General features: G+C 56.6%; 6 protein-coding genes across 23 annotated transcripts in view; 5 read left to right on the forward strand and 1 right to left on the reverse strand.

Annotated features, from left to right (window-relative positions):
• Positions 1-4,657: 4,657 nt before the first annotated feature.
• On the forward strand, positions 4,658-64,333 carry FRMPD3 (FERM and PDZ domain containing 3). 12 transcript variants are annotated; one of them, XM_040083896.2, is made up of 15 exons: positions 4,658-4,724; positions 33,140-33,300; positions 33,545-33,647; positions 33,988-34,033; positions 35,062-35,166; positions 36,149-36,256; positions 36,750-36,881; positions 37,364-37,483; positions 37,602-37,738; positions 38,494-38,617; positions 39,219-39,308; positions 40,615-40,797; positions 52,388-52,532; positions 56,702-57,523; positions 58,320-64,333. In XM_040083896.2, the coding sequence occupies exons 2-15, from the start codon at positions 33,150-33,152 to the stop codon at positions 61,172-61,174; spliced, it is 5,121 nt and encodes a 1,706-aa protein (XP_039939830.1). In that variant the 5' UTR covers positions 4,658-4,724; positions 33,140-33,149; the 3' UTR covers positions 61,175-64,333. The 12 variants fall into 12 exon arrangements, with proteins under 12 accessions (XP_039939830.1, XP_039939835.1, XP_039939828.1 ...); XM_040083894.2 differs by having other exon boundaries at positions 4,659-4,724; positions 33,135-33,300; XM_058423214.1 differs by lacking the exon at positions 4,658-4,724 and adding an exon at positions 29,252-29,576 and having other exon boundaries at positions 36,771-36,881.
• A 6,671-nt stretch (positions 64,334-71,004) lies between these two features.
• Positions 71,005-83,238, forward strand: PRPS1 (phosphoribosyl pyrophosphate synthetase 1). The gene is made up of 7 exons (XM_040083919.1): positions 71,005-71,426; positions 73,628-73,811; positions 74,148-74,246; positions 75,901-76,025; positions 77,690-77,863; positions 78,602-78,761; positions 81,065-83,238. The coding sequence occupies exons 1-7, from the start codon at positions 71,305-71,307 to the stop codon at positions 81,155-81,157; spliced, it is 957 nt and encodes a 318-aa protein (XP_039939853.1). The 5' UTR covers positions 71,005-71,304; the 3' UTR covers positions 81,158-83,238.
• A 4,251-nt stretch (positions 83,239-87,489) lies between these two features.
• Positions 87,490-88,948, forward strand: LOC120762008 (thymosin beta-15A homolog). The gene is made up of 3 exons (XM_040083934.1): positions 87,490-87,611; positions 87,924-88,028; positions 88,445-88,948. The coding sequence occupies exons 2-3, from the start codon at positions 87,929-87,931 to the stop codon at positions 88,480-88,482; spliced, it is 138 nt and encodes a 45-aa protein (XP_039939868.1). The 5' UTR covers positions 87,490-87,611; positions 87,924-87,928; the 3' UTR covers positions 88,483-88,948.
• A 961-nt stretch (positions 88,949-89,909) lies between these two features.
• Positions 89,910-104,548, forward strand: RAB9B (RAB9B, member RAS oncogene family). Of its 5 annotated transcripts, XM_040083930.2 has the most exons (4): positions 99,092-100,166; positions 100,279-100,299; positions 100,406-100,458; positions 101,267-104,548. In XM_040083930.2, the coding sequence occupies exon 4, from the start codon at positions 101,325-101,327 to the stop codon at positions 101,928-101,930; it is 606 nt and encodes a 201-aa protein (XP_039939864.1). In that variant the 5' UTR covers positions 99,092-100,166; positions 100,279-100,299; positions 100,406-100,458; positions 101,267-101,324; the 3' UTR covers positions 101,931-104,548. The 5 variants fall into 5 exon arrangements, with proteins under 5 accessions (XP_039939865.1, XP_039939860.1, XP_039939863.1 ...); XM_040083931.2 differs by lacking the exons at positions 99,092-100,166; positions 100,279-100,299 and adding an exon at positions 89,910-89,924; XM_040083926.2 differs by lacking the exons at positions 99,092-100,166; positions 100,279-100,299 and adding an exon at positions 98,899-98,963.
• A 4,233-nt stretch (positions 104,549-108,781) lies between these two features.
• On the reverse strand, positions 108,782-115,620 carry PLP1 (proteolipid protein 1). Of its 2 annotated transcripts, none has more exons than XM_040083920.2 (7): positions 115,486-115,620; positions 113,233-113,419; positions 112,599-112,860; positions 111,627-111,795; positions 111,343-111,416; positions 111,166-111,231; positions 108,782-110,791 (listed from the first exon to the last, which is right to left on the reverse strand). In XM_040083920.2, exons 1-7 carry the CDS (start codon positions 115,487-115,489, stop codon positions 110,720-110,722), a joined length of 834 nt encoding a protein of 277 aa, XP_039939854.1. In that variant the 5' UTR covers positions 115,490-115,620; the 3' UTR covers positions 108,782-110,719. The 2 variants fall into 2 exon arrangements, with proteins under 2 accessions (XP_039939854.1, XP_039939855.1); XM_040083921.2 differs by having other exon boundaries at positions 112,704-112,860; positions 115,486-115,612.
• Positions 115,621-128,538: 12,918 nt separating this feature from the next.
• The window catches only part of LOC120761996 (glycine receptor subunit alpha-4), a 10,345-nt gene continuing 2,942 nt past the window's right edge, over positions 128,539-135,941 (forward strand). The window contains exons 1-9 of one of the 2 annotated variants that reach the window (XM_040083904.2): positions 128,539-128,645; positions 130,988-131,121; positions 131,560-131,627; positions 132,346-132,569; positions 132,700-132,782; positions 132,957-133,097; positions 133,181-133,395; positions 133,578-133,727; positions 134,545-134,649. In XM_040083904.2, the coding sequence (XP_039939838.1) occupies positions 128,560-128,645; positions 130,988-131,121; positions 131,560-131,627; positions 132,346-132,569; positions 132,700-132,782; positions 132,957-133,097; positions 133,181-133,395; positions 133,578-133,727; positions 134,545-134,649 (1,206 nt within the window). In that variant the 5' untranslated portion in view covers positions 128,539-128,559. The remainder of the gene's footprint in view (positions 128,646-130,987; positions 131,122-131,559; positions 131,628-132,345; positions 132,570-132,699; positions 132,783-132,956; positions 133,098-133,180; positions 133,396-133,577; positions 133,728-134,544; positions 134,650-135,941) is intronic. The other variant, XM_040083905.2, reaches the window with a different exon arrangement.

Consider the following 135,941-nt stretch of genomic DNA (forward strand, 5'->3'; position numbering starts at 1 on the left):
TCTCTCTGTCTGGAGAGCTTTTGTCTCCCCAGCCAGCCCTGGCACTCCTCTGCTGCTGCAGCCAGAGCAGACAAGCAGTGTCCATCACCTCTCCTGCAGCCAGCCTCACCCTGCTGGCACCCCCGGGTGTGTCAGCACCCACAGCAGTCCCAGGGTGGCTGTTCCCTGGGTGCTGCATCCCTGCAGGGGCTGGGTTTGGAGCCCCAGGTGTGCAGGTATTCTGCCCCAGGGCTTTGGGGTTCCTGGCTTTTGGGGGCTCATGCTCTCAACGTGACTTCCCTCGGTGCCTGTGCACGCTTGCCCCCTCTGGCCTGCCCTCAGCTTTGGGGTGAAACCCAATATCTGTTTAAAACTGAGATTCCCAAAGACGAGATCCAACAGGCTTCTCGAAAATCAGCAGCTGAGTGGAAGATGCAAACACTTCTTCTTGCCCTCCATAGTGGGGAAAATGATCTGTCTGAAGCATGAGCCAGATCACAGGGGAATGGGCTTCCTTGGCACCTGTCAGGGTGGACTTCCATGCTCCTCATGGGTCCCTTCCAGCTCAGGGTATTCCATGATGTCCACTGAAATACCTGCAGGTGCCAGCCTGTCCTGCCTGCTGGTGATGAACCCTTTGGAAAAGGCAGTGTTTTCCCACTGCTCCCCGCTCTGCCCCCTCGTGCTGCCGCTCTCCTCCCAGCTGCTGTTGATTATATAAACCGCTCACTCTCGAGCGTTGATAGAGCTGCTTGCCTCCCACCCCACTGGGCTTTGCGCGCCTTATTTTTTTTTTTCTTTGACTTAATGTGATGTTTACTCCACAACAGCCCTCCCTCAACGCCCAGCAGGAGGAACTCTGAACCACCGCCCCAACAACAGGCTGACTTTCACACTGAGCTGCGAGGAGATGTGAGTTTCCTCCCCGCTGCAGCTCCCGACACCGTTGGGGTTGAATGTTGGTCCCCAAATCCAGCAATTCTGCCTTGCGGAAGAAGCTCTTCATATGCTTTGGAGTCTGAGGACTCTTCAGCCTTGGGGCAGGTGGGGCTGGGCCTGAGGTGTGTGCAGGAGTCCTGCCCTGCGACAGCGCAGCTCTAACCAGGCGACAGGGATCTGGCTTGGCAGCTGCCAGCCTTGTTTCATGATAACTGCCAAGCAGGCATCAGGTAGTCGTGATTTCTCCTACTCCTCTGACTTGGAGTGAGGGACAGAGTGGGAGGGGTCTGCTCAGCTTTTCTTGTGGAAGGAGGCAAAGGCAGATACGCACAGATCCGCTTCTCATCTGTCCACCTTACACCAGCGTGACTCCCACGTGCTCCCCGCCTTCTCCACTGGTCTGCTCCGTGGGTGCTGCTCCCGGGGCAGTGAGGGTGTTCTTGCAGCATCACTGGTTTGATCAGTGCCTGTGTGTATTGACTGGCTCCATGACACCTCTGCCACGTGCTGGTGCCATCTTCCTTTACCTCCAGCACCAAGGGAGCAATGACTGCTCATTTCTTCAGAGAACAGGAGCCCTGTGGAAGTTTGTTTCTTGCGGAAAGGTGAAAACCCACAAACGCTGATGACCTCTTGTGCCAGAGGTGCTTGAAGGAGCCAGGGCCCCTCCTGCCAGAGCCAGCCTCAGTGGAGCGGCTTTCCTGGGTGGGGTTACACCCACACCCCCCTTGGGAGCACAGCTAAAATCCTCCTGCGACAGGCAAAGGCCACTCTGACCCCAGCACAACCTTTCTTTCAGCCTCTTGGGCGTCCTTTGATCCACACTGGCAGAGAGCACCCAAGACTTGAGGTTCCCTGCACAGCCCAGACTCATAATCCTGCTGCCACCAGCTCTTCCAGCCCCAAGGTGGAAGAATCCTCCACCATGGAGGGATTTATCATGCAGGCAGGGAGCTGGGGCAATAAACAGGTGCCAAGGTTGAGAATGCCAATATCTGAACGCCTTGATTTCCATGAGCAATGCCTTGCTTTCCATGAGCTCTGTGGTGTAATTCTGCTGTCTTGGTCTCACCTCCATTCTGCTGCTCTTTCTGACTACCAAACCCCGCAGCAGACTCCCGTGTGAGGCTCTCCCAGCGCTGCAGTGAAACTCTCACCCTCTCCTCCCTGTAGCAGGCAGGGAGCCTTAAAACATTTGAAGAGAGCAACACATAACCACGAAGGAACGATTCAGGTGCCCAGGGAAAGGGGAGTAAATTTGTGTTTCCCCGGCGGGAAGCGCACAGGATAAGGGAGCAAGTTGTTCATGTTACAGTTTCCCACTGCTTCCCAACTCTCACCCAACACCAACTGCAGAACAGTCGTCTGGCAAATAAGCTATGAAAAAACAAGGAAGCATTGCCAAAAACGCAGCTGAAAGAGTAAAACTCTCGCAGATGATGCTGCTGCTCAGAGACGCTCGCCTCCTGCCTTTAAGCAGGCTCTATACCAGCATCCAGAGATAAAGAAAGAAAATCTGACAGGTGTGTGTAAGCAGCTGGGCACAAACAAAAAAATCCTCAAACTCAGCAAGGAACGGGATCTGTTTTGTGGGGGCTGTCTTCGTGTACGGGCGTGCAGAGAGAGGGGCATTTTATTTTGTGGAATAAATTCTGATTTATGAAATCTAGAAAAGCATTTGGGCTTTGCTGCATCTTCTCAATCTTCATTCTGGAAACATTCTTTTGAAGCTCATAGCTGTATCTGTAAAGGGCCAAAAGATGGACACAGGTTTAAAACAGATAGGTAAATGAGGCATGTAAACAGACGACCTTAAAAGGTGCACGCTGTATCAAACGGGGAAAACAGGAGAGGATATAGATTTGGGGTGAGACAAGTTTTAAAGTGTGACACGCTGAAAGCATAAGAACATATAATGAAGACTATGCCAGGTCGTTACAAGAAAGGCAGCCAGTGCTGTGCTGGATTCTTGTGCTTCTGTGGCCGGAAAAAGCTCTGACATTAGGGCACCACATAAAACCAAAATGAATCAATTTACATCAGGATCTGCCACGGACAATGCTGAAAAATTCACGTAATCTGCCCTTTCCTATAGCAGATAAATCTAAAGAACTCTACTAAACTGAAGTGTCAGAAAATGCTTTTGGAAAATACCGATGAGACGGAGAGCGAGAGCTTGTCAGGGCCTGGCAGGATTTCCCTGCAGGCTTTGGAGAAAGGAGCAGCGTGGAGTTACTGAGCTACCAATGGGGCTGGGTGCCCTGCTCCTGGGATGAGCACTGAGATCAGGGAGACAGAAGGCAGCAATTGTGACTGCAACTTCTGTCAAAGCTTAGAGCCAGGAAACTGCATCCGAGTCCAACTTCTGCACAGAGCAGATGAGTTGCTTGAAGCTCTGATAAAGAGTAGAATGGGAAGACGTGGAAAGTCATATGATGGAAGTCAGGCGTATTTTCAAAGGAGGAATTCGTGGCTTGCAAATCTATTATTCGTTCTCGAGTGTGTTAGCCAGCTAATAGTGCACTTGAATTCCCCAATTCCATGGTAACCTACCTCCCAGCCCGTGCCTCTCAATCTATTTGTAAGAAACGCACACAAGCCTCCTTTCATGCATCGATAATGTCGTTTCCTTAAGAGATTTTGTTGATTTTTTTTTTTTTTCCCCGCCAAGATTGGGAGGGTGGTTACCATGGAGTTACCTATGGACGGGCAGGCAGACATTCCCGTGCCTTTGGAAAAAGGGGATCAAGAGTAAGGTGACAATGTTTGCGCATCATATAATGTCTAAAGGTAACTAACGAAGCGCTGCAGAAGGGTTTCATGGCGTTCAGCGATGCGATGACAACACGGCAAAGCGGCATCCGAAGAGAAGTGCCACAGGCGGAGGGGCTCGCAGGGAGGGCCCGAAACTGGCGGCTGCCCGGGGAAGGAGCCCCTTCCGCGGCAGGGCAGGGCGGGGAGGGCACCCGGCCGCCGGGAAGGGGCACGGGATGTGCGGGGCTTTGCCGTGCCCGCCCGCCGGGCCGGCTCCAGCGGCGCGGGGCTGCAGCGGGGACACACGGAGGGAGACACTGGAGAAACGCCGGGGCGTGAGGAGATGGGCGAGGGGCTCCTGCGACCGCTGCCCTCCGCTACCCTCCGCTACCCACCGGTACCACCGCCGAGAGCGCCTGTCCGCAGCCCGGGGGCAGGGACGCGGAAGGGGGCGGCCGGGCTCCGCAAGCCCCCGGTGGCAGGGCCGCGGAGGAGGCGGCCGGGCTCCGCAGGGCCCCCGGGGCAGGGACGCGGAGGGGCCGGCCGGGCTCCGCAGCCCCCCGGGGCAGGGAAGCGGGAGGAGGCGGCCGGGCTCCGCCAGCCCCCGGGGCAGGGACGCGGAGGGGGGCGGCCGGGGCTCCGCAGACCCCCGGGGCAGGGGACAGCGGGAGGGGGGACGGCCGGGCTCCGACAGCCCCCGGGGTCAGGGGGGCTCCGGCCCGCCTCCGCCCGCCCGCGTTCCCGCCCCGCTCCGCCCCGCCGATGCCGCCGCCCGAACCTCGCCCCGCAGAGCCGCGCACCAGCGGGCACGGATCTTGCGGAGGGCCGGGTCTCGGGCCGGGCTCGGGCCGGGCAGGGCCGGCATGGCGGGGGCGAGCGCTGCGGGGCGGCGGCAGCAGCGGCGGAGGCGGCGGGCCCCGTCCGAGCGCTGAGCGCGGCCGGCCATGGGGGCGGCGGCGGCGGGGGGCTGCGGGAGCCCTGCCCTGCCCTGCCCGCCCGCCGCCAGCCTCGCCCGCGGGGCTTCCTGAGGGAGCGGCGGCGGCGGAGCGCAGGTGAGCCCTCGCCGGGTGCCCGCCGCGATGCCCGTCGGTGCCGCGCCGGGAGTTCGCCGGCTGCCCCGGGATGCTCCGGCGGCACCGAGGGGACCGGGAGAGCCGGGCAGCTGCCGCCTCCTTCCCCGGCGCCACCCGGAGTCCCAGCGCTCCGCTTCTCCCGCGGCGTGTCACAAGGGATGCCCGGCTCCCCGGGCGCTGGCGTGGAGGAGCGGGAGCGGAGCTCTGTCTGGTCCTCCGCTGCGAGCTCAGCCAGCTGGAGGTGTGCCTGTGGCCTGCTGCTGCTGCTGCTGCCGGGGTGGTGATGGGGTGCCCCGCTCCTGCCCCGTCTCCCCGTGGCTGCCCCTCGCACGGTGCATCCGCGGAGGGTACGCGCCGAGGCGCACGGGAGGAGGGATCTGGCTGGAGGGGCTGGCGTGGTGTGGGTCGGATCGGTGCAGCTGAGCAGAGCGCCTAAAGAGATGGCTTTCCCCATCGCGGGGCCCTGGGCAGGGAAGGCTGAGCAGAGGAAGGGGTTCGGGGCAGGGAGCTCCAGCGCTACCCCCTCGGGTCACCTTGGCGTGCTCCTGGGTGACAATGTTCTCGCTGTTAGGCTGGTGTCATGGCAGTTGCCATCATGAAGCGTGGCTGACTGAGCTGAAAGAACAGAGACAAATGCACTTGGCTTCTGGCTTGAGGCTTGTTTGGGTTTGGGTTTTTTGTTTTTTTTCCCCTCGCTTTCCTATTTTAGAGCCGTTTGGATGGGATGAGTTTTTCTCCTTGTCGGCAGCAAAACTGGTAGAGAGACGTTGCTTGCTTTTGAGGAAGTGCAGCTTGAAAACGTTCTCACCCTTCTCTTCTCTGCTGACAGCCAGTGGGCTGTGTGCCACCTTCAGCCTTCCAGTGCCTCAGTTTCCCCGTGTCCACAAGGGAGAGGTCGAGCAGAGAAAAGCTGGTTTGCACCAGGGACGTGTGTTCCTGTGTGTGAGAACCTCTGCTGGCGTGAGGCTGCCTCGAGGGCAGAGTGGTTCAGGGTGAGGCCCGAGGGAAGCTGAGCCTGTGGCCCATCTTTGGGGGAGGCAGGTGCTGAGTGCAGGGCAGGGCTGGCCCTGCCTCTCCTCGGGGCACAGACCCTGGCAGGGTGCTCCCCGGCTTTAGCAGCGCTCCATACCCGCCGGTGAGATGCTGGCATCCATGTTGTCCTGCAGTGAGGAGTTCACGCTGCACCTGAGCAGCAAACAGAACAGCATCCCATGTTTTCATTCATCACACGTTGGAGATTTTTTGGCTCCTGCATCTCCCGTGGTCGTCCCTGCCCAGGCAGTGCCCTGTCCCTGTGCCTTAGAGCACCAGCCTGTGGCTCTGGCTGCTAGCCGAGGACCCCCGTGGTGCTGAACTTTCTCTTGCATTTCTCCGCCCATGTCGCTGTCTCCTTGCGCTGTGGCTGTCACCTCGCAGCCACCGGGACAGTGGGGACCAGCCTTTGCCCCTGTGTGTCAACAGCTCGTGGCTGGAGCTGTGCTGTGACAGCGCAGGGCTGCGGGCTGGGCTCTGGGCGCTGTGTGCCCGCACTGAGTGCTTGGTGCTGAGAGCAGCTGAGCTCCCCGGGCTCTGCGATGCCGCTGCAGGAGCCCGTGGGGGGAATGGGCCCCCTGGGACACCCTGGCATGGCTTGGCAGCGTGGCTGCTCTCCTGCTTTGACGGTTCCGCCTGCCAGCTGCCCACTTGATTGGCATGGCAACAGCTGCTGTGCTGCGCCTCTGCTTTGGAAGGCACAGCTTCGGCGTCGCTGCAGCCCGTGAGGGGTCACGGGGTGCTGCTGGTTGGGTGCTCCACCATGGATGGCACTGAGCCAGCAGGATCCCACAGGCTGGAGCGTGTCTGCCCCTTCCCAGGGCTTCAGCACTGCTGGCACCAAGCGCTGGCCCTGCAGGAGCTGCTGTGGCTTGTCCTGGTGTGAATCCCTGGTGCCGTCCCCGGGGGCCAGCGCTGCTGCCAGCAGCTCCCTCGGCTGCCCAGGAAGCTCCATCAGCTCTAGGGAATTGGGATCAGTTGTCAAGGATGGAGCAGATGCAAACATAATTCCCCTTTTGCACATTGGGGATGGAACCAAGGTGGGCTCAGGCCTGGCACCTCTCTGTAAACCAAGGGGTGCTGCAGATAGGGCTGGGGAAGGGAAGAGGTGCTACAAACACGTATCAGGGTGGACAGGGACCTGCTGGCCTCAATCTTCCTAGGGCAGGAGGGCAGCTACATGCTTACAGTTAGCAGTGAGGTTGTAGTGAGCCTTGGAACACATTTCTGCATCAGACCAAGCCAGTCTGAGCTTTGAACAGGAACTGAAAAGCGTAAAGCCCTGTCTAGTGCTTTTCCTGTCAGGAAAAGTCCCTGAGTGGGAAGAGGTCAGGAGAGAAGATGCTGTTTGCATCAGCCACCTTCCTGTTCACCACCCGAGCTCCTGGGAGCTGACATGCGATGCTGGGGCTGAGCAGAGCTCTGGGACTTGCCCATGGATCTGCAGAGCTGGGATTTTACCTCCAATCCCAGCCCCAGGATAGCAGGAAGGTGCTTTTATTGTTTGCTTGGTGGCTGCACCCTGACACCGAAGGATGAAGCCTCAAGTCCTCAGCTTTGCCCTAGCACAGGTCCTTCCTCCCTCCCACTGAAGTCAGCAGCAAGCCTCTCTCCTGATTCATGCCCATGAGTTCTGTGTCCTTTGCCGGGACAGCTCCAGCACTCAGGCTCCATGGTTTTGTCATGAAAAATGTTTAGATAAAGGCCAAGGTGGGTGCTGCCTTGAGGAGTCTCTAGCCTGGCTGGAACATGGCTCAGATCATCGGAGGGTCTTCCATGCGTCACCCCATCATCACTGGGGCAGCAAAGCTGCTCCCATCTCTCCTCCATGGGGCAGAAACCAGCCCAAATCTCCCAGGGCTGAGGTGCTTTCTGATGCCACCTTCCTCTCCCAGGACATCCCTTGGTGTTGTCTCAGAGGCTGCAGTGGGAGGAGGGAGATGAGCTGATGTAATGGGGCCTTTTGCTCCCTTCCAGAGCAGGGCTTTTTTGGGTGTGCTCCTTTTTTGGGCTGCTCCAGCTTTGAAAGCCGGGGACAGAGACATGGATGCACATCAGCCAGGGAGAAGCACTTGGAAGAAGCACATGGAAGGAAAAATGGCACCATCAAGTCACACAGCTGATCTGAGCAGTGGCCTTGGGCACTGTGAGCTGGGAGATGCCTCTGGCTTGTTGAAGGACGCACCTTTTTCCACTCGATCCACCTAAAGCAGAGTCTTTCTTCTCCTCTGGCTCCTTCTGGGGGTGTGCTCAGCTCCCCGCTTCTTGGAGGGCTGGAAATCTCTGATCTGGCTGGATATTAATGCTTCTGGCTGGCTGTCCTCCACAGGGCAGAGAGGGATAGCTGCTTCACAGCTCCTGTGAGGCTGGGTGAGCTCTGCTCACCCTCTGCCCTCACCTGTTCTGGTGGGAATCGTGTTCCCTGAAAATGGAGAGCCAGGAGGGGGCTGGGGGTGGCCCTAACGTACCAGAGCAGAGACTTCTACAGCCAGGACAGGCATCATGGCCAGGAGCTGCCTTTCAGGGCCTGGCACTCAAGGAGCTCTCTCATGCCACTTGAAGTGATGATCAGAACACCACGGCTGGGTGTGGGGTGCTAGACGAGCCTCAAATCTGCTGCAGCCACAGCCGCACCGGGGGATCACCATGGCTTTAATTCCTGCTGGGCACTGCCAGCGCTCACAGGCATCCACAGATGGGCACTCACTCCCTAAGAGTGCACGGATCCTCCGCTGTGGAAAAATCACTGTGCTTCTGCCTTGCCATTCCTGCAGCCCTGAGCCCTCCAGCCCTGCCTGCCCAGCCTCGGCGGGCACACGGACGCTGGGAACACGTCGGAGCTCCCTCGTCGTTCTCCCTCTCGTTCAAATTAAGCAGGAGCTGGGCTCAACAGCCAGTCAATAGCAAGGCTTATCTCTTAAATAGCATTATTGATTGCCCAGGAAGCCTGGTTTTGTATCAATAGATACGTAGGCACGCGGGCGAGCCCTGTGCCAGCTCCCGGTGGGGAATGGCACAGAGGGGGGACGCGCAGGGATGGTTTGCTGCAGGTGGGAACACACGTGTGAGTCCACGTGAGGCAGATGCAGCTCTCACTGGAGAGCAAGGTGAGGCACCCCGGGGTCTTTGGTTCTGGGCCTTTCACATTTGAGCAGCAGTACTGCGCTGCCTTGACCACTCTTGGGCGTGTGTCCCTTTCCTCCTGACACGTGGCACTGTGATGCAGCACCTCTGCCAGCTTGCTTTGCCTCTGCCCTCGCAGGGATTCTGGTCTCTGCCTTTGGAGAGGATGAGCAGATGCCTGCCCACCAACTGTGTGCTCTCCTCAAAGGTCACCGACCCCGCAGGGATTCTTCAGGCTTGGGGCAGGTGTGCAGAATTCAGTCTGCTGTAGCAGCGCCCAGAGGGGCTGGGTGGAGAGGAGGGTGGCTGAGACAGGCTGGACCCCTCCTGCCAGGGAGGGCAGCGCCTTGTGTCCAGCTCAGGCTCAGGCCTCGTCCCTCTCTGTAAACCAAGGCTGTGGAAGGGAAGAGATGCTACAAACACGTATCAGGGTGGACAGGGACACGCTGGCCTCAATCTTCCTAGGGCAGGAGGGCAGCCATGCGCTGGCAGTTGACAGCAGTGAGGTCGTGTCCAGCTCTGGGCTGGCGGTGCAGGCTGTGAGGGGGCTGTGGTGGCACCTGGCTGAGCTCTGAGCAGGTGGAGCCGTGGCAGTGTGGCAGGGAGGACAGCTCGCTGCCATGCCTGCTCAGGAAAGGCAAAGCGCGCTGCTGCTCTCGAGCTGTCTCCCTCCAGGTGGAGGAGGATTCCCGTGGGCTGTGGGGCATCACTGGCTCCGTCCCCTCGTGGCTCAGGGTGTCTCTTGTCCCTGGGAGGTGGCAGCCAGGTCCTGGCTCGCTGCTCAAGGCCCTGCTTGCCAAGGCGCCTGCGCTGCACATGGCTCCATTGCGTGGGACACAGGAGAGGGCTGGGAGCTGGAGCTGAGCGTGACCAGAGCTGTGTCCGTCCTTTTGTGCAGCACCAGTGCGCTGGGAGCCCTGGCTGCTCTGTCCTCCAGGGTCATGGAGCACAGCCAAGGTGCAGCGATGCTCGTGAGAAGAATTGCAAAACTTCCCGCCGGCTTTGCCGTAGCAAAATTCGGGCTGTGGCGGTTTTGCTTCGGTGCTGCAGAGCCCTGTTGCCCAGCTCTGCTCGGGGCTGGGAGCCCTGTGGCTGCCGCAGCAGCCAGCCTTGCTCCCCTCCACATGTGCCAGCTCACCCTGTGACAGAGCACGGCCCCGTGTCCCATGCCTGACACCCAGCCTTGCTTTGGACCCGGCTGCCTGATGCTCTGCTCTCTCCTGGGATCAGCTAAGGCTGAGGAAAGTGTCAGCAGCGTTGTCACAGGCAGCTGAAACAGCGCAGATGATCTGTAGGGTCGGCTCGCCCGAGCCTGGTTTGTGGGACGTCTGTGCGTGTCACTGGCTGAGCAGTGGGCACGGGGAGTTCTGGGCTGTCGTGCCTGTGTCTCCATGCACAGAAATGTGTGTGGATATGTAGCACTGTAAGATCTTGCTCCTGTTTGGGCCCTCTCAGCGTTTTTCTAGACAATGCCTGCCCGCAGCCAGCGCCGGCTGCTCGATCTTCGCCAGCCAATCTACGCGGGGATCTCGGGAAAGAACAGTTGGGGTTTTATGAAGCTGGCATAATTTACAGCTAAAATAGCACACCAGATATATGTCCAATCCAATCTCCTTTGTAATCTTGTTTTCATTTAAGCCTCCAGGGTGGTGATGGGGGGGAGTGAGGAAAGCAAACTGCGAAGGGGTTTATGACCCGTGCCAGGGAGATTTGCACGATGCTCTGCACCAAATGACCTGGATTTGCAGAGGTTAAAGCTGGCCCTGGTGGCCCCTGGCTTGGAGGGGCGTCTCCTGCCTGTGCTGGGGGCCCTGAATGCAAATTCCTCTTGCAGGGTGTGTTCAGGACCGTGCACACCCGGTGCCTGCTCCCGTGACCAGGCAGGAAGAGCGATGCGATGCATCCATGTCACCCCGGGCAGCTCCACGGGAAAAGGGAATGGAATGATCTCGCAGGCGCTGCCTTTGCGGGCCGCGTTTCTCTTTAGTTTTCAAGCCACATATTGTCCCAGATCTCCTGCCAATAGCAGGGAGCAAACTGATAATGCAGCTGCTATTAATAAAGCGGCGTTGTTACATATTCATATCAATCAGACTCCTAATTCCACGACATTTTTTTCCCCAAGAAGAAAAGGCAGCGCTTCTCTGGGGCGATGGAGGAAGCTGTCAGGTGGGATGGTGTTGGAGATGCCTTTCACCAGCACTGGCAGAACCTGCTCCCATCTCGTTTTTGCTCCTTGGGGATTCCTGTGCTGAGCTGGCCCTGGAGTCCTCATCCTCATCCTCATCCTCCCCTTCAGCTTTCCTTCTCCCTGGGAGTGCTGAGCTCAAGGGTGGGATCCCCGAGGCAGCCCCAGGATCCCCGGAGCGCTGTCACTGTGGGGAAACACGAGCAGTGCGAGACGGAGCAGCGCTGAATTCCAGCGGCGGGTTCGGCAGGAGCGGGTCCGTGCTCTTCTCCTTTTTTATATATATATAGAAATCTTCGCATATTATGCAAATTTCGAAGCAAAAGTATGGAAATCTGGGTGTAAATCTGGGATGGATGGATGGATGCTTGTACAGCCATTAGAGAGGAAAGCATACCACAGAATCCTGGCCGATGGATAAATGGATGAATGGATGAATATACTTACGCTGCCATTCCTGCAGCAAAATATGGTTTTTGTCATTGCTATAGTATAAAAAAAGTACTGTCTCCAAAACTGTAGCAGCACTTTATGTTACACTGTAAATTGGAAGAGATACCTGATTATTCAGAGTATTGTGGAGATCTCAGTGACTTCACCAATAAGCCCACACCAATACTTTGCCCATAAAGCAAAACCCTCTTTCTCACTTCTTTAGGATTGAATTCAGTGCCCAGACTTGGCCGAATAAATCTTGCGAGGCTGAGCACGTTCTTCCACGAATGTTTTTCTGGAAACTCTCCTTCACCCTCGGGCTGGGAACATTTTGAAGCCTTAGCTTGGAGCCTTTGGATCTCCAAGTCCTAAACCAAGCCTGGCAGCCCTCGAGCCTTTCCGGGCTCTCTCATCCCTGGCACGTGTCAGAGCTGCTCCCTCCTGCTCCTGGCACATGCCAGGGAACGGAGCGTGGTTGTTCCACCAGGTTCCTTGGTGGCAGCCCTGGGAAGTGGCAGGGCTGGCGCCGAGCCCTCCTGGCAGCAAACAGTTTCCAAGCAACTCGGAGGCTGCCGGTCTGAAAAGACTCCTGATAGAGATCTGTGATATTAATTGGAGTTATGGAAAGGAGCAGAGCTGGAGGAGATGTGGGAAGGGCAGCTGGAGTGGCGTCGCCGACATCCTCCTGCCATCGGTCGTGCCACAAGCGCTGGCCTGGCACGGCCACAGCTCACAGCTCTGCTTCCCCTGCTGCTGCCACGGGCTCTGCTGTGCTGCCAGCTCTTCAGCTGGGCGCTGGGGTGTGGGAAGAGAGGTAGAGATGGTGCTGAAGGCAATCTTGCCCCCCATACACTGCAGCTGTGTTAATTATCAAAGAGTGGGAACAGCCCAGCCCTCGCAGCTGTGGGTGATAAAAGAGTGAATTAGCGGGGAGAGGAGTCAGTTGGAGTTTGCCGGAGCTGTTGTGAGGAGGAAGGGACGGGAGGTCGTGCAAGGGACAGAAAGGGTCAGACATGGTACAAGCGACAGACAGGGTAAGGTGGCTGTGCCAGGGACAGGAAGGAGCAAGCTGGAAATGCAGAAGGAAGGAGGAAGAAGCAAAGGAAGAGCCAGAGCTGTGTGGAGCAACTCATGGGGCTGCAACATAGAAAAGGTATGAAAGGCTTTTAGATAACATGGGACTGGTGCTTGAGGCCCCCTGAAGTTTTTAAAGGAGCACTCTTGAGTGCTGTGGCCATCTCGACAATGACAGCACTGGGGCAGATGGAGAGGAGGCAAAGGTGTTGTCCCTGCCCCAGAGAGCTTGTGTCTCAGGCAGGCGTTTCACCCTGGAAATGGAGAAAGGGTGACTTGGCAGCTCGTCTGTGTTGTGGTTTGGGCTGAGCTCTTCTTACCAGAGCCCCCAGGGTGGCCACCTAGGGCAGGGCAGCAGCCCTGGGAACCACGTAACTCCTGGGCAAGGGATGGATGCCATGTATGAGGTACTCCTGGTGTGTGCCAGAGCTGCACAGGGCTGCCTGCAAGCGGGCTGAGCCGGGAAGGTGCCCAAAGAGAGGGGCTGTGACAAGAGGAGGGATGATGAGGTCGCTCTGCAGGACTGGGGGCTGCCTTGCGGCACGGGATCCCATGTGCTGGGACAGCCAGGCCGTCAGGGGCAGGTGGGCTGGCTGTGTGCTGCAGTACAGCATCCCCTCTGGGGCTCCAGCAGCACCAACATGGCAAAACCTGGGTCCCCAGCTGCCCTGGAATAGTGGGTGAGGTGCTGGGTGTCACCTCCCGCTGGTGGGTGACAGTGGCAGGAGCTGCCCACGGAGACACTGGTGCTGGGGACTGGCTCCTGCCACAGGAGGGGCTGCTGGGACCAGCACAGCAGCGCCTGTGCCGTCATAAATCTGCCTGGCAGCGGTGCAAAAAGCATTCCCGCTGATTTATGGCTCCCGAGCTCCATGAGGACAGGAAACAGCATCTCATGGCTGGCTCTGCTGGCATTTCCTGCGTCATGAGCTGTCCTTCCTCCCCGTGCCACGTCAGTGAGACACGGAGCGTGGCTCCTGCCGGGCAGGTGAGGTGCTTAGGGCAGGGGGAAATGTGCTGGCAGCTCAAACCCATGGGAGGGTCTGGTGGCTCCAGCAGCGTGGTGAGAAGCAGCTGTTCCCACATGGTTGTGGCAGAGCAGTTCCGTGTCAGCTGTCACTTTTAGTCCCACCTTGCACTGAGGGAAAGGTGCTGGCCAGCCATGGAATGGTGCCACCCCTGCTGATGGCCCTTGTGTTGTGTGTGCTCCCCTCCATCCCTGCAAGTCAGGGCTCAATCCTTCCAAAGCTGAACTGGCTGTCGGGGCGCTCGGGTGCCACCAAGGATGGCACCGCCGCAGCAGCTGTGCAGTCCCCTCGAGGCTGCAGGACTGACCCGTGGAGGCTGGGAGCAGCAGAGCCAGGGCTGTGCAGGGGGGGTGGCCCGCTGGGCCCTGTGCAGGGAGGTGGCCCGCTGGGCCCTGTGCAGGGGGGTGGCCCGCTGGGCGCTGTGCAGGGGGGTGGCACACCGTGGTAGCATCACACAAACAGATAACACGGAGACAAGAAGTCTGCAGTGCAGAGTTGCTCCTCAAGCTCAGTAGGGACGAGCAGCCTGTTTGTTTCTTACATTTTTTAGACATTTGTGGGTCTGGTTGTGGGTTGGCTTCTTGGGTTACTACCTTTCACCCCACTGGCCAGAACAGCTGTCAATTAAGTTATTTTCAGGCTAGAAATATGTAGGCAAAGGACAGGGAACGAAAGCAAAAGGTTTGTTTATGTTCCCATGTGTGAGAAAAGCGAAATGCTGCTCTTGTGCAGAAACGAAAGAAACTGACTCTATCTTATGAACAAGTAGAAGGCTTTAAAAAAACCCTCAATAAAACCAGGGTAACAGCACACTGAGCCCTGTGTGGGCTGGCACACTGCGCCCTGCTCCTCTCCAGCTGGCAGTGCCAGGCCTGGGGAACGCCCCTGTCCCCATCCCAGGAGGATGTGCTGTCCCAGGACAGTCCCTGCCTGTCGAATTGAGACTCACAGGTTCCCCTTGTGCCCTACTCTAAGCAGCCTTGTGGCTGCTGCTGTCCCCACCCGTTCTGAGTGTTCTGCAGAGGTGTTTCTCCCCCAGCGCCATTCTCTTGTTGCCTCTCTCCACACAAAGCCACCAGATTGCAGCAAGCGTGGGGCCCTGGGGAGCACTGGGGCACCCTGCTCTGTTCCTGGCAGCACCTCAGCCTCTTCTCTGCACTCTGGGTCTCCTTGGCCGGGTGCCTTCTGCTTCTGTGACTCGGTTTCCTTGTTCTTGCGAGGGGGGTGAGAACCTCTGATGTTTCTGAAGTGTTCTGGGAGGAAAGGGAGATGCCACGCACCATCTCTGTCCCTGTTGTGATGGTCACCAGGCTGTGGTGGCCTTCCTAAAGCCCCGTTGCCCAGGGAGGTCCCTCCCCACCTCTCGGCACTTTAAATAGATGCGATGCAGCTCTTGGCTAAACAAATTTTCTCCGCGGCTCTTTTCTTTCCTACTCAGAATTCAGGGAACATCGTTTTTGGTAACCAAGGTATTTGCATAATCAGTATTTTGTGGTAATTGCTCCCTTTCAGAAGAGGTGCTTATCATCCCATCGGGTTTTGAGGAGCTTTGTGCTGTCCTCGAGGCCAGGCAGGGAGATGTTTTCCAAAGGGGAATGGCTGAGCTGCTGCCCTGTGCTTTTGGGGGGATGCCTCCCCCGGGGTGAGCAGGATCACAAGAGCCTTTTGCCCCTGGGCTTCTGCGCCACCAGCGATCCTCTGCAAGTCCCTTCCTCCCGCCGTGCCTCGCTTTCCCCTTAGCCCTGAGTCCTCCGAGAGGGAGGAGATGCCTCAGTGCGGTGGGACACAGGGGCTCCATCTCCGCAGGAGCTGCTCCTTCCCTCCCTGACGCCGCGGCGTGGGAAAAGCATCCTTTGGCCGTGGCTTTGCGGGGCTTTAGCGGCTCCCAGCCCGGTGGGAGATGCCGCTCCGGGGGAGACCCTGTGCCCCGTGTCACTGTCGCTGCAGCTCTGGGGGGCGAGTGGCAGCCAGTGCCCGGCGAGCCACCCTCGCCCGCCCTGGCAGCGTTTCCAAGGAGCCCTGGGGATGTCTCGGGTGGCAGCGGCCGGAACGGGGACCCCGGCACCCCGACCTCGGCGCTGGGCAGGCTGTGAGCTCCATCCCAGCCGGCCCAGGCTGCCCTGGAACGAAACACGGCGAAGGCCGGTGTTTCCCAGGCTGCTGCCGGCTGGGATGTGGCAGCGAGCGAGGGAAATGCCCAGCCCTGGAGGATGGCAGGCAGCCAGCTCTCTGCAGCCTCGCAAGCTGCCGTTCCTCCTCTTGTGGTTCCCCTACGCTCCTGCAAAGCCCAGGTGTGCTGCCCGCGGGTTTGGGACAGGCACGGAACCAGCCCGGCCCGCGGTGCAAAGGTTAAACCATCCCTGCGCTCCCCCCTGCAAGAGGGAAAACAGCGTGTGCTGTTCTGCGCCCGGGCGGCGTTGGTGCTGCCTGACCTGACTGCTAAGCAGGGGCTGAGGCTCCTTGATGTCGGCGCTCAGCGAGCCATCCCTGCCTCCTTCCCTGCGTCTGTCCCTGGCCCCCTGCACCGGGATTCTTCCCGGGGTGCTCCTGCCCTTCCAACCCAGCTCCTCTCTTGCCTTGTTTCTGTGCTGCCGTCATCCAGACTGCACAGGCTGCTCCTGCCCCGGCTCCGACCGTTTCCACAGCTGTGTTAAGTCTCTGTTTATCTCTATAAAATTCCATGTCATTCATCGTCCTGAAAGCCCGGCAGGTGATTCTGTAATTGCCATCCCTCCTCTGGTGCTGGCCTCTCCTCTCTCGCTGCTAGCTGGATATCCCCTTCAAGTTTAATCCCCCGGGAATTTGCACTGTCTTTGCAATCCCCAAAGGGAACAGTGCTGCTAAATCCAGTCCCAGCGCTGGCCTCTGGGAAGCCCTTAATTCCCTTTTCCATTAGCAGAATTAACAACCCAATTAACAACCCCTTGTGAGGGCTCTGCTGGTCCTCCTCCCCATAGAAGCGGTGTGGGGCCGTGTGTTTGGGTATGATGGAGTCCATGCCCTCTTCCCAAGCTCTCCAGCCTGGGATGCTGGGACGTGCCAGCACTGTTTGCCCCACACCCTGCAGCCCCCCTTCGATTCCTTCCAGGGGTAGGGAAGGTTTCCAACTGCTTTGCACCCACCACTTTGCCTCAGAGGCTCCCCAGAGCCCCCCAAACCCGTGGAGGTTTCTCATTGCAGCCCCCCCAGCCCATCCCATGAGCAGGGTGGGTGCTGGGAAGGGGAGAGGCTGCACTGGAGCATCTCCTGGGCTTGGGGTCTCGGTGTCAGGGAGGATTTGCAAGGGTCCTTGCCCCTGGTGAGGCACAGGATACTGTCAGGCGCTTCAGCGTTTTTGTGCTTTGCTTTTTTTTTCCCCCTTTAATGGGAATTGTATTCAGTGCAGGGAGCAGCTGGTGATTCTTCTGGCTGCTGCCGCATCACCTTTGAGCAACTCTCCCGAGGTTTCTCTTTGCACTGGCTGTGCAGAGACCTTGAGCAGAGGAGCCCTGGCTCTGTTCCTGCCGGAACCCTCCTGATGAGAGGGACACTTCTGAGAAGGCAGGAGATACCTGGGATGGGGACACAGGGGAGAGACCCTGGGGGTTGGTTCACACGGGGGTCTGCATAATCACAGCCAGCAAAGGACAGCGTGGGTCCCACTGATGTGTAACGGCAGTAAAAGGCTGATTTTTCATTTTTATTTTTGCTTTAAAAAGGTTCTTTCCTCAGTCAGAATCCTCAAGTTCCAGAGGGGAACCAGGCCTGAGGTGAGGAAGAGAGCAGAGGGAGTGGGGGCATCTCCAGAGCTGTGGGTTCCTCCTGGAAGGAAGAAAGGCTGTGGGAGAGAAGCTGGATGCTCCAGTCTCAGCTCCCATCCCTTGGCTCTGTAAGAGGGAGATGCTGGGGTTTGCTTTGTTCCAGCTCTTCACAGGAGATCTTTTTAAGGGAACATTTTCCTCGGCTGCACGTTGGGGCAGGATAAGATCCGAGTTAGATCCTCTCTGCTGATGCTAACGACTAGCCTGTGTTTACCTGCCCCTGGCAGTATTCCTGCAAATGAGGTGTCAGCAGGGATGCTGGCTGTGCGTGTGTGGGTTTTACAGCACCAATAAAGCAGGGCTGAGGCGTGTGGTCAGGAGGAATGGTGCTGGCACCCAGCCAGCGGCACGTGGGGAAGTTTGAGCTGACAGCCTCTCATCACTTGCTCATTCACCTGGAGCCTGTCCAGTGCAGGGACCTCGTGGAAGTGCCTTGAGCACCAGCAGCGCTAAGCACAGCTCCTGCAGGCCCCTCTGCTGTTGAGGTGGTGCTTTTTTGTTGCCTGAGCTCCAGCTGCTTGCCCAGGAATCACCTGCTTGTCACGTACAACACCGGTGGGTCTCGGTCCCTGTGTGATCTGGCTGCAGAGCCCTGCTCCTGTCTGTCCGTGGAGGAGTCTCTGACCTCCCTATCCTGTAAATGATGCCCCCAGGCACAGCTCTGAGGAGAGTGGGAAGCACATCTCCATCACCAGCACCGTGTCTCTGCCTCAGTGGACCCAGGCACCATTAGGAAACTGCCCCCAAACCCTGAGCTTCGTGTTGCCTGTAGCCTCCAACATATCCTGACCGCTCTGCGGCAGCAGCAGGACTGATGGGGCTGTAAAAAGGTGACCATCTTGGGAGCATCTCATCAGTCCTGCAGGTTTGTGGTACCACCTGTCATGGCCGAAATGCTGCTGGGTAATCCATCCCCAGTGCGTGCACAGGCTGGCACGGAGCCATGGCTCCGGGGGATCCGCTCCTCCCTCCTCTGCCACTCAGGATTTGCAGATGCTCCTGGTCAGAGGGCTTTGCCTCTCCTCCCTTTTAATTGCCACGAGAATAATTGGTTTGGTGGTTGAGCAGGGGGAGTCTGTGGGCTCTCCGCAGCACCCGTGCAGCTCCCTGCCGGCAAGCTGAGTGCTGAGAGGCTGCCAGAGCATCCCAGGGTGGGAGCTGAAATCCTTCCTGCTCCTTGCCCCGTGAGCCTCCAGCTCTCCCAGATGGATGGATGTCCATCCTGCCTACCCATGACAACGAGCTGCTGGCAGCCAGCAGGAATGAAGGACCCACTGGCTCATCTGCTGAGAGTGTTTGATTGATGTTGTTATCGTTTTGATTACCTTTTTGATAGGCTAACGGAAGGATTTTAATCAGAACAGTGAAGTAGGAAATGGGGGAAGCTGTGTCTGGAACTTGACGAGGAGGCAGCAAGGGCTGGTGGCTCCTCCACTCTTGGGAGGTGATTTTGGAGCTGTTGGGCAAACTAAGCATCAGGTAGAGTCCTTCCTGGCCTGATCTTACAGGAAGTGCAGCTGCCTCTGGTGTTATTTACAATGCAGCTGGTGGCCAAGAGCTTAACCCCGGCCTCAGAGCTGCCCAGAGCCAGGCGCTGCCTCGGAGCATCGATCTGAGCGGGCAGAGGAAGGGACAGCGAGCTCTGAGGCCAAGTTCAGCTCCCTCTGCCGCTCCTTGGGACTCGGGACAAAGTCATCTAATGAGCTGCCACCAGAGGCTGCGAATTGTCACTCTCCAGGTGACTCTTGGTGCAGGTGAGGAGCGATGTCAGTCCCCGCTCTGTGATGCTCTCTGGGTGTGAATGTGCTGCTGTGAGCAGGCAGGGTGGATGAGAGAGCCGCTGCTGCTCTGCTGACTGAGCCCCCTCTCCTGAGGCTCTCTGCCAGTGCCCTGCAGAGGGTTCAGCCTGCCCCAAAATCGCTTTGCCTCAGTGTCTCCTGGCAAAGGCAGAGTCGTGGTGCTGTGGGCAGATCTGTGCTTCACCCTCCAGCAGCTCCAGGGCTGGTAGCACGTGGGGAGCAGGGCTGTGTCCCAGGGGACAGGAGGAGATGTCCTAGCCCCCACCAAGCTCTCCATGCCACCACCAGGTAGCTCCTGGTGGGCTGGGGCTGTAACACGGTGCCTCCATCTCCATCCTTCCCCCCGTGCCCGCCCCAGCTCCTGAGGGCAGCCAGGTGATGGTTCCAGCCTGTCAGGGTCTGCAAAGCCCGTGGCAGCGGTCCACGAGTGTCCTGCTGCAGGAGAAGATATGCAGTAAGGCCAGGTGCCAAAAGCAGTGGCCGGCAGCCCTTGGCCAGAGAGGCGATGCATTGGAGGCAGCGCTCCCACGCAGCTCGTGGCGCTGCAGGGGTGCCACAGCCACCGTTGCAGGCTGGGTTGCAGGGTGTTGTGCAGGAATGTGCTGCAGCTAATGCCGTGTGGCAGTTTGACACGTCCTGCCGGGACAGCCAGGGCTGACGTGTCGTCTTCAGAGCCGTCACGGCGTCGGCCGTGAGCAGGGGGAACGCTTCCCCCCGGTGTGTGAGGAGGGAGAAGGGCTCTGGGTTTATTTGAGTGTCCTCAGATGGTCAGGCCCACGTCACTTGGCACTGGGATGTGTCCTTCAGGGGGATGGAGCCAGCTGGGGCGAGGGCAGAGAGGAGAGGAGGGGAGGTCTGACATCCCCCTAAGCCAAGGAGGAGATGCTGAGCACCTCCCTTAGAAAATTCTGGCGTGAGCAGAGCGTTGCCTGCCAGCCCCAGCGAGGGGTTTCACACCCACCCAGGCAAGCTGGGGGAGCCAAGGGCATGGCACAGGCTCTTTGGGACTGGGGTAGCCACTGACCCCTGGGGGATGCTCACGTGGGGCCCAGAGAAGGCTCTTGAGGCAGCTCCTGGCCAGCCCCACAGTTAAACCTGGAGATGGATGTGGCATTTCACAAGTAAAATGCAGGAGCAGAGGGACACAGTGCTGCCTTTCCCAGCCTGCTGAACTTCACCCAGGATGTGAACAGTGCCCTGTGTGGACCACTGTGCCCTGGCAGGAATTCTGGGGCACGAGGTGGCCCCACAGACCAGCCCCGGGGGATGCCTGTGATCCTGCACCTCTGCTCTGCCTGCTGCTTTTGGTGCTCCTCAAGAACGCTGAGGCTCACGGCGCTGAAACCCTCTGTCTCTCAGAGAGAAACAAATGTGGCACAGGGGAGCAGAATTACCGGTGTGTCTGGGGAGCAGGGAGCTGGAACCAGACAGGCTCTGGCAGCTGCTTCCAGGAGCTCTGTGAGACACCCGGCAGCGTGTCAGCCACGCAGAGCTGGCCCTGCACAGCATCAGCCCCCGTTTTGCCTGGCTGCTTTTGGCATGATCAGCCCATCCAGGTACCAGGAGCTGCCGGGCTTTACCTGTCCTGGCTGTGAAATGCATTTGGGGTGAGTGCTGGGGTGGAGAGCCTGTCTCCCATGGGCTGCTTCCTCGTGGGGTGAGCAATGGGGATGTTCCAGTCCTGGCAGAGGGACTGGGAAGCAGCATGTGTTTCCAGGCTGAGTCATGCTGAGGATTGTGTCTTGTTCCTTGCTACGAGTCCAGTTGCAATATTCACTTGGCAGAATGAGCTCATCCCTCCCTCTCTTCCCCAGCTGTGTGTCTGTCCATCTGTCCCTCACACCTCCTTCACGTAGCAGCAGAGTAGCACTTGTAGGGAGGGGGGGAAAAAAAAAGATTAAAATCTCTGCCTGGAAGCTCTGCAGGGCTGTAAGGTCAGGACAGCAAACACTGGCACTTGCCATGCGGAGCACGGAGGCAGTGAGCTGGGCAAGCAGGTACTCACTCAGCTGCAGCTGCCAGGGCTGGCTTTGCACTGGGGTGGGGACTTGCGTCCATGGGAGGGGGGAAATGATGCCACAAGGGCCAGAAAGGGGTGGCAGGTAAGCAGGAGATCGAGACACAGCTCCTGAGTGGGAACTTGCTGTCCTCAGTGCCAGGCAGGCAGTGGGAGCTGTGGAGAGGGACAGGGCACCTGCACGGCTCTGTCCCCCCTCGCTGGGGGGACACATCCCTCGCTGTCTCTGCTCAGCTGCTCTGTGTCTAGGTTATTTTAGCTTTGATTCGGCTCTGAAATTGCCTTGGCTGAAACTCTGTCTCTATTGTTTTCAGTCTTGCAGAAGCATCATTGAATGTGTCAAAAAGATAAATTGGAGAAAAAGAGAGGAAGGAAAAAAAAAAAAAAAGAGGAGTGCAGTGCAGTTGGTGAGGAGAGCCATGCTGGCTGTGGTTTCCCAGAGCAGCTGGCTGCTCCATGCCCACGATCCCTTTCCAGGAGCAGCTCCTTGCAGCCTTTTCCCCTTCTCCGCAGGGCTGAGACACCCTTCCAGACATCCTCCTTTACCTTCTGCCAGAGGGCTTTTCCCCCTTGGCAAGGCTCATTTAGGCTTAGCATCTGTCCTGCCTGGGCTTTGTCTGCGAGCATCGAGCATCGTGAGACCTGCTCTCAGCCCCTGCCCTGCCTGGGGCTGGGACACCGAGTGCAGCCTGGTGGATCAGGAGATGAGCAGAAAAGAAGCAGGATGGGCAGCAGAGGGGTCCTGGCTGTGGCCAGGGGCAGACCCGTGTGTGCCCCCAGGGGTTTCACTCGCTGGTGGCCTTGTGCACACCTCGGGGTCCAGCCCCAAAACACCCGGTGCAGGGTCTGTGGAGCCGGGGAAGGTCTGTGCAGCACTGACCAGCCTGATGGGTCAGTTTGGGCTCCAGCCCAGGCTCTCTCAGGAGTTCAGGGCAACCTCTGTCCCAAAGGTTTAAAGAGGGCTCAGGCTTCTGCATCCCTGGAAGGGTGAAGGCTGAGAGATGAGGTTTGTTTGGGGTTATCACTTGATTCTGGAGAGCACGGAGCCAGCAGCGGGGCTGTGCCATTGAGCAGCACGGGGTGGGTTGCTGTGTAACACCTTCATAATTGCTAATTACCTCTGGGAGGAGGAAGAGGCGCCTGGGAAAGGAGCTGGCAGTGAGTTATGGGAGGTTGCAGAAGTGGTTATTGCCGCTGCTGAGGACACTGGGGCAAATGAATAACCTGTTAAATAAAATGTCAGCCAGGGACGGATGGGAACTGGCATTGCTTTTTCCGCTTGCACTTTACGAAATGAATCTCCCTGTGCGTGGTTGATTTGCTTATTCAAAACAGGCCGTGGTGGAGGGGCTCTCCTGCTGAAGCCGCTGACACCAAGGGCTAAATTGTGCAAATTCAGTTATCCAAATGATCCTCTGAATGGCCGCAGTGATCTAAGGACATAATCGGCTGCCGGAGGAGAGGGGCTTTCAGAGCCTAATTCCCTTTGTTTCTGGAAACAATGAGAACGTGAGAAATGAAGCTGAGAAATTGCCACTGAGCTCCGCGCTGCGGTCCAGCGCCGGGAGAGGCGAAACCATTCCCTGCCCACACCTGAAACGGGGAAGATCGATCCGCGTGAAAACTCCAGGAGGCAAACACTGAGAGCGTGTTCCATTAGCTAAGGCTGGTTTCAAATGGAAGCCGATTTGCATGGGCTGATTAAGCTCATTACTACGGCAGGAACTCAGAAAAATCATCAGACGCCCGTGCGGCAGGAGCGCTGAGCTCCGCTGCGGTGACGCTCGGTGCGCGCTGCTGCGCCTTCAGCAGCGTCCCCTGGGGCAGCGCACAGCGCCTGGGCAGCGCTCACCCCGCTGCCGGCACCAGCCTGGGCTGGCAGCCTCGGGACACCGATGTTTGTAAATGATTCTGCTTTGTTTAGGGATCTCTTGGGGCGTTTCTCGGTGTTACAGGTGCTTTCAAAGCGCTGTGGTGAGTGCGGGGCTGCGGCCCCACAGAGCAGAGATGGGGGCGAGGTGAAGCTGTGGGCACCCACAGGGCAGGGGTGAGGGTGAGGCGAAGCTGTGGGCACCCACAGGGCAGGGGTGAGGGTGAGGTGAAGCTGTGGGCACCCACAGGGCAGGGGTGAGGGTGAGGTGAAGCTGTGGGCACCCACGGGGCAGGGGTGAGGGTGAGGTGAAGCTGTGGGCACCCACAGGGCAGGGGTGAGTGTCACCGTGAAACACAAAGAAATCACACGCAGACAAGAGATTTCTGCAGAGGTTCTTCTGATCCAGCTTCCAGCTGAAAGGGCGGAGAGAAGAGAGCCCCTTTGTTTATTCTTTTACTTTTATACATTTGTGGGTCCAGCAGAAGATTGGCTTTTTGGGGTTTCCACCCCTCAGCCTCAGTGGCCAGACCAATTGTCAGTTACAATTGTTTTCAGGTTAGAAATATGCAAACAAAGGACAGAGAATGAAAAACAAAGGATTTGTTTATGTTACTTCTGTGGGAAAGGTAGAAAAACTGCTCTAATATTCTACAGTAACTAAAAGATCTGACTCCATTTATGAAAATCAAAAGGCTAATAAAGAAACTCAGAAAAACCAAGGTAACAGGTGAGGGCGAGGTGAAGCTGTGGGCACCCACAGGGCAGGGATGAGGGTGAGGTGAAGCTGTGGGCACCCACAGGGCAGGGATGAGGGTGAGGTGAAGCTGTGGGCACCCACAGGGCAGGGGCGAGGCGAAGCTGTGGGCACCCACAGGGCAGGGGTGAAGGTGAGGTGAAGCTGTGGGCACCCACAGGGCAGGGATGAGGGTGAGGTGAAGCTGTGGGCACCCACAGGGCAGGGGCGAGGCGAAGCTGTGGGCACCCACAGGGCAGGGATGAGGGCAAGGCGAAGCTGTGGGCACCCACACAGCACCTGGGGAATGAGCACCTTGCTGGTGCTCTGCTCCCATCCGGTACCCCAGGGACCAGAGGGCTGTGCTGGCACAGCCAGGGTGTGACCATGGGTGCTCCCTGAGAGGGGGGCTGTGTGCCAGTGGGGACCAGCACGGAGTTGTCCCTTGGGCTTTCCGCTGCGCTTGCGTGCCACAGGGACCCGGCTGTCCTGTGGGGAACCCTGTGTGTGTGTTTGTGTGTGTGCAAGTCAGGTCGTGCTGTGCCAGGAGCGGCTCTGTGTCCCCAGGTCTCTTGCAAACCGAGAGTAGATTTAGGTTAGATATCAGGAAATAATTCTGTGGCGGTGGGGAGGCCCTGGTGTGGGCTGCACCATCCTTGGAGGTGTTGAAGGGCAGGCTGGACGGGGCTCTGAGCAGCCTGGTGTGGTGGAAGATGTCGCCGTTGGACACAAAGGAAAGGCAAAAGGCTCAAAGTATTTTTCAGAATTTATTGTCTAATTCTTACCACCTTTTATAGGGTGTTCCGATACAGACTTAACATGATTGGTGAACAGGAACGACACCTCTCTAATTCCACTGGTGAAACCAGAGAAACAGCAAAACCCCACCTGGAGAAAGATTGTTTTGGGAAAGTTGTTTTACCAAGATTGTTTTGAGAAGAAGCTTTCTCGAGAACTTTCCCCTTGGGAAACAGTTAGCACTGCTGGCAGGCTGAAATCCTTTCAAACTTAAAAATGACAAGCTACTGCCTGTATGAGGTGCTACTGCCCGTGGCAGGGGGTTGGAGCTGGATGAGCTTTGAGGTTCTTTCCATGCCGGGCCATTCTGTGGCTCCATTCCTGCAGCATTCCCCAGGTGAGCACCTCGTGCTGCCCCGTGGCTGAGGAGTCACAGGGCTCTGCACAAACAGGTGCCACTTTCTGAGGCTGCTGCTTCAGAGCAGCATTTGCACACCCACGTGTTGAAAACAGAGCCCACGTGGGCAGGTGTGCCTCTAAATATATCTACCTGGGAAACACACTGCACTCATGGGCAGGGACAGACCCTGCAGTTTGTGGAGTTCCCTCATCTCCCTGCACCCCCTGGCATGGGCAGCAGAGCTGGGAGCTGATTGTGAAGAGATTATAAAGAGGTATGAACTAAACCTCTCTGCTAGAAAGGCCAGGAGCCCCAGGCTGGAAGCGTCAGGCACAAAGGCTCCTCTGCTCCTGTGCATTTTCTCTTTTTGCTGTCTTTGCCTTTATCTTGCATCAGCTCAAGAGCTTTACTAAAGCCCGGAGCACAGAGAGGGATCCTAGAAAATGCAGGGGTGGAGGGGGACTCTGAGGCTGTGTTTGTCACCTCCCAGACGCAGGTTCCTCTGGAGATCTTGCCAAGGCTGGTGACAGCATCGAGGGCTTGTTGGGACAGTCTCTGCTGTCCCTCAGACGAGCTTGTGGCCAGTTCTGTCCCAGCTTGGGGGATCATCTCACCCATGCTGTACTGCCAGAAACGCTCCAGTGTTTGCCCCCTGTGTGTCAAGGCGAGCTCTCACCCTGCACGGGCTGGCAGGGCAGGGATGTGGGCTGCTGGAGCTGCTGGGTGAGCTTGGAGTCCAGCTCAGGCTCCCTGTGCACCCAGGGGCTGTCACTCACAGATGGTGTTACCTGTCCTGCCTCCCCTGGCACTCCTTCCCCCAGGTCCCTGCCCTGCTCTGCGCTGTGCTGGCTGGAGATAGGAGCCCAAGTCATCCACTGAGGAAATTGCTCACTGTAAATCCACCCTGAAAGTCCTGGCATTCCTGAAGGCCCGGAGGAAAGTGCTTGATTGGATTTTCAAGCCTCTGTGCCAGCCGTGGGAGAGGAGGGCTGACAGGCTCCCTGAATCTTCCTCACCGATGCCTGGGAGGGGATGAGGCTGTGCCTGCCCGCTAATGGAATGTAAAGGATGTGTAAATCTCCCGCCTTATTTAACACCCCCCCCCCCCCAAACTTCGTATGCAGTGATAAATTTCCCCTCCTGCAAATCTGCCAGAGCCAGGTGGGTCTGGGGTGCCTGGTGCCCACGCAGGTGTGGGGGGAGCCATCCTCCTGCTGCTGGAGAGGAGCTGCTGTGCCGTGCAGCAGCCAGACCCTGTCCCTGAGGAACTCGAGGCTCTGGGGGCTCTTGCAGGAAAGGCTCAGTTTGGGTTCAAGCCGCCCGTGCCAGCGTGAGAGGTGCAGGAGCACCCGGGGCTGCTGTAATCCCCCTCCTCCCCATGGGGCCAAGGGTGTTTAACACCAGAAAGCAAAGTTGATAAAGCACAGAGGTCTCCTGAGTTGAAACTGCAGTAGTAACAGGCAGAGAGTGGCCAGGCTGCGGGAGCTGGTATAACTCCAAGCCCCCACCACGCAGCTGAGCATCACACAAATAATGGAGGAAAATGCTGCAAAATTCATTCTATTGCCCCTTATCTCCGATTAATCCTCTTATGTGTTCATCTCATTTTATCCCAGTGTTGACTGTCTGTTTATTGTATTTCTGTAGTCCTCACAAAGAACCGAAATCCCTCGGAGTCTTGCCTGCCTGGGCAAGGGGGGGCTCCTGCCTGCTGGCACCAGTGGAGCACCACAGAGGAGAGGACCAAGGTAACGTGCCCATGGTCACCACAGCAGACGGTGGCAGAGGTGGGGCTGGAAACTGGCTTCTTCCAAGCCCTAAATTAGTGCCCAGCTGCTTGGGCATCCCCAAATGTAAAGAAAAATACCCTAAAAAAAAAAAAATGTTCCCACTGTGTGGCTTTGCAGCCCGTGCTCAGGGCACGTTCTCAGTTCCCTAGAGAGGAGACAGGCTTTCCTCTTCACACCCCTCTCTCGCTGCAGGCAGATTTGTTAGAGCCCTGCAAGGGGAGCCCTGCCTGTCCCAAGTCCCTCTTCTGCAGCCCGGGCTCTGCTCAGTTCTGCCAGCAGCGCCGTGGTGCTCTACCTGCTGCTGGGTGAGTCAGGAGCACGAGCCTTCTGTGCTGACCCTGCTGCTGAAGGATTTTGCTTTGATCCTCTTCTCCAGCTGGGGAGAACAAAAATCCCTTAAACAGCCAAAAATCACGGGCAAGATTGGAGGAGATTTTTTTTTTTTTTTTTTAACCTGAGTGAGAGCCCCTTGTTCAAACAATTGGTGGAGGAGGATGGTGTTTGTAACAGCATGAAAGAGTTTGGAGGAGAATGGTTTTTGTAATGTGGTGGAAAGTGGCACAAATGAGGGAACCCACTGCCTTTGGGGGGAGCATTTAGACAGGTCCCAAATTTGTGCAGGCACAGCCAGGCTGTGTGAGTGAGTGAACGACCTGGAGGTTGTCATCACCTCACCCTCAGCATCCTTCACTCCTGCAGGTGCTGAGTGCTTGCCCTGGAGCCTGAGGGCCTCCTGAAGGTGCCCAGTGGCACACCTGGGCACCTGCAGCTGGGCTCCCACCTCTGCCACACTCAGGTGCCCCTGGGGCAGCCCATTCACGGGCGCTGTGCCAGCGAGGTGGGCTCAGGTCCTCTCTCTCCTGCTGCACCCCGATCAGACAGCTCGTGGTGTAAATTCTCCCAGGATCTGGCAAGCTACAGCACGGGAACTGTGGAGGCCTCTGGCTTTAGTAGGTGGAAATTGCTTCTCAAACCCGGTTGAATTCCCAGCATCCTGCGGCAGGCAGCTCCCGGGATTAATTGGTTTCTGTGTGGCAAAGCGCTGCCTTTCCCGTGTGTCAAGCCTCCTTCCCCAGGTGCCTCCCAGCTCCGCTGCAGTGCCAGCTCCCTGCCCAGGGTCAGGCTGCTTTCAGGGACCATCGTGGTCCCTCCTCTTTTTTTCTAGCCTGGAAATCCCAAGTCTCAGCTGGAGAAAGCAATGTCTGTGCGTGTTTGCCTGTGGAAAGTGTGGTACAGGCTGAGCTTCGTACCCTCAGTGCTGCATCTTGCTTCAGGACAGCCTCTCCCTGTGCAGAAGCTGTTTTTTTCTGGTGACCTGAGCGTGGCTGGAGGTTGTGGTGACGCACAGGATCTTTGCTAGCCGTGCTTTCACTCTATTTTTTGTAACTGGCATCGTTACTTTTAGAATTTTTGGGCCCCTCTTGCCCCCAGCACCTTGTTGAGCTGGCTCCACTCCTTGCCAGGGGGCAATAAGTCCACCTCTGCCAGTCCCAGGATATAACAGGATTTCCAACTAGCCTCCTGAGGGGCCCCTCTGCCGGTGTTTATCTCTAGGTGAGATGCCAGGACCATTTAAAAAGCTGCAGGCTGGGCAGCAGAAGGCTGCAGCTGCTGCCTGGAGCCAGGCTGCGGCTGCTGCTTCGTTATTTACAGCTGCCTTTGGCTGCTCACGAGCTTCTCCAGCAGCTCTGCTGGGCGCTGCTCACTGTCTGCTTGTCCCTGCACTGAGAGCCAGGGCTATCTGTGCCCTCCAGCCGGTGCCATCTGGCACCCCACCTTTGTACCAGCAGCGTACCCGGCTCGCCCGCCAGCTCAGGAGAGAGCCAGCAGCAGAGCCAACCCCTCCGAGGAGCTCTGCTGATTTTAAACTGCTTCCCAATATTGACAGCAAATCCATGACAGCAGAGCCCGCGTTCTCCAGGCTGGGTCCGTGAAGGACTTCACCCTGGGTTATTCTGCTGCCCTTAGTGTTGGTCCCAGCCAGGCTGGCTCCCCTCGCTCCAGTCAGCTGTTCTGCCCTGCCAAAGCAGGGGCAGCGTTCCCAGGCTGCCAGGCTCTGAGCAGCTCCTCTGCAAGGAGCACTCTCAACATCCCCATGCTCGGGGGTGTCTGACACCTAAACCTGGGCCAGGTGCCCCTTGGGCATCTCCCGAGGTGCCCAGACACCCACTGGGTACAGATGTGGGGCTGCTGGAGCAGAGGTGCAATTCCTGGTGGATCCCGTGCCAGCCAGCTCCACCTGCTCTGCTTTTGTCCCCGCTGCCGGTCCCCACGCGCCCTGGCAGCCCCACGGGGGGCGAGGCTGGAGCTGCCATATGTTCCCCATAAAAACACTTCTTGGCCCGTTCCCCGGCGTTCCCTGCCGCTGCCACACGTGCTCAGGATCCCACATGCCTCACAAGCCCTTCACCACCTGCAGCCTGGCAGATGGAGGAGCCGGGCAGGGTTTTGCAGTAGGAGAGGCAGGACTCCACGGGCTCTGTTTGTTCCTTGGGTTGCTCACGGCAGCAGAGGAAGGGGTGGCATCCACCCCTGCAAGCTGCCCCTCTGCAGAAGGGACAAGACCTCCCTGTACCCCCTGCCCGTCCTGTGAGCCCTTCTTGGGCTGCACAAAGTGTTTTCACCTGGTGGCACTCGTTTAAAGGCAGGTGCAAATGGAAATGGTGTGAGCGCCCTGGGTGGATGGAGCCCATGGCTCCTCCCGGGCAGGTGGTGCTGGTTTGTTTTGGTGGCAGATGGCCAGTCAGCAGTGAGAGCAAAGGCAGAAAAGCAGCGCTCAGAGGGAGCAGAGATCTATTGCGGTAGGAAATTAAGAATGTATGCGTCAGCTTTTGGAGTAACTCCTGTTCTGTCTCTATCTGTCTGGGGGGATGAGGGCTCCGTGTTCAGCCCAGTTCCGTGGCACGGAGCTCTGAAGCGCTCAGGGAGCTGGAGGCTGTGTCGTGTGTGGTGATGGGCAGTGACTGGACCGAGCTGATGTCTCTCTCACCTTGGGTGGCAGAGTGTGACCAGAGCAGTGTCAGCTCTGAGAGCAGCAGATGAGTGTCCCAGCCTCAGCAGCGGGACATCTTCATGCCACATCTGTCGAGCGGCTGTGAAGAGCCAGCTGCTCCCACAGGGGTGTGACGGGCTCCTGCTGGGCACAGAGGGGTTCCTCCTGATAAATCCTTTTACTTGGTGCTGTTTTCCAATGACTTTGTGCCTCGGTGGCATTGTGGTCCGTGAGGACACAAGGGGGTGCAGAGCAGGCTCTCGGGTGGGCGGCAGGCAGGCAGGGACACAGGCAGGGTGGGGACGTGGCCATAACCCTGCAGGGGGATGGGGTCAGTGCTGGTCTGTGGCCCCAGGGTGAGGCTGGCTTTGGGTGCTGCTGATGGCACCGGAGCTGCTGAGCTCCAGGAATTGTTTCATATCCTCAGCTCCCTGCTGCGAGAGCGGGGCCGTGAGCTTTGCAGCCCAGTGCAGCTCTCTGCCCAGAAATTAAAAGAAGAAACACAAAAAAAAAGAAAAAAAATCAGGCTCCGAAGAAGCAATTACTCCTGGGGTGCAGCCAATTCCCACTGTTAGGGAGAGAGTTTCCTTAGCCACTGCTGCTCCTGGCCTCTCACTCCGGTCCAGGATGAGCACGCGTTAATCCCCAAGCCCATGGGAGAGCTGGGAGATTGGGAAAGCTGCTGCAGGAAGGACGTTCGGAGGCACAGCCTGGAGAAGGCATGTCGTACCTGCTGCTGAGCACATTACTGCTTCTCCAGGAGAGGATAAGTCCTGCTTAGGAGGACGCTCGTCCTCTTTTATTTAATTTCCTGGTAATGCTTCTGCAGCACCCAAGTCTTATCAGGAGAGGAGCAGCTTAAGAGGCCGGTAAAGGAGTTTTTATTGTCAGCATCCACCTCTTTATTCCCCTCTTCCCTTTGACGCTGGATGGCAGGCTGGCTGTGGCTGAAGTGAGGTGTGCTCTCTTTCCCTTTCGTCTGTTAAAGCCGCGAAGATTTCCCGATTCTGATGGTAATTTCTAATGGGGACGCTGCTGTCCCTGGTCACCGGCCGCGGGTTCCGTGGGCAGGAGCGAGGGTGACACCGCCACCCCGATTGCACCCAGCAGGACAGATCCGGGCACACCCAGCTCTGGGACTCGCCATCCACTTTGCTCTGTGACTTGGCGAGCGAAGCCCTGCCTCAGTTTCCCCGCACGGAGCTCAGCCGCATCTCCGAGGCATCGCAGCGCTTGGAGCCCCTGCTGCTCGTCCTCGCGTTCATCTGCGGCGGGGGTTTGTGCGTGGGGAGGGCTGGAGTGGCTGTGGGCAGCAGGGGTGGGATGAAAGGAGGAATGTCCCCCGGGAAGCCAGCGGCTCGCTGGCGGCTGCCTTGTGGCAGCCAGCTCCGTGTCTGGCGTTCTCCTGTGCAGCGCTGCGTTCAGTCGCCTTCTCAGCGGCGCACAATGGCCCTGGGTAGCGTTTGTTTGAGGAAGATTGGTCGAATCGCGCGATTCTTTTTGTTGTTGTTGCTTCTGTTGCTCTTTTAAACGCTCACGGGAGTAGCAGAGCGGCTGATGAGGCGGCGCGGAGACGCTCGCTGGGGAGATGGGGATATCTGCGCCTCCCTGCAGCTGCGCTCTCCTGGTGATGGAGCTGCCTCTGCTCCTGCTGGGAGCTCATGGGTGCGGCGCTTCCCGTGCCCAGACCCCGCTGCTCCTCGCCAGTTCCCTTCCCCAGGCCTCGCTGTTCTCTTCCGCAGCCGGCTGGGCGCTGGGAATGGGTCACCTGGCAGTGGTGGCATCCCACGGTGGCAGAGCACAGCTCGCTCACCCCTGGGCAGGCTCACCCGGTGCCGAGAGCTCTCCTGGCTCCCCTGGCGGACGTGGCACCCTCCCTTGGAGGATTTTGGGTGGTCGCCTGGGAATCAGGCTCGGCACAGGGCTGGCAGTGGTGTCCTCAAGCCCCAGGCTCTGTGTGCTGGTGTGGAGCTGCTGTCCCCTCCAGCCCCACGTGCTGTCCCTCCTGGTTCTGCGGCTGGAGCAGGTTGCAGGAGCGGCCGGGGGTGTCAGAAATGCAGACAGGATGGTGCATCAAACCCTAAACTGATAAGGGATGGAACAACCAGTGTGTTGTCAAAAGGCCGGGAAGGATCTCTTTTAAATAGACTAAATAGTCTGGACAGGAACAAGCAATGAGCAGCACAGAAACAGCAGCACGTTCACCACTTTGCTTTCCTGGCTGGGCTGTGCGTGTTGCCATCTGTGCTGTGCCCCGTGGTGCTGGGATTGCTCCCCCAAAGCCGGCTCACAGCCTGCAGCCGTGGCTGGCGCTGCTCCGGGGTGCCAAGGGCAGCTCTGACGCGACCTTGCCCTGGGCTGGATCTTCCCATCTTCTGGCTGTGTCCACTCCAAGGAGTCCCTGGGTTGATGGCAGAGCTTTGGTTGTAGCAGCACAGCTGAGCCTGCCTTAATCCCAGTTTTTAGGCTGGCTGGAGTTGTTTCCGCTTATCTCTGATATCGTCGTCGGGCTGTGTTACACAACATGAATAAACCAGCCCTGGAGTCTGCTCTTCAAGCTCTGCAGAAAGGCAGAGAGAGCTCTGTCTGTGCCAGAGCTGCTGTCTCACTGACCCTCAGGGCACGGCCAGAGCCACGCCAGCGCCCATTTACCCCACGCACACCTCCCAGCTCAGGAGGTGCAGGGCCGGGACAGCCAGGTGCTGGCTGGCATCCACCCTTGCGTGGCACCTCCACGGACGTCCCCGTGCCCGTGCCGCGGCAGGGACAGGCACTGCTCTGCGCAGGAGGACGGGGCTGTGGCTGTCCCAGGAAGGGAGCGGGGCTGCCCCGCAGGCTGCAGAGGGCTGGGTGTGCTGGGGTGAAGCAGCGTGGCTGGATGGTGAAACGCTGCACCCTTCTCCAGGTGTCTCCTTCAGAAGCTGCTCAGAGCAGGCCACAGGAACATTTCAAGTCCATACTCACACACATACACACCTCAGCAGAGGAAAGACAGGAAGGGCTCCCTGTATGATGTTTTCCAGGAAGGTTTATTTCAGCGTGCCGAAGGGATCGTGGGCAGAAGACACAGACCGTGCGCTGCTCAGGGGTTACGTTTCGGCTCAGTGGCCAAGGATCTGCGGGCACAGGGGTGGCACAAAGGGCAAGGCAACCTACAGAGGGGTATGGGGGATGAACTGTGGGCGAGGGCACGGTCAAGTGGCCAAACCAGGGTAAATTTGCAGTAGTTCTACCAGACACCATGAAGGAAGTCACCTCTTCCAGCCTAGGCAGGGAACCTCTGTGGTAAACCTTGCCAGGGCAAACCCGAGGGTGTTTCGGGGGCTCCCAGGGCGGGGTGCGTTACAGCCTGTCCCCGTGCTTGCAGCGCAGCAGCCATGTGATGCCGGAGGAGCGCGGTGGCGATGATATGGAATGTGGGCAGCTGCCTTCGGACACGCTCCGACAGGTGACGGTCCAGCGCCACCCCCTCTACGGATTCGGCTTTGTGGCTGGCAGCGAGAGGCCGGTGGTGGTGCGGTCGGTGGCGGCAGGTAGGGTCTGGGGCCGGTCCTGGACGCGGCTGCGGCGCGCCAGGAAACACAGCGGCGCTTCCCCCCGGCGGGACACCCCTCCCCGGGCTCCTGTCCTCTCCTGTCCCCTCTGGTGGGCCTGCAGGGTGTCCTCCGCTGCCACATAGGTGGGCAAATGCTTTGGGGATGCTTGGGACCCTCCTGCTTCCCCTCCACCCCGCAGCTCCGGGATGCCTGGGTTGGCCCTGACCCTCTCTCCTGGCAGGCGGCCCCTCTGAGGATAAACTCCTGCCAGGAGATCAGATCTTGGCCATCAACGATGAGGATGTGAGTGAAGCCCCCAGGGAGAGATTCATCGAGCTTGTCAGGTGAGGACGACGCTTGTCCCTCATCGCCCCCGGGGAGGGGCTCGTGCCAGGCTGCTGCGCCCACACCAAAGCCTCGGGGTGCCAGTGCACACCCACGTCACCAGTGGTCACTGCTGGGGTGGGCAATCCTCAGCCTGAGCAGGGGGAGTGCCTTGGAGCAAGTGCCATAGCCCTTCCCAGCTGGCCAGGAAGCGGGAAAGTGTCCACAGCCGCGTTGTCAAGCACCCCAAGGAACCCACAAAGGTCCCGGCCACCACCGGGCTGGGAAGGGTGGGATGTGCTCTCGGTAGCCAGCTGCACGCGAGGTCCCATCCATCTTCATTTCTCCTTTCTGTCACAGGAAGGCCGAGGACTTCATCATCCTCACGGTCCTGCACACCCACCAGGTGAGAGTGGCAGGGCCATGGCCAGCTCCAGGGGAGCCAGGACAGGGGTGAAAAGCACTTTTAGAGACCGAGGCGGGGTCCCTGGAGACCCTGGGAGACCACTCAGTTGGATCCATGTCCCACCACCCCAAGGCTCTTCCAAGCTGCTGGGTCTGAGGGCTGCCATGGCCCTTTGGGGTCAGTGGGAGTGCAGCCACATCCCCGTCCTTGTCACCGGGAGGGAGGGAGGACAAATATTCCCAATGCCAGAGGGTTTGCAGGGGACATCACATGTGTCTGATGGAGTAACCCAGAGGGGGCAGGGAGGGCCTGGCTGCAGGAGGGCTGGAGATGCTGCTGCTGCCACCAGCAGTGATGCTGCACTGGGGCACACCGAGCTGTCACACCAGAGGCACCGTTGGTGCTTCACCAGGTCTTTGATATTGGGGAAGGAGAGAAGTGTGGGAGCTCCCCTGTGCTCCCCTCCTCTCCAGGAAGGAGGTGCCCCCACCCAGCGCTGCTCTGTCAGCAGCAGGGGTGTGTGCCACGCTCCAAAAAGGCTTTTTTCCTCCTGGCCAGCCCGGACAGGCGGCTCAGCTGGTGCTGGCACCATCAGACGCACACAGCTCTGTGGCACGGCTGTCCCTGTGCTGCCACCAGAACGTCCTGCAGGGATCCTGCCATCTCCCTGGGGCTGCAAACCCACACCTAAGGGCTTCATCTCTCTCATCCAGCTGCTGCCAGTGCCTCCAGGCACGACCTGGCTGACATCTGCTGGAGCTCAGCCTGCACAAGGGGTGCCAGGCACAGGTGCCCCCGGGGGTGCAGCCTCCCCGCCGCGCTGATGCTGCTGGTGTGACTTCAGGGGCTGCTGCTCACCGTTCTGGCCCTGCCTGCAGTGCTGTGTAACCACAGCCAAGGGGATTTGCTTTCCACCCTCCCCATTTGCTGCCCACTCCCCATCATCAGAGGGGTTTGCTCTGGGCCCCGTGTCCCCCTTTCTCCTCTCCAAGGGCAGGCAGGTGATTTAGCCAGTGCTCTCTTTCCAGAGTCCCAAATCCGCTTTCATCAGCGCAGCCAAGAAGGCCAAGCTAAGGTCCAACCCGGCCAAAGTCCGATTTTCAGAGCAGGTGACCGTCGGCGAGACAGACCCAGTAAGTCCTGCGCTGCCTTCTCCCGGGGTTCAGCCCCTTGGGGTGTCCCCAGGGCTGTGGGGTGTGAGGTGCTGGGGGCCACCAGGCTCCTCTTCCCTGATCTGGGCTCTGCAGGTGGGAGCAGCTGTCTGGCCTGGGGAGCCCCACAGGACAGGTGCCCTCAGGCACAGTCAGTGTCTTGGGGTCCTGTCCCTCTGAAGGAGCCCCAAACACTGGCTTTAGAAGCTTGGTCTCAACTGAGTCCCCCTGAGCACCCATGGGAGGCATCCAAGCAATGCCAATGCCCGCCCTAAGGAAGATCTGTGGCTTCCAGCCTGATCCCAAAAGCTTTGCAGTGCCTGTATGTGGGGCAGGGTGACCAGGGCACTGCTGAAAGGCTGTGGAAGCTGAAGAGTTCCAGCCCAGTGCTTTTATCTCTTAATTGCAGAAAGGTTTCATTAACAACAAAACAAAACTGAGGGGAAAAAAAAAAAAATCCAAAAAACCCCACACTGTAAAGCGCTTCTAGCACATTCTCTTTTTAAGCAAAATCAATTAGGTAATTATCTGATTGAAATGCTTCTCACCAAATAAAATCAGCCTTCTCCCAACTTCCTGCAGAGGGATGTGCAGGGCTGAGGGGGGATAGGCTTGGGGTAAGGGGCAGGAAAGTGGGGGTCAGCTCTGAGCCAGCCCAGCCAAACCTCCGCTGTGGGACAGGCTGCCAGCCACGGGCACTGGGAGGTGCTGGACGGAGCAAGATGCTGGGAGATGAATGTGTCAGGCAGCTCTGAACTGCCTCAGCTCCGTGCTTCTCGATGGCTCCACGGAGTGCTGGGTTTTCGGGGGAAATGCGCCTCTTAGCACGGGAGCCCAGAGCAGCAGAGGATGCTGTGAGCGCTCCATCACTGACACTCTCTCTCTCTCTCTCTCCCCACCCTCCCTCCATCTCTCCGTGCCCCCCACCCTCCTCGCCTCCCCCTTTGCCGGCCCCACATGCCAGGACATGCTGAAGAAAGAAGCTCTTCTCCTCATTCCCAACGTGCTGAAGGTTTTCCTGGAGAACGGGCAGATCAAATCCTTCACGTTCGATGGCCGAACCACTGTGAAGGTGAGCCCCTCCTATCCCCCCCAACCCCCCTCAGCACCGTGACACTCCTCTCCTCCCCTCCCACCTTCCCAATCCATTTTCCCTCTCCTGCTTCCCGTGCACGAACACAGCAGCGCTGGGCTGGCTGCGAGCCGCTCTGGGTGATGGATGGCCCGTCTGCCTCCGCAGGCAGCACGCTCTGCAGCTGGCAGGGATGGCCATTCCCCGGCTCTCCGCCTCTCCTGGCTTCTCTCCTCGCTGCCCTCCAGCCAGGCTGGATGCTCCTGCCAGGAGCAGCTCCCTCAGCCCCACCACGGCGTTACCCCGGGTGTCGGGGGTCTGGCTGCCGTTCCCGTCCCTCTGCAAGGTCACTGCCTGGCATCCTGTGCGCCCTCCGAGCCTCGTCCCGGCACGGCCCCGGCTGCCAGGGAAGGGTGGGCTCTCAGCGGGGTCCCAGCTCCCCCTCGGCAAGCAGCCAGTGCCTCGCAGCCAAGCCTGTCCGTGGCGTTTGCAGGACGTGATGATGACCTTGCAGGACCGCCTGTCGCTCAGACACATCGAGCACTTTGCCCTGGTCCTGGAGTATTCCAGCCCGGAGCAGAGCCACCGCTTCCTGCTGCTCCAGGACAAGCAGCCGCTGGCCCACGTAAGCTGCTGGGGGTGGGAGGGTGTGGGGATGGCCGAGCTGAGGGGCTGGGCACAGAGAGCCCCTCGGTGTGGGGCTGGTGCTGGGGGGTGGCACAGCCCCTCCTGGCCTCTGGGGAGTCCTGCAGGGGTGAAAAGGGTGGCCAAAGAGGGAGGCTGTCAGGGTTTTATCCATCCCACGCTGACTGCCTGACAGACAGCACTCGTGAGCATCCCTGCCCGGGAGAGCCAATAAGCTGGTGCTGCACGGAGCCAGGGATAAAATGGGGATCGTGGAGCACACGTTATCCTGAGTGGCATAAACCCTACAGCGCCAGGCAAAGCTCAGAAACAAAGTACAAAGCCATTCAATTTTTAATTGCACCAAGAAAGGCCGGGATGAAGCGTGGCGCACGGAGGAGAGATCAAATATCACGAGAGGAGAGAGCATCTCGTGCCCAGTGTGGTTCCTGGGCTCACCGCTCCCCTCTGCTCCTGCCACAGGTTGTGCAAAGAACACACTACCACGGCATGAGATGCCTCTTCCGTGTGAGCTTCTTCCCCAAGGACCCTGTGGAGCTGCTGCGCCGGGACCCTGCGGCGTTCGAGTACCTGTACATCCAGGTGGGGACTGGGAGCCGGGCCCACGCGTCTGCCCAGGCTGTGCCCCGTGGTGGCACCCCTCAGGTGGCGGTGCCCTGTCCCTGTGGCTGCCTCAGGGCGCCTCTTCTCCATCCCACAGAGCCGCAACGATGTGATCAGAGAGCGCTTCGGCACAGACCCCAAGCCGGAGATGCTGCTGGGGCTGGCTGCCCTCCACATCTACATCACCGTCTCAGCCACCCGCCCCAGCCAGAAGGTCTCCCTGAAGATCGTGGAGTGAGTCCTCCTCCCTGTCCCCAAGTGTCCACTCAGCCTCCCTTTGTCGTCCCTTCCCTGCGTCGCAGCAGCGTTTTGGGGTGCGGAGCGTGAGATGCTCTGAGCCCCCCCTGAGCTGGGCGGTGGCAGCAGTGACAGCCAGCCCCTGGTCCCACCACGGGGCTGTGTGAGACCCCCTCACACTGACGTGCAGCAGCCAGGGCTGGGGACCTTTGCTGTGAGCCCAGGATCATTTCCATGGGAACCCCGGGTTGATTTTCCGCCTGCATCCAAGGCAAGGATTTGTGGCTGTGTAATCTGAGCCTGCCACCAAGCTGTGCAGCGTTGGCTCAGCCCTCCTGTGGCTCCTGGGGCACCTAAACCCATCCCAAACCCATCCCCAGCCCACCTGTGCAGGCTGGCCCTGCTCAGTCGGCACAGGGAGGAAGGAGTCACCCCCAGAGGACCCCAAAAGAGGTTTGGGATCTTGCCCTGCATCCCCTAAGCTCTACACGGAGGTGAGTGGGAGCTGGGGTCCGCTGCAGAGCGTGGCACTGCCGATCCCCAGCCTGATGCTGGTGGCTGTGTCACCAGCCTGGGGTCCCATCCCCTTGGGGACCCGAGCTGGGGGCTACTGCTGCTGCTCCTGTGGCACCAAGGAAGTGCTGGTGCGGCTCCAGCCCCGCTCTGACGGCAAGAGGATGCTCTGGGACAGTTTTGTGTCCTGCTGGCCGTGTCTCCGACCCGGCAGCTCACGCAGGCTTCCCTCCCCACAGGAAGGAGTGGGGGCTGGAGCCCTTCCTGCCCCCCTCGCTCCTGCAGCTCATCAAAGAGAAGAGCCTCCGGAAATCCCTCTCGCAGCAGCTCAAAGCCCACCAGCACCAGCCTGGCGGCACCAAGGTGAGCCCAGCCCACCCAGCCCCTGCCCTCCACCGCAGCCTGTTGTCCCCAGCTTCTTGGGGACTCTTGTTATTAAATCCCCTGGGATGGGAGATAAACCCCAGCCAGGCAGACACTCTCTCTCCTGAATCTGCTTTCAAGAGCTGATCTGGATTGCAGGGAGCGCAGCGAGGATCAGGGCTGGGATCAGCTGAAGCCTGGCTGAAGTGACACACACCAGTTCATTGTTCCTCTGCTTCTGGGCTTGGGAAGCTCTGGAGGCGGCTGCTGAGCCACTGCCTCGGTCCCTGCAGCCTCCACAGCTCCCCAGGGAGGGAGGGAGGGAGGGCTGTACATCCCAGGGGGGTTATACATCAAGCACTGGGGCTCCCTCCTGGCTGTGCCTCTGCTCTGAGTTACCTCCCAGCAGCTGCCCAGGATGGCAGGGGAGTTGAGACCCCCCTCACGCACAGCTCAGACTCGCTGCCAGCCCAGCCCACGCCCTGAGCTGCCTGGCAGCCTGCTGTGCACCCCTACCTGAGAGCCCCCAAGTCTGCCCCAGCCTCCTGCATCTCTTCCCCGCTGTGCTCGTGGTGATCTCCTGTGCGGTGTGTTCTGTCAGGTCTCCACAGCCCAGGCAAAGCTGCAGTACCTGAGGATCCTGAACGAGCTGCCGACCTTTGCTGGGGTTCTCTTCAACACGGTGGGACTGGTACGGTAATTCAGGCTGGGCTGGGAGGTGCTGAGGGGGAGCCAGGGGACGTGTGGCCACAGAAATCACTTCCCTCAGTCTCTTGCTCTGCCCTGCTGAGCTCCAAGGCCACCCAGAAAACCCTCGGAGCCTCTGCTGCCGGTGGGTCGGATTTTCGGCTCTGCAGGGTCAGGATCTGCTCTGCTCCTGCCGGCCTGTGGGGCAGCGAGATCACCTGCTCACGGAGGTTGGAGCAGTTTCAGGCGTGTGTTTGCAGCTCCACCGTGCCCTGGCACACTCCTGCCATCCATCCTGGAGCAGGGCAGCTCCTGGCCAGGGCCCCTGTGTTCCCTGCTTGCCCACACAGCCCTGGCTGGGCTTGCTGCCTCTGTCACAGGTGCTGCTCACTGCCACAGCCATCTGGCATCCCCACTGCTCACCCAAACCACCTCAGCAGGAGGAAAGCCTCCCACAAAGGCTCCCCACTGCCTGCTCACCCCTTCATCCCTCTTGCTCCACCTCCCAGCCAGAGGTCAGTCCCCACGTCGGTGTCCCCACACCGGTGTCCCCTCTCTGCCGTCCTTCCCTTTACCCCCACCCGTGGTCTCAGCACTTCCCTGGCTTCCCGGGCTCTGCCTGCTGGGTTCCATCTCTGGCACCCCTCACCTCACAGCTCAGAGGGCTGCCTGCAGGAAATCACTGGTGTCTGGTTGGTGCCATGGCAGAGCAGAGCCTGCTCCTGGCACTGCCTGAGTAGGCAGCGTTCTTTTTTTAATCTCTGACACCAAAGCAATGTCTCTGAGCCGGCCTGTGTGTTGAACTGCATTGAAGGGGTAAAAACTATTCCCTTTGTTATCTTCTGCAATGGTCTGCCCAGCTCCTCCTCCCCTCCACGCCTGGCTTGAAACACCCTCTTATACCCCCAAGAAACATCCCCATTTCCAGTCGAGTCTTTGTTCTTTTCTGAAATGCATTCACTCCCTCCTTTGCCTCCTTCTCTCGGAGGCAATGTCAGATCAGGCAGGTTTGTAACACGCTTACTTCAGTGCAGTGACACCAGCGAGCCTGAATATTTCATGTGGACAGTCAGCTCAGAGCTTCTTTTAAACAGCCCTGGCATCCTGCACACCCCTCCCAGCTCTGCAGAGGGGCTCAGGGTGGCAGGGTGGCACCAGCTTTACCTACTGCTCGACAAGAGCCACCCTGGACCTGCCCAAGCTGCCAGCATCGAGGCTTGGCTCCACGGAGGGAGCCAGGTGAAGGCTGTGCCACCCTGGGGTGTGTTTGTTGACCCGTCTGTCTGTCTGTCTGTCTCTCCACGTGCCAGCAGGACGAGAAGCAGCCAGCCACCACGCTGCTGGTGGGACCCCGGCACGGCATCAGCCACGTCATTGACCTGAAGACCAACCTCACCACGGTGCTGTCAGAGTTCAGCAAGGTCAGCAAGATCCAGCTGTTCAGGGAGAACCAGGGCGTGGCCCGGGTGGAGACGAGCATCCTGGACGCCAAGGTAGGCACGGGGTGCCGTGGAGGCAGAGAGGGGTGGAGATGAGGCTGGGGCTTTGGGGCCAGCCTTTGAGGGGTTCACGTCACAGCTGTGTGCTGCACAATCTGCTCGGGGGTCCCTAGAGATTCCAAAACCCCTTTCACAGTGGGGTTTGCAGCATCTCCCCTCCCCTGCTGGTCTGACTCCTTGTGCCATACAGACAGGGATTGCTGCTGAGGGCCACAGGGCAGGCATGGTGGCATTCTGGCCATGGCCTATGGTCACAGGACAGGCATGGTGGCACTCTGACCATGACCCAGGGCCACAGGGCAGGCATGGTGGCACTCTGACCATGGCTCAGAGTCACAGGGCGGGGATGGTGGCACTCTGACCATGACCCAGGGTCACAGGGCGGGGATGGTGGCACTCTGACCATGACCCAGGACAGGCATGGTGGCACTCTGGCCATGACCCAGGGTCACAGGGCAGGCAGGGTGGCACTCTGACCATGACCCAGGGTCACAGGGCAGGCAGGGTGGCACTCTGACCATGACCCAGGGTCACAGGGCAGGCATGGTGGCATTCTGACAATGAACCAGGGTCACAGGGCAAGCATGGTGGCACACTGGCCATGACCCAAACACTTATCTAATGGTTCAAGCAGGGTCAGATGTGGGTGACACAGGCCAGGCAGGCAGCAGCACCCTTTGGAGGCAGGACAGCCCCTCACCTCTGCCCAGGGCTGCAGAGGAGCAGTGCACAGCCACACCTGGCCTGGGGGCAGCTGCTGGAAGGGACTGGGAGGTTTCATGCATTAGTAGCACTTGGGGAACTTGTCAAGCAGGGCAGGATTGTTGGATAAAATGATGGGAAGGAGGTGTCAGGCTGTGTGCGAGCACAGATGACTGTGTGTCCCTGGCCCTCTGTGGATCTTGCCTGGTGTGCCCCCATTATCCTCCCCTTCAGCCCCCAGAGCACCCCTTGGCACGCCCTCCTGAGCCCATGTGTTATCATCCCCCATCTCCTGCTGGCTGTTGTGTGGTTCTGATAGTCAATCCCCATGGTCAGGCCCTGCCGCCCCTCCTCGCCCCTCCTGGGTCCCAAACCCTCCAGGAAAAGTGTCAGCAGCACAGTAAGATCTTTATTTACTTCTTTGGTGCCCGGTGCAGCAGCCACAAGATCGTAAGGAGATCTTCCCTTGGCCTTTGCTCAGGTTTTTAACAAGCTGGGACACGTCCCTGACAGACTCAAAGGCTGTGTGTGTCTCCAGGGCATCCTCGGTGCCACTGCCTCCCTGCACCCAGCTCTCCCCTGCCCCTTGGGGAAGGACACCTGAGAGGCAGAGATCCTCCAAGCCTCACCTTCTCCTCTCCTCCCACTTGGAATTCAAGGGGACAGAGCTAGGATTGAGTTTGGAGTTAATTAGTCAGGAGCAGTACCTGGCAGAGACTGGCACACTCTGTGGGGCAGGGAGGTGCTGCTGCACGGGTGTATCTGCACAACTCCTCGGAGCCTCTGGCTGCGGGTCAGCTTTCCAGCCCCTGCATTCATCCTTTTTCCCCCGAGGCTGATGAAGCTGAGCTGCTTTGCCAGCTGTCTGTCTCTGTGTTCTGTCTCCTGCCGGCTCTCGGAGCCTCAGCCCTCCTGACAGCCCTTCCTTTGCACTGTGTCACTCGGAGTCTCACAGATGTAGTCATGGAGGGTTTGTTCAGGATTCTCCTGCTGCCTCCTGTCCTGGTGGATTTTAGCCCTTTCTCCCACCTGGCTCATTAATCCCTCCAAGCCTGTTTTCCTGCTGCGGCTGTGCCTGCTCCAGTAGCTCTGCTAACCTGCAGTAACACCCCAGCAGCCTCTGCCAGAGCTGTTAATCCTCATCCCCTCTGCTTCAGCTCTCCCCTCCACAGCCTCATCGACAAAATCCTGCCTTTGCATTCCTAATTCAGCAGGTATTTGGTCAACTGTAACGTTTTTAACATTCCCTCTTCTGCATCCCACCAAAGTCAGTTGTTGTGCAGTTAAAGCCTTGGTGTCCTGCTGTGCTGTCCCAACCTTTCAAACCCCTCACCCTCCCCTGCTGCAGCCTGGGCAGGTGGAACCTCTCCCCTCCAGCTGCCTGGGCTGTGCAGGAACCCATCAATTTACTCCCCAGAGAGCAGGAATATCCAGGGGAACACTGCCTGCACCACCTAACCCCTCTGGTCCCTCGTGCTGCCCACGCCCCTCGGATCTGTGTGTATAAAATCACCATATTACTGCATTAATATCAGGCTGGTCATGACCCTGTCGCTGCTCGTGGCTCACTGTGAGTGCTCTGAGCCTGGCTGTCCCCACTGCCACCTCGCTCCGTGGTGCTGGCACTCTTGGGGTGCTGCTGGCCTGTCCCTGGTGGGGAAGAGAGCGCTGTTCCCCCCAGCACAGATGCTCTGGAGGCTTAGGTGATGCTTGCACCCATCTGCTCGGAATTAGGTGGCAATTCCCACGCAGCTTGTCCACAGATCCTGCAGCGCTGCTCTCCACGGCCGTTCCCCGCTGCAGAGATCCACTCTGTGCCTCCACCAGCCCTTTCCTGCTGCAGGAGCAGACATTCCCCTGTGACCCTGCCATCCAGCCCCACAAAGGCTGGAGAAAAGCCAGCTCCCGAGCTTCCTGCGAGCACGCCCGCATCACCATGCCTTTATCCCCGGGAGAAATTCCAGGCAGCTGCCTCTGGCCACCACAAGCCCCTCTCTGCCTGCCTGGAGTGGAGCAAGCGCCCCATTTATGGATCTCAGCAAGCTCAACAGCACCGTGCCAGGGCAGAGGCTGCCGTTATCTGTCTTCGTTTGGCCATTATCCGAAGGGCTGGGCTTTAAAGCCAGAATGTCTGCTCCAAAATGAGGCACATGCTAATCCTACGCAGGACAGGGATGGATGAGGCAGGCTCTGAGAAAAGCAGGCAAAAAGATCATTACCTCACAGTGCTAATCTGCTCTCTGCAGTTATTCCCTCGCGCCGAACGTGCCGCTGGCCAGAGCCCTAGGTTGCAAATCAGTCAGCTTCTGCAGTGAGTTGCAAACCATTAGCGGGCTCAAAGTAGTGTCCTGACTGCTCTGGGGACCTGTCACATCCATGTCACCCCCGGGGTGTGTCAGAGCTCCCTGGATTGTGGTGTAGGAGGGGATGTCCTCCTGGGCTGGTTCCCCCTGAACTGCTGCTGCTGCTGGGGCAGCTCCCAGCCTGAATCTGTAGGAGGTGCTCGCTGAGTTACTGTGGAAACGCAGATGGTCAATGATGGCTTCGGGTTTTGTGCAGAAAGACCGTCTTGAATTTCTAAGTGTAGTTAAAATGATGGGTTAAAAATAAAATTTAAAAAAAAAAAAGGGGGTCAGGTCATGGAGCAGCCCTCAGCTGGGAGGTCTGAACACCCTGACCAAAGCAGCCAGCACGGTCCAGACACCCTTATCTGCTGCTGCCCTGCAGCCACAGCCCAGACTCACCTCCCAGGAAGGAGCTGGGGGAGATTTTCGGGTAACAAACAGGCTTGAGGAGATCATAAACCATTTGCGTTTATTTCGGGCGGAAAAGAAAAACACTGTTTGTCTTATGAATTATTCACTAGGTAGTTAATTGGTTTGTTTTGGAGCTGTTCCATCCTGGGCTTCAATTTCTGTTTCAAACAGCCCGTTTGGGATACAAACCCGGGGCTGGTACCTCTGCTGCGCCTTCTTTGGCTTTTTGCCACTTGTGGCAAGAGGGGGGCAAAGGCTGAACCCCTCAGAGAGGAGCTGCACAACCTCGGGACGGAAGAACCAAACCCCTCCAGGCTTCTGCTGCTGGTTCCAAGGACTTTTGTTCCTTGCAAGGTCTGTGAGAGCAGCGGGGAGGAGAGGAGCAGGTTTTGTCTCAACAGCCATGGAGGGAGTGAGCAGTTTTGCTTGGGAATGCTGAGGGAGTTGCCAGCCTGAGGCTGGGGGCAGGACCACACGTCCCCAGCTGCACTGCAGTGGTGCAGGCGGTCATTTTGCAGGTTCCTGTGGTCGTTCTCACCTGGTAAATCCTCCTTTCTGCTGGGGCTGTTGCTTCTCTGCTCTTCTTCCTCACGTTTGGGCACCGAATCTGGAGCTTATGTATTTGCTGGGGACAGGGAGGCGGCACAAGGTGATCTTTATGCACTGAGTGCATCTTGCCAGGTTAGGGGGGCTCTGCAAATCCCAGAGAAGTGCTGGGAGCAGCATTTGAGAGTGGCCATTGCTTCTGAGCCAGCTCAGAATGGAGCTTTCAGTCATGCATCTCCTTCCTCCCCGGTGCAGCACTGCAAATTCCTCCTCTACCTCCCAGGATCCCAGGAAGGACAACATCAGCACCTGGACGAGCCTGGATGGGGCACGGAGAGGTGGCTGCTCCCCCAGGCTCTAAGGGTCTGTTCTTGCTGCACTGCCTTTTCCATGGGAGCGTTTCTCCTCCCTGCTTCACACAGCTGCACACAGCTGGCCCTTTTGTTACCGACAGTCGTGACTCTGGGACAAAGGCTGCTGGAGCACTGAGGAGAATGCCTGAGGAACAGCCGGATCACCTGAGCCTGGAGAAGCACCTGCAGCTTAGCAGAGGAGCTGTCCCGGGCTGTGCCCTGTCCCTGTGCTGGGCTCTGGCTGCTGGCCAGCCTCAATTCCATCAAAGGCAGCCCGGTAATTGACTTTGGTCTCCCAGCAGGGCCTGCAGCCAGCGGGGCACTTAAGCGAGATCAAGACTTGAGAGAGGAAAACAAAGGGAAAATTAACTCAGAACGGTGCCTGGCTGCTGCTGTGCCTGGAATGTGGCACTGGTGTCGGTGTCCCGGGGCGTGCTTCCAGCCTGCCGTGGGTACAGAGAACCCTGGGCACAGCTGGGCTGCAGCCCTGTCCTGTCCTCTCCTCCTGGAAGGAGCCGAGGAGCCCCTTCCTCTCCCAGGTGATGGGATGGTGACCCCTTGGAGCTTTCCCTGCTGAGCCAGCCCCAAGCTTTCCTCTCCCAGGTGATGGGATGGTGACTCCCCAGAGCTTTCCCTGCTGAGCCAGCCCCAATCCTTGTTCTCCCAGGTGATGGGATGGTGACTCCTTGGAGCTTTCCCTGCTGAGCCAGCCCCAAGACTTGTTCTCCCAGGTGATGGGATGGTGATCCCTTGGAGCTTTCCCTGCTGAGCCAGCCCCAAGCTTTCCCAGGTGATGGGATGGTGACTCCTCGGAGCTTTCCCTGCTGAGCCAGCCCCAAGCTTTCCTCTCCCAGGTGATGGGATGGTGACCCCTCAGAGCTTTCCCTGCTGAGCCAGCCCCAAGCTTTCCTCTCCCAGGTGATGGGATGGTGACTCCTCGGAGCTTTCTCTGCTGAGCCAGCCCCAAGCTTTCCCAGGTGATGGGATGGTGACCTCTCGGAGCTTTCCCTGCTGAGCCAGCCCCAAGCCTGGCCGTGCTCCCCTGAGCTGATCGTGGCAGGGATGGGCCGTGGTGCCGAGGCCAGTGCCCGATGTGTGCTTGCCAAACTCCAGCCTGAAATCAGTGGGGAGCCCCACCAAAGGCACCAGGGCAGCCAGGCTGACATTCCTCCTGCTCCTGCCAGCGCTGAGCGAAGCCCCTGAGATTCCTCCCACAGGAAGGGCGAGGTTTTGGAGTGACTTTGGAGTGACCGTGGGCTCGAAGCTCTGGTTCCTGAACACCGAATTAATCTTTATTTGCATTTAAACCGTTCTGAAACGCTGCCACCTCGGGAGAGAGAGGGAGGGACTGAGATTTCCTTGGGCCGGTACCTGGGTGGGAAGGGCAGGTGCAGATCCCTGCTGGCAGGGGGATGTGAAACAAGGGAATGGGATGTAAAGAAAGAATGGGATTTAAAGCAAAGGAATGGGATGTAAAGAAAGGAAAGGGGATGTGAAGCAAAGGAAGGGGATGCAAAAAAAGGAAATGGGATGTGAAGCAAAAGAATGGGATGTGAAGCAAAGGAAGGGGATGCAAAAAAGGGAATGGGATGTGAAGCAAGGAATGGGATGTGAAGCAAGGGAATAGGATGTAAAAAAGAATGGGATTTAAAGCAAAGGAATGGGATGTAAAGAAAGGAAAGGGGATGCAAAAAAGGGAATGGGATGTGAAGCAAAAGAATGGGATGTGAAGCAAAGGAAGGGGATGCAAAAAAGGGAATGGGACGTGAAGCAAGGGAATGGGATGTGAAGCAAGGGAATGGGATGTGAAGCAAGGGAATGGGATGCAAAAAAGGGAATGGGATGTGATGCAAAAGAATGGGATGTGAAGCAAAGGAAGGGGATGTAAAAAAGGGAATGGGATGTGAAGCAAAGGAATGGGATGTGAAGCAAGGGAATGGGATGCAAAAAAGGGAATGGGATGTGAAGCAAGGGAATGGGATGTGAAGCAAAGCACTGGGATGCAAGACTAAGCACTTCCCAGCTGCAGCACTACCCAGAGCACTGCCTGCAGGCACCCAGGACAGGAGCCAGCCAGAAACACGAGGAGCTGACAACATGTGGAGAGGATGAGTTTCCGAGCCTGCAAAGCCAAATTTGACTTGTTCATTAAAGAAGAAGAAAAAAAAAAGAAAAAGATGAAAAGAAGCCCCAAACTCAACCAAAAAATGCAGCCCTCTAAGGAAGGAGGGACCTGCAGGTCCAACCAAGGCAGTGCCCTTATTGATCAACAAGTGGGAAACAGTGATCCCAGTCACAAGAAGCAGCCTGGTATTGATGGAGCTGAGTTAATAATGCTTAAGGGGAGAGAAGGAAAGGTCAACGTAGAAGTGAAAAATTGACTGCTGCCTCGTTAGGCCCAGGTGCCTGTATTATTAAATAAAAACTTGGCGGTGCACCTCAAGTAAACCAAGGAACATAAATTATGTAAATCCATCTCCCATCTTTCTGCTGCACTGCATTAAAGGAAGCAGGGTAAGACCCAAAGTACATGATAGAGGGGGGGAGATTAAAAGGAAATGCACATAATCTTAGAGGTTATAGTATGAATAGATGGGGTCATAAATTAATTTCAATATGAGGACTGTTAAAATCATCTAGCATAACCCTGGCCAGAAAATTTCCTAGAGACCTTTGTCTGAGCAAGAAAATACCCTCCAGAAGGACACTGAGATCTTATTTTAAAGCAGGGAATAATAGAAAAATCACTTTATCATTAATAACCCAATGCAAAAGTCATTTCTTCCATCCGGTATAAACGTATTTTGTTTTCCTTCACAGAGAGACTGGTTGCTAAGCAGGAAACTTTGAATGAAAAGGTGCCCTTTCCTCAGGAGGCCTAGAAAATCTAGGGAACCATTATGCATGAAAGGTCAAACCATCAGTAATTTCAGGCTGGTATTCCACATTCAGATGTAGGAAGAGCATCCTTGTGAAAATCTGCTTCTTTACGTGTTGGCACGTTACAGGTCAGAGATGAACCTTTACCTGGGCATCCCACTGGGAATCTGATGTCTGGCTGGTTTTTAGAGCAGCAGGATTATCCCAGTAAGTTTGCTTCTGTGTAAAACTTGGGAGCTTTTCACCCTAAAGCTGCTGCTGTCCTGACAAAACGCAGACAGGCATTTCTGCTTTGCCCTCCCAAGGAAGCAGAGCCCTGGGAGGCCGCTGAGGGGCTGCAGCAGCAAGAATGTGCCCATGAGGATGAGGAAGAGGAAGGGCTGGTGTGCGTGGTGGGAGGACAGCCAGGGGTTATCCACGTTCATAACTTGTTCCCCATCAGTGATCAATCATCTCCTGATTTCCCAGCTGGGAAAGAGGGTTCTGCGCCTTGTGGCCGCAGCGCTGCCAGGGCAGGGAGCGGGGCTCAGAAGAGCAGCGCTGCTTCTTTTGTCCCTGCTGTACCCTCCCCTGCCTTCCAGCTGCTCACAGGAGGCTCTGCCCCACTGGGTTTAGAAAACTTAGGGAGATTCATGCTCTTCCAGGTCGCTGCCTTTTTGTCGGGTTTGGTTGGGATCGAGCGGCGAGTCGGAAAAACCGCAGGGAGATCTGCAGGGATGTCCCAATAAACCCCAGCCCCGTGGGCACCAGGCCAGTCCTCACCTCGCTGCCTCTTGCAGGATGTTTCTGAGGGAAAGGAGGTGAATCTCACTTGCCAGAAGCCATGGGTGTCGCAAGGAATCCCAAAGCACGGGCTGCAGTTCCTCAGGGTTGTTCTTAGGGCAGCTCCCCGCAAAGCTGCCCTGAATTTGCCATCTCACACCCTCAGCGCCGTGAGCTGGAAATGTTTCGTGCACCTGTTGACAAAGTCAATATGTGCTCAGCTGGCCCGTGCCCGGCTGTCTCCACAGCGTCTCCTTTGCCTTGCCCACATGGAGCAGGCTGCCCAAGGTTGCCAGTGCCTAAAAATAACACCTCCATCCGCTGCCACCCCTGATACCTCCCTCCTCTTTGTGGAATCACTTCCCAGCGGGACAGGGCTGCTGCAATCATGTTGTCTCCTTGCCTCTTGACCCCATAAATCACTTTCAGATCTGCTGGCCGCTGTCAGGGGGATGTGGCAGCAGGGTGGACATCTCAAAGGCAGCCGAGCTGTTGCAGTCTCAGCAGAACTGCCTAGTGCAGTGGAGTAGAGACACAGTCTCGTAGCCCCGTGTGGGAAAGGCTCAGATCCTGTGCCAGAACTCTGATAGTGAGCAGCAGAGAAGCCACCGAGGCCAGGGGAGATGCAGAGCCTGACTGCAGCAGCTTCGCTTGCAGTCAGTGTCTTTGTAAACAGCTCATAATCCGTGAGCAGGACACAGAACCGTGGCACTGTGGGCTCCCAGGCCATGGGGAGATCACTCATCCACAGCTGGTGGATGTCTCCAAGCTGCACCTGAAGTCATTTAATCCCTAATAACAATAGTTAAACACTTGACAATTGAAGAACTCTCAGGCAGCTTCCCTGTCAGTATATCAGGGTAATCTTTTCTAAGCTGTAATGTTCATCAGGTTTAAGAATCCTCCTTTTCAGATCAGAGTGCCACAGTGAACCCCAGCAGGCCATGAATTTATTCCTGGAAGCCATTCTGGAGCCTGGGCTTGCTTGCAGAGCCGGTGGGGAGCTCACAGCACCATGGTGTTTCATTTGTAGTCGAGAAGCATTCAGGGTTGTTTTATCTCAGTCCTGCTGCCCTTCAGGAGGGCTGATCCAGGGGCTGCCTCCTGCCAGCAAAAGCCTGCAGTCCCACCTCTGGATGGGTGGGAGCATCCTGAGGTGGGGTGCAGGGGCAGCTGAGCAAAGACGGAATTGTTCTTGGAGATGCTGGTGCCCAGCTGGGGCTGCCCTGGGGGCTGGCAGGGAGGCAGTGAAGGTTCCCAACCCTGTGCCACTCCGCCGTGGTGGCACGCACACGTGGTGGAAACCATGCCCTGGTTTTCCTTGTGGAAGGGGATTCTCAGCCCACCTTGGCCTCTGGGTTGAATCTGCCAGCAGTGGGTGTTTGCCAGGCATTGCCTCCCTCCCGCTGGGATTTGCTCCCTCCCTTGCTGCCATCACTCCAAACCCTGCAGAACAAGGCAGGGGAAATGCACAGATACGTCCTCATTCAACAGATGGCTTGAAAGACCCAGGAGGGCTCAGCCCTGTGTAGAAGCCACTTGTTTTAAGGACACTTCACACACAGAGCACATGGTTTCCTTTCGTCACTCGTGTCAAGACTGGAGCTGGGCTGAGAGGTGTCGTGCCCCCTCACCACGGCATGCCTGCCTCCTCTGAGCTATGTTGGCCATCTCTTCACTCCTCTCCCTCTGGTTTGATACTTCCCTTTTGCTCTGTGTCATCTCAGGGTTATTTTCCAAGATTCGGGAAGAGCCCTGTCAAGCAGGGGCAGAGCCTCTCAGCAGAGGACCTTCACTTGTCAGGCTACTTCTCTTCCACATCGAGTTCTTTCTTTCCCTTTATCTTCCTGCACAGCAGCTAAAGAGGGAACTTCTTTACCCTGGCTCTGGGAGAAATCTGCCCCTGCCAGGGGCTGGCATGTTTGGGGATCACATGCAGCTCTGCCCAGGGCTGATGGCTTCACACCCAAGTTTGTTGCACTTTATTGTCCAGAGCATGACACTCTGGCCTAAGCTGGGCTTTCCTTTGCCAAAATTGGCTCAGTGGCTTACAGCAGCAAATATTAAGCAGAGCACAAAACTGGCCACTGGGTACCAGGAACCTCTTGTGGTTATAAAACATGAAAACCAAAATAGCTTTAATGCTTTTCACACTGTGTAGGCTTAAGGGTTTTTTTAAACAGCCTTGGTGTTTCCTGAATTTGGTAAATGAGTTCTGAGTCCTTGAGGGCTCTCAGTGTGCAGGAGGCTGAGCGTGGCAGGACAGGCAGCCTGAGACAGCAGCAGTTCAACATCCCCTGTAGCTGGGCACAAAGGTCCTGCGGGTACAGGTGCTTTGTGCAAGGGGCAGGTGAGGGCAGGAGCTGCCTTTGCCATAATTATTGAAGGCACTTGTCTGTTACCCTGGTTTTTCTGAGCCTTTTGATTTTCTTAAATGGAGTCAGATCTTTTTAGTTATTGTACAATTTTAAGAGCAGTTTTCTACCTTTTTCCCACAGATGTAACATAAACAAATCCTTTGTTTTTCATTCTCTGTCCTTTGTTTGCGTATTTCTAACCTGAAAACAATTGTAACTGACAATTGGTCTGGCCACTGAGGCTGAGGGGTGGAAACCCCAAAAAGCCAATCTTCTGCTAGACCCACAAATGTATAAAAAGTAAGAAATAAACAAAGGGCTCTCTTCTCTCGGCTCTCTCAGCTGTGAGCTGGATCGGAAGAACCTCTGCCTTGCGAAAATCTCTTGTCTGCATGTGCCTGCTTTGTGTGTCTCGGTGACATTTGTCATCTTTCTCCATCTCACGGGGCTGTCTTGAGCAGTGCTGGGGGCTCAGAGGGAGCCCATGGGCCTCTCAGGTGAGCTGTGCTGACACAGACTGCAGTGCACAGGACCTCAGCGGCTGGGTAAGAGTGAATCCCAGCCCAGCAGCTTCCCTGGGCCAGCTGATCTCCTCCTTGGGACGATCTGGGGTCTGGGAGCTGCACTGTCTGCTGCTAGATTGTGCCGTGAGGTTATTTGTGTCACGCAGATCATGTCTGAGCTTGATTCCTCTTTAAAGCAAAAATCTATTTTAGCATGCAAATAAATGCTCTCCTAAAAGGGAAGGCACCATCTGCTCCTAAGCACAAATTTAATTTTCCGAAGGGTTAGGTTTAAATAAGATCCACGGTCTCAGAGTGGTAGCTGGGGGAAGCTGTAATGGGGTTTTAGCCCCTTTGGCATCTTGCTGGAAGCAGATATTTTAATTTATGGGAGGGAGGCTCGGTGCCTGCAGTGAAAGAGGCAGAAAGAGACTCCACAAACTCCCTGGGCTCGTCCCAAGGCCCTGATGGTTGAACAGGCGGGCACAGAGCACTGACAGGGAGACAAAGGATCAGAAGAAGATTGTTGTGGGTCCCTCATCCTTGGGGGAGTCAGCAGGCAGGAATCACAGCTGCAGCCAGTCTGTGCACAGCCGTTTGTTGGGTGAGCTGGGGCAAGGCTGTGCACCTGGCTGATTTTTCACCAGCAGCTCACCAGTTCCACCGGTGCAGCCCTGGTCCCCATCAGCTGAGCCCTCATGCTCTTTGCCTCTCTTGCCTTCCAGCCGCTGGTGCTGCTGATGGAGTGGCCTGAAGCCACCAACTTCGCCTGCCTCATCGCAGGCTACTGCCGTCTGCTGGTGGACTCCAAGAAGATGATCCTGTCCAGGGCCCCCAGCCAGCCACCCCCTCCTCAGATTATCAAGGCAGGTACGTTTCAGGCTCTGCTTTCTGTGCCAGCCCCTTCCCCAGCCTCCCTCCCCTCGCTCTGCTCAGTGCTCAGCAGCATTAGGAAGGTGAAGGCTTTCTCTGACATCTCCCCTCTGCTCCCATCCGCCTTGAGAACCAGCAGATTCCCTCCCTGAGCAGAAAGCACGGAGCAGGGAGACAGGTCCTCATTATGGATCAGCCAAAATGACTCGTGGTGCCAGCTCAGGCCCCAAACCCTCCCCGTGGGTTGTGGCAGCTCCTGGAGCAGCTCCAGCAGGTGCTGTTTGAGATCTGTAGAGCTGCCAGCCACGTGCTGGGCCCTCACCGAGCAGCCCGTGCGCTGCTGCAGGGATGCAGCACGCATTCCCTGGCTGGCATCCCGCTCTGGAGACCCACCTGAGCGTGTGAGCTCAGGGGATTGCATTCCTGCTGCCTCCAGCCTGCGGCTCTGAGCCTCCCGGGCTGCTCTGCTGATTTCCTAAATCAGGAAGGCAGCTTTGCTGTCCCAGCTTTTGAGGGAGCAGAAGGCTGGTGTGGAGCTTCTGTCCCAACAGGCACCAATGCTGTCCCTCGAGGATGGATTGCAGGTGTGGGTCAGCCTCCAAAAAGAGCAATGATTCTCAAGAGTGGTTTCAAGCAGGAGCCAACCACGCTGCTCTTCCATGCAGGAGTTCACATCCAATTTATTTCGTATAGGGAAATTTAAAATAAGGGTTCAGGGGCTGGAGATGGCCAAAATACCAACCCAGATGCCTCTGGAGGGTCACTCCCAGACCTCCCAAGTGACACTGCAGCTCCAGAGAGCTGTGACAAGTCCTCAGTTTAGCTGCCAGTGGCAAAACTCTCTTCTCAAGATGGGTCTGGCTTGGGGAGGTGGGAGGAGAGCTCACAGGGTCCTTGGGAAAGCACTTGGTGCCTTGGAGGAGGGCACCCGAACACGGACCTGGTGCATGTGAGAGGACAAACCCACAGGAGGGATCAGGAAAGCATCTGCAGCAACCTCAGTGAACCCAGAAAAGGCCTGGCAGGTGATTTTGGTGTAAGTACAAGCAGTTCCCTCTCCTTTCTTCCCCTGTGCCTCTGACTGACAGCTGTCGCTGTGCTCTGCCCTGGTTGCCCTGTGGCAATGTATTTAATCACGTGTTGCTGGGAGCAGAGGGTGTTTGCAACTGGGGTGGTTTGATTGTCATCAGGGTAATCCTTCCCTGGCTTATGCCACCCTGACATGGGACACAGGGGGCATGTGGGGAGTCAGAGAAGTGGGGAGCATCCCATACCCAAGGGTTTGGAAGGAGGCTGGCAGCACCCACAGCTCCTGGCCTCTCAGGGGATGTCTCAGCGTGTGCAAGTGGTGGTTTTCCACACTCTAGCTGCTGTGACAATAGCCAGATTTTTTTTTTTTTCCCTGAGATTTTGCTTCAGGGCCATGTTCCAAACCTCAACCAAAAAGGGTTGCAGCTCTTTCCCTGTTCTTGAGAGGCTCAAGAAACCAGTGTAACTCTGCAGGGGCAGGACTGAGTGTGAGAGGGAGTCACAGTGGGACAGCACAGCCATGGATGTGTGCCAGCCCCTCTCTGGGTGGCTGTTTTATCCTCCTGGGTGCAGTGAAAAGCCCTGTGAGCAGGGCAGTGGAGCAGTTTCCTTGCAGACCCAGTGCGCTCAGGCACCCTTCAGAAGGAGTGAATTTAGAGTGAATTGGGGAACAGTCAGCTCACAGTTCTGGTCTGCACAGGGCCGCAGGCTGAGCTGTCAGAGCCCGGCGGATCACAGGGAGCAGCGGCTGCTGATCATTAGCACATCCTTGCAGGAGAAAGCCCCACTGGGATGAATTAAGTTAGCCCACACTTCCCAGGCTGCAGGCAGACAGTGCCAGAATCTTAAAAAATGTAAAATCAAGCCTTGGCCTGTGCTTTTACCTAGAAGAGGAGCACATCCATCTTCCCCGAGGCCCATTAGAGCCTCCTGCTGAACTGCAGACATTTTTAGAAATGCACACGCTGTCCGAATGCTGTCAGATAGATCCAGCTCTCTGCATTTCCCTGCGGAGCCAGATGCCAGAGCCTTGCCCTCCCTTGTGCCACGCTGGAGCTACAGAGGTGATTTCACCTCCCTGTCCCTTCTTCTCCTCACTCTCACCATCAGCCATCATCAGCCACGCAGCTCTGTGCCCTTAGTTGCTCTCTCAGCTCCTTCTCAGGAAGTTTTCTCCTTCCTGAGCATGCAGCAGCCAGATTTTGGGGTTTAGGGGTTTGGCCCCATTCAGCAGCAGGCTTTGGCTTGGCATGGGCAGCCAGCAAGCCTCTGCCTCAGCCTTTGCCCCCCTGCTGCAGCCCACACATCCTCAGCTCTGTGCAGCCTTGCGCTCCCTCTCACGGCTTCCCTCATTCCCGAGCGCTGCCACGGCCAGGCGTGAAAGAGGTTTTGTTTTTTTGTTGGGATTTCACCATTGCAGGTGATGAACGGTATAATACAAACACGTGTTTGGGGAGAGAAATTGTCCAGTTTGTTGAGCTAATGAATTTAATTAGGATTTATTTGATTTAATTTATCCTTGGTAAGACAGAACCTGTGTCCCCCGGCAGCCGCTCTCGGCACAGCGGCACAATCCAACCTGCAATGCAGACACGTGGCCCTCCTGAGGGATGGACCACTGGCCAGAAATTCAAGCAGTGTTTCAGCCTCTTTCCCTGCACAAGGGAACAAGGGGAGGCTGTCAGGGGGAGATGCTTAACAGCAAGAGCAATGGGCTCTGTTATAGGCAGCCAGATAGAAATAACACATGGATCACGGGCAGCGAGGGACAAGGGCTGGGAGGGTGTCTGTCACTTGAGCACAGCCAAACTGCAGTGGGTGTCTCCCCAAAAGGCAATATCACTCCACTGTCAGTAGTCTCCTGGTGAACACTGCTTGGTGTGGCCAGTATTACCCAAAAATGGCAACAATTCCTTCTTGCCGTGTAAGGTGTGAGCTGCAGCGGGCTGAGGCTGGAGGTCCTTGGAGCAGCCAGCTCCTGCTGCCCTCTGGATACTGCTGGATCAGTGATCCAGCACCCACATCTGTGTCTGAGTGTCAGCAGTGCTGGCCAGCCCTCCTCTGGCTCTGCCCACAGCAGAGGGATCAAGCTCAGGGGCCTGTAGGGGCACCAGGACCGTTCCATGTCTTCATCAAGGACACAGTGGATTGAGTTTGCAGATGATACCGAGCTGAGTCGTTCAGTTGAAATACCTGAGGGACAGTGACATCCAGGGGGACCTGGAGAAGCCTGAGCAGTGGCCCATGGGAATCCCATGAGGTTCAATAAGATAAAATAGAAGGTGCTGCACCTGGGGCAGGGCAACGTCCAGTATCAGTCCAGGATGGGGGATGAGCAGATGGAGAGCAGCCCTGCAGAGGACTTGGGGATGAGAGGCTGGACAGGGCCCAGCTGTGTGCACTCACAGCCCAGAAAGCCAAGTGTGTCCTGGGCTGCAGCAAAAGCCCTGTGGGCAGCAGGGGAGGGAGGGGATTCTGCCCCTCTGCTCCACCCCGGTCAGACCCCACTGCAGTGCTGCCTCCAGCTCTGGGGGCCCCATGGACCTGTTGGAGAGAGTCCAGAGGAGGCCATGAAGTTGATCAGAGGGCTGGAGAACCTTTCCTAGGTGAGAGAGTTGAAGGTTTTATTCTTGAGAAGAGAAGGCTCCAGGGAGGATTTTTAATAGGGCTTGTAGCTACAGGACAAGGGGCAGCGGTTTTAAATTGCAAGAGTAGATTCAGATTAGATACAAGGAGGAAGGGTTTTATGGTGAGAATGGTGAGGTGTAGGCACAGGTTCCCATCCCTGGAAACATTCAAGGTTTCCTTGAACGTTGGACATGGCTCTGAGCAACCTGATCTGGTTGAAGGTGTCCCTGCTCATTGCAGGGGGATTGGACCAGATGTCCTTTAAATGTCCCTTCCAACTCCTTCTGTGGTGCAGGACATTTCTCCTACCCCCGTTCCTGGCAGGCAGGCCCAGCAGGTTTTCCAAAGGACCAGCCAGGTGGGCTGACTGCACTGCAGGGGAGGTGGGTGTCCCCCCTGGAGGGCAGAGAGCACGCAGACGCTTCTCCAGGGTGAGCAGGAGCTTCCCCGCGCTGTTCTCCCTTCACCCGGGTGCCGCTGCTAACGTGCCTGTTGTGGTTTTGGTTTAGATTACATCAACGCACACAACTTCCACCGGCCCGCCACGGCAGGGCACGCGGGAAAGAAAGAGAATGGGCTGGTGGGTGGCTCTGCCACTGTCACCGGAGCAGCCGGGGCTTCTGCCACCAGGGCTTCGGACTCGGAGCTCATCCGCTTCTGCTACCTGCACATGCGAGAGCAGAGGAAGGAGAGAGAGAGCGGGACGGATATCAACGAAAACCTGATTTTTTTCGAGGAAACTCGTCCCAGGACCAAATCCGACCCCACTTCCAAAAGCTCTGGCCAAGGCTACAACGGGGCAGCTAAGGAGTACGACCCGGATGGCCTCGAGCAGGACAGGCAGGCGAGCAGGGCCCGGGCACACACCATAGACACCCACCCGCGCAGCAACGCCTCCCACTTCTACTGCGAGTCCTGCCAAGCCAAGATCAAGAGCCGGCTGGCCTCGGGCACGGGGGGCAAGCCTGGCAGCACCCGCGACAACACGGTGGACTTGACGTCGCTTCCCCCTCCCGGGAACGACGAGGAGGAAGACGAGACAACGTCCCTGCTCCCCGCCATCGCCGCCCCTCCTCCCGGCTTCCGAGACAACAGCTCCGACGAGGACGACCCCAAGCGCCGGGCGGCTGCCCAGAGCCAGGAGCAGGGCCGGCACCTCTGTGGCATCCTCTACGACGAGATCCCGGTCACTCTGATCGACAGCGTGCAGCCACGAACGGTGCGAGACCACGCCCAAGAGCTGGACGATGCCCTGGTGTCCACCCTGCAGGCGCTGGAAGCCCTGGCTGCTTCAGAGGATTGTCCACATCCCCCACCACAGCAGACAGCAGGTATTTTAGTGGCCGTGACTCCCTTTTTTCCCTATAGCTTTTCTTTCCTACTGTACGTCCTTCCCTTTAGTCTCCTCCTATCCTGTAAGTGACTGTGAAGCAGCTTTTGGTAAAAACTAAGTTGTGGCAGCAGGCTGTAGCAGGAGCAGCCAAGTTGCTGCTCAGAAGATTTCTAAGGAGCTGAGGTGGGACTCCTCTCCCTGTCCGTGGCTGAAGGAGTCTCTTGGTTATCCCATATCTGCCACATGCCACGATGCTGGGACGAGTCCCTAGCAAACCATGAGCATGAGTTCCTCCCCGCTGTGGCCCCACTCAGCTGGGACCTTCGGCCATCGGCCTTTGCAGGTTCCCACCCATGTTTTGCAGTGTGTGAGCCCTTCACAAGGCAAACCTGCTGCCAGATGGGTGACTCTGGGACCAGCCTGCTGGCAGCACAGTCCTTTGTCCCTCTTCCCACCTTGGTTGCCCTACTCACTGTGGCAGAGTACCTGTTGGCCAATTTTCCTTCTTGTGCCAGGCACGTCCCTATAGCTCTGCTACCACCAACAATGGAAGGCTTCACAGGATCTTTTCCTGGGCCAGAAGCTCTTGCTGAATTGAGCTATCAAGCCAGCTCAATGCTGACAAATGATCTCGCTTAGAAGCCTTAACTCTTGGTTGTGAGAAGTCACAGAAGTTTCTCCAATGTGCCCGGCATTCCTGGGACCCTCCTGCCGCAAGGAGTTCCCCTCTCCATCCTCCACACGGCACTGTGGTGCGAGGGTTGTTGTGGGGTTTTCTTTGTGTCCCTCCTCAGGTCTTATTGTCCTGGCTGCCATCACTCCTGAGTCATCCTTGGACTCTGGCCACGAAACGAACTCCTCAGAGCTGACCGATGTCTCGGAGATGGTCTCTGCTATGAAGCAGCATCAGAACGCAGCCTACTTCCTCAGCCAGCACATCAACAAAGAAAACCTCCTGGCCAGGAAGGACTTGCCTTTCCGAATCCAGAGCTGTGCTGCCCAGGCTGTCCTCACCTCACCCTACCCCCTGAGCCGCCAGGACCCGAGCCCTTCGCTGAAGCCAGCCTTCTCCACCCAAAGTCCCAGCCTTACCAACTGCAAGAGCAAGCAGGAGCAGCAGCACGGGGAGCGGGGCTGCGCCTCGGCTGCCCAGCCAGGGCTGACCGCCCAGCTTGGTGAGCAGAGCAAGGGGGCTGCAGTGCCAAGCTCCGAGTGCAAAGCTGCAGGTCACACAAAAGCTGCCTTTGAGGCACCTCTGCATGCCCCGAGCAGGGAGAAGGCGCAGGATCTACAGGAGAAGGTGCCCAAAGAGGTGCAGCCAAGCTCCAAGCTCCTCCTGGATCAGAAAAGCGGTGTAACTCCAGCCATTGTTTCAGCTGCTCTGCAGCAGGTGGCAAACGCGAAAGCCTCAGCTCCCCAAGTGGTATCAGCCTTAAAAGAAGACCAGAACATGAACGGTACCAGCAGCTGTGCACCAGCCAGCAGCAAGCCTTTGACACTTAAAGGAGGTCCACAAACTGCAGAGACATTATGCAACTGTCAGCAGCAGCAGCAGCTCTCTCCGCAGCAGCACTGTGAAGTTTCTCCAAGTCCTAAGGAAGCTCCTGGCAGTCAGGCTGAAGTGTTCCACCTCGCCTCAGCAGGCGAGGAAATGATGTCCAGTAAGACTTTTGCCTCTAAAAGCTACCAGCAGAAAGTGAGTAGAGATGCTCCGGGAAAAGCTGCAAGCGGAGAGACCGGTCAGAAGGCAGGTGCAGATGCCACAAGCCTCATCTTGCAGAAACACACAGCTCCTTCAAACCAAGGACAGAAAACACAACAGGAAAGCTCGGCCAAAATCTTAAAAGCTGAGAGCAGCAATGTGCACTCTCCATCACCTGGTAGCACTTTCAGGAGCACCAGTGAGGAAGCCAAAGGGCCAATCCAGCTGATGCCCAGATCTGAGAGCCTGCAGATTAGCACCGTGCCTTCCAAAAAAGTAGAGAAAGTCCTGGAGGTAACCCAACAAGATGCTGATATCCCAGCTAAACCCAAAGCCCCGAAAGCTCCCTTCAGGCTTAGGAACCTGTTCTCTGCAACATTTCCCACCCGGCTGAAGAAGGAGACGGACGAGCGGCAGGCCCAGCTGCAGAAGGTGAAGCAGTATGAGCTGGAATTCCTTGAAGAGCTGCTCAAGCCGAAGAGCAAAGGTGACCTCCCGCCACAGGAGTATCTGCACCCACCTGCCCCCGGGCGCTGCAGCTGCCAGCTGAGGAGCAGCCCTGTGCAAAAAGTCCCAGGGATGTCCAGGGAGCAACGGCGCAGCTGTGACTGCAAGCGGATTTGCAGGGGAATGAGGCCACCCCCCAACCAGCTGGGGGTACCAGAACTGGAGAGGCGAGGCAGGGATAAAGCTGCAGATGACCAGAAGCAGGTAGAAGCCATTAGGCTGACAAGCGTCAGCAGCCCTTCCAAAGGCAAACGGATACGATCGACGAGTTTGGAGTCCAGAGACAACCGGTCGGATCCAGAGAACGGCACGTCCTGTTTGAATACGTGCACCTCCCGAGGGGAGTGCGTGGGGGCACCCCACTACAGGAAGCTCTTGCGTCGCTACAGTGTCAGTGAAATAGATAAGACTGACAGGACATCCTTGTCCTCTGACGTCTACCAGAACATCTACACAACCAAGCAGAAAGGCCCCCAGAAAGAGCCCGAGCCCAGCGTCCTCTGTCCTGTTCTCAAGAGCAAAATCCAGGAAGCCTCTGGAGTGGCTGACCCCTCCTACGTCCAGATAGCACAGGACAAAAAGAACCAGAAGGGCTCAGCAGTGTTCTCCGTCCAGGAGGAGATGTATCCAAGTCCTGCTGAGCTGCGGGACGAAGACATGGAGGATGAGAAGTGCTGCTCCATCCGGTACTGCTTCTACTACAGAAAATGCGATGTTGCAGACGATGGGAGCGAGAAGGATGAGCTGTCCTATTCCATCCCCATGCAGATACTCCCGGGAATGAAGCTGGACAATCAGATGGTCCCAGTCATGAGCAGGACTCTTCAGGTCCTAGACGCAACAGCCTGCAGCAGTCCCAGTGAGAGCCAGACCCAGGAAATAGATTTAAGGACCTCCAGTTTTGAGGGCAGCTTGGCAAAGATCAACACCCTTCGAGGCCATGCCTACAGCTTTCCCAACGGGTTTCTGCAGGTGCAGCTGGACACCAACGAGCTCCTGACCATCCTGAGGCAGTGCGTGCTGAGCCCCGAGGTCCGGGACTGCAAACCCTACATCTCCCAGCTGGCTGAGTACAAGCAGGAGCTGGCCCTCAAGTTCAAGGAGTTCCGGGCGTCCTGCCGCCGCGTGGCCGCCGTGGACAAGAGTCCCACCCACATGCTCTCCGCCATCACGAGCAGCTTCCAGGTGCTAAGCAGCCTCATCGAGACCTTCGTGAGGCTGGTGTACGTCGTGCGCTCGGAGTCCCAGCGCCAAGAGCTGCTGGCGAAGGTGGAGGAGGTGGTGAGGAACTACACCTTCCTGCTGAAGGCCGCCGAGGAGTCCACGGCCAGAATGCTGAGCCACCAGCAGACTGTGGAGCAGCTCGCCCGCCAGTCAGCCACGGTCGCCACTGTCGTGAGCACTCTCACGCGCTCCCTAAAGACGTTGATCAATAAGTAAAGCCAGCTCTGAAGATCAACAAGCCAGTGTGGGCCAGGCCACGCTCTCAAATCTCACAGGTCTGGTGAGGATGCGATGTCTGCAGGCCCAAGTTTGGCGGGGTTTGTGAGAGCCAAGACACTCTGATCTCTGCAGAATGGATGGCTGCGCTGGTGACGGGTTTGAAGGGTGAATTCGTGCCCTGTCAGAAGCTGTGCAATCAGCTGGTCAAGGGGCTCAAGCAGCTTCTCTGCTTGTTCTCCCATGCTGGCTTGTTGGTGACGGTGTTTGGGAGGTACAGGCGCCCCATCTCCACACCAGTTTGGTTCCGTGGGGTTCTCATGCAAAGACCTTTGTCACAGTTTGTGGTGGGCCAGTGAGCTATCAGGAGCTGAGCTGAGATCTGGCTTCACTTGGGCAGTCTGGAGCCAAACCAGTGTCTTGCCACGTAAACAACTCTTCTGTCGCCAGGATCCTCCTGGCCCACAACCACAACGTAACTAGCGGCAGAAGGGATCTCTGGGGTGCAAGTCCCTCCTGCTGTGCTAGGGAAGTAGTCCTAGCATGGGCAGGTCGCCATAATCCTGGGACAGAGCTAGGGCACCCTACTGGGCTCTGCTCACAGCTTAGGCCCCGGGGCTCTAGTCCTGAGCGCAGGCACTGCCTGTGCCAAAGGCAAGGGCTTAATGCCTGCGGGTGTGGAGGATCCAGGGAGCTCCAGGCCTGCCAGTCCAACCTCGGTGCCGAGAAGGTCACGGAGCAGATGATCTCGAGTGCCATCGCAGGGCGCGTGCAGGACAAGGGGCTCAGGCCCAGCCAGCACAGGGGACAGGCAGGTGCTGCTTGAGCAGCCTGGTCTCCTTCTGTGACAGGGTGACTCTGTGGGTGGAGGAAAGGCTGTGGATGTTGTCTGCCTAGATTTTAGGAAAGCCTTTGAAGCTGTGTTCTTCAGCATTCTCCTGGAGAAACAGGATGGATGGAGGGGCCCCAGAGAGTGGTGGGGATTGGAGTGAAACGCAGCTGGGGCCATCAGCAGTGGTGTTCCCCGGGGCTCAGTGCTGGGGCTTGTCCTGTTTAGTATCTTTCAAGGACACCCTCAGTCAGTCTGCAGATGACTCCAGTTTGGGTGGGAGTGTCGTGCTGGAGGGTTGAAGGCTCTGCAGAGGGATCTGGACAGGCTGGCTCCATGGGCTGAGGGTCAGCCAGGTCCTGTCCTGGCTCACAACAACCCCCTGCAGCTCCAGGCTGGGCAGAGGGGCTGGAAAGTGCCTGGTGGGAAAGGCCCTGGGGGTGCTGGGCAGCAGCAGCTGGACACGAGCCAGGTGTGCCCAGGTGGGCAAGAGGCCGATGGCACCTGGCCTGTCCCAGCCACGGGTGCCCAGCAGGAGCAGGACAGTGACGACCCCCTGGCTGGGCGCTGTGAGGCCACTGCTCAAACCCTGTGTCCAGCCCTGGGCCCCTCACAGGAAAGACACTGAGGGGCTGCAGCGTGTCCAGAGAGGGAACGGAGCTGGGGAAGGGTCTGGGGCACAAGTCAGATGAGGAGCAGCTGAGGGGGCTCAGCCTGGAGAAAAGGAGGCTCAGGGGTTCTGGCTCTGCACAGCTCCCTGGAGGGAGCAGCCAGCTGGGGATTGGTCTCTTCCCCCAGGTAGCAAGTGACAGGATGAGAGGAAAGGGCTTCAAGTTGTGCCGGGGGAGATTTAAATTGGATGTAAGAAAAATTTCTTCATGGGTGATGGTGAGGTTTTGGAACAGGCTGCCTAAGGAATTGGTGGAATCACCAATTAAACGTTCAAAAGACGTTTAATTGTGGCATCTGGGGACATGGTTTAGTGATGTGCTTGGCAGTGCTGGAGGAATGGTTTGAGTCAATAATCTTAGTGGTCTTTTCCAACCAAAACAATTCTGTGTTCCTCTTCTGGATGGCTGAATCCATGCTAGAGACCCTGCAAGGAGCCCAGATTGACTGACCTTTGACCACTGCAAGCCAGGAGATGGGCTAGCAGCCGAGGGGAGACCACCTCCACACCATTCTCCAGAGGTTAGGTCCATACCCCCAAGGCTCAGCCCAAACCCTCTCCTATTTCTTTTCACTGTGACCATCAGAGAGGAGCCCTGGATCAGCTTAGGCAGTGAGCCAGGCAGGGGCTGTCCTACTTGCCAGGCTGCTGGTGTTCTTTTTCTGTCTTCACCAGTCTGACTGCCATAAGAAGCATTATTTAGTTCTGTGAGGTGGTTATTTACCTGGAGTTGGGGGTGGTTTTTTGATTGTTTTGGGGGGTTTTTGTCTCCACTTTTAAGCGAATGGTAAAATGATTCCTAGTTGTGTTCCTTCCCACCCCAAGGTCCCTCTCCTCCTCCCAGTCTAGTAATAGACATAATCAATGAGATGGCCTTAACTGGTGTTTCCCTGCAGCCACCAACCCTCCAAAGCAGAGCAAGGAGAGAAATGCAAGGTCACACGTGCATTGCCCTCCCCCTGCCACCCAGTGCAGTCCACATCCCGCTGGGATCCCGGCCCCTATCCCCGTCACACCCCTCCGGCTGGCAGGAAGTCACAGAGGTGACCTCACAGGAGTGAGGGCATTGTCCAACCCAACCAGCTCGCCCCAGCCCTTGGGGATGATCAGGGATCTCTGTGCGAGCAGTCGCTTCCCATCGCTGTTATTTTTGATAAATATGCACATTTGAAATGTCTCGTTCTTCCATAGGAGCTATGGAAATGCACAAATGTGCTTTTAACGTGCGCGTCCTTGGAGTGCAATAACCTCCCCTTGGCCCAGAGCTGTCCCAGACTGGGGCAGTGGCTGTCAGCAAGGCACAGAGGATCCTGCTGTGGGGACAGCCTCCTGATTTCAAGAACCATGTAGCAAATATCCAGTGGAAGAGCCAGTTGGGACTTCAGTCCATGGTGAGCAAGGCCTGTTACAGTGCTGAAGGCTGACAGGGAGACGTGTTTTCCTTTTCCCTGGGAATTACCTAGTATGAAACTCTGAGTTTCTTCAAAGCTCCCCGTTATGCCTATATCATTCCTCCATACATCTCTCAGTCTAATACAGAGGAAAATTTTTTTATTGTCTGTATATAGTATATATATATATTAAAAAATATATATATAAGTTATATCTATACACAAATTTATGTCTTGTTTTACAAACAAGAAAGATTAAATATATTAATATCCAAACTAGCATTTGTGCCTTTTTTTAAGAACTCCGTGGAAATGTGGCTATTCTTAGATGTACAGGACGCTGTTTGTAAGCAAAACCTGCTTTTGTTGCTGTAGAAAGGCAGAGCTCACAGACAGGTTTGACATTACCTGTTTGACTTGCCAAAGTGACTTTTGTTTCGTTAATGGCTGTTTTGGTTTAATTCTCCCCCAGAAGGGGAAGCAGCAGTCACCCCTCAGCGCTGGGCACTGTGGCTGTGCTGGGACACCCTCCTGCCCTAAAGCTGGGGAGAAAGGGGTGACTTAACAAACCCCTGCCTCATCCCCTTCAGGTGAGCCGAGGTGAGCACCCACTGACCAGCTCCTGCCTGTGTTTTCACCCAAGCCCTTCCCTGGCTCTGCTGCCTGGGGACAGGTGACAGTGTGGCCCTGCCATCAGTGATGGCTCTGCTGCCCTGTGGGACTGCTCTGGTGTGTCTGCAGGGCAAAGCCCAGCAGAGCAGAATGCCAGACCTGGCGAGAATTCTGAGCCAGGCAAACGATTTCCTAGCCGCAGATGATATCCGTACACGTTTTGATGTAGTCGTTTTTGCCTGGCACCGTGAACCTGCTCTCCGTTTATCAGGGAGGAAGGCGTTGATGTGTGTTCCCTCTGTACACCCCAAAGCCTCCAGGAATTATAAAAGCCGAGTCTAATAAGGATCCAACACAAAAACAAACCCTATAGGAACTGGGTCATTCTCTGTACGGGGGTTGAATGTGTTGTCTAAAGCAAAGGCAGCAGCACTTGAGACTCACACACAGTTCTCGGTGCCTCCAGGCTCGTTATTTTAATCTGCATCTCACCATTTCCCATGCTGAACTAACGATGACACTGAATGGGACAAAACCCACCTATTTATAAAGCTGGAAATGGATCAAAAACCATGGAAAAGCCGAGAGGTTTTCTAACAACCCCCAGAGCCTGCAAATGCTACTGACAGCCGGCAGTTTCAGCAGCGATTTCAGACTCGGTGCTTAGTACCATCTAGAGGGCAAAAAGCACACCGTCAGAATGGTGTTATTTGTACAGGGATATTATCCAGGAGCAGCCAAATGTCCCTGTGTGAGCAGAGCAGCTGGACTGGTACATACCCCGGAGGATGATGCTGGCTGTACTCCTCTCTTAGCTTCGGTCCCTGAACTTGTTGGGGACTTGTAAATACTCTCAGAGGAAATGATCCAGGTAAAACGTCCTTGTTAATGGTTCTGAATCACAGCTATTTTTAAAAAAAAGCATCCCAGTAACACAGCACAGAGAATTAAGAGTGGGTTTTCCCCTGAAATTTAGTTCCCATTTCACTCCGCATTTAGTTTCTCTCCCTGCAGACTGCCTGGTTCTCATTTAGCACCAACAGTTCTTCACCTCAAAGCCTCTGTGCCCCAGGAAGTCAAAGCAAGTTAAAATACTACGCGATATACCAATTTTTCTGCATTGGGGGGCACAAGGAGCTGGGGGGACACAGCCAGGACAGCTGATTCCAGCTGACCACAGGGATGTCCCAGACCATGTGGCATCGCCCTCAGCACATAAAGCTGGGGGAGAAGGAGGAAGGGGAGACGTTCTGAATTTGTCTCCCCAAGTCATTGTTACACATGATGGAGCCCTGCCTTCCTGGAACACCTGCCTGCCGTGGGGGGCAGTGGATGAATTCCCTGTTTAGCTTTGCTTGAACGTGCAGCTTTTGCCTTATCTGTTCAGTTGAGTGGGGCTGCTTTGCCAGCTGAGGTTAAACCTCCCTACCTGGCTGTCAGGGGTTAAAGACTCAAAGGCAGGGGCTGGAAAATCTGCAGGCCTCAAGCAGCAGTCCCAAGATAGGTTTTGTGTCTCCGTGGACTTTGCTGCTCATTGTCAGCTGGAGACAACAACTGGGCACCGTGGTTGAGAGCACTTTGAACTCTAATCCCCATGGCGGAGCAGTTGCATTCTCCTGTCGGGATTTCCATCCTCTCCAAGGTCTTGGCAACACTACACAGGGCTTACAGGAGCCCCAGATACAACAGCAGAGCGAGCTGAATAGCTGGGACCCACTGCTGCTTTCATCGTGCCCAAGGGGGCTGACAGTCAAATGGAAGTGAGTAATGTCTACATTTTATTCTCATTTAAAGCACAGCGTCTGGATTCCTGTGTGAAATATCCTGACAAATTCCTCCCGTGGGCAGTCACAGCGGGCTTGGGCAGGACACCTATGGCTTTCTGTGGGCATGGGAGAAGTCTGCCAGGGAGCACAGTGGTCTCAGACTATTTACAGCACCCAAACATACCTAATAGACACAAAAACAATCTTGATAGGAAAATCTTCCAAAGGTTTTTTTTTTTTTTTTTATGTGATTCCATGTCAGGGCAGGAGCAGACACCTCACATCCCACTGCAGCTGCTGCACAACCTCCCAGGCCAGCTGAGATGGTTTCCCTTGCTGTCACCTGTCCTCCACATACAGAATGGATGGAGGGGGGGTTTCTGCAGCTGGAATATTAAAGTCGTTAAAAAGCAAACACATTTTCTGCCCAAAGTGGCAGAAAATCCAGCGCTGCCCCTCTAAGGTTTGTTGCCCGTGCCAAGGGCCGGTGAGAAGATGAAAGAGCTGGGAACACGCACTAGGTCGGGACACTTTAAAATGCTTTACTAAATCCCACTTTGGAAAAGCACCTTGGAAATATTCCTAAATCTAATGAATATTTACCTCTTCCTAAGGCAAGACGGCTCATCCCTCATATTTTTACCGGGCTGCCTAGAAAGGCACAGTAAAAACACTGAGTGGAAAGATGCGGAACACAAAGAGAACCAGTCAGGATCCTTTAAAAACGATATCTGAGTCTCTCTTGATTCCAGTGGAGACTTGACAATACCATTTATTTCCCGGAATTTTCACCTTTTCCTGACAAACAGTGCGCTTTTCCTTGGTGGGTGTGGTCCAGCGATATCCTGTGTAACTCTGGTAACATTTACAGTGCTAAGGATGAGCACCATTCCTAAAATTTCCCCCTCTCCTTCTGCCTTCATGTCAGTCTCTCACCCCTTTTTGGCATCAGCTCTCTCCCCTCTTTAACCTCTACTTTTCAGCCTTCCAACCTTTTTAGCATTATTTTTTTCCTCAGCCTCTGCTTTCCTATCCATCCTCCCACTCTTTCTCTACCTTTACTATTTTTGACCTCCAATTTTTCCCGGCTCCTACTTTCAGCCACCAAGGCAAAAAAGGGCAGAGCCCGGTGTTACTTCCATCAAGTGCCATTCATTAACAGAACCGGCTGTGAGGCAGTGAAGTCACAAGGAAGCAGAAAGAAATAACAACCCTCAGCTACAGGCTTTTTTGCATGAAAATGTGCTCTTGATTAGTGGCTGGTGGTAATTGAGTGGCGATTGTATGCAGGAAAGGGCCGAGAGCCGGACGAGCGCCACTTGTCTTGATTGACATCCCCGTGAAATTTGATGCTGTTAATGCGCTGCTTAAAACTTCCTGGAAAATTCATTCTCAGCTTGCGACACACAAAGGTATTTCTGATTAATTGCGCCTCCTTAGAATCAGGTACGTGAAAAGGTGGTTTTTTTGTGGTTTTTTTTGGCTGTTTTCAGGTTCTCCCTAGTTGGCCGGTAATACAATTCACAATTTACAGAACTGGATGGAACACAGCACCTCGGGCTATGAGCTTGTCCTTTCTGCTTGTCCGGGCCAACTTGTGCTTGCCCGTACCGTAAACCACGGGAAAATGAAATAAAATCCTTCAGATTGGAAGTAAATAATCCAATTTATTGCATTTTGCTTTCAGAATGAAGCACACCAGCTGCAATGAGGTGCTTTAATTCTGAATAAGGGCGTCCACACAAGAGCTGAGGCACTCCAATGCACTTTCACGATCTGTGATCATTTCCCTGAGCATCCTTTGACAGAAAACCTGCCTCCCAAGCCAGTGTGAGTTTAGCTTTCAAAGGATGCAGCCACACGGTCTCTCCTCTCATCCCAAGAACCAGACAAACGTCTCGCTCTTCAAAGCTGCCTCTCCTTCCCCCTGCGCGGCGAAGCAAACTGCTCGCAGACGAGCTGCGGCTGAGGAACCCCCTGAGCGAGTTTTTGGCTTTGTTTAACTTAGACTTCGGCGCATTAAGAGCTTCTCCTTAGGCAAATCCCTGGGGTTATCCCGTTCCAAGAGCTTTGCGAGTCGTTAGTGGAGGTGGACTTTTGTCCTCAGGAACAAAGCGCTGGCTAATCTACAAAGGCACGGTGGAGGCTGAAATGCCGAGGGAAGCAGGTGGGTGTGAAAGCACACCTGGCCGCCAGCTCAGAGGAAAAAAAAAAAACAAAAAAACTTTGATTTTACACATATCAGGTTGCCAGTTCCTGGTTTCAGGATTAATGATTTGATTTTTTTTTTTTTTTTTTGGTCAGATTTTTCTCTCCTCCAAGTTGCATCTCTGTGGTGCCAGGAGGAACCTGATAGGAAAGTTCCTTCCCAAGTCCTGTGTAGGAAAGCCCAGACAGGGATTATCAATGAGAGGCATAATTTGCATGTTTAAATTTACCCGCTGCTGCCTTCAGCCTCAGGTTCCCAGTGCCTGGTTCACAAATAAACTGAGAGGAGCCTGGGATGTTGGGGCACAGCAAACTCTCATTCTGTCTTCAAGAACTGGGGAGAAAAACTGGAATTTAAAACAAGAGTGAAGCAAATACTTCAAAACCAAGGTGTGCCCCAGACCAAAGGCCTGGAGTCAGCAGTGAATGGCTCCAGCAATGTGGACTTGGGGCAAGAATGTGTCTGCTGGAAATTTGGGAAGTATCTACAAATCCCACCACTTGAACCATCAAGGAGCTACTCACCAGTGAAGTTTTCTTCACTGCTAAGATTAATTTTGTTTGTTAAGATGAGCAATAATTAGCAACAAATTAAAGGCAAAGGGCTGTGTTCTTCCTTCCCCATTACCTGGATTTATTGTCTGTCACATCATCTCAAAACTGCTACAGCTCCACCAGAAGATAATCAAAATTACCAATATTAATATTCCAGTTCCGTCAATGCAAAGCATGGGAATCGATATCTATCTTAATGCAGATGAATTCCAGATTTAATGACACTGTACAAAGTGTTATAGCAAACTTCCTCGAAGTATGGGTTGGTTTGTAGTCATTAATTTATGGGTCTTTGGGGATAATGGCAGCAGCATTTGGGGCCAGGAGAGTTTAAATAAAGAAAACTTGACTGTGATTTCTTCTAGTTAAATTCTCAAGGACTCAAAGCAAATCAATGTCAAACCCACTGAAGTTTACTGTCTCTCAGAAATTCAGGTAACCTGAGTAGGAATTACACAATTGCACGAAAGTTCTGAAGAAGCTGTCTGTGGCTTTTTTTGTGTGTGTGTCAATCTTCCTCCTTCACTTTGTGAGGAAAATAACAAGCACAGACAGGGAGTGAAGAGTCACTGGCTCGGTGTCATCATTACCCTGGACTTGCTGGTTGTTGTGTGTCTGACAGAAACACGGAAATGTGAGCAAGTATCCATTCCTGCATTTTCTGTGATGACCCACAGGCCTTTTATTTTGAAGGGGTCTATAATAATATATACAGTCTAAAATTTGTGTGTAATTTCCTTCAAAGTAGTGAAATGTAATTTGAAATAATTAAGTCTTAGAAAAAGGACAGGACTACATTGCCCTAGTAACAACCGGAGACTGGATCAGAAATGTAGAATGAGAATAAACCACTATAAAAATCACATTGCTGGGGTTCTTGAGGATATCCTGTGCAGGGGACAGCAGTCGGGACTTTGTGGTTCCCTCCCAACCCAGGATATTCTATGATTCAATGATATCCAGGTTTAAAGGTTAACAATCCGGGTTTAAAGGTTAAAAACCCTCAAGCACAACGTTTAATTTCGCTGAATTAATGTGCACAATGCAGTCACATACAAACTGGCAGTTCACAGAAGACCGAGCTGGTTATTAGTCTATAGTTAATTACATATATAATTATATATAAGATAGATACACACATACATATATGTATAAATACATATTTTGGTATGGAACTGGGTACAAAACCCCCACTTATAAACGGAAAAAGCCCCTCAGGAATTAACCAGCCTGTTAAAACAGCCCCCCCAGGCGGGTTGCAGCCCCGATCCAAAACCAAAACCCCTGAAGGACGAGGCCGGCAGGGCCCGTCGCGGGGCCCGGAGGTGCCGCAGCGGGCCCGTCGCCACCCGGTGTCACCCGGTACCGCCTCACGCGCGGCCCGCGGGGTGACGCCAGCTCAGCTCAGCGCAGCGCCGCGACGAGCGGCGGGGACGGACGCAGGGGCGCGGGCACGCCGGCATGCTGAGGTAAAGGAGTCCCCGGCGCCGCGGCGCCCCGCAGGCGGTGGGTCCGGCGGCGAGAGGCGGGCGGGGGGCGCGGGCGCGGCCCCGTGAGGCGGCGGCGGGGGCCATCGCCCGCCGCCTTCCCCGTAGCGCGGGGGGCGCCATCATGGCCGCCGGGGGGCGGCTGCACCCGCCGCGGCCACGTGGGGCAGGGCCGGCCGCGCGCTGCGGCCGCCGCCGCTCTGGCCAATCGCAGCCCAGGCCGCCGCAAGGAGACCAATCGCAGGCCGCCTCCTGCCCTAGGCCCCGCCCCCAGCGAGGGGCCGCGCTCGCATCCCCGAGCCCTCAAGGAGAAGGAACCGTCCCCCGCCGCGCTCGCTACGGCCGTACCGGCGAGCGGGATCCCGTCCCCTGCGGCGGCGTAGCCAATGGGAAGCCAGCGGGGGCGTGCCCTAGTCGCGGAGAGTCTATAAAGGGTTGGCGCGGCAGGCGGGAAGGGGTAAGATGGCGGCGTAGAGGCGACTGTTGTGACCTGTACCCATCGTGCCGCGTCCTCGCAGGAGGCGGGCGAGTCCCCGCGCAGCAGCCGCGGGCGCTGCGTTGCGGAGCGACGAGGAGGAGGAAAAAAAGGGAGCCGCTGCCGCAGCCGCCGCCATGCCCAACATCAAGATCTTCAGCGGGAGCTCGCATCAGGACCTGTCTCAGAAGATCGCCGACCGCCTGGGCCTGGAGCTGGGCAAGGTGGTCACCAAGAAGTTCAGCAACCAGGAGACATGGTGAGGCGGGGCGGGGCACGGCCGCACTACAGCTCCCGGCAGGCCGCTCGTCGCTGCGGCCCTGGGTGTCGCGCGGCCTCCGCGCGGGGGGTGATGGGGGTTGTAGTTCGGGGGCCGTGCGGTCGGGCCCGGCTGCCGAGCAGCGGAGCCGTACTTGGAGACATCCCCGGAGCGCTCCCGCCGAGCCCCTGCTGCCCCGGAGGCCTCGGATGCACCGGACACGTCCCCCCGGCCAGAGCCGGGTCTCGGTGCGGGGCGAGGCCGGGCCGCGGTGCGCCCCGGATGCCATGTGCGGCCCGGGCCGTGCGTGCAGCGGCCCCCGCCTCACGGCGCCGGCCCCACACGGGCTTCCATCGCGCGTTTGGGGCTTCCCCCGCACCCAGGGCCCCGCGAGGATCCTGAACTTGGAGGATTTGTGTGACCTGGCCCCTGTGGCAGGTGTTGAAGCGGTGGAATTCACCACCCGGACCTTGCCCCCCTCCACCCGAAATCCGCGAGCTGATGGGGCGGCAGTCCTCGGAGTTACACCTACACTGATTAGGCTTTTGCACGCTTAAATCTCAACTCTGCTGACTTGAGGCTTGATAATTTTGTGTTTAGCCTGTAGCTGGTACCTTTAAACTTCTCTGAGGAGCTTCAGAGTCTTAGAGAGTATTGATAGAATTCTTAAGGAGCGAGAAGAGGCTCACACCTCCGTGCATCCCACGGTGCATTTGCAGTCATGCAGTCTGTTTCCCTCAAGCTGTGAAACCTCACATTCGCCTTGTTTTATGTATCTATGCTTTAAAAATCTCGCTGCCATCCTACATAAAGCTAAAAGGGAGTTTTAAAGTTGTTCAGAGCTCCTTAAGCTTGCTTTAGAGAATACCCTAACCGTGTATACACCACAGAGTATAATATGAAGAACCTTGATTGCTCAAACCCACTCCTTCTGGAAACGTTTTTTTTTCCCCTACGAAAATCCAGGATGTACGTGTGATGTACAATATTATCTTTCTCTTGCAATGGATATTGATTGTAAAACCTCAGAGGTAGTACAAAGAGTTGTAGAGGAGTTATAAAAAGTTCTGTTTGATTTACAGCCCTTGCACTGTTCTCATTGTTCTTTATTAACTGCTCTTACCCATCTAGTTGGCTGGCCAGCAGGTTCCTATGTCAGCAGGTAATGTGACTTGAAGACTTAAAAGATATCTTATTTACCCCAATAAACTGACAGCGAGTGCTTCCCCAAAAGAGTACAACTGCTTCAACAGAATAATTCATAGGCTTTCTTTGTACCATAAATATCTTAAATCACCCTAATATTGGAGATTACACCTGTGTGCTAACTGCTGATAGTCAGACACTTGCCCAGCAGAGAGTTTTCTGGCTGAAACTCTCCATGAGAGATGGATGCATCCTGTAAGTCAGTGGGCAGTAAAGATGACAGCAGCTCTCTGATGGATATTGAGCAGTAAGGCTATAAATAGATAACAGTCATCAAAAAAAAGATTGAAGAAGAGATCAGAAAGGTCAGAGAAGGAAATATTCCAATTAGAACTCTACCCTGAGGGCCTCTGTAAGTGGAGTGGTTTCTTTCCCACTCTTTCTGGTGCAGGTGCCTCCATACGTGCACCGGAGCTGGCATTTTGCTGCTGGCAAACAGAACCTTTGGCTTGTATTCAGGCCCTTCATCAGCAGGGATTAGTGTGCACTGCACCCAGGAGGAAATTAACCCCAAGAGCCTTTCCAGAGTAAACGCTGGAGTGCCTCTCTGCTGGAGCCACTGAATGGCTGTTAACGACTCTCAGTCTGATAATTGGCTGCGGTGTTGCTTTGGTAGCAGTTTGACCCCACTCTGTCTGGTGGCTGGCCATGGTCCTTGCTCCTTTGTACACCGCTGCTTTTAGAGGTGGCTCTGCTTGTGATTCCAGGGAACAAGGCCTGCTCTGGGGTGTTTACGTGCTCAGCTTGTGTTGAGATCAAGAGTACAAGCTGAGTGCTTTTAGCCTTACTGGCTGGACCATTAAATCTGATCAGTGAGCGCTGTAAAATAGCCACTGAGCAAATAAACAGCAGTGTTCCTGCTTGACAGCCTTGATGACATGGCACTGTCACCCACAGACCCTTGGGGATGCTGTGCCTTGGTTGCTCTGCCGGCACAGGTAATGGCTGTGCTTTAATTTCTGTTTGGCTACAACTCTCTTCTCATCTGTTTCCAGCGTGGAAATAGGCGAGAGTGTTCGCGGGGAGGACGTCTACATTGTGCAGAGTGGCTGTGGGGAAATCAATGACAATCTGATGGAGCTCCTCATCATGATAAATGCCTGCAAGATTGCCTCAGCCAGCAGAGTCACAGCTGTCATCCCTTGCTTCCCTTATGCCAGGCAGGACAAAAAGGACAAGGTAAGGGATGTGGTAAAGGTTTCTGCAGGGGAGTTGAATGCATTCCTGAAAGTCCTGACTGCTGGAGAGGATTTAAATGAAGTTTTGTCACCTCCTCCGAATATCCAACCTCTCTTCATTTCATTTAAACTTCAGGATATTGGACTGCAAAATGATCTTCTCATAAAGATCTAGTTCTTCTTGAAAATATACTAATCACTAGCTGATGAAAAGATGCAATGTTAATGAGTGCTCCTTTTAGTAACTGCTTGTGAATCACTGCCTGGAAGCAGAAGGCTGACATCTTGATGAAGGAGTTGAACTTGTCTTATACTGTCTTTTTTTTCCCTGTACCAGAGTCGAGCTCCAATCTCTGCCAAGTTGGTTGCAAATATGCTGTCTGTGGCAGGTGCTGATCATATAATCACCATGGACCTGCATGCATCTCAGATTCAGGTAGGAGCAAAAATCAGGAAAGGACTTGGACAGTTCCAGTCTGGGCCTCTTGACTGCTTTGTAAGCTTTCCAGTCATCTGCTTTTTGAGATACTGCAGTGATCAAGACTTGGGAGTTTGGGACTAGATGGGGAGGTGGGTAACAGGTTAATTTGTAAATGAAAGTATAGTTGTTCTTCATCAGACTGAGTGTTATTGGATCTTGTGTAAAAGAACTAGTAAATGATCACTGCAGCTTTGTTGCTACACAGTGACACTGTTTCTTCTTCACTAGACCTTGGAGGAATGTGAGATGGAGAGTGTCCTTAAATTCTGAGCAGAGCTTTCTGATATTTAGTGTGTTGTCTTGGAGAATTGAGCAGTTAGTTCTGCCCTCAGGTGTCCTGCATAGCTGTATTTGTGGGTTAACTTGACCAGGACAGTGATCTGATAGCTTTCCTCTGGCAAGATGGGCAATCTCACTTGTATCCATTCAGAGCCACCCTCCCACACAAGCTGGCCTTGGTTCTCTCCCGGGCTGGTAGCGAATTGAAAATCATTCATAGGCATTGTTGGCTTATGAACAAAATATCTCACAGAGCAACTAAAGTCTTGACTTGGGCTGTGTAAGAAAACTGGCAAGAATATTTGTCAGGGAGAGGAGGGGCTGCAAGCTCAATTTGGTTTTGTTTTTCTCCACCTTGAGCAAGTGCTCAAGACCAAGAAAGAAACTCAGTGCAGCTGAGAGGAGTGTGGCAGAGGGAAGGATGTCTGTTGTGTTGCTCCAAAGGGTGAGGTAGCTACTGCCTGGTGAAGTAAGTGGGCTGGCTGTTATAATCATCGTCATTCACGCTTCAGTATGATTTGCCCAGAAATACTGTCTCAGATGAAAAAAATCTGTGGGGACACAGCTGAGAAGGCTCTCAGAAAGAACATGAAATAACTGAGCCCAGAGGGGTTCCCCCCTTCTTTAAGGGCTTGGAATTGGCACGTGCCATAGGGCTAACCTTGCACTAGCAGCAGTGATGAGATTTAATGGGATAATTTGTGCCTGTGTGCTTCCAGCATCTGGCTGGTTTCAGCCTGGTTCTTTGTAGCTGCTGTGTTGCTGAGCACAGAAGGAATGATGGTGAGAAGGGTCTGTTACCCTGTACCTTGAAGCGTTCCTCAGGAGTACCTGCCCCTCACTCTCCTGCCTGTTAACTTCTGGCGTTTAGCGACCTGAGATTTGGAGAAGTCTGCAAGGTCACTGTAAAGTTACAGAACAAGCTGCATTAGTTTAAAGACAGATGTTACTCAAGCCTGTTTTGTAGATGTGAGCAGTTTGGGTAATGAGCTTTAAAGACTGACTGTAAACAGGCAGCCAGCTGCTCTGGAAATGAGTGCATTTGCTGCAGGCTTTCTGCAGCCCTCAGGACAGAACTAGTTTCATTTTGTGGAGGTGTTAGATGTGAAGTGTTATTTATGCTGCTGAACTATTTCTGGCTCTTGAAGACTTCTTACATTACTCTTCTGTGTATCCCAAAGACTACTGCCCTTACATCAAGGGAAGTAAAAAGGAAAGCTGAAAGCTGTGGAAAGGTGATGACTACATGCCTGATGATATAGAAGGCTTCTTACAGCTGTTTCTGGAATGGGACTTTGAGCTGCATCTGTTCCTGTTGTCTTCCTTGCAGGGTTTTTTTGATATCCCTGTTGATAATTTATATGCCGAGCCTGCTGTACTGAAATGGATCAAAGAGAATATTCCAGAGTGGAAGAACTGCACCATTGTTTCACCAGATGCTGGTGGAGCCAAGAGGTGAGCTGTCAGACAGGTAGCTTGAGATGCTGCTCCTGTGTCTACTTCAATGTGACCCTATTTTTAACCATGTGCCTTCTGTCAGTCTGCCTTCTCTCAGACAGTCTGGGACAGCTGGTGGAGAGTGGTCAGATATTCTTCCTAGGGAACGTTTAGAAGGTTTCTTGGGCTACATGGAGGATTAAATAGCCTCTAGAATCACAGATGCATAGGTAGGAAATGCACAGCAGCTACATCCCTTGGACTAAACCAGTTTGTACAAGGGTATTTATGCCAATTGAAGGAGGAAAGAGTGTAGCTTACTATGCCAAGGCAAGCTTTCTGCTGATGATTAATGATACATTTTCTTACTTTGTTACCCTGGATTTGACTATCTAGCTGTGATTTAAGCCTGCTGCCACTCTCTGTCTTCCTGAGAACGAGGAAGATAGATGGTTCCTTTCCAAAAAAGCAGCAGCATATGCTATAGCACATTTCTATTTTGATAGCCTGACAATCTCCCTGCAGACAAACATGCCAGTTTGTGGGCAGCTCAGAATGTTCTCAGGTGCTTTTCAGGAGAAACTAGGCTGTTGCTTGATGCTTCTGTCTGAGGGCTACATGTGAACAGTAAAAGGACACAGATGCATTCTGTTCTCCAGGCCTGTCACACCAAAATGTGTTGGGGTGTGCTGATCTGATTTGTGTGCCTCAGAATGTTTTAAGTGATGTGTTACAAACAGCCAAGAGACAATGACGCTGTAGGTCACTGTATGTCTCATGTAGCTCTGCTGTGGTCCACGGATTGGGCAAGACCTTCTATATATTCATCTATTTCTGTAGCTTGTTGCATAACACCATATATGAAGTGCCAAACCAGCCGGATATAATCTGACTCATGAAAAAATCTGCTCAAAAGCCTCTTATGCTGAAATGTGTCGATCTTGGTTGGTGCAGTATTTTATGGAGATATGCAAAGCAAAGTACTTTGGTTTAGTGTAACAGTCTCATGTAGGACCACCAGAATGCTAAGTCTGATATAGTGAGGCTAAGAGTCCACTTACCTCAAGTGTAGAATTACTTGGGGGCATGTGTGTTCTACTCCTTCCACACTTAATGCTTTTAAACTCTTTACTGTTCATCAGTATCAATATATAAAGTTAAGATCCCTCTAGTAAGGTTGTTCTGCAGCTACTTTACTGGAAATAAATGTGAGGTGGTGTATTTGAATTTCCTGGATATGTAATCCTGCCACAGGCTATGCCAATGCTTGTATACATGATGACTGAGTGCTTACAAGGGTGACAGTAAAGCCCTGTCATAGCACAACTTAAGCCTCTCCGGTGTAATGTTACAAAGATGACAACTTTCCAAGCGTTTGGATCACTTCAAGTTTGCTGACCTTGCTGGTTAAGGTTTGTTTTCATCTTAAATGCAAATTAGTTTACAGTGGTCATGATGAAAGATGAGATCTATTTGCTGTCGCTGAGGGAGATTAGATCAGAGGCTGCAGTTTAGCTGCTTGAAGGGAAACTAAAGTGGCAGAGTGCCTTCTATTAATTGCTTGGGAGCAGTAGCAGATGTGGTGACAGCTCCTCTTAGTGCGGCGTGCTTGATATTGAAAGAGCTTTGATCGAAGCTGCCGTGTGGAGTTAAGTGTTGTTTGGAAACTGCTCTCTCCTCAGAGTGACGTCCATTGCAGATCGGTTGAATGTAGACTTTGCCCTCATTCACAAGGAGCGCAAGAAAGCCAACGAGGTGGATCGCATGGTGCTGGTGGGGGACGTCAAGGACAGAGTGGCCATCCTGGTGGATGACATGGCAGACACGTGTGGCACCATCTGCCACGCTGCAGACAAGTGAGTGGGGATGGCTGTTCCTTCCTAACCCGGGAGCCTGCTCCTAGTGAGCGCTGTGGAATGGCTTAAGCAGGTTATTTGCATAGCAAGTTTCACACGGCTCATGCAGTTTCTTGATTATTCATGTTATACAAAATAAGGAAAAAACCCCAGCTGAATTTCTCGCAGTGGGAATAGGTAGAAAGCCATAGTGTCTTTTTATTTTTCCTGTGTTGAAAATGGACCATCACTGATCATGCCAGGTAGAGCTAAGTGTTGTCTGGTCCATCAGCTGATTTTGTATTAGAAATAAGCTTTTTAAACTTTAATATCATTCATGCCTTTTACACTAGAAACACCAATATATGCAGGACAGTTAACTGTTAAATACAGTATTAAATATTAGTGCAATATTTCATGCTGTATTAAATACAGTATTAAAGTATTAACGCAGTATTAAATATCTGCTACCTTGTGTAAGCAAAAATTACAGAAGGTGATTTGTATGATCTGTCCCAAATATTCCAGAGCTAAGAACAATGGGGTTTTTTCAGTGTGTGCTTTGCCTGTGGTGGATTTCACGGTACTTGTACATTTTTTTTTTTTCCCCCAAGTCAGTAGAGAGGGGGAAATCAAAGGTAGCTTGTTGCCTAAGCACATGGTGCTGTCTCCTGTCATGCTTACCATGTGCCCTGCACTAGTGTCAGCTTAATACTTGCTGAGAATTACTGATGTTTCTCCTTTACTCCCCCCTCACAGGCTTGTGTCAGCTGGAGCCACCAAAGTTTATGCCATCTTAACTCACGGGATCTTTTCTGGGCCAGCAATTTCCCGGATCAACAATGCCTGTTTTGAGGCAGTTGTAGTCACAAACACAATACCCCAGGAGGACAAGATGAAGCAGTGCCCTAAAATCCAGGTGAGCATCTATTTTCTGTCTCTCCTGGGGGGTGGTAGCCTTGTCTGTTCACCTGTTTGGGGTGAAAACCCCACAACACTCTGTAGTGCTGCCAGTGGTTCTGTTGGTACTGCCATCAGTGTTGCCTGTTGCTGTGGGGTAACAGACATGTTACACTGATAGAAAGCAGCTTCTGTTCCAGCTCATCTCAAACAGTTCATGAAAGGATCTTTTTTTTTCAGGGCTTGTTTTACCTAAGTCAGGTGTCTGATTTAATGGGCCCACGATGTAGGCAAGTAGTTGGATGTGTGCCCTTTGGAGGAGTGATGTGCTGATGACGTGCAGTGCTGAAACAGAGATAGACAGGAACTTCTGATGTTGGTGCTGACAGCTTTGTGGTGTATGTCACTTTATGCCCAGCCTTTGCCATCCATGTGAAAACTAAAAGCTCATAATGAGCCCGAGAATCTGCTGTTCAGCCAGTTCTCAGTCCACTCATCCAGTGTACACTTCTTGAGTTTGCCTGTGAGGATTTCATGACTGACAGTGTCAGAAGCCTTGCTAAAGTTGACAATACTCACTGCTCCCCCCTCACCCATCCAGACAGTGGCTTCCTCATAGGTGATCAGGTTGGTCAAGCATGATTTGCCTTTGGTGAATCCATGCTGACTATCCCTGATCATGTTATTGCCATGCATGTGCAGAGAGATGGCCTCCAGAATGAAGTGCTCTGTCACCTGTCCAGGGATTGATGTGAGGCTGACTGGCCAGTAATTCTGGGTTGTATTTGCTTCCTTCCAGTCCTCAGGCACCTCTGCTAATCTCCAGGACCCTTCAAAGTGAATCTGAGTGCCTGGCTGTGATGTTTTCTCAGTTCTTTCAGTACTCATGGATGTATCCCATCATGGGATACATCCCATGGACTTGTGGATATCAAGTCTGGCCAAGTGTCCTCTAACCCAATCCTCCCTATGGAAAAGTTTTCCTTCCAGCATTCCCTTACCCCAGGCTCTTGTTTGTCAGTGCATACTGATGCAAAGAAGGTGCTCACTAACTGCCTTCTCTGCATCTCTGTCACCAGGGTCCCCTTTCCCTTTAGCAACAGGCCCACATTATTCTTAGGTTTTTCCAAATACATCAGTAACAAAAGGAAAACATTCTTGTTGTCCCTGATGTCCTTTGCCAGATTTAGTTCCAGCTGGGCTTTGACTTCACATCCCCAATATCTAGGACACAGGCATTTGGAGAAGTTCTGGCTCTGCTCACACTCAACCAGTACTGTGGTGTGAGTGTAGAAGCTTCCTCACTACTGGGCTGCTGGTGAAAGGGAAGCTGAACTGGTTGAAGCTGCAGTCAATTTTAAGCTGCTTTTGGAAATACGTTATAAGCTGATTGCAAGCTGACATTGGGTTGCAATTCTTTCAGCACTAACTTCTGGATGTTACTCCTGCAACATCTAAAACATTTCTGGTGCTTCACCTTGTTTCTAGGCTGCACACTGCAGCTGGTGTAGGCAAAATGGTAATCTGGCAACCTCTGTGTAAGTAGCTGTAGCCAAAGATTGCAGTGGAGCAGTTTTCCAGGCTCTCCTTTAATACCTCACGTTTACACACTGATGTCTGATGTTGAGGAAAGCTGAGCTAAAGGATTTGTCACAAGTCTCAGGCTTTACTCGGCAGCTTGTTGATTTTTTTTTCCCCCTTCAGAGACAAACTATCTAGAAGATAAAGAATACTTAATATGGTTTCCACTTGGTTTCTTTAATGCACCATGAATATGGTGATTCTTACTAGACAACATATGTTGAAATGCGTTAGCCGTGGGGATTCAGAGTTGGGATTTGGCTGGGACTTGACTTTTCCTCCTGGTACCTGTCTGACCCCACCAGATGGAGCCAGCACAACGCCTCGGAGTTGAGCTGCAGCACAGCAGCTTCATCTCTCAGACTGCTGGCAGCAGTGGTAAAACCTCTTGGCTCAGGGGAAGTGATTTCATCTTGCTTTAGACTGCCCTAACTTCTCTGCACAAAGTGCGTAAGAAAGTCCTGTGGTAAACAGACTGAGCCTAGGGGCTCTGAGCAAAGCAAGGTGACAGTAGACTAACTCTGACAGACCAACTAGAATATTTGTAGTGCTGTTTGTAGGGTATCTTCAGACGTACATGTGATTAAATCCTAATCCTGTGTAGAAGTGATTTGTCTGCATCTGGCATGTTATAAATGTGGGTGATGAGTTTATTCATCAGGTTCTCCCTGACTTCCCAGCCATTCTTTCAGGCTTGATGCCTTTTCTCAATGGTGCTGATGCATCTTTTTTCCTTTCCAGGTGATCGACATCTCAATGATCCTTGCGGAGGCCATCAGGAGGACTCATAATGGGGAATCTGTTTCCTACCTATTCAGCCATGTCCCTTTATAACAACAGATGTCAGCTGCTGCTTGTATGGCTTTTTTTTTTTAAAAACCAAAAGTTGTTCAGCTTGTCGTAAAGTTCAGTAGAAGACTCTGCTTGTTCCAGTGCAGTTCTCCACAGCTCCTGCTTAAGTCAGGCTTACTGGCTCTGTTCCCAGCACTGGGAGGCTGGAGGGGGAAAGCTCTTCTCTGTAACAGCCAACTCCACCAGCACCCCTGTGCATGGAGCTGATCAGTAGCACTGACTCAATTCTGCAGGTCTGTGGAGAGCAGGACTGACACGTGGCTAATTGCCCCAATTATTTTGAGGGGGGAGGGAGAGGGTTTGTCTGTGGGCAGGGTTAGATGATCTGGCATGCACACCCTAAATTGTTTGGGAAGTAGAGCTCCCTAGGACATGTTGATCTGGACCTACAGCAAGAGCCCAAGAGACTGCTGGCTGTCTTACCGTTCTGTACCTGACAGAGCCCTTGGAGAGTGGTGGGGAAGGCTTGTGTCTTTGCCAAGCTTGACCCTCCCTGAAACCCTGGGAGACACCTAAGATTTGGTTCTGCTACAGCTTCCTCCCAGGAAAGGAGATCAGTGTAGCTTGCTTGAATTCCTCTTAATTGTTGATGAAAAAGCCCTTTAGTGCGCTTTTGAATTCCTCTTAATTGTTGATGAAAAAGCCCTTTAGTGCGCTACACAGCAAAGTGAGGGTGAGAGCAGAGTCTGTGCAGTGCTGTGTTGGCTTAGCAGGGAAGGTGCATCCTGGACAAGTGTTCTTTTCTGAAAACTCTGGCATAGAGAACTTGTGGTGGTAGTGTGCTTTGATTTCTAGTGCAGGCTAAAACCAGCTTCTCAATTCCATGGCTTCCTGTTAGCCTTGCTAGCTGACTAGAGGACTGCTGTCATGCACTGCAGCTGCACCTTGACCTGCTGTGCAACCCCCTGACCCTTTTCTTACCAGCACAGTAGTAAACAGAGCCTCTTTATCCAACAGCAGCAGGGTTGTTGCATCTAGCAAGTGCCTGCTCAGACGCTGGGGTGACCTGAAACACAACAGCTTTGTGTCCAGCTGGCTCAGCCTCTCATTCATTGCCTGTTACAGTCCTGTTATCCTGGAAGTGACTGACACATCGTCCTGCTCACTGTCTGCCTTTCCCTGAAAGCGTTGCTTGTTGAATATACCTTAAGCCAAGGAGCACTGCAGGTTGCAGGACAACAAAACCTGAAGGAAGCGTTGAAGTAGTTCTGATGCTTCTCAGGAGTGTTTATGGCAATGGGTTGAAGAGGCTGGTGATACATAATACTGGGAAAACTACAGATTTAACACCAACCTGACAGGCCACGAAGTGCCTGAAAGAAAAATACCAAAATTAGAGCTGGCTGAGGCTCTTGGACGTAATAAGTATCATCTGAAACTTGAATACTTAGAAAATGTACCAGACAATCGTAAGGTAAACTGCTAAGTCTCTCTTGAACTCTTACGGTTTATAGACCAAACTGTTTTGTTCTGGTTTTGTTTTGGTTTTTGGTTGGGTTTTTTTTTTTTTTTTTTTTTTTTTTTTTTTTGTTGTTTTTTTTTTTTTTTTTTTTTTTAATAAGCACTCCTCTTTTATTTGTTTTTGAGCTGGAGGAAGGGAAAAAGGGAAAAGAAGGAACTTGAAATTACTTTCTAGAGTAACCAGCATGGCTTTGAGAGGCTGGGGGCTGGGGTATAAAGTGGAACTAACTGAAAGATGTGGTTAAAATCTAGGGAAGTACTTCTTTAGTTGTGCCTTTTACTGAAGACTTCTCTCCCTCCCTGAACTCCTGTCTGTCCTGTGGCAACGTTAACACTTCTATTAGTGTAGAACTTTTCTTTTTGTATAAGAAATGGTGTTTGTCTGGAAACTGTGCATCTCTTGCTTCTTTGCTTTGCATCCTGCACTGAGCTCTCCTGAGAGTCTGTGATCCCACCTCCTGTATGGGAGCCCCTGCTGCCATCCTGCTGCTGCTCTGAGAGCCAAAAGCCAGGACATCAGAGCAGCGCTGGGAGGATTTTCAGCAGCATTTGTGTTCAAAGTTAAGACCTGATGAAGGAATTAAACTTTTATTTAAAAACCACGGCCTCTGCCTGTAAGTGCTTCAGAATATCTTAAGTTACATGAGTCTTTTGAGCTAGGCAGATCATGAATTAATTTTATTTAGAACGGACCTTGGAAGGTCATCTGGTTTAACCCTTGTGCATGTGGCCAGCTGTGAGGTCCAGCTTGGCTGTGCTCACATTGCATGGAAGGAAAAGCATGGGATCAAGCACTAAGCAATTGCTTTTGTCCATGTTTGATTTCCTGGACTTAATTGTTCGAGGTGGTAGTGCAGCTTCTCTAGTACTATTCAATTATGTATCTGAGCAGATTTGTTCACATAATGTTCAGGTGGGGGAAGCTTGAATATTTTAACAAGTACAAATGAAGAATTTGTCAGTGTCTCACACAAAGCTGATGATCAGAGACAGCAGGCTTATGTCCTGAGGAGCACTTGCTCTGACTAAACCCTGATCCCTTCTCGTTGTGTGTTGCAAATGGGGAAGTATAAATGAAGTTAGAAGGATGAGATGGCAGGTCTAGAGAAAGGTCTTTGGCATTACAGACAGACTTCCAGGCCTGGACTGAACATGACCACAGCCTCAGGCAGACATTTGCTGAGGATCACAATCGTCATCCATCTGTTAAAATGTCTAGCATTGCTGGCTAGTGAATAAATGAAAAAAATTAGGGTTTTTTCCCCCCAAATAGCAGGGTGGGTGCTGTGGTTCTTGTCAGGATTATGTGGATTTCACCTTCCTTTGATTAAAAAAAAGCTTTACAGCCATTTGTACACAGGAGACCATTGCTATTAGTGCGTATATAACATTTTCTTAGTTATTTTAATAAACCCAGGGGTTCAGGTTGGGAGAGGGCACAGACTTAATATGCTGTATGACACTGTAACTCTTAAAAAGGGTGGAAGATACCTCCCTGGGACAGTTCTCATACCCCAGTAAAGTTACTCTGCTCTGAAACCTTCAGATCAGAAGGGTTGGACACAGCACCCAAGTCTGAAGGTGAGCTGTAGGGGGTCTTAGGCTTTCCTCACAACTGCCTCAATTTGTTTTGTACAGTAGTAACTATTTCCCAAGAGAAAATCCCAACCAAGTCATTTGCTGTCCTGCAGCTGGAGGTCTGGAGGAGCAGGATGGAGCTCCAACAGCTCCCCCTGCCACAGGCACAGCCAGAATATGGCTGCAGGTGTGAGGATGCTGGTATTGGTGCCAGTAGCCATCTCGTGCCTGTCTGCTGCCTGCTGTTAATTCACAGGAACAAGGAACTCATCAATCACTAGTCCTGTATCAGCCCTGCTCACCTGCCTGGGTACCTGAAGCTAATGCACAGGGTGGGAGCTGAGCTTACCAGGTATGCCTTGCAGGTAGCACAGTGAGACACATCTCAAAATAATTTGCTGGCAGCTCCCTCCTGCCTTACTGATGTAAGGAGGACTCCTGGAGTCGGTGTTTCTGTGATCTAAAGAAAGCAGCGCCTTGTCTTGCTGCTGTTGGGCAAGGGGAAAATGGTGTTAGCAAGCCCTTCTGTGAACTGCAGCAACATCCACAGGAGGACTGAGCTCTCCTGTTAGACACAACTGCCCCAGCATGCTGCTACCTTCCCGGGGCTCTCTGCTCCTGCCCTGATGGATGTGGAGGGTTGTTGCAGGAGGCTGGGTGAAAACAGGAGAAAGTGCTGTCACCCTGTGGATTGGCTCAGCCTGGCAGCTGTCGTGGTGGTGCCCTGCAGACAGATGGAGCAGGAGGCTGAGAAAAACCTCTCATCAGAGAAAAGTTCCTCCTCCTTCCTGTACAGGAGAATAAGGCATTCCTGGAAATGGCTATTGGGGAGGCTGTATCAGCCCTGGCAGCCTTGTTCTGTGCGAGATTTAAAACCCATCTAAAATGGCTGGCAGTCAGTCTGTGCTATTTCAGGTCGGGGCTGTTCTCGCTTTCTCCCTGTCTGTTGATGTCTCAGTTCTTTCGTTATAAATTATTGAAAGCAGAAATGCCAAAAGACGTAAGAAAGAAGCTGGTTGTGCAGTTACGGGAGGCTTTGCTAATTTGTCAGGGGGAAAAGCTCTTGCTGGGATATAAGCTCCTTTCTTGTTCTTTGTGCAAGATGGGTTTTAGCAGCTCCCCAGCAGCAGCCCCACCTCTCCCCTGCTGGCAGTGCACAGGGTTGCCTTTAAAGCTGCTCTGGCCGTGGTTTTTAGGGAGTGTGGTGGTGTCTGTGTGGCTTGAGGAAAGGGGAGCTCCCCTTCCCCTGCCTGTGTGGCCACCGTGGTAGCTTTGCGTCCAGACAAAGACCCTGGGGTTACAAAGTGCTGCAGCATCAGGAGATGCAACACGTTGCCCAGGGGCTGTGCCTTGCCAGTGGCGGGTGCAGCTGGTCTGCCGAGGGGCTGGGAGCATGGTGAGCAGGTTTTGGGGTGCAACTGGTGCTGGCGAGGGGCTCAGACAGGGTGGGGATCAGGTTCTTTCGCACTCGCTGCCTGCCAGGGACAAAAGCTACGTCAGACTGCAGCATCCACAAAGGAGAAGCGTGTGGAGAAACAGGCAAGCAAAGGGGGAAGCTGAGGGGAAGGTGAGCACAGCCAGAGAGTAAACATGTGGTAAAACACTTGTCTGACTATTTGCATGAAGGCAAAAAGGATTTCCTGCGTTCATTTTGAAACTGAATGGATGTTTTGGTTCTCCACGGTTGTGCAGGGAAGATGAGCCTTTTCTCACTGTGGCTGGGCCGTGTGATGCAGGCTCTGCAGGGTGGGTTTGAAGGATGCTCATGAAGGCAGCCCCTGCCTGGGCTTGCAGCTCCTGGCTCTGTGGCACTCTCCAAACCTGGCCCTGCCGGGGGCGGCACCACCAAATCAGAGCTGCTCTGGGAGCAGCCTGGCCTGGAGCTTTGCCTGCAGCCTCTCCCTCCCTCCCTCCCCCAGGCACAGGAACGGGAGGCTGTTTGCCATCCAGACTCCTCTCGGAGGAGCAGCCTGGCCTTAGATCTTGGCCTTTGCCTCTTCAGCATTTGCCAACTCTTGGTGCTTCTTGAATTCAGAGCCCATATTCTGCCTGGAGCGAGAAGGTGCCTCAGGGCTTGTGGCAGAGGGCCACCTCCGGCCGTGACCTGCTGTCGCTGGATAGCACCAGTCCCTCCTGCCAAGACGGCGGTCGTCTTGCTAAAGAACACAAAGCAAGTGTTCCCTTCGGATTGCTGGGGATTTTCTCTGCAAAATCTCCAGTAAGCCCTGAGCAAAACCCAGAGGCTGGCAGGCCAGGAGGAGATGGAGGTGAGAGCTGCTGCTGCACAGCTGCTACCCCTTGGTGCTCTGTAGCAGGTTCCTGTTTGCCATGGCACCAAGGTTTCTGCAGAAGTCTCATCTGCAGTCAGAATACTTTTTTCTTTTGCCTCCTCCCCTTCCCCTCATTCCCTTCAGCACCTACAGGACCCGCTACCCCTTCTCCATCCTGGTGGCCAGCATTCAAGTGCCGCCCAGACTGCCGCTATCCTTCCTGCTGGGATCAGACAGGCTGCCTGCACTGCCCCTTGGCTTTTCCCCACCAAAGGTGTTTCTTCCTCTCGCACACCAGCCCATCTGCACAGTTTGGGTTGCTCCCCAGGCTTGCTACACCCAAGAAAGAGCCTGTGACTATGGTCAGCTTCTTGTCCACCCATGCTGCTTCTTTAGTGACCAGATCTCCCCAGGAAGTGCTGTGGCCAAAGACTGTAGACATGAGCTGGGCAGTGGCCAAGCATCTCTCACAGGTGTGAGCAGAGCATACTGGGTTTAGCCCAAGGCTTGCTTTATTCAAGTTCTTCTTCAGCAGTGGGAGCATCCCTGGACACACACACGGGCCGCTGCTGCCTCCGTTGCCGTGGGGCACCTGCTTCTGGCGGGGAAGCTGAGGCTGGGACAGTGGCTTCCGAGTCATCTGGTCTCACGGGGACCAGCCGGCTGCCCCTCACACCTGGGTGCGCACAGGAGTGGCAGCGGGAACCACGCCCGTATGCGGGGACAGCAGGAGCTGCGTCCCCGCGCGTGTGAGGGGCTGTGTGACGCCTGTCCGTGTGTGTGGTGAGGGGGTTTGCGCGCCGGTGTCCCCCTCGCTCGCCGCCTGCCTCTCTCGTTGTCCCCGTCCCTCCCCGTCTCCCTCACGCCCCTCACGCTCGGTCCCGCTCGCGCCCCCCCCCGTCGCGCGGCACGGCGGGAACGGCCGCCCCCTGGCGGGCCACGCGCTTCCCGGCGGGCGGGCAGCCAATGGGCGCGCGGGCTGGGCGGCGGCCGGGGTATAAAAGGCTCCGCCCCGCGCGGCGCGCGCTCCAGACTCACCTGGGCGCGCAAGGAGCGGGGCCTCGCCACCGGTACCGGCAGCAACCGCACGTCGCATCCACCGCGCATCGCACCGTACAGCGCCGCAGGTACGGGCCGGGCCGCGGAGGGGGGGCGCCCCGCGCAGCGCTGCTGCGAGGAGGGACTCGGCGAGGCGCCCCGGGGCGGGGGCTGCGGGCGCGGCGGGTCCCGGGGGAACACGGCTGCCTGCTGCGGGGAGGGCTCCCCCGGCCCGTGCGGGCACCGGGGGTTCGCCCCGCACGGCTGCCCGGGCCCCGGGAGCGGCGCGGTGCCCGGGGCGGTGGCGCGCCCCGCCCTGCGCTATTGTCCGCGGCGGGGGCCGGGGCCGCCTTTGTCTTCCCGTGCCCATCCCTCGGCTGACTGCGGCGGGGGTCTCGCAGGCAAAATGTGCGACAAACCAGACCTCTCGGAGGTGGAGAAATTCGACAAGAAGAAGCTGAAGAAAACCAACACGGAGGAGAAGAACACGCTGCCCTCCAAGGAGAGTGAGTGCGGGGCCGGGGGCTGGCGGGGCGGGAGGCACCATCGGCGGGGCAGTGCTCCGGGGCACGGTCTCACCTCCGGGACAAAGGGGCGGTTTGGGGCGGCAGGGCTCTGGCCCGGGGAAAGCCGCTGGCAGAGGCGTGTGCAGCCCGGGGCAGCGGGCATGGGCACTCAGAGAGGGCTGTTGCACCGAACTGATCCCTCAGGGCATCGCTTTCCTGGGGACAGGTGCCGGACTTGCTGCCATGCACGCGTGTGGCTTGTCATCTTCTAGCCTGACTGTTAAACCGCCACACTTGGGATAAAACCACAAAAGCTGGCTACCAGGGCCTGAGTGAATCCTCTAAATCCTACTCCAGTGCATGCTTCCACAAAAAGAAAAACCACTAGAGACTAATGGGCCTCTATTCTCTTGCAGCTATTGAGCAGGAGAAGGAATGTGTGAAGTCTTCCTAGAGAGAGATTGCCTGGCAGGAAGAACAACTACTCAATTATTTTGCTTTGAAATGAATCATGTGGGTTTTTTTAAATTTACATCACGTACATGTATAGAAAACAGCTGTATCACCTAACACACTGTCCCACTTTGCTGGCAGCTTTGGCAGGTGGGGAGGGACACAAAGCGTGGTCCTCTCAGTCCATCAGTAGCCTGACCCGATGCCATCTCTGCTGCTCAGCTGCCTCCTGTGACAGCACTGATCTTGCTCTGATGCAGTGGGGAGATGAGCAAGGGCCATGGAGGCTTCTGGGCATGGACCCCTTCTGCCTGGGGGAGTGGGGAACCTTTCTGGCCTCACCTCCAGCCTGGGTCTGTCTTGCATATTCTTCACTGACAGTGTTCTGTAGCCTCACTCACAGTTTTTTGTCTTCCTTGGGGGAAAAATGAGAAGTTTATTATAAAATAAAAAATTGTAATGATCTACCTCTGGCTTGTGGCTTCTTCCCTGACGAAGGTTCTGGCTGTAGCTTGGCTTGCCCTGGAGGGTGGGGAGGTCTCTGCCTGGTGCTGCAGCAGTGCTGGTTGTTCAGTGTTGCTCAGAAGGGCGATGTGGGATGGTTCCCTGCAGGGTGAATCCAGCTTGGTGTTTGCTTGGGGATCAGTTCCTGGGGGAACTGGGAGCATTGCTGACGTGATTGTGACCGCTGTGCTCCACCATCATTGTGGTTTCTTGGGGAATCTAAAAGCAGAGGCTAATCTCGGTCCTGCTGCCCGTGTGAAGACTGAGCCTCCTGCCTTGGAAAGCTTGGTGTTCCCTGCCTAAAGCCTTGTGGAGCTGGGCTGCTGCCTTGTCAGCTTGGCTGGAGGTGCTGGCCTGTGTCCTGCTGGTGTGGCCAGGCCAGCTCTGCCCACCCAGTTCTCGGAGCACAGTTCTCCCGTCACTGCATGGCACTGCCCTGTTCCCCTTGAGCCAACCTCCGCCCCTACCCTTGACTGAAGGTGGATTTTGCAGCCCTGTAAGGATGGGTTTGAATGCAGTAAATCCCTTGTTGCTCTCTGGGCTGATCCTAGCCCTGCCTTGCAGGGGTGGAGATCCCCGGGTCCTGCAGTTGGCCGCCAGCACAGTGTGGGTGAGCTCTGACAGTGCCTCTAGGTTTAGGCTCCATGGCTACTGCCAGGATTTCTTCATCTCCACCTGGCCTGCAGGGTCACTGAACATGCCAGGCTGCTTATGGAGGAGGTGGAGGCAGACTAAAACTTGCCAGCTAACAGTTTTGGTCAGTGTTCCTAATGAGCCTGGTCAGCTAGGGACAAACACAGGGCTCTTGCGCCTGTCTGGACACGGTGCCTATCTGCCTGGTGCCTCCACCCACGCTGCCTGCCAAGGACTGCAAATAACACTGCCTGTGTGCTTGCCACTGCCTCCACCCCTTAAAAAGCAGAATTGAAAGAGCTGCAGGTAAGGCTTTGGTGTTTGTGTGCTGTCGGGGCAGCGTGTGGGGTTTTCCATGGGGTGAGGGCAGTGGGGAGCGGTGCAGAGGCCCAGCTGGGGCTGGCGCTGCGTTGGGCTGAGCACTGGGAAGCCCAGCACATGCCAGGGCGGCTGTGCCCCTTCAGCACCCTGATGTCCCCAGGACATAACCCTATCCTGGACGTGGGAATCTTTTCGCAGTGCCAACAACCGGGGTGGTTTGTCAGGGTGACATTGTGTCCCTGCTCAGGGGTGGTTTTTCTCATGGAGCAGGGGTAGGCACGTAAAGCTGGCCTGAACCCTTTCCTCATCCCTGAGAGGCTGAGCTGAACCAAGTGAAGCTTTTGGGATGGAAACACAAAGCAGCAATGCTGATCCCCCCTCCTCAGTGTTGTTTTTGGGGATAGGGAGGTCTCAGTGGCTGCCCAGAGCACCTTGGCTGCTCCTGACACCGCCCTGGTGCCTCTCCCTGCTACGTGCTGCAACGGGCCCCTCTGCGGGCATGGAAAAGCACCAGGGTAAAGCACCAGGGTACTTATCTCTCCCTGAGTCACATGGATGTCTGCAAGGCCACAGCAGGAGTGTCCCCTCCCTGGCACTGCTGCGCTTACAATAATTTCCCCCTCACCCTGTGCTGTGCACACAGGCAGCAGAGCCTGCCAGCAGGGCTGGGCACCCCAATCCTACAGAGCCAGCTGGCTCACCTACCAGGGCTATGGGTTGCTCTATGAGGGAGGGTGGCTGGTGCCAGAAGCTGGCAATGCTCCAGCATTGACCCTGGGCCTGTGGAAGCAGCCCATGGCACACCCATGCGTCCTGCAGAGCTATAGCGGTGTTGATACATCTGGGTTTGGGTTGCTTTTTCACTGCAGCCAGCCCGGGTATGTATCAATACAGATTTAGATATGGGGTTAAGTGCTGGTACAGCCAGGTCTGTGCCCTAAGGAAGCCACCCCAGGGGCTGGCAGTCCTAGGGACATCAGCTGGAGCTGGGAGCAGCTCCCCAGCAATCACATCTCCATGTGTTTTATGGCCAATGTCCTGTGTTCACCCGAAATGAGGGCAGTCCAGGCACTTTTCCCAACCACATCCCTGCCAGAAGGAAATACCAGAACACATTGTTGAAATGCCCTATCTACACACCTAAATAAATGCCCTATCCATAAGACTGAGGGTAAAGAGTTACCAATTTTACTAACCAGCGTCCAAAATGTTTCTGATGCCAGCAGAGTATGAGCCAGTAAGGGAAGAACCATTACAGAAAAGACTTTTATGTCAGCACCTTCCCTCCCTATCCCAGACCTTCACCTTTTCACCCTGGCACACACGGGCCCACAGCTGTCAGGGGTGTGGGAGGCCAGGACACCTGCCAGAGCCATGTCCCTTAGCAATGTGGTGGCTTGAGCAGCATGGACTGCCCCAGCAGGGAGCCATGCACAGAGGATGCCATCCCAGGAGCTGGGCCTTCCTGGCAGGGCTCTGTGACCCTTTCCTCACTGGGCATCAGGTGAGTTACTCATGTCAGCCCCTCTTGGCAATGCCAGGAGAATATAATCCATGCCTCTCCCATCCAGGGCTCATCCCGCTGCTTCTAGGCGGTTTCCTCCCGTGCTCAGTGAGATGATGAGCTGTGGCCTCACTGCAGGGGAGGGAGGAGAAGGCTGAGTCACCATCAGGAGGAATTTGGGCAAATACCTGGTGATCGGCAGCATGAGGTGAATTCAGATCAGGGCTTGTGGCTGGGATGGATGTCTGCCCTGGCCACTGCTCCGTCCCCTGTGACTCAGCTAGGAGAAGATTTGACCCAACACACACACGTGTGGAGGATCATAACCCATCTCTGGCAGGAGGTGCCTGAGTCAGCCTGTGCACGGCCCTGTACTGGGCTCCCCTGTGCCCCAGGGCTCCCTGCCAGTTTGTGGCACCTTCCTCGAGTCCCACAGCACCACGCTGGTTTGTAGCACAACTCACCCGGGGCAAGGGAGGTTTTTGCACTCCAGCACCCAGGGTTTTCTCTTTACCACTCACCATCTGGCAGCCCCCAGAACTGCAGCAGAAAGTGGTGAGAGCCAAGAGGTGTCAGTGATCAAAGCCTAAGGCAGGTCCTGGATGGCAGAAAATTGCCAACCTCGACCTGAACTGCGGATGATTCAAGCAAACCTTTTGCAGGTGTGTGTTTGGCATCACAGAGCAAAAAGGATGAGGTGAAGCCAGGCTGCACAGACAGGTGAATGCTGCAGCTCCCCAATGGGTGGATCCTGCTCACCCTCACCTCCCTGTTCCCTGCATCCCTGGCAAAAACCTGTCACCACCTCTGTGTCACTTGGGTTGGCCTTTCCTTGCCAGGTCTCTGCTGCCTGCACAGACACACTGCCAAGCACAGAGCTCAAACCATGCCCTGATGTTGAGAGGGGAAGCAAGGGCCAGCAAGCATGAGCTGCCAGGGGAAATCTCTGCTGGCAGTACTTGGGGAGGATCTGTACACGGAGATGGCTAAAGAGCAAAGCACATGGCTGTAAAAGAGGAAGGCAGAAGACAAGGAGCAATAGCGGGGAAATGAAAGTGTTGTGTGGGCTAGTGACCACAGCCCTTTGGCAAAGGAGTTGATAGTAGGCCACCATGGGGTGTAAGAGCTGTGTGCGATGGGGCCACTTGGTGACATGGACGGACAAGCTGTCCCCATCCTGTGCTGGTGGACAGACAAGCTGTCTCCATCCTGTGCTGAAGAACCCCCATGGCCATGGGAAGGAAAAGCTGCTGTCCCTTTGCACCCAGCAAGCCAGAAACCCTCGGACACCTGTGCTGGGAAACCGGCCTGTGGGCAGCACGCACTCAGCACAACCCAGCGCTTTCCCCAGCAGTGCAAAATTTATTGCTGCTCTTGAAATTACGCCCTGGAGGTCAGGTTTACCAGCAGGAGCTTACTCATCCCCTGCCAAGGAGGGCTCAGCACGAGCAGCGATGAACCGGGAGCACGCAGAGCTTCCTGCTCGGCACCAGGCTGCGGCCAGCACCTGGCTCTGAACAAAGCCGGGAAGGCACGCACGGAGCGCCGCTGCAGCCCCGCGCTGCCCGCGTTTGCCGGGGCTGTCGCCGGGACGAGGCGCAGGTGGGAGCGCTGCTGGCGCCGGGGATGCCGAGCCCTTGGGGGGCTCCCGGCCCGCTCCCGACAGCTCAGCGCTCACTCCTGGCCATCCCCCCGGCTGCATTCTGCAGATTCCCGCGGGCCTGAGGGGCCGTGCCCGGAGCTGCGGCAGCATGTGCTCCTGCGGGAACGCGGCTCCGGTGTCCGCGGCAGCGCCCGCACTTGCACCCGAGCCGGGGCAGCTGACGGAGCAGAGGAGCGCTTTATTTTAGGAAGCAGCTGGCTCACACACAGGAGACATTGTTTATCATCTTTTTCGCCTCTGGTGTTTTATTACAAAGGATTATGGCATGAAAAGCCATTTTGTTCCCCTCTTCCCGGTGCATAGCCCCCTCTCCATGATTTATTCCTCTCCACAGGCAACAGCTGGGGTATGACATCCCAGGAAGTGGAGGAGAAAATAAGGCGGGGGCTGAAACCCATGGCAGTGCTGGCGGCAGGGATGCACCCAATGCCCAAGTCATGGCACAGCAGTCAGGAAACTCAAGGGTACCCGAGACTGCTCATGCACCTTCATGATGTGCGGGGTGCAAAAACAACATCAAAACCGTTCCACGGTGGATAAGGAAATGTCACCTCACTCTGTATGGACAGGGAAGAGATCAGTGTCTGACCCCAGACCAGTGTGCCCCATCGCCAGTGACATCCTGTGGTATCACAGCCCCAAACCCGTCTGGATGAACCTGTGTGGGAATCTCCTCCTGCCCACGGGGAACCTGGGGCCAGGCTGGGCACAGCATGGTGCAGGGTATGAGCCTGGCACAGAGGGTGGGGTGCACGGTACAAACTGGGGGGTCAGCTTGGGAATATGATCCTCTGCCACTCCACCTAGGATCACCTTCAGGCAGGGCAGAGGCACCTCCAGAGCCACAGCAGGAGCAGCTTCTCTCCGTCCCTCTGTCCAGGTACTTACCTTGCCAAGAGACAGCCAGGATACCATGTGCCCCCTGCCCCACCCCGTCCCCCTCCTCTGTCCCTGCTGCTGTGTGCCTTTCCTGTGGGTCCCAGAGCTGAGCCCATGGCAGCACAGGCTGAACTCCCCTCTGCCTGGCTCTGAGCCAGTGCCTGACACACTCCTCTGTGGTTTTCCAGGAACCAGCTCCAGAGCCATGGGCAGCAGACAAGCAAGTTGCAACAGATGCCTTGTGCTGTCTCCCGAAGGCCCATCCTGTCTGTGCTCCTACATCAGGGTAGAACTGTTGTCTGGTGCTGCCTGCTATGGTGCTACCTGCTCTGCCACCTTGTCATTTAACATGTCCCTAAAACCCAGCCAAGGGGTTCTGGGGAAGAGCTGGGGATGGGCAGGGAGATGAGGGCAGTGGTATGCGGCTCAGCCTGTGGTTGCACTGAAGCTGGGACAAGCCCCTGCCTGCAGTGTTGTGTCTGAGAGGCAGCTCTGCAGCCCAGGCATGTCCCCCTCCCTGCTGCCTTAGACCAGCTCACAAAAACAGCACGGGTCACTTCTTTAGGGCAGGTTGAGCTGTGTGGAGTAGAGAGGGATAAACGATAGTGTCTTCCCCAGCTTTGCTCCACCTATGGAGCTCCTTCCTGGAGAGGGAAATGGATGACGGGTACCTGGCAACCCGCTCAGAGCTGTAGGCTCAGGGCAAATGGGGGTGGGCAAGGCTAAGAGTGGCAGGACTGCTCAGGGTATTCCTGTGCTGGAAAGTGTTTCAGAGCAGATGCCACGGGCTGGAGCTGGGTACACGCCTTGGAGAAGCAGCTGCAGAGCCATGCACCGGTGCTGGAACAAAGGCAGAGGCCCAAGCCCCAGCTGCAGCATGGGACGTGTGATGAATTAATCGGAGCATGAGCTGGCAGCATTGTGTGACCACAGGCTGGCAGGGGGTCGAAGCTGGATCAGGGCTCCTCACCTTGGCACCAGCTTCCTGTTGTTCACCCTAACTCCCAGAGCTGGCAGTGAGTGCCAAGCAGCCACACTCGTGCTGCAGCCTCTCTGGGCAGGGATGCAGCTGAGCCAGGGGAGTAAAACCTCTCAGGCCAAAGGAGCCCTGTGCCCTGCAGGGTCCCTGCCCCAGTGCAGCCTCTGCAGCTCTGGTACTGCTCACCCAGTACACGGCTCCTGGGCCATGTCCCCATCTCCAGACAAATCCCCCTGGTGCCCAGGACCCACAGGCAAGGTCCCATCCTGCCCATGGGGCCAGGACAGTGCTGCTCTCAGCAGGTTCCCACCAGCACAAGGTCGTGTCCAGATAAGCCCGTTCCTTAACTTGTGCTAAGTGTGCTTTAGTCATAGTAGTTACTAAAGTAGGCAGCTCCTGTTGGGTCACAGTGTTTGCTGGCTGCATTTCTTATCTCTTCACTTTGCTGGGCTTTGGGAACACGTTAGTACAAACCATGGCTCTGTGCTTTGTCCTGGCACTGATGGCCTTGCTCTGCTGGGGGAGCTGCCTCGTGGAGAGGATCAGGGAATACATCTCCCTCTCCTTACCCAGGACTGATGTGGGTGGCTTTATTGCGCAGGCTCATGAGGTCCCTGCTCACCCTTACACGGGCTGTCTAAAACTACTAATTAACAACTGGGGGTTTGTCTCAGCAATTTACAGTTTCTGCAGCCAGCTCCTCTCAAATATGAGGGCAAGATATCTGTTCAGGGAAGAACTCGTGAACTACTCAGGAAAGTGGACTAGCACAGGTGAAGGCATCTAGCACCTGAGAGAATTAAGTGCTGCTAGAGGTCAACTACAGTGATCTAGTGTCTCCAAAGATCCAGAGGGTGTTCTGTGCATAAAGGCTGTGTGAAGGAAGGTGATTCAGAATGCGCCAGTGTCATTCTGGCAGCTTGGAAGCAATGTATTGTCCAGATATGAAAAGACCAGCTGTGAGGAAAACACCTTCTTGGCTCCAGAACTTCGATGAAATATCTGTTCTCCCTCATCTCTATAAGATAGTGCCTTGGCTGTCAGGGGCAAGAAGTCAGTCCCCTCCTGCCCTGCTCAGAGGGAGAGCAAGCCCCAAATGCATGTGGTGTACTCTGTTTCTTCTTGCCTGAGCAGGGGAGGTGAACAAGCAGCGGGATGGTGAGCCCAGCTTTCAGCAGAAAGCCCATGCCTGAGATGTGAGAGGGAAGAGAGCTGTTAAGAAGAGGAAATCCCAAGAAGGCTGCCAATATAATTGCTGTAGAGCCAGAAGAAGGCAACCATCTTTCAGAGCAATCACTATGAGTGCTTAAGCCCTACTTCCCAGAAAGCAGCTGGACATCACCTGCTGATGAGAAGTAGAGAATAAATCCTTTACTTTCCTTAGCTTCTGCATGCAGCTTTTGCTTTGGTTTTATTCTTCTGCCTTTATCTTGACCCCTGAGTTCTTTTCCATCTCACTTTCTCCGAGCCCTGTCCTGCTGAGGAAGGGAGTGCTAGAGCAGCTTGGTGGGTAACTGGTGTCCACCACAGATGCCAAACAGGTTGTTGATCAGCTCAGCAACACAACAGTCACTGGGAGCCAAACCAGACCAGGTACATCCCTGCTCAGGTGGGCAAGAGATTCCACCAGCTGCCAGCACCCACAGATTACTCTGGGGGTACATGGGGGCCCCTTGAGCATCAGCACGGTCAGCTGGGGTCACCGGCCATGTGGAGTAATTTGCTGAGCTGCAGGGACATGCTGCCCTCCCTAAACCCTGCAGGCAGCATCCCCTGAGGATTAGGCGTCTGCCAGTCCTGACAGGGGTGGTGCAGCAAAGCAGAGCCTGGCACAGTGCTGCAGCGGAGCACCCTGCCTCTGTTGCCTTGGCAGGATCTGTTGTGGTGGCTCTTTCTTGTTCAGGATGAGGGCTCACCCCTTACATGCTAAATCAGATCCCTAATCAATAAATACTGGCAAATAACAGGATTGAATGGCTGCCAGGCAAAAGGAACTTGGCAGGGGCAAGTGTGCCATGCTCAGAGGCTCACTCCAGCAATGCATGGTCCTGACAGAGACCATGGGGATCTGGACTGGTTTGCAGGGATCTCCCAGTGGGTGGTGCAAGCTGCATCTGCCGCTGGTACCAGCAGCATCCTGCGCTTCTGCCCTGGTGCTGCTGCATACAGTGGTACCCCAAATGCACCCCTGGAGCTCCCACATTTTCCCCAGGCTGCCCTGGTCCCTGACTGCCAACAGCTTTGACCTTGGTCCCTTGTGCTGCCCACCCCCTCCTCACCCCACTAGGCTTCCCTTGTTCCCCATCTCTTCTGACAGATCACTGAAGCCAGTATTAATATAATCCCAGGCTTAATTTAAATCCTCCTCCCATCTCCTGCTTTCCCGGGGGGAGAAGGGAATTGATGCACTTTTGTGGCACCCACTCAGCCCTGGAGCTGATGCAGGATCCAGATGGCCAAAAGCCCAGATGTCCATACCAGGGGTCCCTGCTCTTCCCCCTCTGGAGAAGGTGTCTCAGGCACGTTGCAGCCCCAGTGAGATGTGTCCCAAAGTTTCAAAGGTGTGTCTTGGTGAGCACCAGGCACCACGAGGAAGAAGAGTTGATGATGCCAGCCACAGGGGAACACTGCTGCTCCCCAAAACCCCTCTGCAGCCACCTGGGGGTCTGGTTTCCCCCTCCCTCTGCTCTCACTGTCTGGGCGAGGCTGGCATGACCTTGCCACAATTTTCCCCTTCAACCCTCTGTAATGTTTGTATTAACTGTTTTCCCCCAGAAACCTCCTTAAAGACATTCTCGCTCCTGGTCCCGTAGGCGATTGTGAGGGTGGGGGCTTCTTGCTCTTTCGGGCATCTGTCACTGAAGTGATGAAGTGGGGACAGAGGGACTATGAGAGGAGTGACAGGAGCAGGCAGTGAGGGGGCACAGGTGGGACTGTGAGGGCAGTGACAGGGAAGGGCGGTGAGGGGCTGCGGCGCGACAGGTGGGACTGTGAGGAGACAGGAGATCGGGGAGTGACAGGGACCAGCATTATGGGGGCTGCGGGGGGCAGGGGACATGCGGGGACTAAGGAGAGTGACAGAGGGGACTGTGAGGGGAGTGCCGGGGGCACTGTGAGGGGCTGCAGGGTGACATGTGGGACTGTCTGGGGAGTGCCAGGGCAGGCAGTGAGGGGATTCGGGACACACGGGGACACTGAGTGGATATCGAGAAGTAACAGGGCGGGCAGCGAGGGGGCACAGTGGGACTGTGAGGGGAGAGTGTGAGGGGGCTGAGGATGCACAGGGCGGACATGCAGGGCTGTGAGGGGAATGGTGGGGGACAGTGAAGGGGATGAGGATGCACAGGGGGACATGCGGGACTGTGAGTGGGCTGAGGATGCACAGGGGGGACATGCAGGACTGTGAGGGGAATGGCGGGGGACAGCGAAAAGGATGAGGATGCACAGGGCGGACATGCGGGACTGTGAGGCGAGTGGCGGGTCACTGTGAGCAGATTGAGGATGCACAGGGCAGACATGCAGGACTGTGAGGCGAGTGGCGGGGCACTGTGAGCGGTCTGAGGATGGACAGGGCGGCCATGGGGGACTGTGGGGGGAATGGCGGGGGACAGTGTAGGGGAAGAAGATGCACAGGGGGGACATGCGGGACTGTGAGGCGAGTGGCGGGGCACTGTGAGCGGACTGAGGATGCACAGGGCGGACGTGCAGGACTGTGAGGCGAATGGCGGGGCACTATGAGGAAGCTGAGGATGCACTGGGGGGACATGCGGGACCGTGAGGCGAATGGCGGGGCACTGTGAGCGGGCTGAGGACTCACAAGGAGGCCATGCGGGACCGTGAGGGACGATGACCGTGAGGGGCTGCGGGGCGGGGCCTGCGGGGCGGGGGCGGGCCCTGCCGGCCGGCGGGAGGCGCGTGCGCGGCGCAGGCGCGGGGCTGAGCGGCACCTGCGCCCCGCGGGCCGGGCGGCGGCGGCGGCCGGAGGGCGGTGAGGGTGAGGTAAGGGCGGAACCGGCGCCGCCGCCCTCGGCCTGGGCACCCGCGGAGGGGGGGAGGCTGGAGAGCCGCCCCTTCGCCCCGGCCCCTGCCGAGGGGGGCCCCTCCTCGGCTGCGGGCACCTCCCTGGCCGCACCCGTGGGGCGGGATGGGACCCGCCGGAGGGTCTCGCCTCCGCAGAGCCGGGGCCTGGGGAGCAGGGGGGAGTCGGACCCGGCGTGCCCGCCCCGCTGTTGGTACCTGCACACAGATGCTGGCGCCCTGCGAGAGCGGGTCGGCCCTGCTGCAGTGGGTTCAGCCTCCGGAGTAGCTGGCAGCGGGGCGATGTCAAGGCTGTGTCGCGGCTGCCGGCAGCGTGCTGACCTGCAGGCTCTGGAGCAGCCTGACATAACCTATTAGCCACTTTTAAAAGGAGTCACTTGCAAAGAGAGCATTTCTAAACAGAAACTCTGCTCGGGGCTGGTGGCCTGTGCCGAGAGGGGCTTTGGTGACAGTGACTGTCTTAAACATCCCTCAGGAAGGCTTGGGAAAGGAACAAGGGTATTGAACAGCTCACCTGCTCACGGGGCAGGATTTCCCCAAAGGCATGGGGAGCTGTGCTGCAGTTCCTCTTTGTCTCTTCTGACATTTGCATTTTGGTCTTTACTTTAGAACTACTGGGTCACACACTGCTCCTCAAATAGCCCATCAAGTTAGCTCAGCTCTGCTTGGTTTGAGGTGTTTTTGTGCAGGGAAGTGAAATTTGTGAGCCTTTTGTACAGAAAGTGCAGAAACTCACTTATAGCAGAAGTTTCTGCTTTTGGCTTTGTGGTGTTTGAAAGGGCTGCAAAAAGAGCAGAATCAGGGTTGAATAGGCCCCCCCCCGAGGTTAAGACAGAAAGCAGGGCTTGGCCTGGAAGGATTAGGAGTGCTGATCTGAGCAGTGCCACACACTTGTGCTTCAATGGGTTGGAGATGTCATCGAGACAGCACTACTCATCCCCACCCTTCCTGGGAATGTTGGTAGCAGGTGTAAGCAAGCTCCATGTCTTTTCATACCAGACTGGCTCACTTTCCTGGGTCGTAGATTCAGATGCATATTCAGTCCTCAAATCAAATTCCAGCGTGTGTGAGTGGACAGGACGAGCAGATCACAGTAATTATCATGCCCTGGATTGAGGGGAGACACAGGGTGCACAGTTTGTTCTATTCTTACCTTGGGTTCAGGTAAGAATATACACATTGTTCTGGCTCTGCCCTGGTCAGAGATGGGCTCTGTTCCGTTTCACTCAGGGCAAGTGAAACTCCTCAGTGCTTTGTTTTTGCTGTTTTACTCCAGCCATCAGTACTGCACGTGCAGGTTCCTAGAGCTCTGCTGTTGTCCTCCCATCCCCGATCAACATCACAAACTGAAAGATAACGAAGGCAGCTCTGGCAACCTTGATGACTGATGTTTGTTTTTTTAGCGACTGTTACGCTGGAGGAAGGTGTTCCCTGGACAGTCCTGGAGACAGAGCAGGTACAGTACAACAGCCAAACAAACCTCTTATTCCATGTCAGGCCTTCACCTTAGCCTGCAGAGTGTCCCTAGGAGGGGGAGGATGCATTGGCACTTGGCCTTGAGGGTGCTGACTAAGGAGCCTGTGGTGTCTGGGTTGTGGCAATGTGAACTCGCAGCTGAGCCCGAGCAAACTGGGCTGTGACGGGCGTTGCCAGCAAAGAGCAGCTGGTCTCTGTGCCTGGGAAACCCCTCCCGAGCCGGGAGATCACGCGCAGCTCCGCTGGCAAGGTGAGTCAGCATCCTCAGCATGATTAAGAACTGGCTTGACAAATTGCTTGTATTGGTATTGGACCTGCACATCTGTTACATCCTTCCAGCAGAGCAAGTCAGAGGGGAGAAATTATTTAGCTGGTGATGGTGCGGTGGAAAGGAAGGCCTGGTGATGGCCACCCCTGGTGATTTTGCTGTTTCTGTGGCAGCCTCACAGGATGCAGCCCCAGAGAGATGTTTTGAGTAGTGATGATGTGTTTGGGAAAACTGGGCAAGGTTTCTGATACAGAGTTTTCACCAAAAGTGGTGTAATTGATACTAAAGTCTCAACAGTTGTTTTTACCTTGCACTTAAAGGGGTCATGTGCTGCATCCATTTTGGACCTGATGGAGGACTTGAGTGCCTGAAAGTTTGTCCAGTTCCCAGCTCTAAACTCTCTAATAAGAGAGATTAGGATAATAAGATCTCTCTAAAAAGAGACATCACCTCCTGTATACAGGACTGCAGAAATGGGGATGGAAATACCATATTCTGTTCTCTGTGTGTCTTTATGCAGAACCCACAGACTGAACCCTGCAGATTGCTTTGGTACCCTGCCCCTCCGTCCTGCTGCAATGAGTGGGAAGTCCTTGCTCCTAAAGGTCATTCTCCTTGGAGATGGTGGAGTTGGGAAGAGCTCCCTCATGAATCGCTACGTCACCAACAAGTTTGACTCGCAGGCGTTCCACACGATTGGGGTGGAGTTCCTGAACCGGGACCTGGAGGTGGACGGGCGTTTTGTGACCCTCCAGATTTGGGACACTGCGGGACAGGAGAGGTTCAAGAGCCTGCGGACGCCCTTTTACCGGGGAGCAGACTGCTGCCTGCTGACCTTCAGTGTGGACGACCGGCAGAGCTTTGAGAACCTCAGTAACTGGCAGAAGGAGTTTATCTATTATGCCGATGTGAAGGACCCTGAACACTTCCCGTTTGTAGTCCTGGGTAACAAGATAGACAAACTGGAGAGACAGGTGAGCACAGAGGAGGCCCGGGCCTGGTGCATGGAAAACGGTAACTATCCATACCTGGAGACTAGTGCCAAGGATGACACCAATGTGACGGTGGCCTTTGAGGAAGCCGTGCGACAGGTGCTGGCGGTGGAGGAGCAGCTGGAGCACTGCATGCTGGGCCACACCATTGACCTGAACTCCAGCTCCAAATCAGGCTCTTCCTGTTGTTGAGAGTGGCTGCTGCTGCTTTGGGAGCAGCGCTCGAGCCAGCAGCTGGATCGGAACACACCTGGGCAGCCCTGGGGCACTCTGAGGAGAGTGGCCACAAGGACAAGAGGTGGTTTGCTCACTGGGGAGCTGCAGCCTCATCATCTGAATCCTGCCTGGAGTTTTCAGGCGCAGAGCATGTATCTGCAGGAGGGAGCTGGTAACAGAGCATGTGAGCGTAGTCTTGCCTCCATCTCTGCCTGTTTTAGTAGGTTTAAAGGGCTGAGTTAAAGTCCTTTAACTTCCCTAAACACAATAGGGATTTGTTCTGTACCAAGAACTGCCTGCAGAGCAAAGCTGAGAGCATCCTAGACACTGAAGTATTTTAGTCCTGAGCTAACAAAAAATATTAGACCCACTCCTGACCATACTGCCAAAGGAAGTCCCACTCAGCGTACTGAATGAAACCTGTCGTAAAGACTCTGGCCCATGTGACTGTGAGAAAGCCAAGTACTGGAGTGGCTGGGATGTGTGTCTGTTGTTTGGGATAAGTGCATTGTGTCCTGAGGCTGAATCGTGATGAGAATTGTTAGAGCTCTGACCTGAAGCAACATATGTAGGAGAGATGGGCTTGTGTTTGAATGTGACAGCATTGTTACTTCGTAGCTGCCTATTTCTGGCCGTTTTTCCTCACCTATAACTTTGTCTTGTGTGAGTGTTATTTTTTTTGGAGAGACTGCTTGTTGTTTAATCACGTTTCCTTGTCTCTTGTGGAAGCTCATCCTTGAAGCCCTGGTTGAAAAACACCGATGTGGACGCTCGCTGGGTCATGTCAAAGGGTTGCGCAGGAGGTCTGGAGTGTGACACTTCAGCTGGTTTCTGTCCCAAGTGATCACTGTGTTCAGGTGATGTGCTCTAGCAGACCAGATGGCAGGTGGGTGGGCTGTCTCCTGGCTGTGCAGGTGGTCTGGGGGCTCGTGCGTGGTCAGCTGTTAAACCCCCTCACTGTCTGGCACCAGTGACTGCTGTGCCTCACTGGCTGGCAGATCCACGCCTTCAGTTGCTCTGGCGTGGATGTTCCCATCTGAATGCTGCAGCGTTCACCTGTCCTGTCAGGCACAGTGCAGCTGAGCACAGTTAGCTCATGCCGTCATCCTGGCCCTTCATCCCTCGTGGGAAATCCAGGATGTTTTATCTGTAATTCCTCTGACAGACTGGTCAAGTGTCTGCTCTGTTAACTGACTGCTGTGTTCAGTCCCAGTGGGGAGAAAGCTGCACTGCTTTCTCTGTTCAATGTGGCTGAAAAATGGGCATGGGGGGCCCAAGGAACCTTCTGGAAGGGATGCCAGGCTTTGCTCCCATCTCCTGCCCTCTGCTAGGTGTTAGTCCCAGGCTGGCTGTGTAGCAGAGATGAGCTTGCTGACTGCTGTCTTTGCCTTCCAAACCTCGTGCCCTGCAGCCTCCCGTCCAAGCATTTGGCCAAAGCTGTGACTGCCCACAGGCACGTAGGAGCCTGCCCCGAGCACGTATCCACTGGCTGTCATTCCCACTGTGATCAGCTGCTGGATGGTAAATTCTGTAGCTCTGATCAAGCAACCCTCCCTTCAGCTGTGCTTTAGAGCAGGGCAGTCTCTGCCCTGTGCTGGCAGCTTGTCCCTGTCATGGCACAGCCTCTGAGCACGCAGAGCGCGAGCATTCCCTCATTTCCTCTGGGGCAACCCAGGGAGATCTTGCCCTTCTCTGCAGGGCACCCGTGTGTGGAAGGGACTGGAGTATTAATGCTTCAGGGGGATCTAATTTCTAAACAGTCCTGAACGGTTGCATTCATGGCAAGTGAATGCTATCTAGGCAGCTCTTGCAGTCTCTGGAAAAACACGTCCCTTAAGGAGAAGGTTCTGCCTCTGTAGGTGGAAGAGGTTTTTACAGGATGTTATTGTTACTGCTTATTTAACTATGTCTGACCTCCTGAGGCCTCTAGATTTTTCTTCATTAGCACTGCTTGATATTTCAAGATCCCAGGCTCTGTGACCTGCGGTTCCAGTTTCCATCCCTGAAGAGCCTCATTCCCTGGAGCTGGTTTGCACAGGGGCTCAGGGTCAGAACAGACTCCAGCTCCCGTGTGCTGGCTGGCCCTGCCAGGGAGCTGCTGAGCGAGCTCCCTGCAGGTGAAACTGCCCCTTCCTGGGATCTGTGTGAGGACTGGCACCTCCTATGGAAGGAGGGCAGAGATTCAGCATTCCACAGTGCAGGAGGCACATGTGCAGCTGTTTGCAGCACCCTGTGCCTGTCAATGCTGGTGGCTAAAGCTCAAGAGCCTCATTGTGCACGTGTTACACGTTTATTTCTAAGACATTGGATCATTGATTTGTTTTATATTAAAACCTCCCTATTATATTAGGCTTATGTGGTTTTTTTTTTTAAGGTAGAGCATAATATATTTCAATTGTTTAATTTATTTTAAATGAAGCGCACAATTCCCAAAGGAACCAGGATTTTGAATTCTGTTGCAAGTTCGGTGCAAACAGCCATCCCTTCCCCTGTGTCCACTCGTGCTGCTGCGGTTGTTGCTATTGCTACAGAACTGGAATTGTAAAACCAAGATTCTACCTTTATTTAAGCAAATAAAACATGGATGTATTCAAGTGAGTTTGGGGAGTTGATGCCTTCTTGGTTTATCAATGTTAAAGTCAGCTTTTGTTCTTCTGAGGAGCGGTTAGTTAACAGCCCCCGGCAGGGAGAAGTCACTGAGGGATCAGAGGGATGTTCCTTCGTCTCCCTACCTGGGCCAGGAGCTGAAGGGTCAGAACTCAACAGCTGAACCCTCTGACCAGTTTTGTCTTTTCAAGAGAATCTGAAAACAGTTTCAGAGCAGAAATATTCCACATGGCTTCCTTCTGTCACTGCATCTTAAATTCTCAGCCTGGGCTCTCAGCAGCAAGTCCGGTACTTTCCTGTGACTTCTTGCGGTGATCTTGGAACTGGTTTTAACTCGTGCTCCAGGGGGTTTTAACCAGGCACGATTTCCATAGGATGCTGGGAGGAAATCAGCATATGGGGACTGTTCTCTCACTGTCCTGCCAGGATGGCTGCTTATTTTGGGAGACTTTCTCTGTGTTTGCAGAGCCTGTGCCTGCTGTTTCTTTTGGCAGAACCTTTTCGTTTATTTTCCTCCCAGGTCCGCTTGCACTATCCATGATTCCAGGAGGCAGTGTAGGGTTCAAAGTCCTTGGAAACTGTGCATTTTAAATGTGGGCTGGAGTATCTGAGGTCCTTCAACATCTTACTTCAGCCATTTGGAAAGGGCAGCTGAAAACACAGGCTCCCAACACTGGTGGCAGATGGCTCTGGCCTGGAAGTGTTGTGGGGTTTGGGTGAGGCTGCCTCATGTCAGGGAGGGTCTGAAAGCACCAGAAACTTCTGGCTCCCCTGGTGTGAGGTGTTTGTGAGGAAGTGCAGGCAGAGGCAGGAGCCACAGTGAGGCCATTCCCTCATTCCCCACTTTCCCGCTGTAAGCTGTGGCAGAGGACTCAGCAGATTATGTCATGGGTTGGGGAGAGGATGGATCCCTGGAGGGCAAAGGAATCTTTCCAAAGGAAAGCAATGAGCTGCTTCTGTGTGGAAGAGACGCTGTAGCATATCCCAGCGTATTTGGGGAGGAGGAGGGGTGAGGAATGTCCTGATCCCATTCATCTTTCTCTCCCACAGCCCTCTTGAGGATTCTGCTGCTCTGGACCAGGTAGTGCCCCTGAAAGGCCGTGCAGCTGCTTGGTGGTGGGCTGAGCAAACTGGATTCTTCTCGGGAGCCACTCTCTGAGGAGCACCAGTGGCTGCAGATGCCCTCTGGGTGACCAGGGGTGTTCCCTGGGTGCATCTCCTCCTCAGCTCTGGGGCTGCTCCTCAATGCAATAAACTGTGAGGAGATTAATGGGATCTCTGGATACAGCATATTCTCGTGTGAATTTGAGGTGAGCAGAATGAATAAAATGTTAAAAACGCCCCTTCAGGAGCCTCTGAACCCTTCTCCAAGCTCCAGTTCCAAACGGGCCTGAGGACAGCTCTGACACTGGGGTGCTGGCGTGTTCTCCTCCGGACTAAGGAGCACTCTGCACTGCCCAGGTGGGAGGTGATGGCAGCTCTGTCAGTGGTTTTCTGAAGGCCACAGCTGAGTCAGAGTCCCTTGACATGGAGATTGGGCTAAACTGTGAAACGGTGGATTACCTGCTGAGGTGATTGCTCATGCAAAACAGAGATGGACAGAGATATCCCCAGCCCCAGTGCTTGCATAGCTGCTGGTGCAGCAGCTCTTTCCTCATGACTTCCTGGGGTCCTTTGGGGGCTGATGCACATGGCCACGTGCAGGTACAGAACTCCTGGCAGCTGTGGCTGCCCCATCCCTGGAGGTGTTCAAATCCAGGCAGAATGAAGCTCTGAGTGGAAATTGTCCCTGCCCATGGCAGGCGGTCAGAACTGGATGATTGTTAAGGTCCCTTTGAGCCCAGGCCATCCTGTGATTCTGTGACGTTCCACTTACTGTTCCCTCCTCATCTTCACACATCTCCCTGGCAGAGCTGGACTGTGCAGGGATGGAGAGAAAGCAGCTGGGTGCCTGATCAGCTGCAGGTGAGGATTTCAGCCCGGGCAGGTGGGTGTCAGTACCGTGCCACAACCCTGGCAGGCAGAGCTGCTTGCCAGGCACGGCTTAGCCAAAACACAGCTCTGTACCAACCACTGTGAAGAAAACTCCTGGCTGAAACCAGCACATCATCCTACACAGCCTTTCCAGGGCTGAGTCCGAATCCGTGCTGAGAGAAGCGATCCTTTGGTGGTGTTTTTGGTGTGGGCTGGTGGTCTCTGTGTGTTCCAGAGGCTCAGGAGAGGGGGCCGGCGCCGGGCATGGACGGTGGCCGGGGCTGCGGGGGGAACCGGAGCTCGCCGCCGCTTGCCTGCCCGAAGAGCCGCCGCTGCATGCGACGGCCGCGGGGAGGAGCCGCAGGACCGGGGATGCGCACCCGGAGGATCGGGGATGCGCACCCGGAGAACCGGGGATGCGGAGGCGGCCGGGAGCAGCATCAGCCCGGAGGCCCTTCGCCCTTGGGGGCTGCCTGAGCGCAGAGCTGGGGACCCGTGGTCATCACCAACACCCCCTGGGTGCCGCCATCCCCTCCCCTCTCCTTGCCTCTCCCCAGGGCACACGGGGCCGTGTCCCGGGGCGCCAGGAGGGCACAGGATGGACGGATGGGAGTCGCCTCGCCTTTTTGCCAGCAACCCAGCTCCAGGGTCCCTTTCTCTGGTCCAGCCTTTGTGGGAGCAAAGTACAGCCACATTTTAGCCGCTAGATAAGGGAAATCAGGTGATTGCACTGGGTGCCCCGCCTGGGGCTCTCCTGATGGGCCGGTTTACAGAGGTGTTGTTCGGGAAGAGGCAGAGCTTATGCCCTCTTTTCTCAGCCTGTTTCTGGGGGGCGCTGGGTGCCCAGGAAAGGAGCTGTGAGGGCAGGCGGCATGTCCCCGGGTGGGGTAACAGCGGGGCATGGCTAAGGGCACACCTGATGAGGCTACACGTGTCCTCTGGCGCTCGGACCTGCCCGGCACGCTGGCCTTGCTGGCTGCTCTCACACGCCACCTCGCACTTGCTGTCCCCAGCCCTCACCCCGGCCGGGGGGCACCAGTCTCTGCCAGGGGAAAGAGTCGGTGTTTTGTTCCCCGGCTCGCTCCTGCCCAGCGGCTGATCGTGCACACACAGGAGCCTTTCAGCACGGGGAGAGGAGGGTGATGGCATCTGGGAACGCAGGGAACAAAGGGCCCCTTTGATGCTGGCTGCAGCCCCATGGGTTCCTGTCAGCCAGGGCAAGGCCGAGCTGCGCCACTGAGCTGGGGCAGCAGCAGTGCATGAGCTGAACCTCCCCTGGCCAGGCTGCACGGGCAGCTTTGCTGCCTGTTCGGAGGGGGATGAAGCCAGGGAAGAGAGGGGGGAGTGGGATTTGGGCGACAGTCCCATTTAGGAAGAGTAGTGAAGGTCCCACCCCGCTGCTCCTGGGCATGTGGCCGTGCCTGAAATCCGCATTTTTGGACAGACCTGTGGGGCTGGGAGCATCCCTGTGTGGCCTCACTCCCTGGAGGCCCCTCAGCACAGCTCCTGGGGAGATTTCCAAATGTCAAACAACATTAGCATCAATAATTTTTGAGCAGCTGCCGTGGAAAGATGCACCTAAAGGTTTTTGGGGCAGAAAAGCAGCAGCTGATGCCCTCCCACACAGCATCACCATGCACACCGTTAACAATCCTGCAGCAAATGGCACCACGGAGCCACAGACAGGACGTGCAGGGCTCTGTGACAGTCCAGCCTGCTCCCACAGACCATCCTGTCCCACACAGGGCTCTCTGCAAGCCAGAGAATCGCCCACCCTGCATGGCTCTGGACATGTTCATCCCACACATGCTGCCTTTAGTGCCAGCCAGCTTGGCTGGTGCTGTCCTGTTAGTTTTGTTGTGGTTTTGTTGTGCTACATGACCAGACACAGCAGAGGCTGTCCGCACGTGGGCAGAGTGTTAAAAGGGCAGCAGCACCACCGAACACAAGCAAGCAGCTGCTACAAGACCCCGGCTTTCCTCAGGGTGGCTGGAGCACAAATAAGAGGTTTTAAGGGCCCCTCCAAGCTGGGAACAATGATTTTAAAGTCAGAGTTATGAACCTCGTGGCTGGAGTGGGCAGAGCCCTGCAGGGGCTGCTGGCCCACACACGGGTCACAGCAAGTGCTGCTCCTCTGAGACCTTCTCCTCTGCAGCTCCCCTTTCCCTGGAGAGCCTCCCCCTTTTTTTTTTTCTTGTCGGGGGTGGGAGGTGGGAAAGCTCAACAAATGGACAGGCAGACGTACATCTTGTTCAGAATGTTCTTAATTTTAATGTATTTTCTTTAATTTTTATAAAATAACGTCTTGTAAGATAAGTCTCTAAAAACTTGCTCCTTTTTATTGCTGGTTAACAAGTTGAAATTCTAGATCAGAAGTGAGGGAAACACTTTCAGTTGATTAACTCTTTTTTGCTTGTGTGTGTGTGTGTGTGTGTGTGTGTGTGTGCGCGTGTGTGGGGTCTGGGGACAAAGGTGGGAAGGAGGACCTGGTTATTTTTTGTTAAGTGGGTATGAAAAAAACCCCCAGCAAACCCCCAAGAGGGATAGCATTGATGTGAATTTCCAGATCTTGACTGGTTTCTCCCAACCCTGCCACCCCTCCTGGCATCTCCCCCCTCCCCATCCCGTGTGCGTTGGTAGCCTGGCCAACCTATTTCAGCATTCCCGGCGGCAAGGATCCTTCAAATGCACTGCTCAGCAGATCTGCCTCCTTATCCTTGCCCCTGCTGAAACCAGCACTTAAAAATACATATAACAATAATACAGACATGAAAAAGAAAAAGAAAAAAAAAAAAAAAAAAAGAAATCCATGCAAGATGGAGCTACAGTCTGCCACTGAAAGTAGTTTCTCCAATAAATAAACACAAAGATTAGCGTTAAGGAGGGAGGCAGGGAGAGCAAAACAAATCACCAGTTGTCAGGGAGGACTGGAAACAGCGCTTCTGCAGGTCTGGCTGGACCCATGCTTCCCAGCCAGAGGGCTTTCCTCCACTGGAGAACAGTCACGGAGGAGAGGTCTCCGCCCAGCCCCGAGCCCCCCTACCCCTCTCCATGGGAAAAGACTGGCACCAGAAAGGATCTGGGTCGCCTGTGTTTGCACCCTGTGACCCCCAAACCGCCACCTTTCCTCCCCTCCTCAATTCCTTCATGGGTTTCACCTGGAAGCGAGACGCCGCCAGTCCCTCCCACCCCGGCAGGCACAAGACAGCTGTCCTGACCTGCAGGAAAAAAAGTGAGGGGACGAGGGGGACAGGAGGAGGGGCAGTTACACTTGACAAGGGGGAGAAGCGAGCCGAGCTCTCCGGCGGTTAGAGAAGCAGACGTCACCCCAGAGAAGAGCACCATTGTGAAGGGCACTGGCAGGGCAGGCAAGGCACGCGGTCCCGAGGGTTATCCCCTGCCTACGGAGGGATGGCTCTGGCTTTACGCTCCCAGGCCTCGGTGCAGAGGTGTCCCCTCCTCAGTCAAACCTATTTGCTGCCTCTCTGCTGCCTGGAGGGTAAAGCCAAGAGTTCCCCTTTGTCTACAGAGACACCAAACTCCTTTAGGCTTTAATAGGGGCAGCTGGGTTAGGGCTTTATCAGCATTGGGATCCAGCACTCTCTTCTCCACACTGGGAAGATCCTTGCACTGAACTCCCTTTGCCGTGGCTGCAGCAGGTGATTTAGGTTAAACTCATCTTTCTCTGCTAAGGGAAAAAAAAAACCCTTCTCTTAGTCTCCATCCATGGGTGGTGACAGCAGACAGCTCCAGGAGAGTCTCTAGCAATGGTACCAGGACTGGGCCAACTTCCTTTTCTCTCTAGGCAGCCTCCTGCTACTCACGGAGCAACCTACATGGATTTCTTCCTCCCAGGAGCTCGAAGGCCTTTGCTCATCCCTAGGCAACATTGGGACGCTGGAATGAGTCCCTCCTCTTCTCTGGCTGGTTCTGATGGGCTAGGCTCAAGAGCGAACCGGTTACGGATGAGCAACGAGAGAAAAGTGCATGAAGAGGCGTCCATCGGTGGGAAGCTCTCCTTCCTGGTCACGCTCAGCACGATGGATGCGAGGGAGGAAGAGGAGGGGAGTCATCAGCGAAGGCAGAGTTAACGCAGGAGACCTGGTGTCAGGCGGCTGCAGTGTTAAAGCCTCGGGGTTAGACAAAAGGAGGGCGTTTGGTCTGGCTGGGCTCCGCCGCGCGGGCTAGAACTTGGTGCCTCGGCCCATCAGCCTGAGGACTGCGAAGTTGTAGGTGGCGGCGATGATGAAGGTGAGCTGTGGGCAGGAAAAGAGCCAGTGAGGGGGCAGCCCCCGGCCCCACACCCCAACAGAGCCCCACAGCCCCGCTGCACCGTCGGGACGCCGCAGCGCCGCGTCGCTGGTGTAAAGCAAGAGGAGAGCTGGGGAAAGGCAAGGGACTCGGGGCGTGGGCAGCAGGACCTGTCCCTGGCGGTCTCCTAAAGCCTCTCCAGAGCCCCTCCTGCAGCCACCTCCACCTTACGGCCTGGGTTCACCCTCTGCACTTACGTGCCAGAAAATGACACGAGCACAGGCTCTGTCCCATCCATGCCCACCACCTTCGCTGTCCTTTTCCCCCACATCTTTGCCAGGCGGAGAAGAACGGCTGGGCAGGGGGAGCACTGACTCACCAGTGAGACCAGCGTGGCAGCTGCCCCCACGAAGGCTGCGATGAAGAGGTGGAAAGTCATCTGGAACTGCAAGGCAAGAGGAGCGTGAGCTCACAGGGTCCCGTGTGCTGCCTGGGGAGGCCAGAGCCGAGGTGTCCCACTGAGGGGAGCCCACGTGAGGCGGCAGGAGCTACTCACCTCGCTGGTCTTGCAGATGGACAGCAGGTTGGAGCCACACACCTTGCCAGGGAAAGCATTCCAGGGCAGGACACCTGTGGAGATGAGAGCCAGGTGAGCGGGGCATGGCTGACAGCCGACTTCCTTGCTCAGCTTCCTGCAGCCACCCGTCACAAAACCCCCAGCATTTCAGGGCTCTTCAGCACTTGCCCTGCTTCATCCCACCCAAGGTGCCCGGGCCCTGCCCTCCATCCCCTCCCCTCTGCCCTGAGCTGTGGCTCCTGGGGGGTGAACCCGGCACCCACCGTACATCCTGGCGTCCGCACACAGGGTGCCAATGCTGGCCGAGGTCTTGGTGGGGTTGGCAATGGACTGGCAGGTGGTCCAGGTGTTAAAATAGATGTAGACAGGCACGGCGGAGCAGGCGAACACCAGGAGCCAGACGATGGTCAGGACGTAGGTAATGCCCACAAACTGCAAGGGGCAGGACAAACCCGGGCAGAGCCGCGGTTACCAAGTGGCCGAGGACACGGACAGGGGAGCGCGAGGTTCCCCAGGCAGGGGAGGGCGTGGGGCAGGTGGGGGACTGCGGCGCTGCCTGCACCCGGCTCCGCACCGCCTGCCGGACCCAGCGTGTCCCCAGGCGGGCAGCACGGGACAGCAGCCCGAGCTGGGGGCTCCTGCAGCTCACAGGAGCAGTGCCAGTCCCAGATTCACGCCCGGCAGTGTGAGCATGGGGGTGACCGGCAGCAGCAGGACGGCTGCCGCGTTTGGACAGGGGTAACCGTGGCCACGGCCAGGCAGGGTTTGGTCTCTGCGGGAGGGCAGCTGCAAAAGCCGCCGTGGCGTGTCAGCGTGGTTCTCCTGCCCTCCCTCCATGGTGCCACCCCAACCAGCCCCCGAGGGAACCACAGCCGTGCCCCACCCCGTTCCCCCAGGCCACAGGATCCCTCTGCCAGCACTTTGTCGTGGTTCCCAAGCCCAGCGGAATGGACGAGCCCGGGGGTACCGGGTGCCACAGAGCCTTGAGCCGCCAGCACTGCAGGGATGCTCTGATTCTCCCTGCGTACGTTCGGACACGAAGCACTTTTACTAAACCATTTGGGCTGCTTTGTTCCCCAGCAAACACGGCAGGCCTGGGGGAGGACGGCAGGGCTGTGCTTCCCTTCGGGATATCCCAGAACCCGGGCGGCCGCAGCCTCCTGCCCTTTGGCCACACCGAGCGTGGCGAACCCGCTGGGGCGCGCGAAGGGGTGCCAAACCCCGGTTAAGATCACCTTGTCAGGATGTCCTAGCCACTTTCCCAAACAATGACACACCCGCTGCCACGAGTGAGCTCGCTGGGGGCCTCGCGCTCCCCTCCCTTTCGGGCCCCCAGTTACCGTTGCGCTGAGGCCCTTGCCGCAGATGGTGGTCCTGTAGTCCCCAAAGATTTGCCGGACGGCGCCGGTGGTGTAGAAGCCTTCGGCCAACAGCAGGGCTCCGTAGAGGAAGAAGAAGGCAGCTGTGCCATAGATGAAGTACTGAAAGCCGTGGATGCTGCGGGAGGAGAGGAGCGGGCAGGGGTGCTGGAGAGCTCAGCCCCGTGTGTGGCAGCCTGGCTGCTGCCACTTTCCCTCCCCACGCTGCCCCGAAGGGACCGAAACGGAGGGTGAAGCCACAAGATGAACAAAGCTGTGATGAGCGAGGCTGCCACGGCTCCCCCACATCCCCCATACCTACCCAGTGCAGAGGTGCAGCTCTACCTAGCAGGGGTCGGATAAAAACTGAAATGAAAACAAGCGGCCAACTTGGACCCTGCCGTGGAGCCACGGGAAAAAGCAACTTGGGGTCTTCCTGGTGAGAGCCTGGCACAGAGCAGGACGAAGCTGTGAGGGGTGCAAGGTGGGTGCTCTGCAGCAGGGTACTTACACATCCATGAGAAACTCATAGTCCTGGTAGTTTTTGGAGAAGTAGGTCTCGATGAGCTGCTCGGTGCCTGTGAGGGCTTCGTGCCCACAGCCACAAAACAGCGCTACCCCAAAGAAGCACAGGCCGGTGGCAACCAAGGAAGCAAAGGGTGCCCCGATGAGACATCTGGCACAGCACTCGAGTAAACCTGTGGAGAAAAGAGAGGTGGGACGGGACTGCCAGGACAAGGACTGCTCAGGAGCACCCGGTGGGAGAAAGGTGCCTGGCAGGAGGAGGGAAACAGGTTGAAGGAAAAGCCCAGAAAAGTGCTGCAGAGCCAAACCCAGCAGCTCCCCTGAGAGCTCTCTAAGCAGCTCAGGAGCCCACCCAAGGGTGCCCAGGGATGGTGGCAGTGTGGGGCACAGGGGCTGTGAGGAGCTGAGGCGAGCCAGCCGCGCTGACCCGTGACAAACAGACGGAAATAGAGCTCGATGGAGCGTGATGCCAGTGGGACCTGGCAAACGAGCTGCTAATGGGGAGGAGCTGCTAATGGGCTCCCCGCTGCCACCACAGCCGCGACAGCTGCCCGCAGTTCTATTTTGTCATGGAAGACGGAGGGGAACCCAGCACCTCCACAGCGACAAACCCCAGGGAAGATCCAGCAAGGTGGCCCTGCTTGGGCCAGCACAGCAGGAGCCAGCACCCGGACTTCCAGGTGGCACCCGTGCCTTGCCTGGCACCCCGCAGGCAGCTCGGGCTGCAGCTGCCCCTTTACAGATGTGCTTGTAGGAAGGAGCCATAAACGACAGCCCTTGTGTAAGAGGTTTAGTCCTCCAGGACCCGTGTGTGGGCAGGGAAAGCAAGGACACGCGGCAGCGTGCTGCGTGCGGCGCCTAAACGCTGGATTTTTTTCAGCAGCGAGGCCATGGGCACCTGCTCCTCCTGCACGTCAGGGCTCTGAGGTGCAGGAGCACTGGCTCAGTTTCTCACTGGGCTGGGCTGGGAGGTGCCCAGGTAGCTGCTGTCCTGCCTGCTGTGGGGGCAGCCAGCCAGGCGGGTTGGCACCCACCAGCGTTGGTCTCCAGCTAAGCTGTGACACCTGCACAGAGGGAAGCTGATCCCCTGCCCCTAGACCTGGGCCCTGGTGCCCCTCTGCCTGGGCACATCCCATCTGGGCATAGAATTTCTGCCTCGGGCGCCAAAAAGGCACCCACGCCGAACCCGCGCCCCCTCCACAAACCCCACGGCGCTCATCTCCTCCCCAAGAGGACGAGAGAGCCGCGGGGTCCTGGGCAGTTCTCCCCTCCCCAGCGGGAGCGAGGTTGCGCGGTGGCACCGAGGACAATGGGGGAATTGTCCTGGCACTGCCACCCCAGCGCCTGCCCCACGCCAAGAGCAAACAGGGAACAAAGGCAGCGCTACAGGGGAGGGCTGGGACCCCTCCCTCTTGTTTGCCTTGGACGCAGCAGATCCGGGGGGGCCTCGCTCATCCTGGCCAGCGCTGCTCCCGACCTCGCCGGGACCCACGGGGAGCGAACTTGTGGTTTTATTTTTGGCCACGTGGGAGAGGTGCCCGCTCTGGGGCGGTGAACAGCTCCCTTCCCAGGGCACTACTGCGAGTGCCGGGGTGCAGCAGGGCCTGGCAGGATCCCTGCCGCAGCCCCTGCGCTGCAGTGGAGAGGGGAGGGGGAAGGAGGGAAGAAAGAGCCCTTGTGCCACACAATCCTGAGCCTTGTAGCCAGGCTCGGCTGCTGCCAGCACCAAACAACATGCTGCGGACAGGAGGAGGAGGCAGGGGGCCAGCGGCACCCCCAGGAACCAAGCAGCCCCCATACCCCAGGGGGTGAGTATGAGCTCTGCTGTATCAGTAGGGAAACTGAGGCACGAGGTGTCGCTCCGTTTCCCCAAAGCTGCTGGCACTCAAGTGGCACGGGCTGTGACAGGCTCAGCGCCCTGCCGGGACCCAGCAGCTCCTGCCAGCCCCAGGCAGGAGCTCTCATCTCTCCAGTCCACGTGGGGACAGGCTGTGGGGACGGCACCTGCCCCCACAGACAGCACACGGAGCGCACGGGGACAGAAATCTGCCCCGGGAAAGAAAACATCACCCATGCCATGCCATGCCATGCCATGCCATGCCATGCCATGCCATGCCATGCCATGCCATGCCATCCTCCCTCGGCCGGCACGGGCACAGCGGGGTCACCAGGACCTCAGCAGTGCCAGTTTCAGTGGGATAAGGTCCCCAGGTGCCCCCCAGCCCCCCCTCATACTCACCCATGGTGCCGGACTTGGTCAAGCGCCCCGACCGCCCGCTCTGCTCTTGGGTGCTGCGTGTGGAGCCCTCCCCTGCCAGGCGGTCCCACGCCCTGGATTTCCCCCTCTGGGTGCCAGTCCGGCCCTCCAGCAAAGAAAAGGGCTCTCTGAGTGACAGCCACCCCCCTTAAAGGCAGCGGCCCGCCCTCCCCGGCCCCCCCAGCACCCCTTGGCTGCCAGCTCCGGGGTGCCCGGGCAGCCTGGGCAGCGCTGCCCAACGCCCCGCTCAGCGCTCTTGGGGTAAAAAGGCTTTTGCACGGGTAAGAGAGCAGTCTGGGGGCACGGGAAGGGGTTGTCCCCCCTCACTGGTGCCTCTGGGGACATCCCCCGGGCCCACCAGGCTGTGTTTGTCCAAGCTGCCCACCGAGGCAGCGTGGGATTCTGGCCCTGTGGGACAGCAGGGGTGTGCCACTGTCACCTCCTTGGTTCTCAGCATCTGGCAGCAGGGATAGCTCCCCATCCCAGGGACCTGCTTTCAGCTTGGGGGGGCTCCAAACTGGAGGCGTTCTCCCTTTTGATGGCAACCTTGCAGCTGCTCTCCCCAGCCCTGTGACCCCCATGGGACAATGACATTCTGCTGGGGACACTCGTGGTCCCAGCCCTGTGACCCCATGGGACAATGACATTCTACTGGGGACACTCGTGGTCCCAGCCCGGTGACCCCCATGGGACAATGACATTCTGCTGGGGACACTCGTGGTCCCAGCCCTGTGACCCCCATGGGACAGTGGCATTCTGCTGGGGACACTCGTGGGTCCCAGCCCTGTGACCCCCATGGGACAATGGCATTCTGCTGGGGACACTCGTGGGTCCCAGCCCTGTGACCCCCATGAGACAATGGCATTCTGCTGGGGACACTGGTGGGTCCCAGCCCTGTGACCCCCATGGGACAATGGCATTCTGCTGGGGCCCAGCCCTGTGACCCCCATGGGACAATGACATTCTGCTGGGGACACTTCCCATGGCCTCAGGGTGCCCCATATCCCGTGGGTGCCTCAGTTTCCATGAGTGCCCCCGTCCCCCTGCAGCTGTGGAGGCAGCACAGGGCCCAGGGAGCCTGCAGAGGGCAACCGGCCCCTTCCCGGCAGGCACAGGGTGGACAAAGCCCTGCTGTGTCCCTCAATGCCCCACTTTGTGCCAGGCAGCGAGGTGGCAGGGCCTGGCTGTCCCTGGGCTCGGGGACACTGCGGGGATGGGGACTCTCTGGGCTGTGGCAGGCTAGGACCAGGGTGGGGGACCCTGTGGGGACCCTGCCCCTTTCCCCACCGACCCAAAAAGTCACCACTTGGGCGTCTGTGCAAACGCTGCCAGGGCTTGGTGGTGGCCAGGTGACCCCCACGTCAGCGGGGCACAGCTCCTGGCCCCACAGCACCGCTCCCTGCCTCAGTTTCCCACTGCAAGGCAGGATGGCAGAGGTGGGGTCCTCAACCAGGTGTGGAAGGGGAGGGGACATCAGAGCCTCTCCCACCACTGTGGCAGCTCCCTTACCTCCCAGGGTGGCACCCAGGTGGCCTGGCGGGGATGTCACCTGGCCATGATCACCTCAAAATCGCCTTGGGGGGGTGGCAGGCTTGCAGCCCCCCCTTTGCAAATAACCAGAACCCCTCCAGCCACTGGAAACCAGCAGAGCTCTGCCTGCATGTCCCAGGTTCCCAAGGGACCCTGTGCCCCAAGGAAGCCCAGAGGGACCCCCAGGCACCAGGAGGGAAAAAAGTATTGCATAAAAAGCCCCACTCACACAAAACATATAAAATGCAACATAAAACACGACATGGGGCGAAAGCACACCGGCCCCTCTTTTTGTTTCCACAGAAATTCCAGGCTTGCTGACTCTGCCATTTCTGAGCACTCCGGAGGCAAGTGGGAGTTTTACTTCACTGGGCACAAGGTGAGCAGCTAAGAGGGACTGTGATTTCTGCACAAAATGGCTCAAAACTCTTGTCTGTTGGGCGCTTTTTGTCAGCAGGTGGATGGGATGGAAACCCCTTGGCCCTGTCACTGGTGGGGACCAGCCCAGCACCTCCTGGCAGTGCTCCATGGATGCTCCAGAGCGGGGCTGCAAGGCAGGGGAAAGGGAGAAATCTCCTCTCCTTGGATTTCTAAGGCTTGAGGGGGAAGAAAATGTGCAGGGAAACGTTCGGAGTTGTCCCAAGAAGCCCACAGCCCACGCCAAATTCTGCCCCGTGCCTGCACCATGGGGCCAGAGCCCCGGCGGACCTGTGGCCGTGGGGGTGTTGGAAAGCCCTCACTGCCTCCCTGCCCCTTTGCACGAGGGTTTGTGAGAGCCTCTGCTGCAAACCCAACGCTGCTGCACGCCCAGAGCAGCCCTGCAGCTCAGCCCCTTGCTGGATGAGGCCCCGGGGGAGCTGCAGGGATCCTGCCAGCCCACAGCAAAGTTCTCTCGTTGGCTCGTCCCTGCCAGAGAGAACACTGCTGCTTCCCAGGTGGGGAGGGGAGGACGCATCCCTGCTGCCAGCCAGGAGGGGAACACGCCAGGCTGGTAAAAATAAACATGCTTATAAATCAATACGGATCACCTTGCGATTTGTTCTGACCCTTGGGCAGTGAACAATTACATCCAAAAATGCACCACCCCCAGCCCCTGGGGTTTAGCTAGGAGCCCTCATTAGCAGAGCCTGGGACTGCCACGCTCTGCTCCTCGTGAGATGTGCTGGGGGCTGGCAGGGGCAAGGCTTGGAGGGGCTTTTCCTCGCCCAGCCACCCCCAATCTGCGCTGAGATGCTGCAAAGGGCTGCACCAAAATGAACGATTTGGATGGGCCAGGATGCGCTCCCCACCTGGGAAGGACCCTCCGGAATTTTGGTGGGTTTTTCTCTTGGCAGCTGCAGCTCGGGCTTGCCCTGGGCCGTGGGGAAGGCAAGCTTGGGGCTGGGGGGGACATCGATGGCAAAGGGACGGCCACACAGGCACCACTGGTTCATTCCACTCCTCTGCTTTAGAAGTGAGATGGAAAAGCGAGCAGGAGCACGTGGGGCAGAGGACCAAAGCATCTCCCTGTCCCTGTCCCTGTCCCCGTCCCTGTCCCCGTGTGCAGCCACCCCATCCCCAATCACCACGGACTGTCACACTTGTCCCATCACTCTGATGGCACAGGACAGCCTCCCGCTCGTCCTACCCCCTCTCAGCACACCCTGGGCATGCAGGCAGCCCTCCCTGGCGTGAGGCAGCAGCCAGGCCAGCTGGGAGCAGGGGGTTTCCTGCCCTTTGAGGGGGGATTTGGATTCCCTGCTAATGGGTTTCTTTGCTTGCAGCCCTACAGGGGCTGCACTCCCCGCACTCCTCGCTTTCTACACTCCCCTGGGCACCGGGCTGGGTTTCCAAAGATGCACAGTGGCCAAAATCAGGGTGTGCTGACCCTGCAGAACACAGGCAGCCCCTCCAGTCCGCTCCCCAAAATTCAGGCACAGCTCTGGGTACGCCCAAGAGGCACCAGCAGCGGCACGAGCAGCGCCCTTATCCATTATACATCTGTCAGCAGGAGAAATCCCAGCCTGTCTTGTCACAGCCGAGAACCTTGCTGCTATTTTTAGCCGCTCGCTTCCCCAGTCAGGATGAATTTCTTGTCATCTGCTGCTGATTTCAACTCTCCTCTTCACCCACCGGCAGGGTGAAACCACCCCGAGCAGCAGGGACGGTCCTGCCGTGCAAAATCTCCTCTTTTCCCCGGTGACCCCGGCCAAACCAAGAGGCTGTGGTGGCTCCAGCAGCATCTGCCCAGCTGCCTCCTCCCGGGATGCCAAGGACTGCCTCCGGAGCCAGCCCCGGGCCTGGCTGTCCTCACTGTCCTATTTGTATTCCCGGGTTGCTGCAAGGCTGCAAAATGTGCTAATAAAAATTAAATTAAAAAAAAAAAAAAGAAGAAGAAGAAGAGGAAGAAGCTGGTCGAGGCTCTCAGAGGACAGGGGAGGCGTGCTGAAGGACAGACAGACAGATCAGTGCTGCAGGATGGCAGAGGAAGGGCAGGGGCTGTTCTCCTCAGGAGAGGAGAGGTTAAGACCCTTGAGGGGCTCAGCAGGGGCTGGGCAGAGGGTGCCAGCCTTGGCTGTGGCACCCTGCACACTGAGCCCCCCAGGGATGCTCTGGGGCTCTCAGGACCCTCCCCAGCAAGCAGGCAGCGCTGCAAAGCCCAGCTGGATAACCCGGGGACAGAGCCCTGCTCCCTGGCACCAGCGCTCATCTCCTGTCCAGACCTTCTCTGGGAGGAGCACAGAGGCAGCCAGGAGGTGCTGGCCAGCAGGGATGGCCCCGAGCTGAGCCCACCTCCCACGCAGTCACCCTTCAGGGAAGCTGAGCAGATGTCTGCCCTTCTGTTTTGGTGTCTCTCGCTGATGTTTCCCTCTGCAGGAGCCTGGGTTTGTTTTTTTTTTAACCTGCCGTGTTTTTAGTTTGGAAGATCTTCGTCCAGCCTGTGCAGAGCGCCTGGGCTCGCTGCTGGGGGGCAGTGGGGACCACCAGACCCCAGCCGTGCTCGGGGCAGGGCACCTGCCACCCCTGACACACGCAGGAGCCTCACCGCTGTCCCCACACGGGCTGTGTCAGCCAGGGGAGCGCCGGCGTCCAGGGAGTGCTCGTGCCTCGGGGGCGAAACAATCCACTGCTACAGGCGGGGTCGTGATGGTTCATTTATGGATCTCAGAGTGCAAAAGAAACAAGGATTACAGTTTTAATCAAAATCAGTGCACCGTTATTGAGTGCCCACAACACGGTGATGTGATGGAGGAGAGAGAAAGAGAGAAACAAAGAACGGGGAGAGAGAGGGAATAGCTACCAAGAGATGAGACAAAGTCCTCGTGGCCATCGGCCAATAGATCCCTCTTCATCCACGGAGAGATCTCCGGTTTTGGTTAACTTAGGGAGTCTTTATATTCTTTTCCAAAGCGACAGGCAGTTGGCAAAGGGTGGGGAGATCCTCTGGGAGAGCAGCTACAGCACAGAGCAGTTCTCTGCAGCGAGCACAGCCAGACACCGTCACCTGCCCGTGGCTCTGAGCAGGTTTTGGTGCAGCCAACACCTGGCAGACATCCCACCTCAGCCAGGCCAGAACTCCTGGGCTGGGGTTTCAGGGTTTCATTCTCTGTCCTGGGTCATGAGGGAGATGAGGGATCTTTGGATGGACTCTTACAGGAGATCAGGGGCTCAGGCAGCTGCCGGCAGCAGAACCCAATGGCACATGCAGAACCCTTATCCAGGGCCCAGCTGATGGGAGGACAGCCCAGGCACTGGGAGCCTTCCTGGCTGCTCACTGCTCCTTTTATCCACCAAACAGCCCTGTTATTTACTGCAGAAACTGGGGGTAACACAGTGGCACAAACAGCTCTCTTAGTCTGGCTTCTAATTTCCAAAGGAATTCCCACAAAGCTTCTCACGCGGTGCAATGAGTCCCTCAGATTAATTACAGGTTTGTGGAGAAGGTGATTTCTTTTCCCCTGGCTGCTTTTCCAGCAGATTTGCCTTTCACATCCACTGCCTTTCCCCTTGATTTTCTCTCTGCTGGAGGGTAAACAGATGCCTCACTCTGATGTTTTCCAGGCTGTTCATTACTCTCTCACTCTGCCGTTTGCGGGGTCATATTCTTGAACTCTTCTCATTTACTTTTCAGAAAATCCTGGAAGGGAAAGACAAATGTCATCCTGCCTCCTTGGGGGGGGGATGGTCTGTGAGAACAGCAAACACAGCCCAGGACTGCTCTGTGGAGCTGCAGTGGGCTCTGTAGAGGGAGGGTGCAGGCAATGCCAGCACCAGGCTCAGTTCTGGGGTGTCCCCATTTGTTTCTTGCTGCCCAGAGGATGCATTTGAAAAGGCTCAGGTGAATTCACGCGCTTCCAAACAGCCAAGGAGGGGTTAACTCATCCCACAGAGCCCACAGGAGGGCCAGAGATGCTGAGGGAGGTCCTGGGTCAGTCACAACGGCCCCTGAGCAGTGGAGGTTGTGCCTGCAGTGTTCAGTCTTGCATTCCCGCACAGAGAGCCAGCCTGTCCCTGCGTTTCCCTCGGGAGCCCAGGAAGATGTTTCTCGTGCCTGTCCCCATGCCAGCCCCGGTCCCCACGCACGCCCCAGGCAGGGAGCAGGGCACAGGGTGTGACCCGGCCACTCTGAGCCCTCCTCAGGCCGGCAGGGTGCCCTGAAGGACGAGCAAGGGGGCACTGGGGGGCGATGGCTGGGCTGGACAGCAAAAGGACAGCAGTGCCAGCCCCCAGGGTGGCATTACTGCCACAGCTCCTCGTGCCTGAGCCGCAGAGACCGTGCTGCGGCGTTTCCTGGAGAGCAAAGCCAACAGCAGGAGCAGGAGGTGGGTGTGGGAGGCGCAGACGTTCCTCACCTGGCGCCCACTGCCCTTCCCCAGAGAGGGCTGGGCACAGCGTCCATAAAACCCTGCTGTGGGAACAGCCCGTGGGCTCCACGCTGGTCCTGGGCTGGCTCTGGGGACCACCTGTGGCTCCAGGCATCGCTTTTCCTGAGGTGATGTCCCTGTGCATCCCTCCCGTGCCAGCACCGCCTCAGCCCCTGGGGTGGTGACATGGGGACAGAGGAGGTGCTCTGCCGAGATGGCACCTGCAGCAGGGAGCCCAGAGCAGGCAGAGGCAGAGGATGGGGAGGGGATGAAGCCGGGCTCACAGCCGGCTCCTCGTGGCCCGAGGGGCTCTCAGCATGCTGTCCCCTGCCAGCCGTGGCTCCTCTGGGCACAGTGACATCCCGCAGCTCTGTGGCATGCAGGTGCCACCGTGGCAGCTCCCCACAGCCAGCATTCCCCCTGGAAGCAGCTGCCGGACCTGCTGCTGTTTTATCTGGGCAGCACCTGCGCACACCCTCCATCTCCAGCACAGAGGGCACGCTGGGGTGGAGGGGAGCAGCAGGGACACAGGGGCTGGCTCCTTCTTCCTTCTTCCCTGCACTTGCCACCTGACGTGCCACGTTCCGTTTTCCGAACTTGTCCCTCCCGGGGGTCTCTGGTTGAAGACAAAATCAAACCGGTGCCATCCAGCGGGGTGGGGGCGGGCAGCCCACAGGGACTGGCACCCAGCCCGGCCCCACGGTGTGCTCCCGGTGATCTCCTCCTGCCGGGAGACCGCTGGGGCTGAGGGCAGGGGAGCTGTGGAAGCCGGAGCAGCGCACAGAGCTCATCAACCCCCAGCGCTCCTGCGGCAGGGAGAGATGCGCATCACCATGGCAACCGCGGCCAAGGATGCTCAGAGCTGGGTACCCCAAATGGGGAGGAGTCTGGGGCACCACGCTGAGCCTGTCCCCGCTCTCCCAGCGCCACTCCTCAGCCCAGCACTTGCTGAGGCATTGATTTGGCACAGCAGCTCCTCCCCTCCCATGCCCAGGCTGGGCAAAGAGCTGCAGTGGGTGAGGGGAAGGCACAGGTCAGGGCTGAGGGGTCTTGAGGTGTCAGATTTTCTCCAGAGTCATTGGAAATGCTGGAGGCAACCAGAGCAGGGGCAAGGCCAGCGCCCCAGGGAAGGGAGGTGTCCTCTGAGGGTTTTGGAATCTGTGCCAGGCTTTGCTGCTGTCCCCAAGAGTCTCGCTTGACACTTATCTAAATTAAATCTCCCTGTTCATCCTGCTGGCTGGCCAAGGTCACAGGATCAGCGCCACTGCTCCAGCCTCCCCTCTGTCTGCAGCTCCCTCCTCGCTCGCTCCATCTGCAAACACACAGGGCCAGGAGACACAAGGCCTGCAGCCCACGGACAGACGAAGGAAAGCTGGGAGCATCCAGCCCATGTCTTCAGGCCAGGGTGGCGGTCACTGGGGTGGACGTGATGGGTGGGACGTGCACAAAATTGTCCCTTGGGAACCTGCCACAAAATACCAGCAATCCGTTAGACAATGAGGAGAAGCACCTGTCGGTGAGGGGGTGGCTTTGAAGAACCAGCACTGCCCTCTCTTTTCTTCGATGGCAGGGAAGGTGCTCAGGGGCTCCAGGATGCCCTGAGCCAGCTGCTTGGGAGGGCAGAGAGGAGCAGGACTGAGCTGCTCCCCACGGCCAGCAGGGCAGTGGAGTGGGATGGGGCTGACCCGGCTGGATCCTGCCGGGCTGGGATTGCATCCGAGCCTCAGAGAGGCTCAGCAGCCCTGTCCCCTCCAGCCACCCACTGCGGCGTCCCAAACCCAGCTCCCCAGCAGCTCGGACACACGGGGACAGGTAAGCGCCCTCTCAGCCCAGTGATGTCCCCCCACAGCTCTCTGGGGGGTCTGTGGGCACATTTAGCCAAAGCGACCCTCTGGGATCAGCCAAGACCCCGGTGCTTTGCTGGAACACAGCTCAGAGCGCTCGCTGAGGATGCTCCGTCCCCACACAGCATTTTGGGGACCGGTGGACGGGCAGCCGCATCTGGCACAGCCCTGGAGAGAGGTGCCAGGTCATTTGGGGCGAGAGGAGAGGTGACCTGTGCGCCTGGCTGCTCAGGGAGCAGGAGGAGCAGCCCGGTGGCCGCTGGCAGGGCCGCCCCAGCCGGCTGGCGCAGCTGTCCTTGGGCAGCCCCGCAGCACGGAGCGTCCCTTCACAGCCGCTGCGCGCGGCGCCCACCCCGGCACCGGGGGTATTTTTAGCCTGGAAAAGTGCCACAAAATCGTAGAGCAACATTTGCTGGAGTTGGGACCGATGTCTCGGTTCACCTTGCAAGCCTCTCCGGGTCACCCTGCGCTGATGGGTGAGGCGCTGGCTCCTGCTGGCACTGCCACTGGGGTCCCCGGTGCCACCTGTCCCCTCCTCCTGCACCATGGTGCCACCTTCCTTTGGGAGCAGCTCCAAATATCACCTATGACCTTCCAGGCCACAGAAAGGGACATCCTGCCCTGTCCCCGTGGTGCCCTGTCCCTCTGATCCCAGTGCCTGCTTGCCCTGATAAGGAATGGGGCCGTGTTTGGGCTCTCTGGTGCCAGTGGGGCCCCAGTCCCTCCACCAAAGCACCACGACAGTTACCGACCCCTTCGCCATTTGTTGCAATGAGATGATTTTTGCTCCTGCTGGGAAAGGAAAGCACCCACAGCCCATTCCACAGCTTGTCCAGGGAAAGGCAGGGACCAGCAGGGCGCTGGAAAAGCAGTGACATTACAGTGACAGCACAGTGCCCAAGCTGGGCTCACTCCGGAGAGCCGCAGGCTGGCAGCGCTGCACAGCCACCCTCGAGAACAGTGTTTTCTCCAGCATTCATTTCACACCCCATTAACTGCCTCAAAACGTTTGCTCTGCGGGAATCTGCCTCCGTGTCCCCTGGGGCAGAGGGGATGCTCTCTCCCCGAGTGCATGTGGGGCTTCCCTGTTTGCTTTGCTGCTTTCCTTAGGAACAGAGACGAGGCTGTGCCTGCTCTCCCTTATTGTCACCGGTCAGAGGATTTGAAAAGGGAAAGGAGAGCTGACATGGCCCTAAACTGAAGGCAACAGAGAACTTGAATCTTTCCCAGGGAGTGCTTCCTCCCCAGGGCTCATGAAGCATTTAAGCAGTCAGCCCAGAGCAGGGCACAGCTGCCAGGCTGGCAGAGCCCTCTGCACGCAGCTGCTCTGTTTCACACCTTGCTTTCTGCAAAGGAAAATCCCAATCCTGGAGCAAAAGAGGCAGGAGGATGTCCAGAGCTGGCTGGGAGCCTCGGGAGAGGGGATGGAAGTCAGGAGAGAATTAGGAGGCAGGATGGAGCACCCGGGATGTGGTGCTTTCTAACGACAACGAGCACAGTCTCCCAGAGCGTCAGACTCTGTGCCTGATGAATTGCAGAGCTGTTATCCTGTCCTGGCCCACGTGCCAGCCCTTCACTGGGTCTGGGGCTGAAAGATGCAGAGCGAGAAGTGCCCCCAAACCAGGAGCTGCCTCTAAGCTGCTGCCAAGCCCTCCCCAGAGCAACTGACCCTCCCAGCCCGCTGGAGGGGGTTGCTCAAAGCCCACCACAAACCTGTGCCCATCTGGAGCTTCTGTCCCTCCTGAGGCTTCAGGTCCTCCTGGCTCCAGGGCAAAGGCAAATCTGTGCTCACTCCAAAGGATGAGAGGGAAGCAGCAGGATGACTTTGTGGCCCTGCATGAAGAGCAAAGTGCATTCCTCCGCCTGCTGTCCTTCCTCTCCCTCCACACAAATAGCACAAAGCTGGTCTTTGTCCTCAAACTGAGCTTAAGCACCCGAACCTTTTCTCTGGAAAAAGCCCAGACCTGTTTTCAAGGGGTTAAATGACACCCCCACCTCGTAATGGCATTGTCTGCAAATACATTCCATCAGACAGGATTAAATCTATAGATGTGGCATATAGATTAAATCTACAGATGTGGGGCTGAGCAGCAGAGAGGAGTTGGGGTAGAGGCAGTGTGGATTGGCACAGCCCTTCTCCAGGCTCTGGAGCCAGGCAGATTTGAGGCAGGTAAGTGCCTGGCCTCAAAGAAGCAGTTTGAGGTGAACTCAGAGATAGCAGAGGGAAAGGGGAAAAAGATTATCCCACTTTTCTCCCCGTCTGAGCAAAGCCAGTCTCTGTTGCCTGCGTGTGTCCCATTAGCAGAGCCTGGCACGGTGACAGGGACAGCTCTGGGGCAGGGACACGGGGATCCCCCTGGGGCCCAGCTGCCAGTCAGAGGGTGGCCTTTGCCCCCTGCCCAGTGCTGCTGCCTCTGGGCAGAGCAGCCACGGGGCAGCCTGCTGGTGGGTGCCTGTCTCCAGGAGCCCAACGCTGACAGCTGCCTGCAGGCTGGAACCTTGACTGTTTACAGAAAAACCACCTCGTGCTTTGACTTGAGGCACATGGGGGATAAACTTATTCTTGTCACTCCCCAAAAAATCCCCTGGTCGGGATGAGAGGCCAGCCTGGCATCCCCTGGGCACTGCTGGGGCTCTGGTTGTGCAGCTCCTGCTCCATCCCCCCGGGCCCAGCCAGCAACAAATCAGCGCTGCCTTCTCCCTCCTGATGGGATGCTCGCTGCCTTCATTCCCTCGGAGCTCATTTTCAGCGCCGCTTCACTCCCGGCAGAGGTGCAAGGAGGGCGGGAGGGCTGTGGCTGCAGCATCCCCCACGGTGCTGCCCCTCGTCGGCCTCACCACCCTCCCCTGGAGCCTGGTTAGCTCGGTCCCAGCCCCTGCTGACCACAACATGTGCACTCATGGCTCTTTGCTGTTTATCTTGAGCTGCCACGCTCGTGGCCACCTGACCGTCCTCAGCTGATGCAGGGACACCACGCCGGTGCCTCAGTTTCCCCAGGGAGCGGAGAGGATGCCGGGGGAGCGTCAGTGTCAGGTCAGCTTAGCTCGGACAGCGCCTGGCAGAGGAGCTGTCACACAGCGTGCGTTGGCTCCGCTCCCCGGGGCTCCGCGCTGTGCCTCGCACAACACCGCAAACATCGACGGCGATGGTAATCGGAGGAGACTTGTGCCAGCTCCTGGTGCTGGGAGAGCCCAGGGGTGGGGATGAGGACTCCTGCACGCTGCTCCGAGCCACGGCCCCGCTGGCGATCACCTCCAGCCCCTCTGCCCTGTGCTGCACCCCAGGCTCAGCTTTGCACAGCCAGCCCTCACTGACGCTGCCTTCCCGCAGCAAATCCACGGGGGAGCTCCCGAAGGCCCGTGCAGCCCCTCACTGGCCCCGGGGAGAGCAGGCACAGCGGGCACCGTGCCCTCCTTCTCCGCTGAGATCCTCCTCCGTGGAGCCCTGCAGCAATGGCTTTGTACAGCAGCTCCCAGCCATTACCAGACTGCAATTAATACAAATAAATGAGATGAGCCAGCCACAGCGGAGTGAGCAGAAACCTGACTGACATATCTGCCAGGAGCCATTTATTCTGCACTTCTGTCTTTTTAAAATACTGTTTACTTCCTTGCAAATTAATCGCAGATTGCCTCGGACCAGAGGCGACTCTGCGGGTGGCCTGAGAGCACAGGGCACAGGCAGCCAGAGTCCCAGCCCTGCCTCTGGTTAACGGGCAGCTCCTCTCCCTCTGCCTTGGTTTCCCTCTCCCTGGCAGCCGCTGCGGCTCCCACATCCCCCAGACACGATTGTCCATCTCGTGTTCTCCAGGGAGTTCACCCGGGACACTCCTGTCCGCCCTGAGCCCTTGGGAAGGGCAAGCGCAGGGGTCCCAGCAGGAGGGTCCTGAGCTGCGGCCCCAAGGCCGGGCAGAAGGATTCAGGAGCCCGGTTATTCCCCAGCCGCTCCCCCCCCCATCCGACGGGCAGTTCCTCTGGGACATCCCTGAGTCCCCGCACAGCCCTGGATCCCTGCACATTCCTCAGTCCCGCACAACTCCGGCTCCCTGCACATCCCTGGATCCCTGCACATCCCTCAGTCCCGCACATCCCTGGATCCCTGCACATTCCTCAGTCCCGCACATCCCTGGATCCCTGCACATTCCTCAGTCCCGCACATCCCTGGATCCCGGCACATCCCTCAGTCCCGCACATCCCTGGATCCCTGCACATTCCTCAGTCCCGCACATCCCTGGATCCCTGCACATCCCTCAGTCCCGCACAGCCCTGGATCCCGGCACATCCCTCAGTCCTGCACAGCCCTGGATCCCCGCACAGCCCCGGATCCCCGCACACCCCTCAGCCCCGCACGTCCTCTCATCCCGGTGCTGTTCTCATCCTCCGAGCATCCCCTGCACACCCAATCAACGCCGCCACATTCCTCAACCCCAGCGCATCCCTCGACTCCGGTGCGCCCCGGGACCCTCCCAAACCCCGCCGGGGCCGCTCCCTCCCCGCGCCGAGGAGCCTCCAGGGGGGCACCGGGCTCCGGGACAGCCCGGGCTGGGCGGCAGAGAGCCCCGAGGGGACGGGGAGGAGGCGGGCACGGGGACGGGAGCCCCTCTCCGCCGCGCCCGCCTCCTCCCCGCCGCGGCGGGCGAAGCTCCGCCCGGCTCCCGGGGCCCGCAGCCGGCCGGCGCCCACCCCGCGGCGGCCGCCCGGACTATGAGGAGCGGGACCGGGCGAGGGGCGGCGGCAGCGGCCCCGGTGCGGAGGGAGAGGGAGCGGGGACGCCGCCGCTGCCGCCGGCCGGGTCATGCCCGTGCGCCCGGGGCGGCGGGGCTGCGGGCTGCGGCGGGATGGGAGCGCTCCGGGCCGGTGCCCTCGCCTTCCTCCTCCTCCTCCTCGTCGTCGGCTGCCTCCTGCCCCGGCGCGGCCCGCTCAGGTGAGCGCACGGCGCGGGTGCTCGGGGCTGCGCGGGGCTGCGCGACCGCCGCTCTCCGAGCCGCTCCCCCGGCTGCCGGACCTCATCCCCCGAGAGCCGCGATCCCCCCCGGCACCCGGGTACCACCCCCTCTCGGAGACAGATCCCTCCTGCGGGAGCTGGGCAGCCCCTCGCAGACCCGGACGAGCCCCTGAACCTTTACCCCGACCCCCAATCCGGACCTGCCTCCGGGGCCTGATGCCCCGGGCAGAACGCTCCCGGCTCCCAGCCGGAGCTCCCGCGAATCTGGCCTCGCTCCCCATTCCCCAGCAGCCTGACCCAGCACCGCGGGGACCCAGCAGAGCTTTCCCCCTGCGGTCCCGCACGGAGCCAGACCCTGCCGGTCCCCAGCAGCCCCTGAGGGCTACCACCATGGGAGAAAGGGCGAGCTGAGGCAGGTGACAGCCCAGACGGCTCCTGCTCCGGCACCGCAAAGCCCCTGGGATGTCCAGATCCACTCCCGGCTCATGGTGTTTGGGGAGAGAAGGGCTCAGGACAGTCCCCGACCCAGACCCGGTGTCACTCGGGACGGTGGGTGGGTGTCCCAGGTCCCATGGGTGCAGGAACAACTCTTGGTCCACTTGGGTGGAAAATCTAAAGCCCCCAGGTCCCTTTGCCCACCTCGGGTGTTACCTGGGACAAAGTGGGACGCAGGGGCGGGTGTGTCAGGGAGGGGCTGGGGGCTGCAGGACTCCTGGGCTGAGTGTGAACCACTCAGCCAGCGTGGCTGGAGCAGCGTGGGGGGATTTGCTACATTTATGGCGGGGAGGCGCAAACCAGAATTGCTTCAGGTTGCAGAAACTGCTTGTCTCAGGGCAGCGTTTTTAGGCAGACATCAGCATTTTCCAGCCCTCCCATCCACTCTCTCCAGAGAGGTGCTGAGTTCCAGGGCCCTGCGGTGCCCCAGGACAGGCAGCACCTCAAGGAGGGAGCTGCAGGCAGGGGCTGCGCCCCAAGGGCTGCATTCCAGCACGGCCCTGCCAGGGATGCCGTGGGAAGTGGCCGCACTCTGGGCGTTCTGGCAGCCCCCACGCAGGTTTGAGCATCACTGGGGCTGCAGATCTTCAAGGAGCTCCCTGCCAAGGGAGCCCGGGAGCCTCCCTCCCACGTGCTCCAGGGGAGAACCCTCGCTGTCCTCTCCTGCTGCGGGGGACATGGTTCACAGTTATGTGGAAGGCAGAAGCCTCGCTTAACTCCTTGTTAGCCTGGCCTCTTGCAGGCCTCCTCCCAAAGGCGCCGCACCTTGCTCGTGCAGCTCCTGGCAGGGAATTCCTCTCAGCCTTTTCCTCTTGATCAGGACGAGTCTCAGGTACCCCCTGCTGCCCTTCTCCAATTAAAGCAAAACCTGCCCCACTGGAACGTTTTGGTTGTGGCCATTTCTAGGTAAGGGTGCGCACAAACCCCTCTAGGATGAATTCCACTCCCTTGAAAAGAGGTAGGAAGGACCACAGGGTTCCCAGGATCATCCTTTCCTTGCACTGATAGGCTTGTAGCTCCAGGCAGAAGTGAGATCCACCTGGGCATAGACCTGGTGGAGTTATAAGGCAGCATGCAGCAGCACCAGCAGCACGCTCAAAGCTCCATTTGTGTCCAGAGATCTCTGGCTAATTCCTCTCCATCACAGCCACATGCCTGGCAATGTGGCGAGTGAACATCTCTCGCATTGTTCCTTGAAATTATCATTACAGACTGACGGGAGGAGAGAGAGGCTGGCAGGCTAAGATGCATTCACAAAAATATCCCCTCCAGAGCCAGCTTAAATAAATCTCCATCATCGTTCAGAGCGCTGTGTGGGAGAGCTCATCACCATGGCTGCTGTGGAGGTGGGCTTTGCTGCTCCTCTCCTGCCACGTCTCCCTGGCCCCTGGCAAGGTGTCAGAACCCAGGGGTGCTCCGGACTCTCCTCACTCAGGCAGGGCCATTGCATCCCCCAGTCCCCTCAGCTGTATGTGATTGCTCAGCAGCTCAAGCTGGAGCTGTAGGTGGAACCTGAGAAGAAACCCTCCTTGCCTTCCCCCTCTGGATGTGCCCTGTCCCCAGCACGGCCCTGGAGCCAGCAGGCACTGCCCCCCATCCCCATGCCAAGGGACGTGGTGGAGCAGGGACAGCCAAAATGTGGGCATGTGGCACTCAGGCTGTTGCAGGTGAGGGGAAAAGCCACCAGGATCCTGGCAGAAGGAAGGGATCCCCCCAACACGCTGACTGGATGGAGCACAGGCACACCTGCCCTGGAGGTGCCAAAACGTTCCTGCAGACCCCTGGTGCCAGCAGGCAGCGGCTGACCGGCCTCCTCTGCCCCGCAGGCTGGTCTCAGGGCGGGAGGAGGTTAAAGCTGGCTCCCGAAGCTCACCCCAGCCCATGTCCCCCTCTGATTTCCTGGACAAGCTTATGGGACGAACCTCAGGCTACGACGCCCGCATTCGACCCAACTTCAAAGGTAAGAGGGGAGATGTGAGGGTTCCAAACCTGGCAGGTCCGTGCTTCTGGCTGCCCAAACCCGGGGGCTTTGGGGCAGGACCGTGAGCCACATCCCTCTGTCCCCACGCCCTGCAGAGTCCCGGCCGGCACTGTGTGCTTGCTTTGCCTAAAACCCTGGGGGTCTGTGGTGCCTGCACGGAGTGTTTGGGTTCATCCTCACACCCCGGGGGTCTGCGGTGCCTGCAGGGTGAGCTGGGGTTAATCCTCACACCTGGGGGGTCTGTGGTGCCTGCAGGATGTGCTGGGGTTCATCCCCCCACCCAGGCGGGGGACCCTGTGTGCGTTCAGCCCCGCGGTGCGTGCCGGGGCCGGTGTCCCCACGTGTCCCTGTGTGTGCCCGCGGAGCGCACGTGGCTCAGCAGCCGGCGGCAAGAGGAGGCTTCACGCTGTTTTCCAGGTCCACCCGTCAACGTGACGTGCAACATCTTCATCAACAGCTTTGGCTCCGTGACCGAGACCACCATGGTGAGGGTTCTGCTGACGGACGGGATCTCCTCTCCTCTCCTCTCCTCTCCTCTCCTCTCCTCTCCTCTCCTCTCCTCTCCTCTCCTCTCCTCTCCGAGGGTCCCAGTGCCCGTGGCTGTGCTTCCAGGGGCTCCTGTGACCCCTTCTCCGGAGCCATCCCTGGCACCACTGTGGGGACATGCAAAGCCATAGCACACGGCTGTGGTTTTCCTGGGGTCAGCTAACACAGGTTTGGCCGTGTGGGTCACATTCCCTGTGCCGAGCTGGAAAAAAGACCCCATCCCAAAGGGTAACAGTGGGGCAGCTGGATGTAGCCCCCTGTCCTCCTGAACCTCCTTGGGTGCGTGAGGAGCACCTCAGAGGAATTCTCAAGGCTAAAATCTCCTATTTGCACTTCTGCAAAAGCCTTAATACTATCAACAGGCCCACAGAGCCACGTGCCAAACGCTGCAGGCAGCAGTTACTGGTCTTCCACCTCCTCCTCCTCCTTCTCTCAGCTGCTGTGGCCTCGGATTTGAATTTCCCCTGGCTGCCAACAGCATGGGAACGCTCCCGAGCTGCCCCTGCTCCGTGCTTTATTAGCAGCAGGCACACAGCAACAGCAGGGCTGAGCCTCAAGGGAGGCAGCTCCTTCCTCCTCCTCCTCCTCCACCCCTTCCTCCTCCTCCTGCCGGGCACGGCGGGGTGCCCAGGGCTGACGTGGTGCCCCCTGTCCCAGGACTACCGTGTGAACGTGTTCCTGCGGCAGCAGTGGAACGATCCCCGCCTGGCTTACCGCGAGTACCCCGACGACTCCCTCGACCTCGACCCCTCCATGCTCGACTCCATCTGGAAGCCAGACTTGTTCTTCGCCAACGAGAAAGGGGCCAATTTCCACGAGGTCACCACCGACAACAAGCTCCTGCGCATCTTCAAGAACGGCAACGTGCTCTACAGCATTAGGTGGAGCCTTCCCCTCCGGTGCAGGGCCCGAGCGGGGAGGCAAAGCTTTCCTCTTGCCTTCCCTGTGGCAACTTTTCCCCACTGACTGCCCCAGCTCCAACAACTCCCTCCTTTCCTCTGCCTCCTCCAGGCTGACACTGATACTGTCCTGCCCCATGGACCTCAAGAACTTCCCCATGGACATCCAGACTTGCACCATGCAGCTGGAGAGTTGTGAGTACCTCGGGGGGTTCAAGCTGTGCTTCATTTCCCTCTTCCCTATCCATGCCACCCCAAAAGCCGGCAGCTCACTCTTCCTGAGGGACATAAGCAGGAAAAAGCAGTTGCTCAGGGTGGGGTTGAACAGGGTACACGTCCCCATCCCATGGCTCCCGATGTCCCCTCCAGTTGGCTACACCATGAACGACCTCATCTTCGAGTGGCTGGAGGAGCAGGAGGCCGTGCAGGTGGCAGAGGGCTTGACACTCCCACAGTTCATCCTCAGGGATGAGAAGGACCTGGGCTATTGCACCAAGTACTACAACACAGGTGAGCACCCCGGGGACGTGCTGCCACCCCCTCGCCACGGCCCAGGGGTCCCTCTCGCCCACGGGGGCCGTCCTTCCCTGCAGGCAAGTTCACCTGCATCGAGGTGAAGTTCCACCTGGAGAGGCAGATGGGTTACTACCTGATCCAGATGTACATCCCCAGCCTGCTCATCGTCATCCTCTCCTGGGTCTCCTTCTGGATCAACATGGACGCGGCGCCAGCCCGGGTGGGCTTGGGCATCACCACGGTGCTCACCATGACCACGCAGAGCGCCGGCTCCCGGGCCTCCCTGCCCAAGGTCAGCGCCCCGGGGACGGGGACAGCCTTTCCCTGGGAATGGCTCGGCTTCGGAGCTGTTTCCGAGGGGAAACGCTGCCTGAGAGGGCTCCCGTGCCTCTTGGCAGCGGGATGAAGCTGGCAGGGGTGGGGGACGAGCGAGGCGGGGGGCAGTGGGTCCCTGAGCCCCCTCTCCCCCGGCAGGTGTCCTACGTGAAGGCCATTGACATCTGGATGGCCGTGTGCCTGCTCTTCGTCTTCGCCGCCCTGCTGGAGTACGCGGCCGTCAACTTTGTGTCCCGCCAGCACAAGGAGTTCGTGCGCTTGCGCCGCCGCCAGCGACGGCAGAGGATGGTGAGTGCCCCCCTCTCTCGTGACACCTGCTCGTCCTCGGCCCCTGAGGGGACACCCCAGGGCTGCAGGGACAGTTTCTGGCCAGGGCTGCGTTCCATTGGCCCAGGTGGCTCCTCCGGCACCCCGGGGACCCACGGGCACTGCAGCACGGTGCACAGCACCCATGGGTGCTTCAGGCCCTGCTTAGGGTGCTTTCCTTCTCCTGCTGGGACATCCTCGGGCTCTGCTTCCTCTAAAAAATGCCGAAAAATAAACAGGATGGGGAGGAAACCAGCCTTTCCCCTTTACCTGCAGCCCCAAACCTGGGCTCCCTGCTGTGCTGTAGCGGTGACAGGGACTCACTGCTGTGCCAGGGACCTGGTGGCACCCAGGGACAGGCCTGGGCTGCAGATGGGAGCGCAGCAGGATCTGGAGAGGCAGGAACCCTCCCTCCTGGAAACAGCCCTCCCCTCTGCCAGCGCATCAACACAGGCATCAGGCCCGCAAGAAGCTTGGGGCATGCACAGGGCTGCCCCACTCCCGTTTTCTTGCCGTAAACACTCAGTGAGGCACCAGATCTCCACAAAGACATGAGTACACACACACACACACACACACACACACGCCCCACACAGGCTCACAGCGTCCCGTGCAACCAAATCCCTTCAGCACATGCTGTAGGCAGACCCCGGTGCCAGGGCACTCTGCGGGGATCTGTCCCCCTGTCTCCCCAGCATCCCCACCCTGGCACCCAGAGCCGCTGCCCCGGGGCCGGGGGAGAGCCCTCGGTCACCCACTGTCCTGTTTCTGTTTGGTGCACACTGCTGGATGCCAAAAGGGCCTGAGCAGCGGCACGGCCAGCCTGGAGTCCCTGCGGCAGCTGAGCAGCCGGCACGGCAGCGAGCACACCTACGCGACGCTCTCGCAGCTCTCCAGCTCCCGGGTAAAGCACGACCCTCCGGCAGCCCCTCCGTGCTTCCCCAGCCAGCCTCACCCTCCCCTCCCCAAAAGGAGCCCCGGGGGGGCCAGCGAGGGCCAGCGGAAAGAAGCAGGCTGGTGATCTGCGCTGAGTACGTGCCCGTGGGGTGCAGCTGCCAATTCCCGGGCTCAGAAGTTCTGAGAGAGGGATGGGAACGGGGCAGGCTGCCCTGTAGACACCGCTGCTCCATGCCTTGGGTTCCCCTTCTGTGAAGCAGCACGGTGCCCTGCGCTGAGGGTGAGTGACGGCTGCTCCCGGGCGGCTGCCCGGCTCCCCAGCCATGCCCACAGCTCTGGCAGGGCAGGGTGAGGGCTCTGCCTCCCCGCAGGCAGGTTCCAGGCGCTCCCAGCTGCCCACAGGCACTCCAGCACAGGCAGCTGCTCAGGGCACACGGGCACTCTGCAGCTTGAGGCACAGGGAGAAGCGCGGGGCAAGGCAAGCCCCAGGATGTCGGGGAGATGCAGGGGGTCAACCACAGCTCCAGGGAGATCAGGCCTGGCCACCCTCACCTCCCCTACATCATCAGCCCTTGGATGCCAGGAGAGGGATCTCTGCACGCTGCCTTTCACAGATGACTCCTGGAGATCAACACCCACACAGCCAGGGCAGGGAGAGGGGGGCTCTGTCCAACCCAGGGACAATCTGCTGGCTTGGAACAGACCAAAGTGCAGCTGCCCTGAGCTGGAGGCTGCAGAGCCACCCCGGGGTGCTGCTGGTCCCCAGGGCACACAGGGCACCTCAGCTCCCCACCTCAGGCACTCAGCCTGAGGCAGGGAAATAAAACCGTGCTGCAAATGACAACTCACCTCAGCAATCTGAGCCACTGCTGCTCTCCCCACTGTAAGATCTTCCTTAGCTTGTGCATTGCTGAGTTAAATAAAGATGCCAGGGCACAGACTCTCCGCATGAGAGCCCCCCGTGCCAGCCGAGCGCCTGCAGGAGCTGACCTCAGCAAGCAGCCTCTGTGTCCTGGAGGGCCAGAGACGGTGTTTGGGATCCCAAACAGCACCCAGACACAAAGTGAGGCACTGAAGGAGGGACCCACCACAGCCAGACACAGCACCAGCAAAGGCAGAGGGGAGCTGAGCCGAGCCACAGAGACCAGACGGGTCCAGGGGCTCAGCAAAAAGCCAGATGTGCAGCCTGTGCTTGCACGGGCCCGTCCCTCATCAGATCTTTGCACACATAACCCTGTCCAAGGCTGAAAGAGCACGACAAGGCAAGCAGCTGCCAGCTGTTGATGGGGAGGAGTGCAG

The sequence above is a fragment of the Hirundo rustica genome, chromosome 21 (assembly GCF_015227805.2).
Source record: "Hirundo rustica isolate bHirRus1 chromosome 21, bHirRus1.pri.v3, whole genome shotgun sequence".
Classification (NCBI taxonomy): Eukaryota; Metazoa; Chordata; class Aves; order Passeriformes; family Hirundinidae; genus Hirundo; species Hirundo rustica.

What these genes read in the sequence shown, in the direction of transcription:
- FRMPD3 (XM_040083891.2), top strand. Translation starts at nt 29,458, where the DNA reads ATGGAGCCCATGGCTCCTCCCGGGCAGGTGGTGCTGGTTTGTTTTGGT. An exon ending in GGGAGCAGAGATCTATTGCG is followed by an intron (nt 29,577 to 33,139) that starts GTAGGAAATTAA and finishes CTTGCAGCGCAG; the next exon opens with CAGCCATGTGATGCCGGAGG. An exon ending in GTCTCCCTGAAGATCGTGGA is followed by an intron (nt 37,739 to 38,493) that starts GTGAGTCCTCCT and finishes CCCTCCCCACAG; the next exon opens with GAAGGAGTGGGGGCTGGAGC.
- LOC120762008 (XM_040083934.1), top strand. Translation starts at nt 87,929, where the DNA reads ATGTGCGACAAACCAGACCTCTCGGAGGTGGAGAAATTCGACAAGAAG. An exon ending in CACGCTGCCCTCCAAGGAGA is followed by an intron (nt 88,029 to 88,444) that starts GTGAGTGCGGGG and finishes ATTCTCTTGCAG; the next exon opens with CTATTGAGCAGGAGAAGGAA.
- PLP1 (XM_040083920.2), bottom strand. An exon ending in TATGAGTTTCTCATGGATGT is followed by an intron (nt 112,861 to 113,232) that starts GTAAGTACCCTG and finishes CTCCTCCCGCAG; the next exon opens with CATCCACGGCTTTCAGTACT. An exon ending in TGCGGACGCCAGGATGTACG is followed by an intron (nt 111,417 to 111,626) that starts GTGGGTGCCGGG and finishes TCATCTCCACAG; the next exon opens with GTGTCCTGCCCTGGAATGCT.
- PRPS1 (XM_040083919.1), top strand. Translation starts at nt 71,305, where the DNA reads ATGCCCAACATCAAGATCTTCAGCGGGAGCTCGCATCAGGACCTGTCT. An exon ending in GATGCTGGTGGAGCCAAGAG is followed by an intron (nt 76,026 to 77,689) that starts GTGAGCTGTCAG and finishes CTCTCTCCTCAG; the next exon opens with AGTGACGTCCATTGCAGATC. An exon ending in ATCTGCCACGCTGCAGACAA is followed by an intron (nt 77,864 to 78,601) that starts GTGAGTGGGGAT and finishes CCCCCCTCACAG; the next exon opens with GCTTGTGTCAGCTGGAGCCA.
- RAB9B (XM_040083931.2), top strand. Translation starts at nt 101,325, where the DNA reads ATGAGTGGGAAGTCCTTGCTCCTAAAGGTCATTCTCCTTGGAGATGGT.